Below are 144,179 nucleotides of genomic sequence, written 5' to 3' on the forward strand. Positions count from 1 at the left end.
TCCAGTCTCCAGTGCTCCAGAGTGTTACACCGGGTACTCCTGTAACCTACTTTACACATGCCACAGAAACTGGTCCCCAGTTTCAAACCTTTCAGTTTCAACTGCACTTGCTTCATCATGTCTGTGGAACCCAGTGTTGAGCACAAATACACCTATGTGTTGAACTCCTCCAGGAAATCAAGTTTCTTATTGCCTTGTTCCAGGAAAACAGGCTCCTTATTCCCTTATACTACGAACTCGGCTCCTTGTACAAGAAAGTACTTAACACTTTGAAAAAGCTTTTCCTGTGATCTCATTACTGTGCACACTGTGTTATGTGTTAATGGAAACCTCATCAATTACCAGCTGTTCAGCTACATCCTGTGCAGTGCAGGGTCACCCTATGGAGCTTATATGGAATTATGGACAAAAGGCCTATTCTCTTCCACATAAGCACAAACCCAAATTAATTTTGAGTCAGACTTGGCAGCATTTCAAATTTCTGCTGCCCATGTAGTTAAAAAGAATGACACCAGTGAATAAAATTATTTTATAAGAGCGCTGACTTATATCCTAAAAATGTTGACTCATTTCGGCACCCACTCCATGGCTCATTTTGCACATGGAAGTCTCCTTTGTGTGAAGCCTTGCTTCCTCTCCTAGTCCTGACTTCAGCCTGGTGTTTGATCTCACCCCGTGCCCACTAGGTCATGTGTACAAGTTTTTCCATTTATTCCAGCACTTGATCTATTTGCCCCAGCGTAGTTGATTATATGAAAAAAAACAATAGTACCAAATTATTAGCTAGACGGTATGAAAAAATTTCATTGTTGTGCCTGGCTGTTTGACTACATTTTCTCGGCTTTGTACTTCTTTCCTGGGGGAATTTCTCACCTAGCTAATTGCCTGAAGTCAGCCCTTGCTCTGAGCTGTCCCATCTGTGCTGCTGTTTGATGCTAACCTGGGCAGGAGGGAATGCAGGAGAGAATACCTTGGATAGGGCTGTCAGTGGCAGTGAGACAGGACTGAGTCAGGCATTTACTTATCACCAGTATTTTAACTGAATTCCACCAACAGCTGGAAGTGCTCAGCTTTTCTAAAATCTCTGCTGACAGCACACTGCATAAGTGACTCAAAAATAAAGGTAAGCAGCTTTACTGAACACAGGAAGAGGCTAATCAGTGAATTTTCCTATTGATTCAAATGGCAGCAGATTCTCCAGCTGAATTTTAAATGCTGGGTATTACATGCTTTCAAATGCAGGACTACTATTTTTGCACATTTAACCCACACATCAGATATTTTCACCTATTCACATGAACCACTCAGTGAAAATTAGTCCTCTAATAACCTGTATCCTCACACAATGCAAAATCAGAGCCAGCCACAGGGAAGAACTATCAAGTGCTTTTAGAAAGCTATTAGGATGAAAGAAACTCTTGAGTAGGTTTCCCTTAAAGCCTTGCATATTATGAATAAGCCACACTGCTTTGTATTATGTGAATATTTCCAATATTTCCATTTCTTGGGTAACCTAAGGAATCTGTACACAGAAATATGAGGAGAGCAGGCGGTGCAGAAGTGGTCAGATCCATTCATAACTATGAATTATTTATTATTCTTTGTTTTGTCAAAAGTGTGGTGTTGGGACTATTAAATGCCACTAGAGAGAAAAGCAGCCAACCCTGTGGAATTGTACAGAAACTAAAACCTATTCTGGGAGATAATTTCTAACTGCTGTCATGGAAGTTGCCAGTGCACAGCACAGATTTCCCAGCTTTGGTCATGAGTGTTGGTCTATGGCACTGCTGTCAAAACAACCTAAATACTGAGACTAAATACTGGAGAGTTTTGCAAAAGGGGGCATAGGCTTCACCTGGAGCCAGTTCACCCACTGCAATGTCATCTCAATGGATTATCTTCCCCACTAATCCCAAAAAAACAAAACAAGCCTTTGCTTTCCTATAAAAATACAGGCCTTGTTAAACACAGATTATTGACTTTAAATCCCCCAGTGCTGCAGCAGGAGTTTAACTAGCACAGTCTCCAAAGATTTATGATTTTTCAGCATTTTTGGCCTTTTTTCCCTGAAAAGCTGGATGCTATAATTTCGGAATCCAAGTTGTGTGTAACACCCAGATTGATTTTGAGGTTTCCAAAGAAATCCTTGCCTATTTTCCTAACTAAGAATACTTTTTTTTTTCCTTTTCATTTGCAATTCAATTTGTGAATGAGTTTTCAACAGTTTTGTACAGCAGAGAGAACACTTTTTAAGGCAGCCAAATGCATTAAGAGCATTTCATATTTGGCGTCTTTCTAAGGCTATATCAGAGTAATAATCCTCAATTTCTTGTTTCTAAATATGTGTGGGTAAAGTCCACCCTCAAAGCACAGTGCAGTTTTTTACTGTTATTTTAAATGTGAGAGTCCATTTGAAGTCAAAGAATCAAGGTTCTCAAAACCACAGTCTATAAATGTTACTCTTGCTTTGTCTTTGCTCTTTCCAATAACTTTGGAGTGATTGTGACTACCTGTGACAGAGGCAGAAGTCACAGAGATAATGAGCTTCCTACAAGTGTGATAAAAGCAGATCAGAGTGATTCTCTGCATGGCACCTGTAAGTGCCAGAGCCGCAGGACAAACTTGCATGTGCTCACACTGTTCAGACACCAGAGAAACCATATGGGGGAGGCACTCAGAAATGCTCAAGCAAAGACAGAAACTGCAAGCAAAGTGCAAAGCACACAGCCTGCAAAAAACCCTCCATCAGCTCCAGGACTCCTTCAAAGAGTGCCCCTCCTCTTCACAGTGAGTTTACTATCAATGTCTGGAATGGACATCAAACTGAGTCCCTAATTTGTAAATTGTAACAAAAGCATTATTTCCTGTAGCATTAACAGACTTCATATCATAGGGAAGGCTCATTTATAGTTACTAAAACAAATGAAGGCTCATTCTCCTTATAAAACCACATCAAAAAGAAAAATCATGATAAAAATTAAAGTGTTCAAGAGTCAATCTGTACATATGAATCCCTCCATTACACTTGAACCCTGTATTGGGAGTGAATCATTATGACGCTGCTTTTTTTTCTTCTTGATGCTTTTTTGGAATTGTAGTTACTTCCAAACCTTTTCCCCTGAGTAGCCTGCCCTCTTTTTCCCCCCCTCCTGCTCAGTACCACTTTTGCAAGCTCAAGCACAAATACCTCTACCCAAACAGGTAAAGGAGGCTCACTGCACAGCACACACACCTTGGGGAGGCGAGTGCAATCAGAATACATGAATAAGTGCCAGGCTCAGAGCTTTGCCTGAAGCACTTTGCAAGACTCATCATACTCATTTGTTCTCTTCCCCTTCTGCTGATCAGGAGAACCTTTTGTCTTCCAGGCTACAGAGGGTTGGAAAAAGAGCTTAGGTCAGGGGAAAACGAAATATTGTTGTTACTTGATGCCAAAAAGTGTTTACTAGGCAATGAAGGAAACCTTAACCAGCTAGGCTGAGCATGCTTTTAACTGGTCCTTCTCAAAGGATAAAAGCAAGCAACTTGTCACGACAGAAACAGAATTTCAGACAATTTAAAAACAACCATAATGAGTTGCTTTCAGGTTAATGTCTTGTATATAATCAAATACTTTGAAAACAAATTAAATTCTTGCCAGTCCTGATGCTTTTTAAAATAATGCATATCCATATCCCCAGAAGAAATCTCAGCAAGAAAGAACAATCTGTGCATTTCTGTCCACAAAGAAGTGCGACAGACACTGTGATAGCATAGTTATCACGTTGCTGTAGAAACCCCAGCAGAGTATGCTTTAACTCTGTGAGTGATTAAAATACAAACTGTAATGCTGCAATAAAGAATTAACCACAGATGAGCAGAACTAAGATGAACACAGGCAATCCCAAACATGATGGTACCTGGTTTCCTTAGCATAGAAGCTCTTTTGTTCTTCTAAACAGAAGTTTAAACTGGTAAAGTTGCATTTTGCACCTTTTGAACAGTTTGGAGGCTGCTAAAGGAAGGGCACTGTTATATGCTATATTGGATATATGTGGCATTCTGCATGGAAAGCAGAAAGCACCCTCTTTCTTTTAGACTTCTGTCTCAACAAAAGACAGTGGAAGTACTGATGTGCTCACTCAGGAACCAGATTAACACTTTCCAGACAAAAAAATTAGAGAGGAAAAAAGATCTTATGGAGAGGTAAATCAACAGACTCACATTACAGACAAATTGCCAAACAAAGGGTACGTGCTCCAAGAGGCAGGACTGGACCTCAAGAATGAACGGCATAGATTAAAACCAGCAGTAAAGTAGAATATAGTAACTAACCCAAACTTACAACTGAACAATATGAGACAAAGAAGCAGAAATAGCTGACAGCCATCCCGGTGGGAACTCAGAGATGATCAGGTCATGCAGCGCTTGGAAATAAGCAGATTACTATTCAGAGCACATGGGACTGGGATAATGCTAAACCCTCGAAGACATTTCACGGCGTTTGTTTGCAGCCCCTTTGTTCCCCGCTAACACGTCTGAGGATCTCTCCATCCCTGTGCCGCCCCAGACGGCCTTGAGGGCTCGTTTTGTCCCTCTCGCCCCGAAGCTGCGCGCCCTAGGCCAGGCTCTGTCCCGACCCCTTCTGCTCGTTGTGAGCACGGGGAGAGGGCAGAGAAGGTGGCTGCTAGGGGAGCCCCAGTGCAAGGGGTGGGGTGAGCCTGCGGAGCTGCGGTGGGGCCGCCGGCGAAGGGGAGGGATGGTACGGGGGTGGCAGCCCCGAGGCTGGCGGGGGAGCGGGAGAGCCCTGGGGCCGGGCTCAGGGGAAGCATCCCCCTGTAAACCCCGCCGGGGCTGCCCGAGGGGCCGTGCCCGCGGCCGGGCGGCCGCTCCGCTGCGCTCCCCGCCGCGCTGGGCAGGCTGCGGCAGGTAGGGAGCCGGCAGCGCCGGGGCTGCGCCTCCCGGCGCCCCGCACGCCCTGCCCCCGCGGGCCGGGCAGCCGGGGGCGGGCGGCAGGGGTGTGCGGCGAGGGGGATTAGCGGGACGCCGCGGCCCCGCCTTCCCCCCTCGCATCCCGGGCGCGATGAGAGGGGGAGATGGACCCGAGCCGGCGGGACTGGCACCATGACATTCGCCGGCTTCGTGGTGGCGCTGGTGATAGGGGCGATCCCCGGAGCCCGGGGGCCAGGGCAGGTCTCCGCCAGCCTCCCGGCCGCCCGTCCCCCACAGCACCCGGCCGGCTGCCCCGCCGGGGGCTTCCCCGCGGCCCAGCGCCCCTGGGCACCGGCGGCGCCCCCTCTGCCGCGGCGGGGGTCGGCGGGCCGGGCTCCGCGGGGACGCCGAAGCTCCTGCGCCCTGCCCGGCGGTGGAGCCCGGCCCGGCTGCGACCCCGGCGCGGAGCGCGGCCGCAATGACTGCGAGCGAGGTAAGCGGGGAGGGGGCGAGCGGGGAGCGGCGGCGGAGCGGGAGAGAGCGCGGGGCTGCGGGACGCGGGGAGAGACGGACGCGGAGAGAGCCTTGGCCGGGCGGCGGCGTTCTCCCATCCCGTACCCGGTTCCCTGTCGCTGGAGGGAACGGGGAACGAGGGGACGGACACCGTCTGCCGAAGTGACAGCCAAAGCTGTTCTCGGAGGAGAGTTTAACTCGTGCATCAGAGGATGCAGCGGAAAGACGAAGGTCCTGGCTGGATTTATTCCGCCGCTATTCTAATACTGGGTAGGTGAAGAGCGTTTCAAAGCTGTGCCGTAAGCATTCAGGAGGCTCAGTTTGCAAAGGCTGGCTGGTATCCCTTTTTTGTAACCGGGTTCACTTTCCCGGGAAGCACTTAGTCTCTATAGACTAAGTGAAGTGGCAGAGAGAGAAATAGAAGGATGCCTGGCTCCAAAGACAAACTTTACACAGTATGACTTTCTTTTTCCCCCACCTCTTAGGATAATGGGGTTCACAAGTTAGTGCTGGTGCTCAACGACATCCGTGAGCTGAGCCCAGAGACTTGTGCTCCCCTCACACACTCCCAGCTGAACTCCACTGACTTCAGTGGAAGTTTTCAGTGGGTAAGAGCTGAACAGTAATTTCAGCATCCAGCTCTTGATCAGCTTTACATTTCATCAGTGTTGGCATTGAATATATTGATGTACAGTCTGGTTTTGAATTACTTAATATTTTCTCCTGCATTGCTCTGGTATTATCTCCTGCCTAAATAAGAACGGTGTCCTATCTCCAGCTATACTAAACATCATCAAGCATAATTGTTGAAATGAAAATTAAAATTCCCTGCTTCATTGTCCTTCCTTTTAGATCTTTTGTAATAGCACAAAGTCAGCAAGCAAACTGATCATTATTACTACTATTTTGTTTGTTAGGTTGCGAGGGCTTTTTAAAAATTAATTTACTTTCAGATGACTGAAGAGGATTGTTATCCTTCTCTTCCAACAGTAACCATAGAAGGTGTGTGAAAAAAAAGCTAATTTGAACAACATGATAATTATACGTATTGGTATAAAATACCACATGAAGAGGATATGGAGGCACCAAGGTCCCTATTGATCATTTACACATTAAACAAATGCAGCTTCCAAAGCTGTGTTCCTAGTCAAATGTATTCCTTCAAGAAGACAGAATGATCTTATGCAGTACAGATGTTTCTCTGGAAAGAATACCAGGCAGCTGATGGCATGGAGGACAAAACATACCTAGACAGAGATGAAACAAACCCCAGAAGACTTCATGCCCTTTAATTGGTCTCACTTTCAGAAAGGGTACCACAGTTGCTTCTCTAATTTAGTCCAACATATGAATAGGTTTTTTTTAGAATTCTTCAGTCTAGTTCCCAAAATACTTTATGAGGTCTTGGTCTCATATAATAATGAAGAGCACAGCAGTTCATTGCTAAGAACCCAATCTCGCACTTAGTAAAATAAGTTTCAAAATCCTCTAAGTTCAGCATGAAGGGGATTTAAGCAAAAAACCACCAAAAAATACTGCATGATTTGGGTTTAGCTGTGTTTCTCCAGTCTTTTCAGAATTCTGCTTTGTTCCCCCAGAAAAAGGAAATCCAGGTTTGCCCCTGCTAAGAGGGAAGACACAGCTACTGAACAATAGCCAATACTTTGTAATGGACAGACCAGCTGCTCCTGTTGGACTTGGTGGTAAACTCCAGTGGCATCACCAGGGCCAATGTCTGTCCAAAAGCCTCTATGAAGGCAATATGAAAGAATTAGAGAGTTTGTGAGATGGCTGAAGGTGGAACATGGACACAAATCAGGCCATTTGCCCAGAAATGAAAGATTATTGTAACATTCCCCCTGAAGTATGTTCCTTTCTTACAAAAGCAAAATGCCAGTGAGGCAATGTCACAATGTGGTTATGGCTAGAGAGGGACAGACTGCTGAGAGAGAAACTCTCTGCACCTTTTCCTTTAGTACCTGGCCTAAGGAAGCCCATAGTCAGTGTTAAGCATCTGCCATAACTAAATACAATGCCATATTAAAAGGCTTACCTATAAATCTCTGGGTTTTTCTGCTTAAATATCATGACTTATCTGCAAAGTTAATTGGCTAAACTTTGTGCATGTGTATATATTAAACTGTTTTATATTTAAACAGTAAGAATGAAAAAAATTTTTTAAAATACCTTTGCAATGATATGGTACAGTACAAGACTAAAATCAGTTTTACAGTTTAAAATAATAGGTTTTGGTGTTTCATTTCCTTCCTTCTAAAAATATCTAGCTAACATTACTTATTCATGCCTTGAAAGCAAGTAAACCAAATACATATAAATTATCATGATTAGCTAAGGACATCAGAGAGGACAATAAAAGAATAAAAGCATACTCTTTACACAGAGCCAGTATAAGTATTATACTGACCAGAACTGAGTATTTTCGTTGCTGCTAATAACAACTTACCTGTGGTGTACTCAGGCTCCAAGAACAAGGCCTAGCTCAGTACCTGGGAGCAGCTGCTGCCACACAATGTTTGTGTGGCACACAGTTCCAGTTTTGTATATGTGGTTCATGCTATGTTGTTACACATCTAAAAAGCACTTTGCATCAAGTGGGCTAATTATTTTCTTTTCTATTACAAAGAGGGGCCAATACAAAAGAGGGTAAATGTCTTTGTCAGAGGTCAATGGCAGAACTGGAAATAAAGTACACATCTCCAGGAACACCTAACTTTAGAACCTTTCCATTAAAACTGCTCTTATCAAAACGTGATTCCACTAATGTCAGTCAAATAAAGTTTCACTAAACTGTTGTGAGAGAAGAATCAAGCCTCAGGCTCATAATGTAAACACTTGGTTATTCTCCCTACCAGTTTTACTATAGTCCAAGCAGTTAATGGAATGACTTTTGGGATTTTTGTTTTTTAATACCTTATGATTAGAACTGAAACATGCATGCCTATATTTTCCTAAGAAACAGCTCCTCTGGAACCATTCTTACCAGAGCTGCACAACGTGAGAGCCCTCGTAAGACAAGTGCAGTCCATCAGAGCCCATTACATTGCTCACTTTGAGTGGAGTTTCTCAGAGCCTTAAACCATTGACTGCTGACATGATGGATCTCAGTGCTGCAGAGGAACCAACGCAGCACATTACACACTCAGTGTATACAATATTTATGAAAGTTCTAATATAAGCATCCTTGAGTATGCAATACTGCTACTGCTCCACCTTCTTAAAAAGTAGTTGTGCTGGAGGCACCTTTTTTTCAAGGTTAAAATGCGTGGGGAAAATAATTGTAATTTTAGACTAAGAGCAGTGCTCAGCAAAGTGATAGACAACAGCATTCATTGATCACAGTGAGCACCATGCATAATTTTGCTGGAAACAGCAGGATTCATTTCTTTGATTTCAGTCAGGCCTGATCCTGGAAGGGAAATTTCCACTGATTTGAGCCAATGTTAGGTTGTACCTGTGTTACATGTAGCTTTTTGCAAATAACTCATACAAACCAGTGAATTAGTTCCATTCTGAAACTGGGATAGACCCTTCTATATGGATTATGGATCATCCCCGTGTATTGTAAATACTGCAGGTTACAGTGTGGTCCCATGGCATATAGAGCATGTATCAAAGGGAAATCCTCACACTTGATGTCAATTTGGACTGACCTAATTGACTCCAAGACAACAGAGATGAATTGTCAGTGCAGGGCCTTTCTGTAGCACAGTCCCACGTTGGAACACCTTGGACATTGGGGCAGAAATAAAAATACTTGTTATTCTTATAGATTTCCAAAATTGAAATTACTTCTCTTGCTTTGCTTTAAGTCTGCCATTTCAGAGCACACTGCACCAGGGTGAAAGGCACAGGCAATTTCTACTTCTGATTCCTATTTTCCTGGCCTACATTTACAGCCAAATTGCAAACCTTTGGACAGGTGTTTCCCAAGGAACTATGGCACACCTTTAGCCAACACCATAAACGCCACTGCTGCAGCACTAACACATACAGCAGAAGTGATTTACATTCTGTTTGCAACTCAGCCACACTATGCTCGTTCCCAGTGAAATGTAACAAATAAAACAGGATTTGAAGTTATCCAGCATCTCAGCACATGAGAATGTAAAGGAAAAGAGGCCAAGCACAACAGCACAATTCCTTTGAAGCTCTTCTGCTTTTTGGAGTTAATTAAAAGTTGGCTGGGTGGTTTTCCTCTCCCTGTTTTCCTGAGTGTCTCATCTCCAGCCTATATGGCAGGTGTTCCGGAGCAAGTCTCAGCAGCACCCACTGGATACCCTTACTTCCTTGCATTTGCAAGTATAACTTAATCTCCTTTCAACAGTGATAGCAGATAGGAAAGACTCTGACTTGGGCAGATACCAGGACAACTAAAATTACCAGACTGTATGTAAACAACAGGAATTGACAGTCAGTAACCTCAGCTAGAACACAATTACAGTAAATGCACACATACTTTCTGAGTGTTTATAAATGAAGGAGTTTCTGTTAAGACAGCAGATTGTATTTTTTATGAAGGGCTGCATTAAGTCTGTCCTAGGACCACAGTTTGTGTTTAGAGCTGTCTCATAGGCCTGCTTTGTGCTCTGTACCCTTGTTTCTAACTATTGTGGGGTCAGGTCACCTCTCCTCATCGTCCCTCTTCCTGAGCAGTGCTGAGGAGGGCAGAGCCATGGCAGGGTCCTGCTGCTGCTGTTCCCTGTTGTTAAGCTGTGTGTTGAGGCAGGGTAGGTTTGAAAAGCACTTTAAGCAGAGGTCTGACACCTTATTGTACTGGTGGAGAGCAGAAAGACTAGATGCTACTGTGGTAGCTCTACTCCCAACAGGTTTAGTTTTCTTCAGCAACTAAAAGAGCTGAAAAATTGTAGTTTAAAAACTTGAGATGCTACTATACCTCTGACTCCAGAAACCTAGAGCCTCCAGCACATACACTTAAGCCAGACATGTTTTCTGAGGGGGAATGCAGACCCTCTTCTGCAGAGCTGTTGTGCTCCAGGGGCAGCACAGAGGAGGCCCCTGAGACACATATTGGGGTGCTTGAGGTGTTACATTGCAACAGCAGTAGACTTAACCAGTGAAAATGAGAATTAACCTGTATCCTTTCAATCATGCTAAATATTGGGTTTCTTGCTGCCTATGAAGTGAAAAAGTGTTTCCTGGTAATTTTACAAGGCAAACACTATCTTGCATTTAAAATATTAACACAGAAACAGATAGTTGATAATGCAGCATAAACACACACGATGGCAGATCATGCTGTTATCCTGCAATTCCCTAGGATCAATTTACACAGGAAACACAGAGCTGGGTTTCATCATGAAGAAAGAGTTTTATATACTGAAAAGAAAACCTAAGCTACTGTAATGAAAGTCTTGATGTTGAGGTTCTGTTTTATGAAGTATCACTACTGTTAACTAATCTATCTCTTGATCTGGGAATATAACTACCAGGTGTCTGAATACCACAGTATTTGGAGTAAACAACAGAGAAATAATTTTCTCATTAGTGCCCTTTGATTTGTTTGCTGCATAATTATGACTTGGTCATATGACAGAGGTTGACACATACTTCAAAGTGCATATACCATATATTTGGTTACCTCTATTAAATGGCAGGTGTTATATTACCTACATATAAAAATAGGCTTTCTTTTAATTTATTTTTAGATTAATTTATCAGGTGAAAATCAAGAATATTTAAAATTGGTTACAAAATAACCTTTAAAAATCCTCTTGTGTGTTTTGCTGTGTGTACATAACTAAATTCTTCCACCACTGTCATTGAGAAATCTGTAAATCTGGAAATACACATAGAGGAGTAAGCCAAATTCTGCCATGGAGACCTTAGAAGAGAATTTTATCTTCAAGTACTCCCTTATTCAAATATTTGAATAGAAACATTGTGTAATGTGTACTCAGGAAGCACTGTATTGATTTCAGTAGGTGTCATGCAGCACTGTAAGCAATCATGCACTAAAATAAACTTATTTTTGGAGATGACATCTTCAAACTTGCTTTCTGGTATGTCAGACATCACATTGCTATGAGTGCAGTTGACGTTTCAAGTGAAAATAATAGTCTATACAAAAGTCTGGTGAAGAGCAGAAATAAACAGAATTCCAGACTGTCTGTGACACATACAGAAAAACACAAAGAGAAAAACTGTAAAGACAGATAAATGATGTGCAACATGTCTACAATATAGTTATATTTGACTCAGTAATAATCCTCTCTCAGGAGTGATAGCTCACTCTGTAACATGAGTTGAATAAATGTTGTTAGTAATTTGCTGCACAGTAAGTTACTGCTGAGAAAGTAAATAGGAGACAAAAAGGAACACGCCAAGCCAAACATGAGGTTAATTAATTCCTCGAGTTATTTGGCAGTTGTTTGGCTTTGTGGGTTTATAAAATACACTGAACTAAACCTATGACAAGCTGAGAAGAAAAAGTGGATCTACCTATTATTATTATTATTATTATTTACACAAAGATGAACACAGACACAATGAAATGCAGGCACAAACACTGACTATCTTCACCCCTTGCTAAACTCCTGCAAACTGGATGATGGGGTAGCTTCTAAGCAGATCACAGAACAGAGGCAGATGGATTAACTGGGATTTCAGGCAGTATGAATTCATACAGCTGGGCTACGTTTGATACTTTAACAGAAATGTTTCTTGTTGAATTACTGCTCTGTCATGATTCTTTCCTGTTTCTGTGTAGTTATCCCTATAACCAGCTGTTTCCCACCTTTGCCAGTGGCACTTGGCTACCTTCAACAGTAGATGCATCTGACATCTCAAGATGCCAACTGCTGCAATAGTGTTTAAGAAATGCAAAATCTGCTAATTTTCTTGGATTTCTGTGCTCTGTAGCTCTCAAGAAGCACTTTTTTTCCCTCCCCACTTCTTTTAGACAATTCCTTATGGGTTTTAGCTTGCCTTGTCTGAGAATTTGGTAAAGACCTCTCATGAATTAACAGAATTACATACAGTGTTTTTCTGTCTGAGAAAAGTATGGACAAATGCATTCTTTGGCTAAAATAAACTGCTGTCATCTATGACATGCATAATGTAACGTGGATCAGAGCAAAAGTTAAGCAGTCCCTGTGGTTATTTTCTGATTCCCTTAAGGTCAGTGGAATTTTGTGAAAGATGAAAGTATAGCATATTTTATACAAATATATACACACACGCACAATATATATCCATATATATATACACATACATAGATAAGTTTTTCTCATTTGGGTAGAGGAAATCACATTTCAATTATTATGTGTCTATAAATAATTTCTTTTTGTTTGATCTTTAGCTAAGTTGTAGCATCAGAAGGCTCAGAAATATGATGCAGTTTCAGTATGAGGAGCAAAATGCTTTCCTTGTGTAAAAATAGGGTTCTCTCAAATTGTGTGTCACTGTACGAGAATGTTAGGTGTGCCAGAATGTTTAATTGGGAACAGCTCAGTATCAATGAAACAAGAATTCAGGGAAAGTGAGGTTCAGAGTCTTTTGTGTGGGATGCATTAACAGAGCAATAGAGTATCTTGGAGGTGTAATTGTTTTATTTTTAATTTTTGGTAACCAGGTTCAGTGAGACTCCGGGGAGGCAAGAATGAGTTTGAAGGCAGAGTGGAGGTTTATGTGAATGGATTCTGGGGAACAATCTGCGGGAGCCATTGGGATAATAATGACGCCACGGTTGTATGTCGGCAGCTTGCACTTGGGTAAGTTTCAGCTGGAGTAAAAATCTGTCAACTCATTTACATGAGGCTTCAGTATAAAGGGCAATCTACTTTGTAGATGCTGAGGGCTTTTTGTGTTTAATGATGGCTTTTTCTGTTTGAAAGTGTTTGAATGCTGAAGTTGTTCTTCCTAGAATACTCTACTTACTTCAGCCACATTACATTTCAAAGAGGAAATCAGTATTTCCTCAGAAAGCTGAAGATAGGATCTGGACAGGAGCAGACCATGGCAAATACATTGCTTTCAAAGTGAAACGTGTGAACAAGTCAACAAGCTTTGGGCAAACAAACTGCTCTACTGGACATTTGGGAGATATCCACAAGGACAGAATTTTGTGGTCCGATCCTGATCTCACATATCTAAGTGTCAAGGTTATTGAACCTATAACAATGTAAATGTGGCCAGGATTAGACTCTACATGGGCTCCTAATCACAGGCAAATTCCTGATTCTCAGGGGCACGGAGTTATCCTAGTAATCACCCACTGTAGTAGGCCAAATGACACCTGGAACTCATCCTGTGTTTTTGGCAAATAGCAATGTTTTAGAGCCATAGCCATACTGGACAGGTTGAAAGTCCCTGCACTATCCTTGCTGAGCACCACTTCCCACTGCTGCCAGAATGGAGTTAATCAACAGCACCCTTTAGCATAATTTGTCTGCCTTTATTGCCTTTCTAACATTTCTTTCACTCACATACCAAAGCAGTGGTTTCGCTTGCTACAAGCAGTAAAGGGCTTTTATAGCAGACTTGCACTGTGACATTCCTAATGATTATCCCACTTTTTAAGACTGCTAGCCAGAACTAAATCTAAGCTGGTTTATAATGTTCAGTGCTAATCTGGACACACCATGCCAACTTATAAAAATATGAGGATTAGATGAGATAAAAGTTCAGCCATCTGGAGGCTGTGATTTTGCTTATGACTTCAGCTGTCTACGTGCAGTGGCTCCTTCCCTCAGTCAGGTCAGTCCTATCTGCTTTCCATACCCTGAACATTTCAGCTGAAGGAGGCTGCTGTTAGCAGTAGTTCAGTGTTACGAGTGAATGGTTTCATCTTTTCAACAGAAATGGCTCAAAGCTGAACCCAGGCCAAAAAAGCCCCAAGCAAAGAGTAGCTGAAAGTCTGAGCTAGCTCGAATGTTTGGCAGAAATTTGGATCTCTGTACCACCAGGTGAACTCATGAGGCATTACTGGTGCTTTTCAGGTGCTCCATCTATCTGTTCCTCGGCTATCACCATATTTGGGCTTTGTTTTAAATTCTTTGTGCATCGCAAGGAAGAGAAGATGGCTCTACAGGTGCTGCTGTAGATTCAGCATAAGAAGGAAAGAGAGGTGTTTATAAACTGTTCTGGGTGGATGGGAATGGCTGAATAGAGAAAAATGGATGAGGGCCTGACCTAGTGCAGCGTGAGGTGGTTGCACTGCCCCATCATCACAGCCACAATACCTGGCATTTATGGGCAGAGCATGGTGTGTCTTTGTGGAGTAAAGGACAGAATAAGGCAGAAAGACCTGGTGGCATTATCCTTCCTGGAACTGTGACTGCAGTGGGCTGGTCCTGTAGATTCACCTATGGACTGTGGGCTCTGTTAATTTTTGTAGTTAACAACTGGGAGAGCAGGAATGTAGCTGGCTCTGCAGCAACACAGTCATTGTACTAAAATATCCCACAACAAAATGGTGAGAACTGGGTCACATCTGTTACTTTTCTTTGTGCCGAAGACAATGCTGAACTGTATGAAAATGTGATGAATTTACACTACTAAAGAAAGCCCTTTCTTTTCTACTCCTAGACTTACATGTGAGAAAATGTTTCCACTTCCCTTCCTCCCACTCTGATACCCTATCCTGATTATTTTCACAGGGAAAAAGGTACAGCAAAACACTTACCCTTTTCTGGATTAGGCCTTATTCCTGTTTTCTGGAGTGAAGTGCGTTGTCGTGGTGATGAAGAAAATATACTGTTATGTGAAAAAGACACCTGGCAAGATGGGACATGTCCTCAAAAAATGGCAGCTGCTGTCACATGTAGCTCCTCCCTGGGTAAAAAAAAAGCATATGGTTTTCTCAAGCCCTTATTTTATTTAAGCAGAAGCTGTAATAACTACTAGTTATTAGATTAGAAAAAGTGTTAAGATTTCTTGGAACAGATTATACAGATTGAATCATTGCATCATTAGCTGCTTCAAATACCTCAAGCAGCACCTAGCTTAACAATTTTTTACCTTTCCATAATCAACAACAAATTGTTTCTTTCAGATGTAGGTTGTGAGAAAGAGTAAAGTAGCAAGCATCTCTGGCTGTAAAATAAGGATTGTTTCCCCACTTCTTTTTTTTTTTTGTCAAAATTGTATTATTAGGAAAACAAGTATAATTCATGTTTTTAAGGTATTTGATATAATTTTAATCAACATGCTAACTAAGTGGGCAGGCATGCCATCAGATTTAAGAAAGGGTTGCCTTGAGGAAGGCTGGGCTGGCAGTGCTGGGGGGCTGATCTATTCAGCTGAAACCAAAAGGTGTGGCTGCAGCCACTTCTGTGCTGCACTTCTTCTCCTACTTGTGTTTTTATCCAAAGAAGGTGGGTGCTTTTTTGTCCTAAAGCTTTATTAATAATGAGCAATATTTTCATAAATGGCTTTTAAAAGAATATTTTAGTCTTAGAAAACTATTTAGTACGGGGAAGAAAGAATCCTTTCAAGCTAGGAGACAAATTAAAGAACAAAAGCAAGAGAGTTTTGCATAAAGAAGCTGAAAACTATACATGTTTTTACATTTTACTGGTTCTGTTGCAACTAGCCTCTTAAAATATTTGCACACACACATCCCCCCTATATTTCATATCAGTGATACACTAATATGAAATTGGAGAAATTCCCTCAGTATTGTTGTTTTCGGGTTTTTTTTATAATCAAGAATTATATCAAATAGTAACATTAATTGGTTGGAAAGTCAGACAAAAAGTACTCAAATTTAAATCATTCAGATGTTAGATATGGTGAAACTTGAAAATAACCTTGTTCACATGACAGCAGTTATGGGGTTTTATATGTCTTTAAACTGTTTCCATTATTATAGATTTATTCAGCAGTGATGCTTTCAAGAGTTTCTTGGTACACCAGAAGAGAGACACTGATTTTAAATGACTGGAAGCAAGAAAGGAACAATACTTGCACAATTCAAGTGAGATTCCACAGTCAAAGAGATTTCACTGCTCTGACTGTATTTTCTAATGGAATGAGAAAACCCAAGGAGGAATTTCTATTTCTCTTTCTATGACATAATTTTTGTCTCTTACTTCAGATTTTACTTGATTTTGCTCTTACTTGTAGAAAGGTAGCTCTGCTGACTGATTCAGTGTTTGGCCTTACAGCACTAAGTGCCTGTGAATGCTCTGACACTTAGGAAATTCAAGATCAATACGGTTACTTGTATGTGTGAGATTTTTCAGCTAGTGAGAGTGGAGCATAAGGGAACTCACTTGACTTTCCATCTAAGTAGAAAAAAGAAAATATGGTTCATGAGAGATATCAGAGAAACCATTAAGGCATCTTCCTCTTTCTTTCCAATCAGAATGATCTTTCAGGATGTGAATGACCTGTTCTATATCCTGTGTTTGTTGCCAGGCCCTGCCTTCACTCCGATCCGGCTGGCTGGTGGGAGCAGTGCCCATGAAGGACGAGTGGAAGTGTACCATGGTGGCCAGTGGGGCACAATCTGTGATGACCAGTGGGATGATGCAGATGCTGAAGTTGTCTGTCGGCAGCTTGGCCTCGGGTTTGTTTTGTACATGTTTTTTATTCCAGCAGCAAAGCAGGAGACTTATCAGACTCACAGCTGAAGCTACGAGAAGCGTAATTGTAAAAAAAATGCTCCTTTAAAATCTTACTGACGCTATGGAGCAGTAACTAAGTCTGTTTATAGAAGATTCAGGTACAGTGACATTACTTTCAGTTTCCTGGAACCAGTTTTCAGTGTCATACGATAGGGCCAATTTTGTCTGCTTGACTGGACGGATAAAGAATGTCTCAGAAGAAATGTTGTCTTTGCAGTGAAAACTCACTACAATTCCTGTAAAGTTTCCATCAAAACCTGTATGTGAAGAAATTTTTGACTGTTCAAATCCTTACAATCCATTTTGCTGTGGAGCCTGACAGCCTCCTGGCTTTGGCACAAGAACTCTGCCTTGTCAGGAAGGATATGTTTTTTGGCATGCCTGTGAGAATCTCTCTAGATCTGTTTAAATCACGAGTCTCTGAAGACTTGTCAGTTTGCATATACTGAGCTAGAGATCTGTTTGAACTTTTGATGGTTAAGCTTGTCAGTGATTCTGTCTGAACCAAGCATGGTCTGCAATACAGCTACAGCAGCAGAACAAGATTTTCCTGCTTCACTTTCTTAACAGCCAGGGGGGATTTTGATACCCCACAGAAGATAAGTATTGGTATTTGCAGAAAAATGTTGCAGAGGTGGGAGACTAAGAGTAAAACTGCTGGACCAGAAAGAAAGGAGAGGAGGACAATTGGGATGAAGGCCAGTGGGGTTGAAGAGGGAAAGAACTAGGAGCAAGAAGCAGAGAAGATGCTGGGCTGTATCCCATGCAGGAGAAGGGGATTATGTCTGAGACAGACTGGATGAGAACTAAGCAGGTAAATGCAGAGGAGACTGGAACAGAACTCACCTGTTCAAGCCTGCTGGGACTAGGATGAATTGAAAGAAATGGTGTTGAAGGTAGAAGGTTCTGTGGCATTAATGGGCGGTCCCCAGAGTGAACCTGTTTTGTAACAGAGGCCTGGGGCTGCCCATGCCACCCAAATTAGCTCAGAAGGATGACAACTGTGGACTAATTAAAAATATTGTACATCTCCTGCTGAGCCAACATAGAAGCTAACATGGTTCTGTGACATCAGACTTTCTTTTCCCCAGCTTGTTTTATGTTGCATTTCTATATTCCTGCACATTTTCAATTGGGAATACCTAATGGGAAGTCTATCTTCTTGCAGGCTTTTCCTGCTTTTAAACTGGGCTGCTGTTAATAGGTTTGGGGAGTTACTAAGCTCTGCTTTGCATTTCTGTATACTAATGACAAGTTTAATGCTCTTAGCCTGCCTCTTTACTGATGACATTAAAACTTTTATTACTTATATTTAATCATCGAAACTGCAGTTCTGTGATGCTTCTCATTTGATTCGTTTTTCTGAGTAAATAAATTGTATTAAGATGGTACTAAACCTGCTAAGTCTTTTTGAAATATGTCTGGAGAATTTACAGAACTTCTCAAGTAAGCAAGATGTTACAGCAAACATGCTAATTAATATGAAATGAAATCTTACCAACAGTGGCAGTAGACCAGTTCTGAAGTACTAAAAATAATTTAACTTTGCATACTGTTAATCCACCTGGAAACACGCCAGAAACTGCAAAAGTAAAGCTTCTCAATAAGTAGCTTCCCACTCCCCTTCAACTTTTCTGTAGCACTCCTATAAAACTCCAGAATATGAATCTACCATTAATAGGTGGAAAATAACAACAACTTCTTTTATTATTTGGTTTCCTAAATAATTTTTGCTTGACAGATTCCCCTGGTTATAATGATGGGATGTGTTGTCTCTGCCTAACTCCAGAGACTCTTGCTGGAATATGTTGTATATTACTGGTATAAATTGTAAAAGCATTCAGAGCAGTCCATCACTATCTCTTTGATTTCAGCCAGCTGCTTAATCAATAAGGATATTTTCCTTAATATTTTCTATACATTTCTGCCAGCATTTTTATCAGATACACTAGAAAAACAAGATGCTTTTTTAGGTAATTTAAACTAATGCTTTCTTTAGGTAAATCTTTACAGTCCAAAATTTAGACATTTCAATCTTGTCATTTGAAACTAGAGTGAATATAGGAACAGAGAAAACATTGAGTGGAGAGAAACCAAACCATGGCAAATATTTATATATGAAAGACACGGTATTCTAAATACAATTGGAAAAATCCTGATAGATGATAAAGGATTAAACACCACATAATTTCTGTAATTCTAAAACAATGGCATGTTTTCCATCAGCATATCTTTCTGTGCTCAAAATCCTTTCTGCTGACAGAGAATATACCCCATACAAAGCTAGTCATTGCTCTACTTCCTATTCTTATTTCTATTGCTGATGGATGATATGACACTTGTCAAGTCACTTAAGATCTCTTCGCTGTGATTTTCACACGACTAAATGGGGAACAATCACATTTACCTGCCTCAACTGAGTTTTTGATTAATGTGCTTTGAGGACAACAGGTGAAAGTCACTTTAGAAATGTATATTGGATTAGAATCCTCATACCCAAGCTGTCCATCTGTAATCTCTCCTAGGAAAGTTAAAACTCAAAGACACAGCAAAGGAAAATCTCCAGCTTGCTTCCTCCTGACTGGGTGTTCCTTGCATTTCCACAGGGGTGTTGCCAAGGCGTGGAGCCAGGCTTACTTTGGAGAAGGCTCTGGCCCCGTGCTGCTGGATGAGGTGCAGTGCACGGGAAATGAACTCTCCATAGAACAGTGCCCAAAAAGCTCCTGGCGACAACACAACTGTGGCCACAAAGAAGACGCTGGAGTTTCCTGCACACCTCTCACAGGTACTTCAGTCATCACCACACAGGAAAAAACAGGACAAAGGCAGAGTTCACACAGAGCTCTGGAAAGAGAACTTTTAAAGTTTGCAGAGGCACAAAAGCTGGATCAGTTGCAGTAAAGACAATGTTACTGATTCTGCTTGAGAAGAAGAATGAGCTCTAAGGAACGCTGACCCTTGTGTTTGTTTTCCCTTGTTACCGGCACAGATGGTGCACTGCGGCTCGCAGGTGGGAAGGGCAGTCACGAGGGCCGCCTGCAGGTCTATCACACAGGGCAGTGGGGCACGGTCTGTGACGATGGCTGGACGGAGCTGAACACGCAGGTGGTTTGCTGGCAGCTGGGATTTAAGTAAGATTGCTTGATATTGGATATCTGACTCTGTGACTTGACCAGGATGACAAAACAATTACGTGAACCCTACAGACCCTATTTTAAGAATCTGCTTTTTAATATTAGCTGAGTGCTTCAAAGAAACTACCAAGTTAAAATACATTAAAGCCTGCTTCCCTCAATCACACAGAAGTATTTAGGCCTTAGTTTAGGTAGAAGAACCTTCAACAAATGTGATTTAGCAGCCTTTATTCGCTGACTTCCTTCCAATTCTCTTTTTTGATTCTTCTAAATCTTTGCTTGTTGTACAGTCATTATTAATGACAGACATTTTCGAGGTGTAAGTCCTTCTGCACTACCTCAGAAAACCCCACAGCCTGGCCCTGGAACACTTATGTATTGAAAAGCATTTTAGAAAAATCCCATTCGTTTCATGCATTCACTCTTCCCTACTCTTCCTACTGACCTGTGGCTACAAAGATACACTCTCAGTAGGTGACTGTTGTCTTGCCTTCAAACTGTAACAGCTGACATTCAAAAAAGGATTTTGTCTCAGATTGTGACATTTAAATGTATGTAGAATACTAAGAAAATGCTTAAAGCCTCAGAGTCATAGAGCCAGCCATATGCTTCGTTGAAGAGCAGCCTTAATCAAAGGTATTACATTCTTAAGTTTGTATTAATGTAGCAGTAATTCCTTAAAAAAAAAAAATTACTGAAGAGGCAGCATATGGTGCTCCCATTGAATTTAATGCTAACTGAACCTGCTTAGTGAGAATACTTGAGAAACCTCTATTTCCTCAGGAATGTCCCTTTCCTTTCTCATGCTTAAGCATCATGTGTCCTCTGATCACTGTGGACCAAAACGTACCTGTGTGTTGTGCAGGTATGGGAAAAGTGCAGGTATGGAAAAAGAGAGCTACTCAGAGGGCAGCTCCGGGCCCATCTGGCTGGATGACGTGATCTGCTCCGGGAAGGAGACAAACCTTCTGCAGTGCTCCCGGAGGGAGTGGGGCAAGCACGACTGCAGCCATGAGGAGGATGTCACACTCATCTGCCACCCAGAAAACGACAGCTACAGGCGCTCACTTGGTAAGGAAGCTCTTTGCTAAAGTCACAGTATGAGTACTGCTATGGATACAGATCCAATCAAAGTACAGGATACTTGAGGATTCTCAAAATCCTACTATTTGTCAGATGGGTGCAAAGAAAGAACAGGAAGGGAAAAAAACCTTACTTTTCTCCTGAAGATCACAGCAAGTAATCAAGTTTTGCTTAGAACATTGGCATCCAGAACATTAAAGTTCAACCCACATTTGCAAGGTAACAAAGTCACATTCCAGAGATGCCATTCCCTCAGTCTCCCCCAGGTTTCGGACCTATTCAGCACTCCCTGATGCTGTACCTGATTTTACTTCTCAACCTCCAAGTAGTGCTTGGTATCAAAGGCTGGAGACAGACTGAGCATTGAGGAATACAAATCAATAGTACATCCTCCTATGGCTTTGCATTCAGACAATCCAAAACAAGGGATATGAAGAAGGGATATGGGAAGTTCAGAGATAGCAAGAAGGAAGGGTGAGAAGCATGAAATTATTTCTGTGTTACTATTGCCTAGCATTTATATTGTGTCTGGGTGCATGGGCCCATGACAGAATGATACTCCACACCCAGATAAGAGAGTCAGTTCCAGTGTGAAAAGCCTACAAACTTGTATGAAAATAAAGAGAATAAAAAGACTGATAAAAATGATAGAAAAATACCAGTTACACAGTGAAATTGTTGAACCAAATATAAACAAATAAATTCCAAAGATTCCTAAATCCAAATGAAGATAATTAAACCATAATTCTGGCTATGAGATATGCACAGTAGAAACTACAGTGGAACAATGGGTTGCACAGCAATTCTGAAAAAGTTTCATTTTTACAATGTGCTACATGATGTGTGTAGCTTGTCAGTATGTAGCCTTTTAGAAAATTGCTGCCAAGGCCATTTAGCTTAGCCAAGAATATTTCAGTTGAACTTGAAACTGGTATTATATGCCTGTTTCCTAGAGATCACAGACTGAAGGTTTATCCCATAAACTACAACATGGATTTACTGCACCATGTTGCTTCTTGTTATAACAACATTCAGCACTTCCACATGTACTTTTTGAGTCTCTCCCTCTTTACAGGCTTATTCCATATAGTCCTCTCACCATCCAATGAATGTTTTATGTTGCAGTACATATATCAAATCCTATTTGTTAGAAAGAATTTTCTCAAACCAAGAATAACAGGAATTCAAACCATGGCTTCTGTCTTTACAGATGCAAACCATCTGTGCTGCTTTTCTCAAATTCCTATAAAATATCTCTGCTGAAGGAGTCTGGTTCAGTTAAATACATCCATATGGTAACATTCTCACATCCCCCCTACCAGAACGGAATATTAATTTTGTGCTCATAAAGATATATATATATGCTTTCTAAACCACAAGAAGATGAGATAACAATAAAATATTATTAGTATTCCAGGCCTCTATCTGGTTAATAGAAGTATAATTCTCACCTAAGTTGTATTCTTCCAGAACATATCAGTTCAACAAGAAAATAAGTCAGTTTATCTGAAATTTCCTAGAAGATTTCTGATTGGAAAGTGGACAAAGTGTTGTTACCATTTAATTATCAGCATTTGAAAAAGCATTTTTTTCCCATAAGGTTAAATTCAGTGGGGAAAAAAAAAGGAGAAATTAGTAGATGATAGACTCAAGGAAACAGATATTAAGGATCACTAAAAAGGAGATAGGAGACACTACAATAATGACATTAGTTCATGATCATTAGTAATATCATGAAAGTGTAGGTAAATAGAATGCTGGTGAAATTAATTCATGCAATTGTCCAAACAGTATGAACTCCAACACAAACAACAGGCTTTAAATTACATCAGAAACAAACAGACTTGGATGTTACCTTCAAATATTTCCCTATTCATTTTGACTTAGGCCAGATTTAACTAGCACTGACCAGATTAGTATTTGGTGTACAAAGGTTATTCATACCCTAAACTAATCGGAATAAATATCAAATGCAGATATCTCAAAATACTGCTTTAAGAGAGCAATTAAGTAATTCCTCATCCTCACATATTTAGAAAAGATGAGGAATAAGTCAGAAGAATGAGGAAGAGTCTTTCCCATTATTCTAGAAAGCAACTCTCATGAGTATATTAAAGATTATAAAGTATGCCATACAAAAAGATTTAGAAGGTGATTCTCCCTTGAACATTATAAACAGGCCACAGAGGAATTCATAACTGTTTTCAGGGTATTTGCATTGCTTGCAGGTTATAGAGGAATTTTAGAGTAAGAAAGAATAAAGTATGTATTTTGCCTACTGAGTCAAAACTTAACTACAGGCCAAGCATTGCAGAAACCACGATCAACTAAGTCTGACTAATCTACATAAGGGAAATTTCATATTATGAATGTATCTGAATAAACAATCAATTTAAATTGCTTGAAAAATAATCTGGAATAACATGCTGCAGAACAATGTGCATAGTGACAAGGAACAGCTGAAGTTCAACACAGTGCTGCACTATTTTTGCTGAGACAGTGGTTAGGAGGAGCAGCAGCAACCATTGGAGAATGGGTTGATGGATTGGCATGTATATGGACTGACTTAAATTCTTAAAGTTTCTTAAAGTAAAACCATAAAGTTTCTGTAAGGAAAACCTGTCCAGGTTGTATGGGTGTTGTATCAAAGGTATCACAGGTGTTTTCTACCTTTTTGTACAGAATTGTGGTCAGTTTTTGAACTGTCACATATTTGCATGGCATGAAGGCATCAGCTGAACTCTGTAGAGTAAAGCACAGCAGTATTTAGTATTTGTCTTGTAATCTGTACAAACTGCTTCCTTTTGCCAGCCAGGAACAATATGACTACTTTAACCACTGATATTGAACGTAAATACTGGTTGTACTGAATATAATGAAAATAGCTGAAAGTAGCAGCTCTTGCTTCTGTTGCTGTGAGCTGACAGCAGTAATTTATTCCCAGGTCCTCCCATCAGACTGATGGATGGTGAGAATAAGAAGGAAGGACGTGTGGAGATTTTTATCAATGGCCAGTGGGGCACAATTTGTGATGATGGATGGTCTGATAAGGATGCAGCTGTAGTCTGCCGACAGCTTGGCTACAAGTAAGAAAACTCATTAAGCTGTTTCTCAAGTTATGTTTTCTGGATCTAAAAATCTTATGTTTCTGCAACCAAATACCACAAACATGTCTAATAAGTTAATGTATGTCTTTTAAAACTTGTCAGTTTGGCATTCTTTTAGAAAAATGTATTACTGCTACTTGTATGAAAAGTAGCAAAGCTATGTTTTCAAAAGGAATATTCTTGAAGTAGCATAACTGGAATGAGAATGTTAGCATTCAAAAGTGTGTCAGTTTAACTGGCAACAGAAATGCAAGTTAATGCGAGTTATTAAATATTTTTCGTTAGAAGTTAAGCATTCCAAGTGATTAATCTATTAATGACATACAAAATTGTAGTTGTCATATTAGTTTCAAAAACAGGTCAGTGTCCACTGTCACAAGGTGTGGATATGATGACTGCAGATGGAGATGCAGGCACACCAGCTACTGAATTCCTAATTTAATGGAGTTTTTACCTTCAATTACTGATCTGGCTAGATTCAATGTAGCTTGAAGATCTGATGAAACTGTTACACAAGGGATTATGGCTGCAGTCTGCATGACAGTAATTTGAATAAGCTTCATTTAATACAGGAATAGACCTGGGATAACAAACCTACCCTCTAATTAAAACCACTGCAATATATGTATCACATTTGAAAGAAATCACTTAATCAGGCTTACATCACTCATTAGCATTTTTCTTCTGGATACCCAAGAGCAGCAAAAATATAACAACTATAGGGCAGATATATAAATAGCAGTACTAATAAGACTTGAAAAATATCCAGAACACTAGTGAAATACAACAGGAAATTAGTGAAATGTCTTCTCCAAATGTATCTATAAAGAAATTTGAGCTGAAGAAATATAAATCACATTAACTGTTTGTTGTATCTCACAGTGTGAAGTTTGTCCAACCAAAGAGCATCACATTATGTCTCAGGACACAATATGTGTCTTTTAAAAACTGCCTGGTATTAATTTAGTAAAAGCTTGTTTAAAAGTAGTACTACACTATGGCTTCAAAATGGCAAAACTTGACTTACAAGTCAAGATACCACTCTTACAAGTTACCTAACTTTTAAATTCTAGTATAGGTGTCCATCTATCCTAATCCACTGGATTTCCTCATTAACAATATCATGAATAATGATAATACTGCACCTAAAAAGCTCAGCATTGTTATTGTGCACGGTCCTTGGTGTGACAGAACTGAGAGGAAAAGACCTGAAGCCATTTCTCTCCAGGGACAAATGTGAGCAGGCAAAAACCTTGTTTCTCTGAGGGTCATCAGTGCATAAATATCTGGCTTGAAAAGCAGCAATTAAGGGACGTGTTTTTTAGGGGTGCACTAAAGCCAGTTTTAAGAGCACATTCCAGCATGTAACAAACACATAGATGTAACATTTGTACCTTCAGAGATCTCCCAATTACATGAAATAATTTTCTCTGTTAAACTGCACTCCTTGCCCAAGAACACCGTGGTTTTTTTTACATTTCCTGACAGATGTTCTTCTGTGGGGGTTGGTTGGGTGTTTCTGTGGTGCTGTTGGTTGGTTGGGTCTGAACAGCTTTCATCCCCATTATCAGCAAACAGAGAGATTACTGATGCACAGTAAGAGGTAGATTGCCTTCATGCAAATGTAGGAAAAGGAGGTAGTGCCCGTACTAAGGAACTGATAAGATTCTGGAGAGACAATTCTGTACTAAACTGCAATAAATACTTCTCTGGGGAAGGATAAGAATACTGTGGTGATTCTCAACAAAGTAGTTTTCAATATCCTGAGGAACTTTAGAACAATGCCCTAAAGCAGAAACGTTGTTATTTGACAGATACCAAAATCAGGTAAGAATTTACAATGCCTGTACTGTGTCACTGTGTTGTAACAGCAAACATGAATACATGAGCTACCCACGGGTATCAGAGAGTTGGACTTATTTTTTTTGTGGTTATCTGTAACCAGAGTATCCCTCACAAAAGAACAACATTTGGAGCAAGAGTCACACTATTTGGGACTGACAAGTCAAATCGCAGTAAACTCATTAGGCAGAGATTCTCCTGTACTGGTTCTAAAGGCAGTTAAGGCTTTGGATTACCTGGCAAATAGCTCCTAACCATGGAAATTGAAAACGTGCAAGGACAGTCGACCTTGTGGTATCATCTCTCACTAATTGTTTCATGAACTTCTCTTTCCTAGCTTCTTTTTCCTAGCATTCTAACCAATGTTCTCTACTTGGAAATCCTTCCCACCTACCCTTCAATACCTGGTAAAAAAATCCAGACAGGCAACGCTATCCACGTGCAAGTTTCAGAAGGGAGGAAGCTCTTGTGTTACTTTCAGGTTTCAGTTATATGGATATGGCAACTGAGAGCTAGTTCAGTTTGAGCCAGCCACACTTCTGCTGTGACAAAGCTTTGAAAATGGTTTGGCAAATCAGCATTCCTCCCCAACAGACCAAATCCAGCCCAAGAAGGGATGTAAAGTCTTCATGCCATTCTCACCTACCTTCCCCAACACTGCAGGTATTAAAGAGGTACAAAAAGGAAGAGAAATACTTTCTTGCCTAATGCATTTTCAATCAAATTCTCTTTCTCTGCTCCAGCATTTTCACATCTGCAGTCACAGTTCTGCACGCATAGAAGCAGTACTTTACAATACACAATTATAAAAGGTCCTTTCAAATGGAAACCTGTATTTTAGTTATCTGGAATTCCATATTTTCTTACCATAGTAAAATTCCAGTAGACTGCTCTTAACCAATAGGTAAACTTGTAGTTCAGGCACACTTAGAGGTGTCTGTGGCTTCTGGCCCCACTTCTCTGTACAGCCAGTTGGGTAGTCTCTCACTCATAGTTCTTTCTGACTCTTAAACCATATACAACAAAACATCTAAACATCTATTTATAAATTAAGAAGATTACCTTAACTAATTAACAGTAATAATCTCTCACAGGAGTTGCCAAATGAGATGCTTAAATGCTATACAAGCACCAGGTACTGGGTTCCTCCCAAGAACAGGGCGGGTGCAGGCACTGAACTGGTCTCCAGTCACATGGCATTTTCAGACCTCAGAATATGGGATGCCCCATAAAAAATGACATGATAATAAAATATTTTAATAACTACTAACAACGGATAGGTCTGTACATCATAGCTCCTACTGCACCCCAAGTATGTTGTATTTAACTGGTCCATCCTTCTGAGGGAATCAGACCTGAAAAAATTATTTTTAGCTTTCACAGATGCTGACTCTATATGAGGATTAAAGAGATTATGAAAAAGCAGCTTTCACATATTTTGTTTTATGGCAAAATGTAACATTGATACAATGTAAAATACTTTGCACATTGCCTTCTAACCAGATACACAGAAGCAGTTTTTAATATTAATGAAATGTAGCAATCTTGGCACATTTTATTTTTTTCTGCATACCAGAATGCAAAAGAGAGAGATGGTGAGATGGTGGTTGTTATCAAGTAAACAGTGACAGAGTTTGGAAAGAAACTTCGATGTCTTTGATTACTCACTTGGAAATTTGAGTAAAATGTAGAATAACGCCTCAAGATGTTGAATAATAATAAAATACGGTCTGTTTGCAGGGGTCCAGCTAGAGCAAGGACAATGGCCTATTTTGGTGAGGGCAAAGGCCCGATACACGTGGATAATGTGAAGTGTACAGGACATGAGAGATCCTTGGCAGACTGCATTAAGCAGGACATTGGGACGCACAACTGCCGGCACAGCGAGGACGCGGGGGTCATCTGTGACCACCTCAGCAAGAAAGTCCCTGGGAACAGCAATAAAGGTGAGGCCCTGTCGTGAGGGGCAGACCAACAGCTCCACGTGAGCAACTGTCATGGTGGGAAGAGAGAAACTTAACAATTCCACCTCATGGAGGAAAAAGAGTTTTATCAAAACCAATTCTAGAACAGGAGTGGGAATCCTCTCTGCTTACACCGTGTGAGCTTATTCTTTGCAGCTGCACAAGGAAGCACCAGGATTACTCAGGGTACAGGGTATCTGTCACCACGATTCACAGCAGCCACGTTCATTAAGGGACACGATGCAAAAATTTAAACAGCTCCTTTCAGCTTTCCAAGGTATAGGTTATCCTCAGATAAGGAATGGGACCTGTGTGGTTGGCATGGTCTGCTTCCACTTGCAGGAAGTAAGGAAGAGCCCTATAAAATCCTACATGTGAGAAGCGAATGTGTAAATTACTCTGACCACAGTCAAAAGAACTCAGCTACGAAGGATTTCTAAGTCTAAAAAGAATTCATTTCCCCAGTCAAAAGATTTCAGCTATAAGAATTTCTAAGTCTATTTTCCCCAATCAAAATTTGCCTGTTAAAAACTACCATGAAACACAGAATAACTTGAACTTTTAGACTTTTTTCAAGTTAACTCTCATTGAATATTGGCTACTTCTCATGTTGAGTTTAATGCTCTCTACATCTCCCTTTCTGGTTTAGATTCTCTTGCTTCTGTTTGTGGGCTGAGGTTACTCCATCGTCGACAAAAGCGAATAATTGGTGGGAAAAATTCTTTACGGTAAATAACTGGTAAAGACAAATAATTTTGAATATAAAGCTTCTAAAACACGTATTTGCCATAAGTGGTTTGCCAAATTTACTGTTTTATTGTGACCTTGTTGTTTGTTTGTCTTTTGACTTGTCATGATGTAGTAGTAGAAATATACCCAAAGCAAATTTGGCAGGAAATTAAAAAGTATTAATTGTAAGTACTTGCAGCATTAGTTGAAAATCTGTAGATGCTTGTGGATAAGGTCCTTGAATGGGTTTAATTTTTAACTTACAAAATAGCTATTTTACTTTTATCAGAGGATATCCTGATATCAGGATGTGAGCTATAAAAACAGAGCTATGAATGTAGTACAAAGTTTTAAATGCCACCTACACAAAAAAAAAGGCCTGTGTATGATTCACTGCCTAAGACCTTATTTCCCTTCACAAAATAAGCCTTGATGATGACACAGCTAAAAAATGGGGAGGCACTGACTTTACTTTTTCAACAGCTGTTACTAAACACAAAAAACATATATTCACACAATCTTACAAAAGACATTGTAAAAAATACACTAACAGCATCATTACATATCACTGTGCAACCTATTTCAAAGTACATGCACAGCACTGATCAATCCATTTCAGACACTGCCCAAGTGGGGGAGCTTCAAAGAACGGTAAAAAGAGGGAGCCCAGAAAAGTATTTTAACACAACCAGATAAAGTGGGATGACTTACCTTAGTAAAGAGACAAATGAGATAACAGATAATGCATTGCACATGAAGAGACAATTATTGTCTCAGAATATGTGTTCCAAGGACATTTGCTGAAATGCAATGGTGACAAATAATGTATTGCAATAATGTATTGCACAATTCAGTCAGAGCAAGGAAGCTGATCTCATCATAAATCAGTACAGGGAAGTCAGATGAAGCAAAAAGGTGAGAAAAAAACAACAGTGCATGCAGAAATGCTTCAAAATCAAGAAAGGGAGCAAATGTACGTATCAGAAAATACTCAATGTCACAAGAAGTCATTAAGACAAAGACCTTGAGGAAGTCTGAAAAGAACTGGATACTTACGTATGTACCAGTTGTTGTAAAACAATAAATTGTTTTATTCTTTATGGGAAGTAAATTCCTCCACCTTACTTTAAAACATTTGACACCAGTAACTCTGAAATGCTGGACTAGATGAACCCTGGAGGCTCTTGTTGTCCAGCACACCCATTCAAGTTTGACAGTACTCAGAAAACACTCAGTTGCTTACTATTAGATGCTGCTGTTACTTACAGGTGCATCTCTCTCCCTTTCCCTTCTCTGACTCCTAATCTATTAAACCAGCAAAAAATAATCCATCCTGTATTCAGAGGTATGCAAATATGGCCAGATCTACTATAAAAACAGATAATCACAGGCTGAAAAAGGTGCTCCTCTATACTTGAGACTTCTACAGTTGCTTGAAATCTCGTTTTGCCAGCTTCCTTTCTCACGAAGGGATGGATGCTGGGTTCAGCTTTTCAAGAAATTCCCCTTTCCCCTCTCCAGTTGACAGGAAATTTCTGGTTTGTTGACTTGGACAGTATTTGGCGAGGAACACACAGAATGTATTTTTGGCCCAATGAATGCAATCTGAGAAGAGAAAATTCAAATAGCTGGCTGTGGGAGGAAGCACTTAAGAGTGCTGGATGCCCAAATTCTCTGTAAAGTAATGCAGACCCTTGTTAAATGGAATTCTGAATATTGCCAGGATATAAAATATTCACCACCGTTTTTAAAGTAAGCTGTGTCAGTCAAATAAAGCCAACAGGACGCACATGGCAGGTCCCTGGGCAGCTACCTGAGTTCCCCACTGCTGCACCCTGAGCACCGTGTGTCACTCCTGCAGGGGCGGCTGGCCGTGGCAGGTGGCACTGCGCCTGAAATCCTCTCACGGCGACGGGAGACTCCTGTGTGGTGCTACTCTCATCAGCAGCTGCTGGGTCCTCACTGCTGCACACTGCTTTAAAAGGTGGGTCTCTCTTCAATAATGCACCGTGTTTGACACTGTTCCGTTGTTCTGGGCATATGCAAAACCATTACAGTTCAAGCCCATGGAAAACTGTTCCAAGAGTTGTCCTTTGGCTTTAAAAAACCCTACACTCTACCTCCTTTCCCTCAAACAAACAAAACACCCTGATGCATTGAAACTATTTAGGTGTTATCATTCTTGTGATTTATGTATTTATATTCACAACTTCAGCATATTCATGAAAAAATATAGACAACACTTCTGACATTTTAACTTTCTGTTCCAAGAAAAACACAGCTTATGGCTCTCAGGTTATAGTCAAGACAACTGAGCAGACATCAAACAAAGGGACTGTAATATTTCAGATAAAATTTGGTAACAACAGATCTTAGCAGTGACAGACATTTTTACTGTATCACAGCAGTGACTAAATGCAGGACTTCACTGCTGATGAGGTTACTGAAGTATAAATGCATCAACTTGCACAATAAAGAAGCTAATCTTGTGATTAGTGATTATTTTATTGGAATGGGCTGGGAAAAAAAGCATAGAGGAGCACTACAATTCTGAGGCTATTTGCTGGAATTTGCTCAAGTGAGCTGCAAATGTTTCAAATTTTGATTTTGAACCTTTTGCATGCTAGTAATTAAAGTAAGAGCCAGAGACACTTTTACTCAAATGCAGAGTGTATTACCTTTGCTGAGCACCAGATGTACATCTTTTCATTTCCTGAAATCACAAAGGACTTTCCTTGGTAATATTTCAAGCTGAAATAGTCATAGTAAAATTTCCTGCTATTTCAACTTGACATCCCAGGTGTTTCTGCAGAACTATGCAAGCTCTTTAGTTGCTTTCATCAAATTCATAGACAACGGCTTCCTATTTCCCTGTTCATTATCTCTGTAGTGATTACCAAGGATGCTTCCTGAGGGTCTTGAGAAAGCCTTTGATTGCAGGCTTGAAAACTGAATGTGGTGCCAAAGTGTGCCAATTTTGGATACTCTGCTGAGCACCCACAGGATGGGGCAGCAGCATGGCTGGAGCAAAGTACACTGTGGTACTTCCAGATTGGTGCAGTCACAGAAACTGTTACCCATGGTGTCAGGGAACAAAGTATTGTTCTGTCCCAGAAGTGACATTTAAACTGCAATTAGACCAAAGCATGCAGCTCCAACAGCCTGTGGATGCATTGCTGTTCACTGTAAATGAGGGAAGCCTTTAGCTCTGAGCTGGCTTTGGACAGGGCTGAACTTCCAAATGATCTGAGAGTGATTTTCAGGGATAGGTTTCCAAGAGCTATCTATAGATCAAGTGCCTTCTTCACATATTTTCCGAAGATGGACAAGAGAAAGGCCCGTATACCATTTCTCATATCCTGGAAATTGGAACACTGCTTAAGTAACCAAAGTGGGCTCATCTGTACTAGGGATAAAAATTAAGCATAATTTTATGCATGATGATTAGAATTGTTCAGCAGTACTACAGTAGAATTACTGGTTTCTATACTTTAGCAGATACATAATTCAAGATAAAATGCTTGAAGCTTTTTATTTTTTATTTTATAACCCACCCTTGTCTTGAGTTATTCTGACAGCTTTAAGGAAATTGGAAGATCTATAGGTTTGAAAAAACAACTGGATAATTAGAAACATGAGGCATAGGAAAAACCCCATCATGTATCCTATACAGAACATCATCTTTGGATGAAGGAATGTTTGTTTACAGCCTGCAGCTCTCTCTCCATAAAGCCTAGAAATGAAATTTTGCTCATGGAAGACCCGAAGGATTAGAACTAGAAAGCTTTACAGGCAATCAGGAATGCAACTCACAACTAGAAGAAATATTCAGTGGTACAGCTATATATTGTGCAGAAAACTGTAATGCTCCTGCTTTGTCTGCTGCTCCTCAAGCAGGCTTTAGCAAGCTATGGAGACCAGAACATTGCTGGATGGTAGAAAAAGAACAGGCATAAGTTAGAAGGTGATGGGACACTGTGGGTAGCATTTTCTGCAAACATGTTAGAAATTTCCTATTGAAGGCTATTAAGGAAAGGGAGAAATAAAAGGAAAAATATTTCTGTTAGCTTAGCCATATTTTAAAATAAATACACATACTCAACAGTACTCTCGTTTGCATTTTGCCTGGGAAGGGCTGTGTGTCCTGTAATACAAAAATCTTTAAAGGCATGCACAGAAAGACCATTATTTCAGCCACAGTAGTCATCTCTAACGTATTTACCATTTAATCCACGATGTGAAGGAAACTGGGATTATATCAGATGCAAAACAAGCCTAAGATTTACAGGCGTCCTGTCAATGTGACAATAGGTGCTTGTGATGCACAAATGCTTTGTCATCCTTACTGTAACTTCAGTTGATGTAAGAAGTTTTAATTAAGCTACCTAGGCATCTAAAGTTCCTCAGTCAACCTACAAAGCAGGCCTGAACACTGTTTTCATTCCAGTAATTATTTGGAGCATCACAATGATGTCAGTACTCAGGCTGTCATTGCAATTACTGGCAGTTTGTGTTACCCTTACTAAATAAATGCATAATGCATACCTTGTACATTTGAAGTGCCAGTCATGGCAAATGGCCATAAGAAAACTGCCTGTGAAAATGGTCAAAAAGGACACGGTATAACCTGAAACCTAAGAAGAAGGCTTTTATAATCTTTAGGACATTTGAGAAAGTTTTTGTTATTTTAAAAGAACCTTTTAGTAACATTAGTTATGTGAACAATAAGGGAAGCAATGAACCCTGTTTGCACGCTCAGGATGTGACTGTGCCTGAGCCAGCCCTATTTGTTTTCCCCTCCATCTCAGGTACGGCAACAACACTCGCAACTACGTCGTGCGGGTTGGAGACTACCACACGCTGGTGCTGGAGGAGTACGAGGAGGAAATCGCAGTGCAGGAGATTGTGGTGCACAAGGAGTACAGGCCTGACAGCAGCGACTACGACATCGCCTTGGTGAGGCTGCACGGGCCCGAGGAACAGTGCGCAAGGTTCAGCACCCACGTGCTGCCTGCCTGCCTGCCACTGAGGAGGGAGCGACCACAGAAAACTGCTCCCAACTGTTTCATCACTGGATGGGGTGACACAGGTAAAATCATTTCCCTGAACCATCTGGTTATCTCTGCTTAAAAAAAACACCCTCAAATAATTGAAATAAGAAAATGCTAAAATGGAAGCATTTTACTCTTTTTTAACATAGGGGAATATTTTCTCTCCTGATCCTTAATCAGGAGTGACAATATTTTGTTTGCTGAATATAGTTTGTATTTGGAAAGCAGTGATTAACCATGTCACTCTAAATCACAGACCTGTCAGTAAAGTGGCCTCATTAGGACTGACAAGCAGGAATAAAAAGCTTATTTGTTGCCAGGCACACCCCGCACAGCAACTTATCATCCCCTGCCTCAATACAAAACCAACAGCTCTAACACATTTAAGGTTTCAAAGGAAAGGACCATGAATATTTCAATTTTAGAAAGGTTATTTAAATTACAAATACTTCAATAGAAAAATGGACAGAAAATATGCACATAATAAAATTTCAAATAACATTTTAGTGTTCCTTGTTACCACTGACATTTTCAACCGGCTTTGATTTAAATAACAGAACATCTTGCCAAAATTTACAAGAAGCTCAATGCAATCTGCACTTCAGGCCTCTACTTGCTTTTTTTCAGTCAGTATAAGATTCTTCCTCTTCAAAGGTCTTTGTCCTTTAAATGTTTCACAAATTAATAACCATGTTTCACTTTTGTTTTTGTGGTGCTTAATGCAGTGCAAGAAAGCAACCACACTTGAGCCTTTGTTCAGTGACTCACTCAAACTGGCAAGGAGACAAGAAAGGCATGGCCAAGTACCTGCCCCTCCTCCTTTACATGCACTAATCTGTGTGCACAGATGTCGGGGTCACTGTACTACAATAAACAAGAGAGACGTGTAGGGTTGGCTTTTTGCTAAAAAAAACAATTGTTAATTCATTGCCTAGCTCTGTCTAGTCTTTTTACGTAATTCACTGAAAGTCCTGAAATACTCTTAACTTAGGACATTTATTTCAGGAAACATTAACCACTGCAGTAATTGGCTTCAATTTATGGTAAGAAATGACATCATTGCAGTACCTCAGCTGACATTTCACACTTACTATATGAATCATAATTACTTCACAAGTTTTTACTTTAAAAAAGGCAAAACCAACACTGGCTTTTATTTCCCATGCTTCCAACTGTAAGAGGTGCAAGCTATGGAAAAACAAGTAGAAAGATCTATTTGAATGCTCCACTTGGAAGCCACCGGAAGACACAGCACCTGTTCAGACTGAGCTACACTAGATTTGAACTGGTGACACAGAAATCAAGTATTTCTGCTGCTTTGCTCTCAGCTGCTCAAGACTCCCAAAAATTGCTTCCACACAGAGGTATTAAAGTGTATGTTCTTCTGTAGAAGACACAAAATGCTCAGAATAAACCAAACTCCAGCCTTGGAAAGATCGAGAGAACACACGCAGAAAAGCTACTTTTTAAAAAAAAAATCTACATTTTACATTTACAATATCTACAGTATTTTAGTATTATACTTCATGCAGAGATTTTTTCAGTAGTCTTGTTTTCAGTAATTTAATGTAATGACAAAGCAGTGTGAACACCTGAGACCAAAAATTGGATTAAATCACATCTATGTTTCCAAGACTGATCACTATAACGAGACAGTAATTTGGATCTCCTTTTTAGGAAGGGCTTATTCAAGAACATTACAACAGGCTGCCATCCCCTTACTTCCCAAGAGGGTGTGTGAAGAGCGCTACCAAAGGAGATTCACAGGAAGAATGCTGTGTGCTGGAAACGTGCAGGAACAGAAACGCGTTGACAGCTGTCAAGGAGACAGCGGTGGACCACTGATGTGTGAGCGCCCAGGGGAAAGCTGGGTCGTGTACGGTGTGACCTCCTGGGGCTACGGCTGTGGGGTCAAAGATTCCCCAGGTGTCTACACAAAAGTATCATCTTTCGTACCCTGGATTAAAAGTGTGACCAAACTATGAATGTCCATAATGAAAACCAAACTTTGAGGCAGGACAAGTTGAACAGTGCATGCAATGCACAGTGGGGGCCCACAGTGGGTGGAAACAGACATTTTCCTGAATCGCGTGTTTTTGTTTTTATTAAATCCAAGCTGTGTACACACAACCCTTCCAGTTAGGGATTACTGTCCTCCCTGTTCCAGAAGTTTAAATATTGCATGAACAAATTACCATGTATCTAAAGGGAAAAGTAATAGCCAGCTAGAGTAATACTGGAACAGGACAGCCAGAGACTTCGCTGAGACTCACTGCCCACAAGACCGAGCTCCAAGCTGTTTATGCTCCAAGGTTCTCTACAATTAATTACAGATCTCACCTAATCTTCACTCTAGTTTATTTAGTCTATTATTCCTATGATTTTACACTCAGTCCCCTAAATGTGACTTCTGTTTCAGTAGCTTATGAGACCATTAGTAGCCTGATTGCTGCTAAGTAATTCTGAGTATTGTACTAAATGCAGGAAGGAAAATAATGGTCAATGGTCACATCCCCAGCTAGTTGTTAAATGTCCTCACAGGTTAGTGTTGCTAAGTATATTCCCAAGTAAAACAGGCAGTACACTGACAGTTTCCCCACAAACGTCCTGCACAGCTGCAAGAGCAGGTAAGTAGCATGTGTCATATCTCTCAAACTCGCAGTTTTGAGTATATATAGCATTTTGGAGATATTCACTTTTTCTATTTACCACTAGCTGTCAGTACAGTGTCAGACTAACAAACATCCCTATTCTTTCATTGCTGGCCTTTCCTCAAGTAGTGCAAAGAACCTCGGTCAATCCTACCAGATGAAGTTATACATACAACAAAGAGAATTGTTGAGTCAAAATTTGCCTGAAAAGGTCTAAAAAGTCTTAAACTATGTTTTCTATAAAGTAATATTTAGACAACTCTCTCCTGCTTAGTTGCAACACTGGTTCAGACTGATCTCGCAGGGAAGCTTAGTTTTCAGTGACTTCTAAAGCATTGACACATCTTGATTTTGTTTAGTTCCTTTTCCAAATACTGTTCCCCGTGCTGTGAAATCTCTAACAACTTACTATAAAAATGCACTGATAAGCAACTTAACGTCCTTTGAGAAAGGACCACCACACCGAACCTAGAACACAGGAGGTAATCACACCCTAGTGCAACACTGAAAGGCATCATTCTGGCAATCACCTGGGAAGTGACTCAGTACAGAGCAAGCCACGACAGCTCAGCACTACAATCCCTGTCAAAGGCCATGCTGAGTCCAAGTGTGATGTACCTATCACATTACCAACCATGCTCATAAAAACACAACTGAAAGCTGTGGGCCATGAAACACTCCAGTGTGACAAGTGTGGCAGATGAGTGTCACCACATAGTGATTGTGCAAACTGTGACTACCAGTGAGCATTTCCGTTTCCTATTCCCCAAAGTGGCTATGGCTGTGTTGTGTGGTGTTTTGTGAAAATGTGGGGTGCTTGCATTCATGCTCTAAGTGGGCAATCATTCGTTTTTGTATGGTTGTGTGTCTCTTTGGTATTATAATAAATATCCAAGTTAACTCACTTGTATACGAAGTGGCAATGACAGTGCAGAAGCCCAAGAGATTGAACATTTGGCCCTTAATATCTCTGACCTCAAATTTAAGTATTCAAGGGTCAGGACTAATTATTGTAACTGGTGCTAAACTAGTACATGAGGTGCTTTGATAGAGTTTTCTGTAATTCCACACTATTTGAAATAGTGTGAAATACTTTAAAACACCATAAATCACTGTACTGTGACCACCTACTGTTAGACCAACGTGAAACACTGTGCTAGTGAACTTTGAAACCATTACGTTTTTACTTCCATATCGCCCTTAATTACAGGGGAAGTCAGTCTGTCATAATCTATCTGCACGTAACGTCCAAGCTTTGCTGTACAGGACCCATTGAGACTTGTGGTGAAGTAGGCTACATAGTGCAATACATGCGTTGTATACGAGGGAAATTTTAATAGTTGCACCACAGAAACAGGATACTTCAGGGGGAGGGGGAGCTAAGCCTGCATACTAAGTGTAGTAAACATTTAGTACAGTACTTTTGTTATTTTTGCTCTTTTAATAGACAGCTTTGTTAGATTTGAAAATGTTCCACTACTGTTTCCATGCTGAGCATGCTTTTCAGTTTCTAACAGAAAATGAAATTGTATCCACCTTATGCATTTCTCATTTTTGTTGAGTGAGCCCGATGGTGTACATATATACAATAAAAACTGCCACACTGACTACAATTTCTGTATGTTAATTAATACATCAGCTGGGTAAACCTCAACTGGGTTTACCTGAGAAAGGGGGCCCTTGAAAGCATCTTCCTCAAAGCACATAAACTTAGGGCTCTTTTCTCTGAGAGGTTTGTCTCATTCCCAGTGCTGTAACTCTGACCAGTTATTTTAAGTTCATCCTACACTTTTAAGGCTGTTTAATAACTGTGTTAATGGTGAGACAAACCATGAAAACACTTGCAGCTTGTTACCAGACGAGACGGCCACCCTAAAGAAATGTCCTCTCTCTAGGTCCCCCAGCACCATGAAGATTCATAGTTAGATGCAGCTCTGCTGAACTTCCCAAGTTTTTGGTTATTTGCCAGAGAATATATAGAACAGAAACATCACTGCAACTGACACACAAAGCCTCCTTTATGTGTATCCTATCTCAACCCTAAACAACTTCCCAAAATGAAAGGGCCAGTCTGCAGTCTGCCTGGCATTTGCCCATCTAAGATGGGCAAGTAACTGCCCTTGTAGAACAAATGTGGCAATTTCTAGAAGTGCTGAGAGGTTACTAGAGCTGTCCAACGTTTTTGGAGAAAAGGGAACACAGTACACACTCCTGATTGTTGGCTACCAGCCTTGGCAGCCACCACCTTGGAATGCAGAGCAGCAAGCCATATGATAGCACTGTTAAAGGAGGAGAGTAATCACACACCAGGAGTTGAACAGGTGTGCTATCACTTGTTACAGTGCCACACAAGAAAACACATTCAACTCTACTTCCGCTTGGGCAGAAGTGTGTGCTTAAAAAAAAAATTAAAGTTTCCTATGCCAGCTCCCTAATCTCCCGAACACAACCACCGGAAGTCATTTCCTCAGATCTAGTCCACGCTGTAATTAGACCACAGTCCTGCTCCATTCACTTCAAGCAGGAATCCCGACCTCAGCTGCCAAAGACTCAGCAGCAATTACACCACGTGCTAATCATCTCACTTCTGGCTTCACACATTTTGTTTCCCAATCCTTTCAAACCCTCCCTTGCCCTCTAACTTTTCAGTTTCCAACTACTTGCAAAAAAGAATTTTTTATCTGAAAGATATTCCACAAGAGATTGTGCCAGCGCAGCTGGTATTCACTGAGATTGCAAATGTACTTTTAAGTAAAATACCTTGTTTAAGTATGCAACAATTCACTATCTGCGAGATGTCCATCACTTTTCTTAAATATGGATCCCTCAGCAACTGCAACAACCAACACTATTTTGCCATTTCTGCCCTGCACACTTACCTCTGATTCAAGCCGTACCATTTCTGGAGTGGTTCCCAGACAATGCATCAGCCACCTGAAACCACAGCTTCTGCCCAAAAGCCGTCCCCACAACGGGCAGATCTGGCATGTGTAAGTCATCCTGACAAACGTGTAGGTCTAGTCTTAGTTACCAGCAGTTTTTCAAGAAAGAAACCACACTTGCAGCCAGTCATGTCTCTTTATTGACTTATTCATACATTCGAATGCTTTACATTCACACAGATCCCAAAATTACGGCTGTAGTTTCCACATCCATTTTCCAGACTTTCAAAACTTACCTGCAGCTTTGCAGCACACGTACACTCATTGCAACAACCTTAGAGAGGAGCTGTCCCCGAAGGGGCAGTACATCCACTCAACTACCAAAACCACTTCTGTAATTGCTGAATGCTTAGTGACAGCCCAAAGAGAGGAGCAGCACATCACGAGATCCTCACTGTATTTGTCTGTATAGAAGCATCAAGGCTAATTTTAGGCACAATAAGCTGGGTTCCAGCCCCTCTTCATCAAGATCAGAGGGACTGCAGCTCTCATGAAAGCTCCAAATTTTAACTTGATTTTAAAATCGAGTTTAAGACCTACCCTAAAATTAGGTTTTGTTAGTTCTGCTTGACAGCCAGAAATATTACTGCTCCCAAAAGGCATAAATTTCAATTAAACACACCCACCCTACCCTACTCAGAAATTAAGAGATTTAGTCCCAGCTACTCCTAGAATTCACACGTGGAATTTAGCCCCATCTTCTTTCAAGAGGGTTTTTCCCCTGTAAAAACAAGTTTGAGGCAGTTTAATATTGCTACTGGAAACACAAACAAGACGGCAATCATCGTTAAACATTAGGATGCTCTCCCAGGAGTTGCAAAGCTGCTCTGAAACAAAGCTTTTGGTATAAACTTCCAATCTCTGTCGCTCCTGCAGCTGCAGATTTCTCTCAGTACTCACATGCTTATCGAAGAAGACACTCCCCTTGCACAGGATACCCCTGAGAAATCTGTGCATTCACATCCTTCTAGCTGGGCAAGCAAAGACCGGCAATGTGTTTTTTATGCTAGGAATTGTAGATTATGTTTTCTAATGTCTCTGCATCTAAACCCAATTCCTCCTAATCACCTTAATGCATCTGATTATACTCTTCTGTTCCAAAAGCACGTAAAAATGAAGCATGCTTGAAAATAAAACACCAAGCCGATACCTTGATTTCAAAGGACAAGGCACAGCAGAGTAATCGCTAAATATAAATTATCAAATCGGTATTATTCCTGCCCCAAACCCACCCTCTGAAGAGCTTATTAGGCACAGCCAGACACATACTTTTCGGGAAGAGGATCTTCCAACAACTACGTTTCCACACTTTCAGCTTCTGCGCTCCTGTGAAATTAAAAAAGAATAAATAAGTTTAAAAACTGGGCTGCAATCACTTATAGACGGGGAAAAAAAAGGGAGAAAACTGAAAAACCAATCAACAACAAAAAAAAAAAAAACCCACCCAAAAAACGGGGGAGACGGTTAACCACACTGCAGATTCGGTTTGTTACTTGCCACAGTCAACGACTCATACCCACAAGAGGGTAAAAGTTTTGCCAATTAGCAAGGCCCTGCTCTTCCATGCCTAGGAAGGGAGTCAGCCACACGCGGCAGCTCCCATGGAGTCATGGATCTCTGCTTCCCGGTCCCCCTCCGCCGCCACGTGGCGGCCGCCATTTTCCCTTCCTCTCTCCCTCCCTCATGTGGGCCCCAGCCCCACGCGGCCTGCGCCCGGCTCCCATTCTCCTCCCCGTCACGCTGCCCACCGCTTCACGGGGCCTACCTTCTGTCTGTTACGCTCCGCTCCTCTGCCGCTGTGCAGGAGAACGCGCCCGATCCGCGAGCGCCGCCGCCCCTGCCATTTCACCTTCACCCTCACCCTTCCCCCGGCTTCCCGCGCCCGCCGCGCGCCCCCTCAGCGCCAACGTCCACCTCGCGCGCCCCCTCAGCGCCAACGTCCACCTCGCGCGCCCCCTCAGCGCCAACGTCCACCTCGCGCGCCCCCTCAGCGCCAACGTCCACCTCGCGCGCCCCCTCAGCGCCAACGGCCGCGGCGCGCGCCCGCCCACGCGGAGCCCCATCCCCACGCGACCGACCCTCACGCGCCAGCGGCGGGAACTGGGCAGTGGCGGGAGCCGGGCTGGGGGCGGAGCCTCGGCGCGCAGCCGCACTGGGCTCGGCCCCACGGGGAAGGCGGGGACAGGACGGGGGATGGATCCCTCTTCCTCTTTGGATTCCCGCTCCTTCCCCAAGACACCGAATAGAACCCCCCGATGAAAACGGGTTAAGGCACTCTCCAAAACAAAGCAGAGACGAGTCAGCTGACGGAGACAGCCATGCTGCTTTGTCTGTGTAGATACACGTGCTTGGTCCAGTCATAAGACGAGCCTTAAATGCTACAATAACACTGCTAGTTATTTGAAAACCATGGACTAAAAAATCAGATGTGCTAGAAAAATGAAGTAATCTCTCTAGGTGAACACAGGTTATTTTCCATTTCCAGTCCATGTAAACAACTACATGCTGGTTCAATGTCCACACCTTAATTTGGAGTTAAAAGAGAACAGAATATTCCGTTGGGAGGCACCTACAAGGATCATCAGTCCAAATGCCCAACCACCTCAGGGCCGACCAGATGTTAAAGCCTGTTGTTAAAGGCATTTTCCAAAAGATTTAAAACACTGACAGGCCTGGAGCACCAACCACCTCTCTAGCCTGTCCAAGCCTCTGAACACCTTCTCATGAAGAAATGCTTCCTAAAGCCGAATCTACATCTCCCCTAATTACTCTAACTTTGACACCACAGCAGCTTATTGAACTATTGGTCATCCTCAGTCCAGGGAAGACTCAAACTCAACATTCTTTTCAGATGATCACCCTTACTTTGTCTGAATTCCTCCTCTACTCAGGCTTCAGGTTTCCCTGGCCCTTGGTTTCAGCTGTGATCACTTTCCTGCTCCTGGGATTTACCCTTTGCTGACTGTTGTGCTTTCTCCATCCATGTTGCTCGGAGAGACAAAAAAAAAGTGCCTTTTGCCTTTGAGCTCTAGGAACTTGTGGACTGGAAGAACTGAAAAGACATCATATGAAAGTAGATAAATCAAAGAGAGAGGCCAAGAAGCTATTATTATTTGTAGTAAGGATCTTTCCCCTTTTCTTACTACTACCTGTTACTACTTCATTGTTTTTTTAAGAGATTACAGAGATAGGTACTATATATATAAGATGCTTAGACTTCTCAATTTAACATTGCATCATTTCTCTGTAACAAATGTAGTATTTTGTTAATGTAGGTCTCCTATCTCCCACACTCCTAAGCAGCTTTTGCCCAGCTTGGTAAGTACAATTTTATATTCTGTTCTGAGTTTGTTGGGAACAGTGAATTTTCCTTTGGACATTTGTACCATCTTTAGAGGTTTCTCCAAAGAAAGCTTTTCTCCTGCATGTGTAGGCTGATGCATTGGCACAACTATTGAATCCCCAAGGCAAATGATTTGAATAAATTTTCCTTGTTATCTTAAAAATAGCAAACTCTGGAGATGTTTCTCCACTGCATTAGCAAGTCCTGGCACAAGAAATAAAAACTAAGCAGGAAGCAAAAGCAGTAAAACAAGCAGCTGCGTAAAGCAGCAATATTCACTCACAGCAAGAGTAAGCAGTATTTTTCATTTCTGAAAACATTTCATGCTGCTCCTGTGCTGCTGGATTGTGTTGTAGCTCAGCATCAAGCTGCAATAGCTGCTAACCAACCTGGAAAAGGATAACTTCTGTGAACATCAAAGTCACTTCCACACAGCACTACATTTTCTTATCAGAGTTTATTGTTGCACTTCAAATACCATGCCACTATCAGAATAATATCTATTTTTTATTTTAAAAAACTCTGAGAAAAATGTTTCCAGCAATTTTCATTCAATGTGAATGACAAGAGTATTACATCTATAAACATTGAAATATCTATTTAATTTCTTCCTGAGGAAGTTTCACATTTTTAAGCAATGAAAAAGGATATTCTGTACAAGATAGTCTGCAAATCATTCAAACTCATTCTTTCTGCACAAGTAGAACTGGGAAAATGTCACAGTATTCTCAGGAATGATAGCTCAAATAATTAACTCATTTCAGATCAGGCTCTGTGTTTACACCCCCAAATGGTCAATATCCGCTCAGAACCACACACTGCTTTTTGATGGCACTGATATCTGCAGAAAGCAAATTTCAGAATCATGTTTATGAAAATGAAGATGAAACTCACCAAACCAAGCAGTTGTTAAAGAAATTGATTGTGCAGTTACCTACGGGGGAACAGAAGCCATGGCTGTGATAGCAGCCACCGTGAAACATCTGACTTGGACTAGCAAAGAGATTTGTTGTAACAAATCTGGTTTTTACGAGTATGAACAGTGATGGAGTACTTCTGGAAATCAAACACTGATTGCAGGTAAGCTGTGAGCAGAAGAGGTTACATTTTGCCAGGTAATGAACTCGTGTGCTATGACTTGGTTACTCAGCTGTACTCCTGTGCATCCCCTGACACACCCAGCTGCTGTCTGCATGCTGTGCTCAGCCTCCTCCTCCTTCACCATAAGTGCTTTGTAAAGGCTCCTGGTAAATGTAAGAACACATTTCAATAGAATAGGTCTGGAATAAAACCCCCCATGGCTTTGTAACATCCTTTTACAAACAACTAATAATCCACCCAAGGCCAAGGCCGTGCACGTGGAGGATTCATTGTCCCAGTGCCTCATGGTGACCACAGATGGGCTGTAAAATTCCCCGGGGGACAATCTGACCAATGTCACCACTCTGTCCCTGATTGCCCACTCATTCTCAATCTGCCAGGGCCTTGCTTTCCCAGGGCAAGAAGACAGAGAGAGAATTCTTTAAAACAAACCATGACTAGGAATGTGGCTGAAGGCCATTCCTCCATTGCATGTAGGAGGCACTCCAGCTGTGCCCTCACCTTGCCAACATCAGGCACTTGACAGTGCCCAAGGTTTTTCCCACTTTCCTCTATTTTATAACACTGTTTCACTGAAGAACATGGAGTAACTGAGGCAGCAATGCACTACAGGAGCTTTGTGCAATCCCTGCATTTTTAAAACATTTGAGTGATGTTACACCAGGCTGTACCAAGAGTAAAATCAATCACGACAGGATGAAAACCCTAGGTATTTTCTCCAGTTATTCGGTTTAGCTGTTAACAAATCTATATGGATGCTTGCAGGATGCATGAGCTGTCCATAGCATGCAGAGTATCTGCTTTTACAGATGTTCAGAATCCAGAGTGTTTCTTTTATCAAATAAGAAGTACTTCAAGACAAGTCAGCTCTTGAGACAAATCCATATGACTGAATATTTAAAGTGAAATGAAATTCTCATTCTAATAAATAATAGAAATGTTCATCTTAAAAATGTCTACTCTAGTAGGTCCTCATCCTTAATCATGCATATTCCCTTAGCAGAAATGTGCTGCGTAAAGAATATTGTTATATACAGCAAATTTGTCTAGATTTTTTTTCTTTACAGGCCTATCAAAACCACGTATTACATAGACAAAAATCAATAAATAATAAAGATTACCAGTTAGATGTACAGTAAGGATCTCAACGTCTGTTTTCTATTTAGGGAATAACAAGACTGGTTTCCATTCCATTACCTTGAAAGTTAAATTGCATGATTACATAAATGTCTTACAACAGCACTAAGACATAGGAAGTTTTTCCACCATCTGATGCATGTTTTTAAGTATTCACCCTGAAACAAATGATGAAACCATTACAGAGCTCCTGTATAAAGCCTTGCATTTAGTACTGTAGCTCTTTTTTGTTTTCACTAACCCTTCATGCCTTTAGGAACACTCAGAGCCAAATCTCAGTGAGAAGCATTAAGGCCACACTTAGCTCAAGTTTCCAATGATCTTCCTAAATTTCTAAGCACTACTGATTAGACTTGATCTCGTGTCTAAACTGATGCACTGGGAGATGTATTGTTGAGAACTATCCCATAAATATCTGCCTGCAAGGGCGGATATTTGTGTTTTCCCATGATTCAGGTGTAATTTTCTACCATGACTACACACCGTGTTCATTTTTCTCCCCTCTAAAGCTGATACCTAATATTTAACACCAAACATGTTTAATGTAGCTGGAAACAGAACTGGTATTTTCATCTGGAAATCTGGTGACTTTTGCAGCTGACATCATCTGAAGGTTGCAGAAAGATGCTACAATTTTAATGAAGTTGAGGGATAAAAAGCATAGGTTAAAGGCAAATAAATTAAGGGAAAAATAGTGGTGCAAATTAAGGCAATAAAAGTAAGGATCTGTTTCTGCTTTTTAAGAGTTTTTCATTCATTTCAGTGGAGTCACTCCTGCCTCAGAGTAATGTAGGCCCAGAGTGCAGTGTTCAGATCTGACTGCTCACAGAACCAGGAGTGAAAGCCTCTTCCTTGCACTGCTCCAGTTTGGGGCACAATTGTTCAAGTCTAATACTCCAACTTGTGTGCTTCACATATCCAATCAAATTTCTGCTCAGACAATTCACATCTCAGTCAGTACAAAATCAGACACATTAACTACAGACAAAGGCCCTTCCACACTGTAAGGGTTTGTTGTCACCAGATATAATCACAGGTTCTGTTTGGCTTCTTTGTGGTTTTCTCTCTACACCTGTGGATTGCAGATGTTGCTGGGTGCATTTGTTGCCATGCACAGCTGAATGACACATGATAACTGCACTGCTCCCCTGTGCTTGCTCACACTTTGGGCATTAGCAAGCTGATTCCAAAGGCAGAAGTACTCTGGGCATTTTGTGCTGCATTAAGTTATCCTATGCAACACAAGAATCAAATCCTAAGAAAAACTGCCAGTGGTCCAACAAAGGGCTACAAAACCTACATGAGACACAATACTTTACAACTGATATATAAAAATGTGAGTATTTACCATGGAATTGGACAGGTCATGTATCTCTGACGCTTATACCAGCTGTAAATAACTTCCACATATGTGCACAGTAGTCCACAAGTCCACAGGCCCAGAAATGTTTATGAGAAAGATTTGGCCCACCAGAGCTCTAAGGAACACAGGTATTTTTACAATCCACATGCCAGCATATGGAAATAATTTCTATCCTTTACACTTTTTTGAAGAGGTATATCTTACAAGACCTTCTGGTAGCTGCTGGAAAGTTCAGCTATGACGACTCAAGTGTGGAAGGAGATTTCAAAAAGCTCTTTTCCAATGCTATCTCACTTTCTGTAGCTCCTGTCTCAGCCACGATGGCAGGGGTTGTCCCAGTTTGTGGAGGAGTTTGGACAGTTCCACATTGTGATCTCTGTAGTAGCTCGACAGAAAGGCCCTGCACTGATGGATACAAAAGAAGATTTTATTTAATAAAATGCTGTATTGCAGTTGCTGTGAATTTGAAAACTTTAATTCCTTTCTGCAATTTATGCTGTTTTATGCTATCTACTGCATACGAGGAGCTGAACTCTGAAAGGTAATTTCAAGGGGAAAAAGGTTGTCCAAAATGAACACCAAGCTCAAAGCAAAATTTGATTCTACTCTTAGTCTGGTACATTTAGAATCACACTGAGGGTGATGGAGAGACTTTTATTGCAGTGTGATTGAAATAACACCTTCTAAAATACCTTTGTATGTAGACTTATATCAATTAGCGACCCCCATTTTCAGAAGCATTTAGAGGTGAAAAAGGCAAGAGTTTGCATAAACAGAATCTCTCCTTATCTCTGACCAAAATCCTTCTCACCTAATGGTTTTTTTATCAGTATGATTCTACTGATGTGAAGTTATTTATAATTTAGGTGAGAAAAAAGTGCCAGATTACCTGGTACATTAATTCTTACTGCTGTTCAAACTGTAAGTTTTTATTTGCATTTTAGGCAGGCTAAATGAAATAGCAATGCAAGACAGAATTAACATAAAAGTTACAGCTGGAACAGGAGACTGAACTGCCCTTGGGTACAGGCTGCAGTATTTGATCCGATTGAAATTTCTCCATTTGAGCATCTGCCTGGGGAAGGTATCTATAAAATTCATAGGAACAGAACTTCATCTCTCTTAAAACTGGATTATAGGAGTGCCTGCATTACTTGTCACAGTCTAACTAGTCTCAAAGACAAGGGACCACACAAACACACTTACCTGATCATGACTGAGAAGAAACCTGCACTGTGAAACTTCTGCTGCTTAAATCCATAAAGTAAAGGGGACAGGACTTCAGAAGCAGCACTGAGTTTTAGTCTTCTATTTTACAATTTGTGGAGGGGTTTTGTTGCTGTTGTTTTTTAACTACTTAATCTTTGCATTTGAAATAAAGAACTGAATGTCTATGCAGCCCATAGCCATCCTAAACATTTACTTTGTAAGGAAAGGTGGCCAAATAATTAACACCTACTTCATTTTATCTTCTCTGCCTTCCCATGATTTTGCTTGTGTCATGTCCCATATGTGCCAAGCGAATCCCTGCACAATGCCCACGAACATCATGGTTTACCTCAGAATCCATGGGAGGGTATTTTCTGCCTTTGCTCTTTCCAAGACACTTGGTTTTCCCTTCTTCCAAGAGCTGACACCAGAATCCTTTATGTGAATCGAACCTGAAACAAACATCGTGTGGTGTAAAATTTGTGCGTAACCAAATCGAGGAGTCAGAATCCAAAGGAGTAGATGTTACATTCCTGACTGATGTAACTGAATCTGTTGTTCGGCTAATTTCAAAAATAAAGAGAAATTAATTCTATTTGCTTTCTGCTTCTGCATATCAGCATTGCCATATTCCACTTGTGGAAGTAAAATTCATTTGGATCCATTCAAAATCCATATGCAATTCTCACAAAGCAGCACTTAGACTATCAGAGCTCTACTTCTGTAAAAGCCAAGTAGCTCAGGGAATAATTCACAGAAAACTGAACCCCAAATTGTGCTCTGAACAATTCACCCTACCAACAGCTCAAAGAACTATGAAGGGCTTTATGCTGCAGTGAGCTGACCTACAGACTAGGTGGTATTTTAGGAATGTAGGAACATGTGAAAATGATGAACTAATTAACTCACGTTAGGGCTTCAGAGTAATTATAATGAGGAGAGACTCCCAGAAACTTCTGTACTTCATCCATTACGGTAGATGGGTCAGTCCTCAGCTGCTGTCCATCAATAATTAGCAACTATAACAGAGAAAATAAATGGAAGTTTAATTTGAAATTCATGATTTCTGGCTTGCAACTGCAACTTCCACCTCTGTCAAACTCCTTTATCATAGAGAGTACTGCCTCAGGAAACAATAATGGGCCCAGTCTTAATTCTCATGATCATTAATGACCTGGGAGCAGGGTAAATATCATCTTAATTAAATCTGAAATTATATTGCATTGGAAGCTGTTGTGAGAACAGAGAAATAGATGAGAAGGATCCAGAAAGATAAGAAATAGTGTCAGGAAATTGAGAGAGACTGGCCCAGCCAAGAAAAAAATTTATTAATGGCTACTACTTTTCCAGATAAAACATAATGCTATCAGGGCTGATTCTTCATCATCGCTGTGGGACGTAAAATCTGGCAAAAATCTACATGACAATGCATATTAATCAATATTCCCGGGTTACATGTGGAGAAAAGCTAATGAAAACATAATGAGGAGAATTTCATACGAGAGTCAGGATATTACAGCATTGTGTGTCTCAGGAAGGAGATACAAGGCTGGCTGAAGAGAGAGTATGTGGAGAAGAACAGCAGCTAGATGCATCAGAGCTTCCTTGGCACACTCAGGGAAAACAGAAGGTGCAGACTCCAGCCAACTTGTCTCAGCTACAAGAGTCCTGGATAAACAGAAGGTTGGGATTGCAGCCAACCTCCCTCTAACTGTTGGGTGGGGAGCAGTGCCAGACACGCTGCCAATGTCACAAAATTCCATTCCAGAAATAAATCTCCCAAGGAGATACCAATCATGTGATACTGTCTGCCTGGTCTGCTGTTACCAAATGATGTGCAGGGCTTAGGATGTGCATCTTCTGAGGCTTGACCTTACACGGGGCCAGAAGGACGGTAATGATTTCTAGGATATCCCAGAGATCAGCAGTCAGTAGGCAAGACTTGTACCAAGGTAAACTTTTAGGACAGCACACATACATGTATCTATCTATAGGATGAGGATGTCCAGAGTCTTATTCACCTGGTAAGGTGGGAAATAAGTGAGCCATCTTTCAATGTGGGTAGCATACCAGCCAGGTGCCAGGCATCTCTTCTGGAGAGCTCTGAGCTCAGAGGGAGCTCGAGGGCCAGCTGTGATCACCTGATAGAAGGTGAATTTCAGAGCCGCGGGGTCTTCGTGCGATCGCTGATGCTGTAAAAGAAGTGACACTGCTGGAACTTCACAGACCACAAAAGCTGGGGAAACAAGGCAAAACTGCTTGCTCTCACTGACAAAAATTTCTTAGCCTGTTGTGTATTTTGAGCATGAACTAGATAACTGTGTCTCTATACTAATTTCTGTATGTGCTGATTACATAAATTAATTAATTATTTTTTAATGCTTGCATTATAGATAACTTGAAAAAATGGTTACTGGTATTTTAACCCTTAAAATATGACAGGTATCTCAGCTCCTGGGTGATCACAGATGGTCACTGGCTGTATGGATATCTCCTGAGAGGACATGCAGAGAGGACTCAGGATGGAAGCCTGGCCTGGTGCCAGCCCATGTTGTCCCAGGTGCGTACCTGGTACCAGGAATAGGCACGGTCGGACGGGTCGATGAGGATGGTGATGATCTTGGCCTTGGGGATGAGGGAAGCAGCTCTCTTGGGAGCTTCCTCAGAATGGAAGTAGTTGGCACTTTTCTCAAAGAGGAAGTCAGTGGTGACATTAGAAGGAGTGGGAAAAAAATCCATGTACCTGGGAAAGCAACATCATCCTCAGAACTACTTGAAAATCACACCAAGGCTGATAAATCTGTTAAGCATACTTTATTCTAGAATACTCAATTAAAATAAAGCCTAATTGCAAAAAAAAAGAAAGCCAACCAAAGTTTACATTGTATCTTTGATAATATTTTACTTGGTACTAGCTTGCTTCTCACTACATGTAACTAGACATTGCAGCTGATTTTTTTTAATTGGATAAAAATGTTACAGTATTTACTCATTTAAAAATTCACAAGTTCTCACTTTTCAGTCAGAACAAACTGCTGAAGTCTAAAGTAGAAACTGAGTTTTCCAAATCTGCCCTTTTGCTGACACCAATTGAAGTGCAACACTGTAAGAAAAAGCTTCTTAGTATCAGAATTGCTTTCACTGAGAAGAGTAAGAGGCTGCTTATATGGGGAAGATGCACTGAAACAATCCCCCACAGCTTCATCAGGTAAAAGGTTTCTGAGCAGTGACACAATTCACTTATTTTTCTGTGAGTCACATTTTTGAGAAAATTGGGTTGTAGTTGTTTTCGGGTTTTTTGTGAGCTTTCCTCATCTGTTATGAAGTTGTAGCTAAATTCCTGCAATTGCTTTGTCATACCAGGACTTGTCTATCCCTGGCCCTCAGACCACTTCTTGTTATTGCTGGGGAAAACAAGAAATAGGAAATTTTGGCCCTCCTGACTTTTCAGTTAACATTTATTGTCTTAATACAGGTTATTTAAAAAACCTCCTCTGAAGACCATGGTTAAGGACCGAGATTTCCTCCAGTGCTTAGACTTTGTTCTGTTCATACAAGTGAGCAACTTCCAGTACAAATGACATGCTCTTGATGGCTTTAAAATTGTAACCACTGAAGTCAATGGAATTTTATTTCCCAGAAGTACTAGGGCTAATTTGATGAGAATGATGAAGCTGTACCCATTTTTACTGAGAAAATTAATAGAAGCTAATGACTTGGCCTGACTGCGTGGGCTCAGAATGCTTCACCAGGAAAGGAAAAGGCCAGCTTTGAGAGAGGCAACAGGCACTGGGTGCAAATCTGCTCTAGATCATGGGTGTAGTTATTATGCTGCTCTACTGAAGTCCTGGAAATAAAATGATAAATACAAGGCAAAGAGGACTAAAAGCCTTTAACATCACACTGAATTTTGGACAAAAAAAAGTGAATTGATTCTTTAAGTAACACAGAAAATTTGAAAAAAGTAGAAGGTGATGTGCTATCAGTGAAAAATGGAAAGAGATAAGACCAGGTGTGATATCAAGAGATTTCAAAGGTTAGGGTCAGCATTTCTGCTGGACACACTAAGTATTGCTCAGTCCCTCACTCATGAGAATTATTAAATTCAGTAAGGGCAAAGCTGAGAAGGCTTTAGAGAAACTTGTCCAAGAAATCTGTAACCAAGCTTACATAAAGAAATATGGGACTGGTCTGTTTAGACTTCTCCATTTAAACAAAAAGATCAGTTCTCATCTTACATTCTGCCATGTCTATTGGAAGCCTACAATTTACATTTACACACCCTTCAAAATGGCAGTAACTGAGGTTATGAGGGGTAAAAGAACCCTCTTCTGCTTCTGTAGTTGGCCCTGTCCTAAATCCAAGCTTGGACAAAGACTAGGAGCCAGCTCAGGGATAAAGCCCTATCTCCACAGCCGTAGACAAAATTGAACTGATTGTCATTTGTGATTCTTGCAGGAATCCCAGCCAATTAACAGACTAAGGAGAGCCCTTGCATCTAATTACCAAGTGGCAAGCTCATTACAGCCAGCACTGAAATACACTAGTGGACTAGGTGGGCTGAGAGATGTGTCTGGCAGACAGAATGCAAATCTAAGAATTAGGCAGCCTCACCAGCAGGGAGTTCTGAGGATCTGAAAATACTTAACTGTGGGAACCTGGCAGGGCTGGTGGGGCACAGAGTGGGTGCTGTGGTGAGAACCTGTCAAAGGGATGTGCCAGGTTTAGACAGGCTGACCACTGTGAGCTGTATGCACCGGTGCCACGTTAAGATGAAGGGTAACCTGATGTGTGTGGCAGCCAAATTGTACCTTAGAGAAGTGGGTATGGCAGGAGCAGAGAGAAGCAGCACAGTAGTTTCCCACAATGTGAAAACATTGATTTCATGGAAGAACGGGCTCGCTGTATTTTGGCTGCTCCATTAACATGGAGCTGCTGCACCCGGCCTGCACGGCCTCAGCAGCCATTTCCCACTGCCACTCACTCACCCAGCACCTCTCCACTGGCACCACCCTCCCAGTGACCATGTGCTGCAGCAATTACAACTCCGGGAAAACAAGTGGCACAGCAACAAATCGGATCTGATGTGTCTGCACTGAGAGCACAGAACAGAGCTCACCCTGTTAATTCTATGGATGAATACCAAGTCCAAGGCAATAAAAGTATTCTCCCTTAAACTGGGGGCAAAATAAAGAAACAAGACAAGAAATCAATAATCCTTCACTGGTGCTCCCCGGCCACTACAGCATGTCACCAGCTTTGCTGATGCAGTGCTTTACAGTGCAGCACTTTGGGGAAGCAGAGGAATGAGGAGTGACCTTCAGGAGCAGCTGTGCCTGAAGGGAGCACAGTGAAGGTGGCAGCAGGGACACAGGCTGTCTCCTCACCACTTACTGACCCACACAGACACATTCTTCTCCTCATTACCTCATCTTTAAAGAGCATTTTGAGAGGCTTTCCCTGCCCCCATTTTTTATTATTTACATTATTGCTACTGCTATATCCTATTTAAAGGAAGAAATGCCTCCTCCTGATTGTATCTTTTCCCCTTAAGAAATAAGGTTTCCAGCGGGAACATGACTTTTGTGTCCATATATCCAACTTACAACCGTTACTGTTCCACTTGCAAAGGCATGTGTAAGGAGAAATACGTATTTTGTTACTGTTCTGTACACTCATATCTGGATATTTACAAGAAAGCCTCACAAAAGTTAGTGCATTTAAGACATTCTGTAGTAAGATCATTATTATTGCATTTATTTCTCATTTCAGAAGGACAGCGAAGGTTATTTCTTATCTCACTTTATATATGCACAGTTACCATTACCAACAGTAATGTCATTTTTCTATTGTTCACAATATATAAATTTTTATATTTATACTAATAACCCATCTTACCAATCAATCCCCCTGTGGTAGTTATTTCTATTAAAGAACTGTACCTCCTCAAAGGTTTTTGGGCTGGGGGAGTTACTAATGATGGAAGGATGCATGATCAGGAACAAATACAAGGCTGTAGTACCTGCAAACAGGATAAAAGTCCAAGATTTAAAATAAAAATACACACATGCACATATTTTTGGGGGATCATAGCTGCAGACGGGACTAAGTCAGCTTTACTCCATTTCATTTCACTGAGGGGATGTCGATTTATGTCACCTAAGATCCTGTGCTTTATGAGCTTTTAGAATTAGGACATTTAAAGAACTCTAAATAGTTCATACTACTGGCACTGGAGTGCCAGTGTTGAAATCTGTTTTTCCTACTTAAAATAGCCGTGTTTTAAAAAATAATTTTTTACGTATACGAGACTGTCACAAAAATAATTTTAAGATCTTGCATTCAGTAGCTACTGGGGCTTAGTGAAGATGGAAGGAAGTTTACATGCAATTTTCTGATTACAGAGAAGAAAAATAACCATTGAGCCCATTTATAAACTACTGCAATCCTGTAATTAAAACTGCCCATTAGGAACTTCCTGACTTGAAAAAAACGCCAATAACAAGATTCTATCAACACGACACGTGCAAAACAAGAACTTGCAATTCACAATCCAGCCCATTTCAAAGACGTCTCTGTCCTGTCCTTTTTCCACTTTGACAAGAGCTTGTCTGTCTTGTTCACCTCCTGATCAAAGTTTACTCATTTTGACATAAAGCCCCAAAAAACCTGTCACACACCTGAACCCTGCACTTTCCATGTGTACTGGCTGCTGTTGTAACTTACATTATTAAGCTGTATTTGCACGGTATCTGAAAATAAAAAAATGCTGTTGGATGATCAAGATCTCTACATAGCAGCCTGAGTCAACAGTGATTAATTGCTTTACTTCTTTGAACTTACACATAACCTATCTAGTTGGGATAAAAGAAAATCTCACCAGTTTTCTGGGGTCCTACAACCAAGAATTTTGGTAAGCGATCACAGGTTTTTTCCTTAGACCAGATATCTCTGTGCCGTTTGTCATCACAGGGGTTCTGAAACAGGGAACAAAACTCACAATTTCCTTGGCAATCACATTTGAAAAGGATCTTAAATTACCCCTATATATAAATTACCTATTTTTCACCCATGTACAAATATTCTTCCCAGAAAGTATTATTTTTCCTTATGACTGAAAACCAGTGCATTCCAGAATTATTCCAGTGATTCAGAATGGTACTTCCAGTGTAACCAGGTCAGAACCTGATTCTCTTAAGTGTCTGGAATTTTTTTTTAAGGAGAAGGATGTTGAAGAAATGTGTCCTACAGATATATAGTTGCCCCATTCCTGTAACAGCTACCACACTATATATACTGTGTTTTAAAACTAAAAGAATAAGTTAATTGTGATTTAACGCTTTCTAGTCACAAATACATTCTGACTTTCCAATTCAAATCAGTACCTAATATTCATCTTTAACCTTTGCTGCTTCACAATCGAATCAGCTTAAATTTGTTCTGGAAATGCTACTTACAAACAATTTTTGACACTGTTGTTTGGCAATACTGCACTGAGATGAAGAGAATTATCTCCATGTACACCTCTGAGGCTTAAGAATACATACCTGTACTCAAAATCACATCAATTATGGACCAAATACACCACACACAGTATGTCTTAGTCACTGTAACTTAAAAATGTCTTTTCTAAGTAATTACAATTTTTCAAGTTATTTGGCTACAGGCTAATTTCCATTTTTAAAATTATTCTCTCTTTAGTATTATGCAAAATTCTTGACATTTTCCCCTCTAGTTCAATGTTTTATTCAAAACCAGCATGAATTTCAAGATGCATATTTAAGTACAAATTTGCAATCTCTGACCCTAAGTTGGCAATTCAATATCCAAAGCTGGAAAACATTTTAGTAAGCAAGCTTCGATGCATTTTTATGTTTGATTTAGTAAAGTTTGCTCCTTAGAGTATTTCTACCAAGCAACCTTAATAGGATTTTATTTGGGTTAATATTATCACTGTCAGGACTCAGGTATCTACAGCTTCTTGGCAAGCTTCTTCCTTGGGCAGCTCCCAGCCTACTGTGAATAATTTCTGGCCTATCTCATCTACTTCCACTTGGCTAATTAGAGTATCCATGGTCTTACTGCTCTTTTCTCTTTTTGGATGCCCTCCTCTCCTTACACACTTGGAGAAAAACTCATTTCTTGAACAGCTAGAAGACACATAAATCTGCCTGTCAAATGCTTTATTCCTGCTGGTTCCAAAAGGAGAAGACAAATAACACAGTATGCACTTGCCTGCCTTTCCCCACATTTTAAAGGCAAGTAAAGTCACAAATAAAACAAATTCAAGATAATTTTAATTACACATCTTAATTTCACAGCCTTTTATAAGTGACAAGGAACACAATTACATCCTGAAGCTTCAGTTTGCTGTTTTATGGAACCAACTTAAAAACATAACTGCTTTTCTCTACAAGAAACCGAAACAAAGAATTTAAAGCAAAACCACCACGACAATTATTTTCTCATCTCTTGCACAGCCTTTACCTGCCAGAGAGGGTCCTTCTGCTCAGGGAATAGCTCAAAATACTTGTGAGCCAGCTGGACCGGGGGAAGGGTTTGCAGTTTCAGGTTTGTCCAGGTATGAACGAAGTTGGCCAGATTCACGAAGGTGTACAAGCCCAGGCGGTCGTTGCCGTAGTTAGACAAGTGTGTCATGAAGATGCTGATCTGTGGGAGACAAAAGGAACGGCACACCTCGAGTCCTTGCAGCACTAGATGGCAGTGCAGCCCCAGGTAACGCAAATCTCATCTGCATTTTGCTCTCAAGTCAGAGCAGCAAGCCTTGGATCACTCACATTGACACAGCCCTTCCTACCCTGGCCCCTCACTGAATTACATCTTTCTGCTCAAGTCAAGCCAATGCAATCAATGAGGAGAACGCTGGAACACGTCCCAGGAGCTGTGTGAGCTGCAGGATGTGCAGTGCTACCCTGGGGCTGGGCAACACTGACAGCACCTTTATGTGCATTTACTTCATGGGATAGAGCAAAAACAATGCCCACTGCTTTACTTTAAGAGGAATACAAATGTTAAAAACGTAATTTCTGTTTTTGTGAAAGAGTAAAGAAGCTACAGATTAGGGAAGCAGCTGAACTCTATTGCTGTGACTTTCATTTCGTGGCTGCAGGTCTAAGTTGTACAGAATAAGTTGTTCCTCTACAAAGGTATTCTGCAAGCAGTGGCCTGACACACAAAACACACAAAACCAACCTGAAACCTGAGTACTTTCAAATAACTCTGCATGGAATATTCCCAAAGAAGAAACACTGAAAGTTTTAAGGCTGCTGATATTTTATTTTCCCAGTATCTTACCATGAAGGTGATACCCAGACACACCCTCCTGCTCCAGGCCTTGCTCCAACTGCACTTTTGCACTCCCAATGGAAGCAATGCTTCCGTGAAGGCTTCTCACAGGAAGGGCATTTTTGGATACACCTAAACCGAGCTGATGAGCAATGCAGGAATACACAGACTACAAGGATGGGCTCTCAAAGACTGAGGAAGGGCTGCACACAACCCTCTGTTTTCTACAGTGATCCCTTTCCAAGGCAGATTTCACTGATGCCACAGTCTGTTCTTACACTGAAATCTGCGAACCCTCTCCTCTCCACCAGTGATTTCTTTCTTCAAGTTCCTTTTAAAGTAGAACTGCCCCAAGATAAACTCTCCAGACTAATTTCCATTAAAAAATTAGAAACATGACTCTTTTTATAAATAAATCTGCTAATGCCATGAATGAGCAATTTCTATTTAAAGTAAGACCTGATGTAAGCCACTTTAAAAAAAGGAAAAGCTTATCACAGTCATAATTCTGAAATTAGTTTAGGAACTGAAAAATCTTTTGTAAAGGAATTCCAGTCTTAAACTTAAAGAAATAAAAAGAAATGAATGAAAAGCTGGTATTTACAGTAAAATCAGAAGATACACACTGCTAAATCACTAGGAGATGATCTTTCTTTGTGGCTAAGACTGAGATTGAAAACCCCTTCCCTTTAGGCACCAAATGTATAACCTTTTCAAGTTTTCTTTTTTATTTCAGTTCTCAAAGCAGGAACAGAGCAGCCACAGAATCACGTTGTTCTCACTAAAGTCACAATCAGCAGGTTTCCATAAAAAAGGTTAACTTGCTTTCCTGACAGCCTCTTTCTTTCCTACACATGGACTGACCTCTGACATTTTTAATGTCAATTCACCTCCTGGCAACTCCTCACCTGCCAACAGCTACTGCACTGCCATGAAAGAAAAAGCAAGAGATGTTGAAAAGATTGCTACTTCAGGGAAAATATAATTATTCTTTCCCTGAAGAGAATATCACTGTAATTTTAAGAATGTCAGTACAGGCTGAGAAATTGACTGGACATATCATCATAAATAATTTCCAGCACATAAAACTCTGTCAGTGAAGGGGAAAAATTACCAGAGACCTAAGCTCCCATTTTAGTTATATTTTTCAAGTCAAATATTTTATGGTTAATTATTTACAACACAAAGATAATCAAATGCTGTTTGAAAACTTAAATGGCTGAGTCTTGTAAAGAAATCCATACTTAGCCAAGCAGATACATGACCTGATACATGACTTTCCATGGTAGAAAAAGACTCTTTTAGGTGGTGTCATAAATATCACAGATTGGCTGAAAGGGATGGTGGATCACTCCCCACTTCCCTGTGCAGAAGGATGGGAACACACATCAATCCCCTTCCATCTGCAGGTGGTGACATTTCACACCAGGACAAAACTAAATTATTATTTTTTCCCTTCCATACTGGGTTTATGATGCTTTGATTTGCTCTATGATATCATGGAGTAAATAGTCCTGAGTCATTCAAACCAGTTCTAATTAACAAGAATCATTAGTCTTTCTCTGCAACTAACAGCATGCCATGCTTCTGAAGATTTACTCTCTTGGAACCACCGATCAAGGAGCTCTAAAAGGAATCCTTTGTGGCCATGTCCCAGGGCTAGACTTAGTAAATAACACCATTTGTTCAATAATCTTCCACCTCTGGGAAATGCTGTAAAATACAAACACAACTTCATATATTTCTTTATTCCTCCTTCAATAGGGAAGCAGTTGTGAATGGAGTTATATTTATACTAACAAGCATTTTAACCTGCCTTTCAGATAAAAAGAGCTTATTTGATTTTAGTATTTCCAGCACTCTTCTCAAATAATTTCTTTCAGGCATCTCAGCATTTTCTTTATTTCAGTGCAGAAACATCACCCTTTTTTAGCTGTTCCTCATAAACAAACCATCATCTTGGTTGCACTTCAATGCACACTCTACACGGGGTTTAATATCCTTCACTGAAGGATACTGAGGGAACTGAAATGGAATGCAGACAATTTTTAAAATGATGGTTTGGGACTAAATCTAGCCTCTGGGCAGAAGCTCCTTTCCTGCTCTCACACATTTTCACATCACAGCTGCAAAGGTGCTCTCCCCTGTGCTCTGCCTTCTCCTTCCAGCTTCTCCTCAGCATTTTCTCCTGCCCCAGACACAAAGTTCAGAGGTCTAAGTTACATTTGCTCTCCTTCCCCAGTCCTGGCTTTATCTGGGATTCTGACTGGTACTGCACAAATGTAGGGAAATGAGAACAAGCACTCAGGAGAAAGAGCTTTTATCTTTTTGACTGCTCATTCTATGCTGCATATTTCCTTCCTACAACATTTCCCAATTAGAGGCAATAGCTTCTAGGTCAAAAAACCAGAGTCGAGACTGAGAAGGAGCTGCTGCTATTAAATCATGTCTCAGGAAAAGATGAACCAGCATAATCTAATTTATGTATTAAGAACAGAGAGATGCTTGACAAACAACTTACACAGAATGAAACAATGCAACAAGTTATCCATCTTCCAGTGATGGATGTTAACTGGCTGGGTATTTTAAATAATACTGATCACTACAACATTAAGATTATTAGGATGCTGCACCTACTGAAATGATACAAGGACACGAACCAAGCTTCTGGAGTCTTGGTAACAGCTGCTGTTTCCTGATGAAACAGAGGTGCCTGCCTCCTAAAGGAATGACAATGCCATTCCCAAGAGTGACCAGCCCTTCCCAGGGCTCCTGGCTTCTTGCCCTGGTGTCAAGGGGTCTCTTAAGCTGCCAGGATCAGACCCCAGAGCAGAGAGAAGACTTTTTCACACATCAACTGTGAAAGCAAGGGAAGTGGAGGGAAGGCTGAGGCCTGCAGGACACTGATCATCTTGAAGAGTTTAATTATTTTGGCATTTCAAATCTAGAACTAGAAGAGCTGGTATAAGAAAAAAAAAAGGTAATAAACACTTATTACATACTGGGCACTTATTTCTAGACCATATATATACGTATTGCAAGCAGTTCCAACTTGAATCAATTCCTACTAATAAAGCAGTCATCCAGGTACTTCAGTCACAGGCACTGTGTCACCCTCCCATCTGTGCAACAACATCACAAGGCAGCACTGAGGCCTCCCAACTCAATGAAGTTATGCACAACCCTTCAAAATGAAGTTAGATTATGACTGACAATTAATTGTGTGGTCTAGGCTAGGCACTAGCAGCAGATGCAGCACCAATTTGGAATATAGCTGGTATTTCAGCTACTGAGCACATGTTTACAGGCCACGAGAGTACATCCAACTCTCAGAACACCAATGTTGCAATTAATTTGGCATTGTGCACACTCTGTTTGCAGTTCTGCTATTGTTTCCAAGTTACTCCAAACAGTTTTGTTTCAGGTATTCAGAGACTCAGTAACAGCAGGTTTTGCTCCATTACACTACCAAAGTGATGGAATAACAAATCAGAGCAGAGTCTATATTGAATATGTGTTTTTAATAGCTGAAAGACAGTTCTTTCAGACTTGGATAATTTCAGAAAAGCTGAATTCAATTCCACCACAGAGATTCCAGCTTGCAATTCCCTCTTCAGCCCTGAGGTTGTCCTGCTGCTTTCACAGCTGCCACAGCCCTGTCCACTCACAGACTGCCAACGAGTGCAATTCCATTGACACCATTTATGGTGTCTCCACCAAAAATATGATGGAGCCAGGGAAGGGTTATGAGCTCAGACAAAATCGTGTATTTGATGTAGTTCTGAATTGTTGATCTGACAGTCAGGAACCCCAAGTTGATTTTTTGCTGCTCATTCCCCTTGTGACTCAGTAGTGGTAGTACTGTTCAAAAGACTTGCTTCACTCTAAACCACTGGCACAAAGCCTTCACAAATCAAGAATTTTAAGGGTCATACAAGAGCAAAGATTTCTGCTGGCCACAGTTTCAATGCATGTCCTGCCCACTGTTACAAGGAATCAACTCTGAAGAGACAGCCATTCCTGTCTGTTCCACAGCCCCTCCACACTGCCTGTTTCACTTAGGATTTTTTTTTGTTTGTTTGTTTTTTCCTATTCCACCCACAAAATACCAGACTATTTGGCTTTTAAGGGTGGGTTTTGAAGAGCAGATAGGAAGGCAAAGAATACTTGTATTCTGCAGTCAGCCAAAATGCTTGGCCAAACTGATTTCCCCCCTTGCCCCATATGATGCCAACTATTGCTGGAGTTAAGGGCAGGAGAGGACAGGGAAGAGATGAAGCTCATGCCTTTCTCACCCACGAAGTGGGGCAAGCCTATCACAATGATCCACCTTTCCTGCTTCTCACACTCAGTACAGTGAAATATCAGCTAGTGCCAAGCAAGATGGACAGAAAGGGAAGATGTGAGTCCGAATGTCTTTGATTTTGATTTTCTTCTGTAGTGCCAGTACAGGGTCACATGGAGATACAGCAGGTTCTGCTGATGCTCATACAAATCCTCTCATTTTCAGTGCTAAAGGAGATAATTTCTCCCTTGCTGCAAGTCAATTAGCTTAATAACAGCTCTGCTCACTGCAACTGGGGAGAGGTAAAAATTAGAAGAAAATAATACTTAAAACTGAACACACACAAAGATTACAATTATTTTAAGATCAATCAAAATGCCTAAAGCATTAACAGCCTTTCCTCTTCATCAGCACTGCTGTAACCATGTCAAGAGCACACAGCTGGCTACACATTAGTTTCATTGTTGGGCTGTCAACCATCTGAAGGCTTTCACCAAATTCCTCTCCACAGGGCATTTTCCCTTTCCTTTCTATCTGCAGACATGCAGTGTTGTGCAAGGAAGTGCATCTAAGTGCACATAATGCAATTACTGTGTTCTGTTTGTTTTTCTTGGGGGCAGAAAAGGTACAGAAAATTTTCATGAACTGTTGAGTTACCCTTAAACATTCATCTCATAGGATAGAAAAGCTCCAGATCTGAATCTTGTACAGTTCAAGGGAACTGAGAAGCAATGCTACAGTTGATGGAAGTGTCTATACTGACCTCTTCATTATAAATAGCTCAAAAACTAATGGCTCACTGCCTTCAAAGGACAGATTTAGGCAACTGGCACAATTCTGTTCTAACAAATATTGAACAGAAATTTGTTTTAATAATCCAAGAATTTCACTGGATATTGCAGAGAGATTAATCTGAAACCACTGAAGATTCTAAAAGGTTATCAGGAAATACACTTGCTAAAATGCTTTGAAGTCAGTACAGTGGTATGAAAACCAGTAACAATTTGGGACAATAAACCAGAGATGTCTCTGACCGGGTAAGACACTCATCACTACACACTTCTACAGTGCATTTTCCTGGTGGCTTTACCCCAGAATTCTCTAGCTAAATCAGTGCAAGTCCCTCAACCCCCCTGTAAGTCAATTATTCAACTGATAACGTGGGAGAAATAATGCCAGTACACCAATAATACAGGCTGCTGAAGCTTGCTTTTTCTCTTCCTGTGAAACTTTTTGTGCAAGATCCTGATATAGCACGATCTCGCCCAAGGGCCACTGCAGTCAGCAAGATCTTTAACAGGAGACAGACACAAAATATCACTTGAAGAGTGGGGAATAGTGTTCTCTTAGTGCTTGGGCTCTTTTTCAGCTTGGTGGCACTTCAGAATTCAGGATGCCTTACAGGAATAGTGGTCAGGATCACCAGTGCAGGGGCACCAATGCAAACGCCAGGAACACAATGTGGCAGCTGTGAGATTTGCTACTCCAAGGAGCCAGCTGCTGGCTCCCAGTGACACCAACAGCATGTGCAGAGCAGGATTTCCTGAGGTGTCCAGACCTGCACAACGTCTGCCTGTGCAGTGCTCTGGGAACAGGGCCCTCATGCTGGCTCTCATGACAAAAACCCACAGCTGCACACACAGTCTGTGAATTTTGTTACTCATCCTGCACAAGGTGGTTGATCTGTAAAGAGGCAGAGCCTCTCTTAATCCACTGCACAGCCAAACCACTGAGAAATTCTGGCCTTCATTCTTAGGGGCACTTATTTCAGAGTAGGGTATTCAGTTCCTGAAGTCTCAGCTCATTAACTTACACTTCAAAAATTGTATTAACTTCCAAATTAAATATAATGAAGAAGTTTGTTAATCTTAACATTTAATCCACACTCACATTTTCCAGGTTTGGAAACTAACTATTTATGTAGTCATTATTGAGAACATTGTTTAGCTGACATTGTAATGATTCATGGGCAGTGTTTTCTCTTCTTAGTTTTGTATTAGTGAAAAACAACATTTTGAAAATGCCTCATAACAGAATTTTTCATCCTCTCAACAGCTGGGTGTTTGACATAAAGAAATATCACAATTTTAATGAAAACACAAGAAAGCTTATGAAATCCAAAATGCCACTCCATAATTAGACAGACCCCTAAAGCTACTTAGTCTTCATTTTAACATCTAAATTTTTGCCCAACTCTGACTTGCAAAGCATGACATAAATACATGTAGGACCTAAACCACACAAAGATACAAAACAATCTTAAAACTGACTATGTGCCAGGCTCATGCTTAGAACGTCAGGAACTGTTCACAGAAAGACATTTAGGAACCAGATGCATCATCTTTTCAAAGGCACTGCTCAGAAGGAGTCTTGGGCAGATTTTGGCCTTATGTTTATTTACAGTTATATTTAGAAAACACTGCATTTAACTTCTGTTCTTTTAGCCTGTATTGTATTGGGGATATCATAATTTTCAGAAGTAGGTGCTGACAGAGTCTACACAGCAATGCATGAATCAAGGACCTAATTGTAATGTATAAAAAGACATGACTGTACTCACATTCCAGGATGTCAGGCAGACATGATCAAACCTCCATGATGAATATCAAAAATCATGGATGTTTAACTGCTTGTCTTCCCCTCCATTCTCTTCATTCTTTTAACTTAAAAGGCTGATGCCTCAAGCACTCACGTTAAATTTTGCTGTTTTCCTACATTGTAAAATAGTTTTTGGCTGCTGTGGTTGTATTTCAGTGTGGAATAAAATTTTGTCCTGACTCAAAATATTGTTCTGTGCCTTCCTCTAATTTGCTCACCTAAAAACTTTTAGTCAAAACCCACACATTGTCAAAGGACTGCTATGGTGCCAATATTCTCCCCACCCAGTGAATTTTCCAGGTCTCAGCTCTATTAACAGGAGGTTGGAAATAGATGGTTTTGAAAGTCCCTTCCACCCTAAACCATTCTCTGACTGATTCTATGCTGTGCCTGGAATGATACACATCATCAAAGCCAGGACTGCAACCTTCTACAAGGGAAACCACATGTGTGCTAAGGAAGTAAAGTTTTTATTTCCTAATTCTGTTATGTGAATATGAAAAAGGGGAACAAAACACAATAACTGCTCTCAAAGAGCCAAAACTACTGCCTGAAAGAATCTGAGGCTTGAAAAATACAGCTGTATTTAAATTGCTGAAGTAGCTTTCAAAAATGGGTTTTCCTTTGGGCTGCATTACACTGCAGAAGACTAAAAAAGGTGCAAAAGATTTAGGCTGTTATTCCAAAAGATTTGAATGGAAATATATTTTGTTCCCTTTGGTGTTCTCAGTCACTGCATTTTTGTAAAACAGCAGAATTTTATTTTTATGTTTGATTTGGACCCCAAATGAAAACCTCATCTAAAAGCTTGCCTAAAAGGTCAGTTTTGAGGCAGCTGACCTAATCTCCTGCCATTTGAAGTACTACACTGCTCCCTTCTGTCACTGCTCTGGAGTTTCAGTGCCTCACTTCTTGTTTATCTTCCACTGAAGATAAATGAAAGGTTAAGCTCATGTGGTTCATTTACCCAGATCTTTTCTTTGAACTGAGTGGCTCCTCCACTTGAATCTCTTCTTTGAAGCTGCTGTGAGAGAACAACTGAAATTTCTCAAAAGTGACTGGAGCCCAAGCATTCCTTGCTTGCAGCCTTCTCACCTCAAGATGTGCTCCCAACACTTTGCATCACAACTTGAGCACAGCAGAGAAATGAACTTTACCTGAGATATTCACAGCAGTTCTTTACATTCCAATTCTTCAAAAAATTAAATCTCAGTGGTTTTATTTCATGCAAAAAATAAAGAACAAGACAGGCTGGCACTGCTGCATTACTAACAAAAAACAGTTGTCAAAGAAAGGTGGAGACTTTGTACAACTAAGAATATATATGCTATTAGATCTTAATTTAATTAATTAAAAAATCGAAAGAACTCACTGTCAGTAACCATTACTGCTTGGGAGACCCAGATGATCAGCCCTGGAACACTCAGTAACTTTTCCTTCAATTAATTAAAAAAAAAATAAATTCAAAATTCCACTGTACTTACTGGATTGAGAACTACTGTGAAGAACAGCTCTCCTCCTTGAATACTTTTGTCTAATTCCTTTGGACCTCCAGGATACTCTTTATAGAAAATGGTGTGGGTGAATAAGCCACAAGTTTGCCTAGGAAGCACCTGAATTTATGAAAAAAACATAAAAAAATTCAAGAGTTTATACTTTAAATGAGATGATAAAAGCCAAAGTAACATATAAAAGAAAACTGCTGGGTTTATTTGGCTTCTCAACTTTGCTGGAAATCAGTACTGATCTAGATGAGTTATTATCATTAAAATCATATAATCCAAAAATTCATCCCATTTTATTTGAAATTAGACACTGATCTCTATCAGCAAATTACAATTCCAGAGCCTACTCAAATGCATCCTGTCCATAGCACTGCATCCTAAACCCAAATATTTCAAGTCTCAAGTTTTAAAAGGGGAAAGATAATCTAAAATATCATCACTTTATATCATATCAATCAGTTCCACTTTTATGTGAATGATGGCTTTGTTGTAAATTTAAACTGTAATTTGGAAAGGCAAATTTTGGTTTTTTTTGGCTTAGGCATCACCACCAATAATCCTACTCTGACACATGGGGAATTTTGCCAATAATACCCACCTTATAAGAAAGATTTACTTCTCATTCAACAAGGCTATTTTAAAAAAAAACAGCTGAAATACATAGTACAAGCAAAATTATTTTTGAAAACAATCCAAGAACAAATCTTTTGAATATGAAGAACTACTAAATGCAGTTATGCTTTTCATCAGAAACTCAAAATATTTTCTCTTGAATACAGAAAATAATTCACTGGAGAGTACTTCAATTATGTCTATTCCTTATGAAACAATCAACAGTTGAGTATGGATGTTCATGTACAATGCTTAACTGGGATTGTTATGACAGATAAACTTTTAAAGCATAAAAATGCCTTATTTGACACAGGCTGTGGCTTTGTAGATACTCTCTGTTTCTTGCAATCTCAACAATTTGTTGTGATGGAGAGAAGACTGTGATCACAGATTGTAAACTCCTGTTGTCAGAAAACGTATGGAATTTGTACATCTGCTATAAACTTGCCTAAGTTTTTTAAAAACCTTTGGATTTCATTGAAGAAATATGAGAAAAATTTTTCACAGAGGCAGGGAATGAAGCTGTACTGGATGGGAGGTGCTCTGACAAATCTTACACAACAATTACTACATTACTATTAGCCTGCAGATGTAAAATATTGATGCATTTGCCCTGGAAAACTGAAAGCTTGGGACTCCCTCAGCAGGTGGTTTTATACGACTGGTTTTGGAAAGAGATTTTTGGCTGCAGCGTCCTTGTGTGAAATCTCATTATGTGTCTTCAAATGACGTGCTTTTACAAATATTTATGGAAGGGATTTTTGGAGATTCTGAGTCCATCTGTCTTCCCCAAATGCTTTTGCTCCCTGAGCAGACCCTCAAACCCCTTATTTCACACGCAGTGATTGCTTTGAGGAGAACAAACTGCAGCTCAACCCTATAGTGGTGTCAGTTTTGTTCCTAGATTCCAGCAGATCATTTTCATTTGCTTCACCCAAAAATAGATCAAAACTTTAAAATATTACTACTTAGCTTAGCAAAGTGGTATCCATAGCAACCTGAGAACAATTCCAGAATTCTGCTCTAAGTGGCAGTGCTGTGCCAAGGCTCCCAACCTCCCCAAAGTGCTTGCTGCAGCCAGAGGTACAACCCAGGGCCCCCATTCACTGCTCTCCCACACACTCCAGAACAAAGTTACTTGGGAACATGCCACCAAGTATTTTGGAGAGCTGTTTTGAAACACTTCTGAGATAATACTGACGAGATGTGAACCCGAAATAGCCTCCACCCCAGTGCCCAGATGGCAACAGCACAAACGCCTTCCGTGTCACTTGTGTACAAGCCCTTCCTTTGGCAAACGTGGCTGCCAGTGGCAGTGCTGGCAGATATGTCATTCAGGAAAACAGTGGCATTTGAGAGCACTTTGGTAGCCTGGAGGTGGTGTGGGGGGTGTCTCCCTTCCCTGCAGCTCCTGAGGCTCTGCCTGCACCCAGGCTGACAGCCCCGGGTTAAACGAGGCTCCAAAGCCCAGCCCACATTTGTGTACGGCAGGAAGCCAAACAAGGGCAACCACAGTTCATGGGGAACACAAAAATATGTACCCACCCAGATCCAGATTCTGAGGAGGCAGAACCTGGCAGTACTCTTCTGCAGTTAATGGTACCATGCAAATTGAAAACCTGATAGAAATCTAACCCAGTATATTGTACTAAATGATGCAAAATTGACTTTTTCCTTGAGCTCTCAGAACCAGCATTAACCACAGGGCCAGAACAGTTAACAGCCTGTTAACTGCTGTCAGCAGGGTGCCTTCATCAGCACAAACATCACCAGCATCAGACTGACTTTAATTAACAAGACACTGTCAAATACATCTTGCCACTTATGCATAAAATTATGTGCTTCTCACAATGTGAACTTTCAGGATAGCCTGCCTTTCCACTTAAAAGGAAATTGTTCATGAAATGGCAGAGTACAAAATGAACATCAGCAACACAACTCACCATGATGTTTTTGTGGATGAAGCCTCGTCTATACCTTGCAGGTTTCAGATGTGGGTATTCTTCCGTGCTGGTTACTCTGATGTTCCAAACCTTTTTCCAGGCATCATAAAGTTGAACATGTACTGGATAGACTCCTGAGTGGTGTGGAGCCACTGCATAGCCCAAGTCAGTTGGAATACCGTGTTCCTAAAACATGATGCAACAACGGCTGCACTCAAAAATTGAACAAAATTGATCTTTTAGCATTTCTCAAATGCTTTGTTTGTGAAAGACCAAGAACAGGTCTGAAATGCAAGTAACAGTAATATCAAAATATGCTGATCTGGAAGGAGATGGAGGGCAGCAGGGTGAAGATGCAACTCAGGATTTTAAGACAAAAGCCTTTTTAGAAAATATTTTTATGAGTAGGCAGAGAAGAAGGATAAAATTCATTTTACATTGGTTTCTTCAATCTACATTAAACAGAAAGCTGCACTCTTTCAAGTTCTTGCAAAGAATTTGCTCACGGACTCTGATTTCAGAGAGAAAACCACTGGCACACACTCAACACAACGCGTAGCATTTGGCAGCTACAGCTACAAAAGCACAATTCCCACTATGTGTACCTTCACAATTACTTGGATGAGGAGCTGAATTTTAAGATTCACTCCATTTTCCCTCTAGTCCATTCAAAACACAAATCCATTTTCAAAAACCAGCTTAACTATTTCAGTGTCAGGTCAAAAAAGGAACAAAGATAACCACTTGTAAGAGTCTCCAGGCAGATGTTGTAGAGTAAACCTTTCTGTAGCACATCTCCTATTTTTGAAGACTCCTGGTATTTCTCATGTGTACATACTCACCTTGGTGCCATTACATTCTCTTCACATTCAATGCATTTTCCTTCAGGTTACTTTTCAAAGGAACAGTATATAGCAGATATTCCTTGCTAGCCTGATCAGCAGAATGCACAGTCCATAAGATAACATTTTGCCATGATTTAGGAAGACTGCTCTTGCACTGTCTTTTAATTCTTAAGAGTTTTTAATATGGCTTGAATTGATAAGGTCATCTTCATCATATTTCCTAATCATACTGTGTGTGCAAAGCACTGGCTGATACCTGGATCCTCTGAATCAACTAGTAACTAAAGAACAGGAAAATCTCTACAAAAACAGTGTGTGAGGTGAGTAAAACCATTTATTGTGTGTAACAGACACGCCTGGTTCAATCACAGCAGAGAACCTCAAGTTGTCTATGTTTAAAGAATGTGCTTTACACAATTTAATTCCATCACACACAATCCAATTCTTCTTCCTTTTATCTTTCCTACTGCCCTTAAGCATGCATAAACATCAGAAAGGAAAATCTTCACAGAACATGTAAAAAATTGTATTCTCTAACATCCCACTGCATTGCATTCATTTATCTATAAACAAAAGTCTGATTCTTAAGGCTTCTCCCCTCAAGTTTCACAATAGGCAGTAATAAATTGTAATCTAAATCTTTCACTCTAATAAGGAGCCTATCATCTTCAATGAATTAATGTCTCCATTATTCCTTACTGACTGCTATTCTCCAGTTGAGCATCTCCCACACAATACACACATTGAGTGGATAATGCACAAGGCACTGGCAATTTTGGCTTCTTTCAAAAATGTGGCTGCTTCTCTCTGTTATTAATTTAAATGCTCTGAGCAAATGAAACACAATGAGCAGCTTCATGTCTGTATGTCTAAAGGTGAAAAAAAATTAACAGAAGGTACCTGTAAGCATTAAAAACACTGAAAGTAATGATGAAAGTGGCAACTGCTGAAGTTACATAAACCAGAGTTAATATGCATTATCCTTATAAACTCTAACAATTACATCCTGCACACTAATCCCTGAGGATGGCTTATGTCACACCAGAACTACAAGGACCCATTTTATTTCCAGTGGAGCTTGCACCAGTACACACATTCATATGAAAAGGGCTATTCTGGACAGAAGATTTTTAAACTTTGAGGAATCTAACACCTACTGCAATGCTTTCTTGAAAGGAAACATTAGAGTTGTCCTGTACTCAGTACAACTACCATTTACAGCAAACTTGGTGAAATCTTAATTTGAAAGCAAGCATGTCTCTCACTTAAAAGCCAAGTTTTCAAATACAAACGTTAACTGGCTGACAATCAGCTCTATCCTGCTCTCCTACACTCACTGACACATGACCATGGAGCACACTCTTTGTTGTTCTACTATCTCGTATCCCCCTGCTCCTTCCAGGAACAAAGTCATCACCTGCCAGCTCAAGAGCAACCAGTGGATTTTGAAAAGGAAGAAGTAAAATCAGGCTGCTGGAAGAGCAGATGCAGTTCAGCAAACAAGTTATGTCTGCTGAGATATTTTCATACAATTAGGTCGTAACACCAGACCCCTCTTTAGACAAATAACATGGTTTATGGATGGCAATTTGGGTTTGGTTTATTGTATGAAATTAACTGTCATCTGTTTCTCCAATAGCCCCAGACCTAAAACCTGTTATGTTTTTTTCTTATATTCTCACTGAAACATTTTGATTCAGAGCTTTGCTGTGAATAAATAATTAGTAAAGGCGATGCTTTTCAAAATAAGTTTACATAAAGTTGATTCAAAGGGAATATACAAAACGTTCTTGGGTATCACTGCAGAACTGCATGTTTGAAAATGAAGTTTTTGAGTACCTAAATTAAATAAAAAATGCAAAAATATAACTCACTAAGGCAAATTTTTTGTTGAGGATCATCTGCTCCACGAGTGAGGACTCATTGTGGAAGAGGTGTGGCTGCATGTGACTCCACATGTGGGGAAACCACCAGAACTCATCCACAGATCTCAGCAGCAGATCATCACCCTCATCCTCCTCCTCAGTCCCTGCAGAGAAAATGAAAAACAAAACCAAAACAGAACAAAAAAACTCCAAGCATTTCTGAAGTAAAGTTTCTGCTTTTATTATGTTTTCTACAAATGCTGGAAACAATAAGAATGATATTAACATCATAAACTGTGACCAGTTAAAACATTTCCTGCTGAGGCACTGGTGACAAAACGGGACAGTCAGGACCACTTTGCTAGCCCACATCCTATTTAATAATCTCTATTTTATGTCTCCTATTTCTATAGTGGGTTTAAAACAAAATTATTTTAATGGATAATATACATTGTTATATTTCTACAGTAAAGATGAAACAATTACAAAGACGAATTGTGGTAGCTCAACAGATGCCTCAGTGAAATCAATACAGAATTTTATGTGACTGGTGGAATTTACCACTCAAAAGCAGACTGAAAGGAACTAAATTTTAATAAAAAGGAGGGAGGCATTTAATCTGTTCCACAAGAGCAGCTAATGCAGGAACACAGCATTAGACTCTATCATTCCTACTTGTCTTCACACTACACAGAACACCATCAAAATCAAAGTAATTTTAGTGTTTCATTCTTACCTGTGTGATAGAATTTTCCTGAAAATCCCAGGTTGAAAGTAAAATTTGTAATCTGGGCTCTCAAAAGATTCTGAGTATCAAGCAGGGCCTGAAAAAGAAACAAACCAGCACATAAACATACCTGCAGAAAACACAACCTGGCACAGGAATTTAATATAACAATATAAATATTTTTACAGTTATGTGCCTTTTCAATTGGTTTTGCTATTTAAAAACAGCACTTCATGTAAGACAGAGCAGGACAGATATTTTTATTAGCACATAAAGATTAAAGACCGCATGAAAACTCCATCATTCTCCTCATGAAGATGACCAGCTATTAAATGCTGGGTTACTCTGTGAATCATGAGCTAGGAAAACAAAGGCAGACACTGAGCAAAGACCTTCCACTGGTCACTCAGCAACCCTGGGCCACAGCCAGGAATGAATTTCACATCCTGTGGCCCCAGCACTACCCCATTCACAAGGGTGAAGAGCACCTGTCAGAGCTGTGTCTCTACATCAGCTCAAGTACATCCACAGCATTTCAGTCATGGCTCAAAATCATGGGCAATGCAAAAGGAAAAATCTAGAGACAGCAAGAAGCTAAATGAACCCTATTGCACATCAAAGACCTGGATTGCAGATTCCCCCAAATTCTGACTCATTTCTCAGACAGTGAGCATACTGACTGTCAGCATCTGTGTACTTGCACTGAAGTAGTACAAACAAAAAAACACCATGTAGGAAGAAGGGGGAAGCATTATTCATCAGATGCAGCTTGACTCTTTGATTTCAATATGCTCTTGTTGATTTGTTACTCCTCAGATTTACATATTACATTCAGCAGTTCTCTGTGACTCTTACATCCTGCTGTTCTCTTGTTCAGTCATTCAGGTGGAACACAGAAACCCAGCTTTCCAAACTTTGCAAAGCAAAAACAAAATAAATGACAAAAGGTCATCAAAAAGTTTTCCAAGTCAACATACAGTATAGCACAATGATTTCAACAAAGTGGTAGAAAACATTACTATTGTCAGAGAAGAGTAACTGTGTTATGAATGGTGAATGTATTTAATTGCACAAGAAAGATCAAAATGACTGGAGATTTTCAAAGGTTGAAAGATCTAGCAGGTGCCCGACTCCTGAAATGCAAAGACAACTTAGTGCCTTGAAAAATACGAGCCAGTCTTTTTCATCATGTAAGTGATTTGCCTACAATTATATGCCAATGACAAGAAAACACTAGGAAGTCCAGTCCTGTTTAGGTATTAGGCATAGTACACTCAACTTACAGCTCCTTAAAATAGGACCCACTTTACAGATGGAGGCAATATCCACCTTATTAGAGCACACAGGCTCTTCTTCAGGACTTTCCCAGGGCTCACCTGGTAAACATCATCACCTTTCACTGCAAAGCCTGAAAACTGTCCTGTGAACAAGAGGCACTCTACAGCAATGTGCAAAATGAAGCACAGAATGGAGATAATTGAAAACAAGCTCCAGACTTATGAAGCAGAATATTAAGTGAAAAATCTTGCAATGCTGTAACGAGGGCTTCTGCACAGGCTGAGAGTGCAGAGATCTCTGAGGAGGCTTCTTATTCTAATGAAAGGCAGCAAATCTGCACCCAGGATTTATATGAAAACCAACCTTGAGCTGCTCAGAACCTATTCAATGAAATAATTTTTTCTCTGCATGGTTAAAGAGGCAGGAGGCAAATAATCCAGCTACTCTATTCCTAAGTGCTAAGGGCACACACACACTGCTGAGGGAAGGGGATGCTGAGCACAGCCTGCCAGCCAGGTGGCACAAAGGGCTGCTCACTTCTTTCCCTCCACATTAAGAGCTGTAAGTTTTATCCTCTTAGGTTTTTTTTGAGCTGAAAGTTTTATCCTGCACCTTTCTAACACCTGCCCAGCTTGTCACCTCCAGTCTAGTCTCAGCAGGATGGAAAACCAGAATGGCAAACAGACATTTAAAAGGGAGAAGAAGGGAGAAAGGTGGCAAGAGGCCCAAGACATTTCTGTAACAATGCAACACAGTTCACTTCTTCCCTGGGAATTAATTTTGCCAGTGTGGTTCCCACCTTCTTGCCTTGTGTTGGCAATGTATCAGCTAATTCCAAGGGTGTACCTGCTCTGCCTGGGAACAGGGATACCACAGACCTGCTGTGAACCACTCTGGGTACAGACAAGCCGAGTTAACATTTGAGTTGTCGTGCCTGTGATTATTTTCTGGGCGACTTGACATTTTACTCATATTTCAGGTTCTAAAAACAAAATGTTAAAACTCATGAAAAATATATAGTAGCAGATGGCAGGGCCTATTACTGTGAGTTTCCATCAGAAAGACAGAAAGAGAGAGAAGTAGGGGGAATAAAAGCCTGAAATTTCATTTCTACATGCTGCTTTATAAGCTGAAGGTAAACTGCTGGTATTTTATGATTGTTTATGAACAGCCCCTCTGGGTATCTGTATGAGATGTTACATAAATACACCAGTACTGAAGATTTTATTTTAAAACCATCTAGTCAAGTCTTCATATGTTTATAAATAATTATTTAGTACATGTTATATTTCTGCTGGTACTATAAAGAAAATAAATCGCTGGCTGCATAATCCCTTTCACATACAGTTTCTTTGGAATTTTTCCTAAGCTCACAGACTAGGTTTAGGAAATTCCTAGTGCCAGAAATCAAATGTAAGTGTTCAATATATGATGAAAGACTCCTTTCTTTGCTAATAGTAAAAAAAAAATCTCAGAAAAAGGCCCTGTTACAATTCAAGGGATAGACAAAAGTTAACCCAACAGCAAAACAACAGATCTGCTCATCTCTCAAACAGGACAGAGGCATGGACAGATGACATGGGCTGTCAGAAGTTTTTGTTCAAGTAAATCAGCTGAAAAACCAAGGATCAAACTCCTGTCTTCCAACCTGCTTCCCATTTCCATAGCCAGGAAACCACCCTGCCTCCTGCCCTCAAATATCTCCATGTGATTTCACTTTAGAGTCTGCCACAGAGAAGCTACAAGTGTCAGCCTGTCTTCAGCAAACAGACAGCTGTAATTTCTTCAGCATCAACACAAATATTCAGACTCAAATGCCTTGACTGATCAAAGGAATAAATCAAGATTGCCTTGCTGAACTCTGGCTCACCAAAAAGGAATGACGCCTTCTTTGTGCAGTCACACCAACATATTTATGACTATTTTCCTGCTGAAAAGCTGCTAAAGAACTCAGGCACTTGAAAAGAGAAATAGTTCAATATGCTGGTAATTCTACTTGTAATCATGTACATTTCAACTAAATTGGCAAGCAGACAGATAGAGCCTCACAGTGCTGCAGCATTAACATCTTACACTTGACATCAGTACACGCTTTCATGTCAGCAACAAATGCAAGGGCAGCTTCATCATTTTCCACAAAGCCTTTCTCCTCCTCTTTTTTTTGGGAAGCAGATCTCATCTCTCAACGCTTGCTTGCTTAACTGTTTTACTGTCTGACAATACTATCAAAGGTGCCATTAAATTAGAAATAATTTTGCTTTTGAGTAAAATTTCTCATGTCCTGTTGGCTGTTCAGTACAGGCAAGGACCTTCTGAAAAGGATGGACAAATTAATAGAAAGTGAAATGTGAAAGCATGTGAGTTAGGCAGAGCAAGCCCCTCTATGGGAGCTCTTATCCAGAAGCAGCTTTAATTTTTCCACATTGTATTTCTTTTGTAATCCCTGCAAGAGAGGGAAGAAACAGAACTGAAGCCGTTTTCAGAGTGGAGTTCTTGGTGTAGAGAGGTTTAATGAGCTGTAGCTGATGTGATGTCATTTTACTCTGCACTTTTTGGGACATCACTTGGCCTTTTTCTGCTCTGGGAGTGCTTCAGCAGAAGCTGCTGCTCAGGTACTCACACATCCCCTGCCTCCCTCACCACAACCTCCCCCTCCTGCAGATCCTGGGGTGTTGAGAAGCAGCAGGCCAAGCAGGAACACAAGACAGCTTCAGTGAAGCCCAAGTATCTGGGAATCAGTATTTTATGGGGCTGTTTTGCTTCTGAGGAAAAATGATTCCTTCATGATAAATTATGTATTTTGGAACATCATTAAAATGCAATCACTACTCTTTCTGGATTTCCAAGATCAGCAATTTGACACCCATTCCTATAAACATTTAATCTATGCAGAAGAAAGAATAATTGCTTTGGGTATAGGGATCTATCTGAAAAACATTTTACCTATCCACACAAAAGGACAAGAAAGCTTAATTTGTCTTTGTGCACTCTGTTAGCAGAGCTGACAACACAGAGAGGGCAAGAGAGAAAAACTAAGAAAACCTTCAGCTTTTTCTGCAAAGTATTTTGCTGGCAGAGAACAGGTAACCCAATTTTCCCTCTAAGTGTCAACAAAGTATCAGGCTGGAGTCCAGTTATGTGCCCTCTAAGTTTTTCAGTGTCCAAAAGAAGAAAAAAATTCAGGAGCCACAACTTCATCTTAGGTGTCCAAACTTATGTGTCCAGTCAAAGATCCTTAAAATGTAAAGAGCCACTTTAGAAAAGATTGCTCAAATGACATAAATCAAAAGTTTTTTCATCAGGACACACTGTTTTAAATGTCACTGGGTCTTCCTTTAGAGTTGTTTTTTCATCACATACAATAATGATCTTGATGATAGTGCAATTATGTATTTTCAAGTAATTAGGCTCTTTCATCTAGGTAAATCATTTGTGCAACCAAGAGACTTAAGAAATATTTCCAGCTTTCTATACTGACTTCTCACTTCTTGGAGTGGAGGCTGAGGTACCAGCTAATGAGAACTGAGCTAATTACGACAAGGTAACTTGAAGGTTATAAATACTTGGTGCCAATAGCATTTAATAAAGCAAAGTAATTAGCATGCTGTTTTCAGGGTTCTGTCTGAACTTTTGCTTTATTAGCTCTTAATTAATCTGTACTTAGATGAAAGAGGTTACTGTTACTAAACAGCTAAGAGATCTCGTTATTTTGCAGTTAGTAGAAATAAAATCCTGCATTTCTTTTAATTAAAGGTCAAAAAAATCCCAGGTCAGTTGAAACAGAACTAATAAAACTCCCTACTGCTACCTATGTTCCCCTAGATTTCGGTCAGATAGGATTCAAAAGAAACCTTGCTGGCTCCATTTTTACCTAATACTCAACCTGCTTATGTAACACCAAGTATTAAGAGCTGAGTTCTCAGAGTGTAACAGAACTGAGAGTAAAACCAAAGTGGATCTAAAATGCACTAACAGTCTTTGGGTATGTTTAAGTTCTAGTGATGTGGTGATGGCCAGTACAGAGGCAATGTGAGGTTTTTGTCAGCCCCGGTGGAAGCCCTCTGGTAGCCACGCTGCAGTCACACAGAGCCCACAGCTGCCTCAGCCCTGAGCACGACAGGCCATCCCTCAGATGCTGTTCCAGGTCACTTCTGGGCCACTCTGCTCTGCCTGCTTAGTCTGGCTCGTCTCCATCGCATCCCACCAGCAGCAGATAAATTCTAAGGGCTGTTCACCGATTTGTGTTGACACTTGTCTGGCTCCCAGGAAATGTTATGCATTACACCTCTGCACCCCTCATTAGCCAGCCCACACTTCTACAGCTTCACATCCTGCCTGCAAGGGTGCACAGTGCTTTGTCACAGATAAAACAGTGCTACGGCTGCTCTGTCTAACAGACATGTATTTTGTAGTCACCCAGCTCACAAAGGACAGAGGTTGTGATCCGAGCTCCCAGCTCCACATTCATTATCAACAGCACATTTGCTCCTTATTTAACGCTTCCTCTCAGGCCAGCTCCCGCTGCAGGCAGCAGGCCCAGCAGGCACATGTGGCTGCAGGACAAGGCTGGGCTGGGCTGCAGCACTCCCTGATCCCTGACTGGGCTCTCTCAGCCCGGCTGGGAACACAGGCTCAGCCCTGGAAGAAGGTCAAGGCCTTATCTCTGAGCAGCAGAGAGCTGGGGGGCTCAGCTGATGTGCAGGCAGCCATAGCTGGGGCACTGCACCAGCTCTGCTCTGAGCAGCCTGTCCATGGCCACGTTACTCTGCCCACTCTGGCTTCAGAGGGGCCATTTCAGGCCCACCTACACACCACGGCTCGTGTACAAAAGGTGACATTCTGTAAAACCTAGGTTACCACTGATTTGATTCCAAAACTGCTGCTCCCCAGGTGCAATAGCCTGCAGCTCCTTTCATGCTGCTGCCCAGAACTTGCTCTCCATGCCAGGTCTCCAAAGCACCTCCTTCCCTTCCTGCTCTGCCCCACACGTCCTGTCCAGGTAGGAAAGGAACAGCAACCTCACTCCAATCCCCTGCCAAGGACAGGGACACATTCCACTAGACCAGGCTGCTCCAAGCCCTGTCCAACCTGGCCTTGCACACTTTAAGGGGTGGGGTCACCACTTCTGGACAGCCTGTGCCAGCACCTCACCACCCTCACTGTAAAAAACCTCTTCCTCCTGATGCCCAATATAAATCTACCCTCTCTTTCAATTTAATTCCTGGACTGACAGGGGCAGACTGGGAAATTCCATTTCTTTACGTAATGAAAGTAAAAGTGTGGTGTCAGTGTTGCATATATCAAATCCAAGAGAGTGTGAAAATGGCCTTCTGGAAAAACATCAGCCTTACTTTTATCTTCAGTGCCAATGTTCTCTGAACCTCAAAGCCTGAGCCTGGACAAACTAAGACCCACTCGTCCCCAAAAGGCCTACAGGCTGTGCTTGCTGCTCAGCACAATTCTAACAAGTCTGGTCTATATCATTATCGAAATGATCAGAGTTCAAGAGTGAGGGAAATAAATCTGTTTTTCAAATGCACACAGAATTCAAGCATTTAAATTTCGACACTGTTTTCCCACAGAGTAACAGTGGCCACAATTACAATATAAATCTGTTACATGATTACAGTAAAACTCAACCCCACAGACCAAGGTGTAACAAGCTGCCATTCAGGTACCTTGGAAGAAGTACTGGAGACTAGGAGCTATGCCTAAAGAGCTGACACCAAGCAAAGACAAACACCTTGGGGTTTGTTCACCTCTCAGCTGATACTTTTTCCCCCCAAGTAAGAAGATTAAAGCACAGCATTGGTGTTAATGCTGAGTTTTACACACTAGGGAACAAAGAGTGCAAATGAATGAAGACTCAAACCTTGTATTCTAGATAAAAACCAAAATAAACTGTTTACTCTCCCTGTTTAGCAAAGCACAACAAAATTACCCCATCACTGGCATATTAAAAAGATTATTCCACGGGCTGGGCAATGCATCGATGTCACAGCTCATTCACAAATGCTTCTTAGATGTTCCTTTTTTTTTCCTAATAGAGCCAAAAAGATTCCTCTGCTTCTAATACTCCATCTGAATAAAAATAGCTATCTACCTCTGTATCTATGTTTCAGGTGAGCTGAGGAAAAACAAAAGCTCTTTTTCCATGTTTCAGCTTTACTGACAGAAAAAACCCACCTTTAATAAAAAAAAATTTCATTTTCTCACTCTGTCTGAAAGCTCCAGGTAAGATACAGCTGGGAATTCAGTCTTCAGCTTGCTCACCAGCCAAGGGTCACAATTTATGGTTTTTTCCTTCTCTTTATGAGTAGCTCTAAAGTTGTTGAATGAAATTCCCCAGCTACATCAGCATTGGTATCATAGAAATTAAAAAAAAAAAACAAAAAACCAACCCAAGAGAAAGTTTCCACAAAATAAAAAATGTACCTCTTTTTTTCAAGATTATATGTAGCCAACACAGAAATAACAAAATAACAAAAACTTATTTCAAGTTAATAAGAACTTTGACAGTTTCATTGGCTCCCACATAGTATCACGTCTAAAGGACTTAACTGCAGAAATTCCCAAGATTTCAAAGAAAAAGGGCAGGATGATTGTGCTAGAACTGTTAATACACACCTTAGCTGTTTGTGCTTGTGTTTCTACAAGACAAGATGACAAAAGCTTGGTGTGCCCAGTTGAACATCCCACTGGCACAGTCTACGCTTGCAGCCTCAAACCAACACCAAGGAATCCAAGTGAGCTCTGCACTTGATTTACTGGATGAGACTGGGAACATACCTTAACACAAATCCCCTGCCAATATTATATTCCTTCCAACTGCATATTTCATCATCTTTTGCCAAATCTAATTTTTAAAGACTTATATAATCCTACTTCCTTTTGGATATTAGCCTTTATTCTGCTGCTTTTACTGGCTATTCAGCCTACACTCAAATATCCCTGTGCCTTACATTAAATATTTTATCCATTCTCACTGCTTATACCCTGCAGACATTTGCAGCCTATTGCCTTCTGCTTTGGTCATCCTTACTTACCGAATTCTTTAGCCTTTATTTTTTCATTTTTTGCTCAGATGTTTCCTGTCTATTCTGGTGTCTCTAAGCACTCTCCAAATATTTCTAATCAAGTTGTACAGAACTGAGCACAATCTAGAAATCTCCTCAGTCAGTAAGATGAAGTATTTCACTTATGTAAAATATTTTGCATAGTCTGTCTGAATTTTAAACCAGTTTACATCACAAACTGAGATACATTTTAGTATTCATCTTGTCTTAGGATATTCTCAGGATCACCATTTTCACCATTTCTATTACTTTTAACTATGGCAGAGGAAAGGACAAGTGCTAAAAGGAACATCTTGCAGCATAAAATAACATTTTTTATAGAAATGCAAAATTGATTTTCAGCCTCCTTTTGAGTGCAATTAGCATTCTATCAAAGACAGCTCTGAGGTATCTTTAGTCCAAGTCCACTTTAAAATGGAGAAGAGATACTTGGCTTATTCCCAGGATTGCTAACACTAAAAGGCAAGTAAATGAAAGCTTGAGGAAGAGCTGTGGCTTATTAGGTCAAAAATGCAACCAGTGCTCCCAAATCAAACCTGTCTCCTCTAGAGCCCTTTGTCATGGGGGTTTGGAATGAATGTGGAGAGCATTCCTCTGCACAGTCACAGACTTTATTTGTCCTCTCCACTGTTTCTATTTTCAAATGGATTGCAGTATAATTCCTGCAATATAAAGTGGTTTTAAATTTAATTTATTATTTACCTCAGATATGAAGCTACATTTTAAGGAGCAACACTAACTCATCTCTAGGACTGCAAAGTAAAAGACGGAATCTCCTAAAGAGTAACTACTTCTAAAAATTGGTCGTAAGGTTTTTATGGTCTGTGCACAGAAAAAGAAACTGGAATTGTAAACAGATAGGGAATTGTTATTCCATCAGGGGCTACACATAAACTGGCAACCAACTGCTTTTCCTTTACTTGGTCTTGTAAGCATGGTCACCAAGAATCAGTCATGTCATTGCACTGACCTTCCAGAGCAAACAGGAGAAGAAAGGCCACTTGCCATGCTGCTGGACTGTAAAAGAAAGCAATGAATTAGGAGTCCCATTTCCACTCTTGTTTTTCTCTTCTTGCCAGACTGTGCCTCCTTGATGTGACTGAAGAGAAGGATGGAGGAAGGCTCACTCTTGCTATCATATTTTACAGTTAATGGCTTTGATTTCTAGATCTGTCTGCAGTTTGGTTTTTATTTGCTGGCTGTGAAAGTTTTATTCTGTTCTGTTAGCAGCAGGAAGTGGATGGCTAAGCTGTCACTGAAAAAGCCCAGAATAAATCCTGCAGCAGCCACTTGTGTGCTGCTGATCAATCTGTGCAGCTCTGCAGGAAGCTCTATTGCATTATTATTGTTTGCATTGCTGAGGTGCTTGCTGAACAGAGAGAGCCTCTGACCAAGAGAATTCACAATCCAAGGAAAGAGAGGGACTGACAGGATAGCAGCTTCAGTTTCCAAGGCCAGATGGATCAACCCAAACACTGCAGAGTTTAGGGTATGCTGACAACACTCAAAGTGTGCAGATTCACATGCATTTTTTATCTTACCCATGAAAATACTCCCCTACATTCCTGAAGTGTATACTTTTATGTAGACAGAGGGAAACAGAGCTTGCTAACCACGTGGCTGTGAACCAAAAATGATCTCAGTGTGGGCTGGCACACTGGGTGAACATAAGCATTTGTGAGGATTTCTTTGGATGGGCAACCTTATGCTCAAGATTAAAGATACCTCTCCATAATCAATTAAGTCAAGGGAAAAACCAGAAACACTGTTAGCCAGTACTCAGACTTAGACCACTTGATCTCAGGTGAGTGTCATCCCCTAAGCTGTATTTAAGAGAGCTCTTGAATCAGAAAACTCTATTGAGAACAGGAAGACACCATTGTCACATAAAGTCTAAGGGTAGCAAAGTACTCCCCACCACAGAGAAATATGGGGAATTTAGCAATGAAAACAAATTATCCTGATTTTCTGGGAAGATGCAGATGACTAAACCCACAGTGCATATCATCTTGCTTGGGAAAGCAGCAGCAGATCCCCAGAAGCTGTCATTTCCTTACTTGGGTTCTATCCTGAAGACAACCAAGGAGTGTATAACCAATAGTAAGATCAGATGCTGAGGTACAAGAGCTTGAAGCACATCAGCCTCATTGCCCTCAAAGACCTCATGGGATTTACCATGCCAAGAAACAGTTTCTGCAGTCTCTCTGACAGTAAAAAACTGCAAATGAAATGCATTTTTCTTCTCTTAGCTACCTGCCACTGAATTTATAACAGTAGGAGATGGTGCAATCCTTGACATATCACTGTCTCAGGACTCAGGTCTGCATGAAACATTTTTAGTTTTCCATGTACAGTGTCAGAGCATTAAAATTAAAAAACAAACAACAACCCCCATCAGGTTCAGTTGTTCCAGTATTGCAAAACTAAACAGATGGAAAGTAAATCAAAAAATTCATTTTTCATAGAAAACCAAATACAAAATACCTGACCAAACAAACAAGAATTTCAGCAAAAACAGAACTAATGCAAAGAACTGAATTTACAGGAACTAAGGCAGCCATACCAAAGCTGCATCCATGGTTGTTGTCATCATCCACCATGGATAAACTGCAAGATGAAACTCAGCACCAAGCTTATTCCATGGACTTGGCTGTGTCCAGCTCACACAGGTGCAGAACAGGAGGAAGAGGCCCCGAGGAATTCCCAGCATTGCTCTGGCAGCCCCAGAAATGTCATACCCAAAGCAGAGCCAACTTATCTGAGTCCCTGTGTCCCCCCGCTCTGGGTGAGGATTTTTATCCTGCTTTCCATTTCAAAACAATTTTGTTTAACTGGGCTCTACTGAGCAGCAGTTGCATCCATCGTACTAGACTAAGATTCACAGAGGCTGCCACATAAACCAAACTGCTTTTAGAAGTTAGATGTTACAGTGACTGACTGCTAGAGTATACTATATGCTGGTAGCAGCCCATAAAACATCTAAGACCATTTTTATAACTTGTTTTCAAGTTGTACTTTAGTTCTGAAATCTAATTCTAATTCTCTACTGTCTCACAGTGTGCAATATTCCACACTACTACAGCTGACACAATATGCTCAAGTAAACTGGTCTTGCTAGGGCATCAGACAGCTATAGACACACTCCAGCCAGGAATTTTCCTTCTCCTTGACACTTGTGAAGAGCTGAATGTACTTTTTACCTCCTGTTTCCAACAAGTCACTTTGAAATACCTTAGGAACTTCAGGTCAAATTAGGAAACAATGTATGTACACATACAGCGGACACATTCCACACTGGTATACAGGTATTACAGCTAACAGAATGGGAATGCAAAATGATTTAGCAGAACAAAAGTAACCATTGGTTTCTTATGGAATTTAAAGATGTGATTAAGAAGATTTTTTTGCATCTCCCAGAAGGAAAGATTTATGGCTCAGTGGTTCTGCAGGTGACACATTTGATGACACCTGTCATTTCTTTTGTGATAACCTTCTATGTGATGAAGCAGCAATTAACTTAGAGATCGAGACTTCCTCTTGTGACAAGGAACAATCCTTTGTCTTGACAGCTCAGGCCTTCTGCACCTTTTAGCCCTTCTGCCTTAACACAATATATATGGAAGATTCTCTTCTGAAGCAAATATTTAGGTCATTCCTAAGCAAGAAGAACTCAACAGCCATATTTCAAAATTTATAGCCAAGTGGTCTGCTTTGCCTTGGGAAGTTCTGGTTTCTTTCCATGTATGCTGCACAGGGCGAAAAAACACTTAATGGATTTTAAACAACTGCAATAATTTAAGCAGTGCAGACTAATGTGGATGAATTTAATAGAGGGAATAAATAATTAGCTCTCAGTGAGGAAATCTGTTATTAAACAGAACTATATCAAACAAAAGGTTAGGCAACCAATGTTACTATGAAAATAACAAAGAAATGACAGCACTGGCTATGGTAAATGGAAGAGGAGTGATCTGACCAAATATAAATGTTTATATTTGATCTTAGTCACTCTGGAAACAATTTATGAACAACAATCTCATACTTTTATGGTGCAATTCACTTAACCAGTGCCTGCCTGAAGATGAGCTGTTTTTCTGTGTTTATGTCTACTGTGGGAAGTTAGAGCAGCTCCATTAGAGGTGCCTGCCTTAAAAACCTTAACATGCAGGCAAGATGAGACACTGTGCATGGAGACTGGAGGGCTGAGAATGGATTCCTTTTGGCTGAACCCTGTCCAATACCAGAACAAGGTTTGGCACAGCTCTTTTCTCCAGCTCTCCAGTGATTAATGCTGGAAGACTGCAGCCCGAATCTTGTACTGCCCACTGCAATGCACATAGACACTAACACATGCACTGCCCAAGAACTCCCAAACCAGAATGACACATAAGGATCTATCATCCCCCTCCAATAATGGATATGGTTAATAGGAAGATTTTTCCCTTGCTGATTATCAAGAATAACTACAGGTATAAAAATAGGTTAGGCTTACCTGAAGAGAAGAGATTCCCATCCTGACTTCAATTCATTCTCTTTTGAAAAGCACATAAAGGACCAGACAGTCAAAAGGAGCTCCCACAGCTAATTATTAGGAAAAAAATAATTTGGCAGTGTTCCAATTTTTCATTTGAAGTATGTGATTACCTCTCAAGGAACTCCAGAAAGTGCATATATTGGGGAAATGAAGGGAAAGGTAGACAGCCTAGACTACCAGTATGGAACAAACTGTCATCAGGAAATAACCCACATTTAATTTCCCCTCTTTTATCATCTGCTTCTCCCTTGAAAAATCTCAATGCTTTATAGTAATAAAAATTTCACCAAGAGTAACTGTAACAAAAAAAGATATGAAATATGTAGACTGTCAGCCAGGACAATCACGGTCTATTAAGATAAACTTATTCTCTGGATATCTAGATAGATTATTCTCTGTATGTCCATTTAAATGAATTATTTGCACTGCACAGGCTCTTAAGTCTTCCTAAAAGAAACAAGGAAAATAAAATATAACATTGTCACAGCCTAATGGTCCCTCCTGCCTGACAGACAATAGGAGAGAAAAAAAAACTTACTGAAAAATGAATGTTGAGTTGATTATTACCAAGCTTATTTTCGAAGTGGGAGGCAATTAGACCATGGAAACATTCTCTTCCATTATTTCTATTATACCAGAGGAAGATAAAGTACATAAATATGAGGATGGATGGCTATTGTTGATGCACAGTGACACCTACTCAGTATCTTACATTAAAGAACTATGTTCTCAGCCCAGATGTTACACAGCAACAGGCAAATCTCTAACAGGTACTTACTCTAAAAATCTGAACCACTGTTTCAAATTGTTGGGCTATCTTTTTTTTAATTGAAGAAGCTGTGGTGAAACTAGAATAAACTTAAGCTGCTTAAGCTTTGTTTAACAAAACAAAGCATTTACAACAGGATAAACTATATTTGTAGAAGATTTTCAGAAGGGCTCTTTACACTCATGTTCCTGACAATATAGGTACTCAAGCTGAAGTACCATCACTTTGCCTCTTTGGAGGTATAGAAGACACTCATTTTAGAGAGCCTGCTTTTAATTTGACCTCTTCTGAGGTCAATATGTAACACTGATAAAAAATTACCACTAAACCTTAAAATAGTAATTTTTCTAAGTACTTAACTCCAGTTTAGACACTTTAAAGGAGAGGGAAGTTAAGGCTTAATGGGTCTAACCCCCAAATATTAACTATTCTGGCCACTTTGCAAATCTAATCTGGATATGTAAAGAAGAAATTTCTTTCAAACCACGATGTTAGAGTCAGGATCTCTCTCCTTGGAGACAGTCAAAAGGCACCTGGCCATGGCCCAGCTTGAGCAGGGGGTTTGGAGCAGATGACCACTTGATTTTTGCTACTGATTCTGCATTAACCTTCCAGTTTGTGAACTCTGTCTGATCCCACAGGGCAGTCACAACCAATTCTAGGTCTTCTGGCTCTTGGGAGATTGCTGAAGTTTCAGATAATTTGTATTAATAGAATACTGGTAGAAACATTCCCGTTACTCTCCTCCAGCTCACAGCCCTGGCAGCTGTGAGTATATCCAGAAAATATGAACAAGGAGATATGTCAAACAAAATGAAATCACAAAGGAGCATCCTCCCCAATTCCATAGTGGCAGCAGTTAAAATGCAAGCTTAGTGGAAATGAGCTAATGTTGAGTACTGAAATGATACCAAGTCTACATTCAGAACCTCTTTTCACACTTGCAGCACCCAATTCTCTGTCACAGTCACTGCAGCAGAACTCAGTAAAACTCCTGTATAATGAGATGTCATTTATCTGTAAATACACTTTACAATAACATATTTCCAACTACTGCAAATTGATTTTGTTTCATTCCTTCCACGTCAATTGTGCCACAGAGGATAACTCCTTTGATATTAATAGTAATGAAGATGCATTGCATCTGACAGCCCTAACAACACGTTTAATACAACATTTTAACTATAAGTAGATGAAGAATCAGAAGGGAACACTTTTTTCAGATTCCATTGTTTCAGAACACAGTTCTGTGTAAATGAAATTATCCTACTTAAAAGTTATTTCCACTTTGATATTACTTCTATTTGATATGACATTTTATTTTGGGAAGATTACTTTGTGACATACTGCAAATTATTTTCCCCAAACAATATGGTTTATCCTTGTGTGTCTGCTGTAATCAAATTTGTCTCAATAGTCTCCTGTTTCTGGTATATCACTCTGGCAATTAAACATCCCAACTCACTTTAAAATGACAACCCTAAGGTGTCACTTGCAAAGAGAAACAATACAAAGCATGCTGTCTCTTGATTGTTACTGCACAACACAGTGATGGATTTCTTCAGGCTTTATTTCACCCACGTTATTACCAGGAAGTGCTGCTTCTGCAGAACAACACAACTGCCAGTGATGGTCATCACACCTGACTTTTTTCCTGCCATCTGAGTTTGCATTTAGGAGATTCTCCATGTATGCTCATTCACCTAACTCAAACACTGCCATCGTGTTCTCCACAGGAAAACCATTTAGGAAGCTTCACCTTTATTTCTGCTCTCTCCCATGTGATTTGTTTGCCTAAGGAAAACACCTACTTAACACGGAGGAAAATCTCATTTATAATTGCATGTACAGAGAATGTTTTGGAAAAGAGCTGCAGTTTTAAAGCAAACTAAAAGTTGAACTGCAGGGTCAAACCTTTCGTTTAAGGAAGCGCTGTATGCAGAGTTGCTGTAGCTTGACAAATATATTAACACAGAAAAACCCCAGAAATTCGATTAAAAATGAAACAAAAATAACCCACTGCATGCAGTGCTGTCCTTGCCTTTCCTTCTTGCAGTTCCCCATTCCACTAACAAAGCTCTAAGAAAACATTCTCCTTTATTTTTAGCACAAACAGGGCAACAATCAGTATGTTATAGATTTTTAGCTTCTAGATCAAGCTGAGAAAGGTGACCTACTACCTGCTTTGGGACAACACTCCTCCCAAAAAGCACAGAAGAAATACTTACAGGAAGAAATAAAGGTAAGATGTTAGTGCTACTGACCAACAGCTATCACCACACTTGAACAGCACAACAGAGAGGAAAAGGACCTTCAGGAATGCACAACTCTAAACATTAAAATGGAAATTGTCGAGTCATATAGTGACAGAATGAGCTTTTAAGACCAATATTAACACAAACCCTCCTGGCAAGCAAGTGCCATAAAACAGAGATGAGAGCAGTGAAACGCTGCAAGCAAATCCTGACATCCAAATCTATTTCCAACAGCCAATAAACCCAGCCCACCCTTCAAAGTTTATGCTGACATTTACTGCTGCTCACCACATTTACCTCCTGCTTCTAAGACTCTCAACATGTGCATTAAATATGAACAGCTCCTGGGTGGAGCCCTGAAGTTCCAACTATGAACAACTCTAGACTTTCAGATAAAAAAATCACTTTGCTGTAATGACCAGGGATTTGTGCACATACTTTACCTGTACATCGTTGGTGTTCATCCTTGTTCCATCCTTGCCAACGAAGATATCATCTATGTCAACCAGAATGTACCTATCCAAGGACAGTGTGAGCTTCTTTCCAGACAGGAAAGAGATGGCATCTATGAAAATCAGCTTGTGCAGCCAAAAATTCAAGTTATTGCCGAAAAGGACTCGTTGAATCCCATCGTGGAGCCCCAAGTCATGAATTACCGTGGCATAGAGAGCACTTATAGCAGCAGGTGGAGAAAGGTTTTCTGGTGTCTTTACTTTTGCAAATATCACTGGTTGATAAGCTGTGTGATTAATCTGGAAAACGGCCCAGTCATTTCCAAGCAAGGGCCCTTTCTCAAGCTTAGAAGGTTTAGTCACATGGAGGAGTGGGGAATGAGGGTTAATGCAACAGTCCTTAATACCCAGATTGCTGTGGACATGGAAAGGAAAACCCTTCAACTGAAAGCTCTGCAAGCTGTTCTCAGTGCCTCTGTGAAATCCAATCACACCTACACCATATTCTATACAGTACTTATCTAGAAGGCCTCTGTTCCAGGAGTCCATGTTCACGTACTTTAGAATATTTTCATACACTATGAGAGCGTATTTGCCTTTGTTTCTGTCTATAAGCACTGGGAGGTCACCTTTCCCAGATGCAATCTCAATGTGAAACTGAAACCTGCTCGATTCCAGAATGGTTATTATATCTTGGCCTAACGTTGAGTACTGGCTTTCCACAAACACCAGCACTACAAGGTCTGTCCTCAGGGGATCCACAGGCTTCGTGGTCTTCATCTCCATCAGCTTGTATGGCAATGCTTGAGGATCACCACATTCCACTTCTGAAGAGGTTTCAGGAAGTTCATTTTCCTGTTTGTAGCCATTATACAAGTAGTAGGCAGAAATAACTATGCTCACCATACAAAAAGTGGCCAGCAAAATTACTGTTCTTTGAAAATGTCTGTGAAGTTTCAGGATAAAACTCATGGTGTTTACTTGCCTTAGATAGCTCTCAGCAGCATGAAAATCAAACACAGATTCTCAACAATTTGTTCCAGTCTTCTGAAATATTTATGTCACCATTGCAGCACACACATCTATCTTCCACAGAGCTTTACTGAAGGTATAATCTAGAAGAAAAGAAAATCAGAGATTTAATTGAGGCATCACCTTGTGAAGTATCATACACTTAAACTAATGGGGAGCAGAGAAATCACTGCCAGCCAGAGGTTTGGAAACCAACAGCTCAAAATTTTGCAATAATATATTTTTTCCTTCTCTCACTACCTGCCATGTGCATTTGAAGGTCTCTAAATCTCACAGGTTCCTGAACTCAGAGGATCAAATAAAGTAGGCAGGGGCACTGAAAAGCAAGACATAAAAGCAAAGAATTTATTGTAGTTTAGAAATTCCTGTTACCTAAAGATAAAAGCTAACTCCAAGTAGACAAATGCTAACAACCAAAATATTGAAGAAAATTTATAACCTTCTTCCTTCTACCCCTAAAAAGCCGGGGAACATGATTAAACAAATTCTATCTTGTATTAGTTTTTCAAAGGACCAAGAACATGCACATCTTAACTGCTGTACAAAAATATACTGATACAATCTATATTATATCTATTATAGGAATGTTTTTAAAGCAAAACTTCCTCCCTGCAACATGAGAGGAAAACAAAGCATTTTTCTGGACTATGGACTTCTGCAAACTGTTAGAAGCATTTTGCATTTCTTTGCATTAAAAAACCCCATAGAATAATCAAGCTCTTAAATTTGTGAAGAGAAAGTAATAAATCAAACGTTAAACCCAACAGGCAGATCACCCAAGGATATACTTATGCTCTATCTTGTACTTAAGGAAAGAGTAATTTTTCAAGCCAGCAGTACAACTGCTGTCAAAACTCCCTAGTAAAACAACTGGATGGTGTGACAAGCATAAAATAATGATCATAAGCCATAAACAAAGGCTCAAAGCAGATTTTGAAAAATATTAAGTGCATGAAGATCTAGACCATGCCAATGTAACTTCAGTACAGTTTACACCCAGGTCCATTTGGAAATGGGATTAAGATAAGGTGTGGCACTAACATGGTCATTTCCCAACTTAGAGCTTAATTCTTCCATTCCTGGTTGGTTTTTTTAAAATCCTACATTGTAAGCAAATTGGTCTTTCCCTCCAGATTTTCAAAAAAGCTAAAAAATACGATGTACTTAACAGCACCTATATAACGCCCATAAATTTGATTAAATCCTGAAGACAGACCTTTCTAGTGCCACAACAAGCATAAGTAAAAATAAATGAGAAAAATCAGACAAGGGGAAAAGGAACTCCAAGGCATTCTATTCATCAAAACTACAAAATTCAGCATGAAGAGCAAGTGTGTGTGAGCTGTCTCATTCATAGTTAGGATTCACAGCAAGATTCCTGCTGTCTGGATAGATTCTACTCTGGACAGATTTTTCTCTCCTCACTTTCTACTCACAGATAGCTGTTTATCAATCCCTTCTCTTCTGGGAAGACTTAAACCCAGCCTTGACCCTTACCTGCAGCTGCACAAAGTCCTGCTCAAAGCTTTTTGGGCAGGAGACTTGCCTTTCACCCAGGCTCACTAATCAGTGTTAGACTAAAATAACATAGCCCCAGCTACCCAGTTTCTATCTGAAAAAGACCTGAAGAATGCATAAAGACCAAACAATATTCAAGTACCTTTAGAAGAACTCAACATTCTGAAGCATTGCAATGACCAATCCTTGTCACACTAGCTTCAAGAATATCAGTCTGGATGGCATAACAGAGATATTTAACATGGTAACAAGTCAAGTGACAAAGAGAAGTTCCACCCTGACTGAGTTAACACCAGAGAGAGATTTCCAGACAGATGATTTTTCATTACACACACGAAGGGTTGTCTTCATTTTCATTTCCAATTCAGCTGCCTGAATGCCAAGAAACACAATTTTAGTGTCTAAAATTAACATTGACTGCATTCTGTAGAAAAGCTCTATGTGCACCCACCTCTCTCTGATGACCACAGACCTGGCTGGTCTCAATACCGAAAAAATAACAACGGACACTGACCTAAGCTCATAGCAAGGAGGGGCTGATGAGACAGAGCTCTCTGAACTGGGTATTACACAGGGGTTGGAACCTAAGCAAGATTTGCAGCAATGACACGGTTCCTAATGCCATCCCATAGAGAGGAAAATCTGGAAGCAGCCCAGAAACGCGTGTTTTCCTCCAGAAAAGCCCTGTCATTGTATCCTCAGCTCCTCACTGCCGGTACCCCCTGGGGCCACAGAGCACGGCTGGAAGGAGGAGTGGCTGCAACTGCCAAGACAGATGTGAGGTTCCACCGAGAAGAATGAGAAATTCTTCAAGGAAGCAGGACACAGCCAGGCTTGGCACACTCCCTGCTGAACACAGTCAGGAAGTGGGATGGAACAGTGCAAGGCACAAGTTTTAAATGCATACTCTCTTGAATCAGCTTGAGGCTTATGTAATTTTCACTTGCTTAAGGACTGGTTTGCATGGCAGGAGTTCAAAAGAACACAAAGAAGAAAATAAAAAACTCAAAGAGAACATGCATTTTACAATATCAACAGTCTCAAAGCCTTCAAAAGGTACAGGGAAGGGGCAGCAGCATTTTCCCCTGAGCAACAGGACTTGATGGATACTCTCATGCTGTATTACAGCAGCATGTTAAAACAACTCACAATGCACCCCCCTGACAGAAACATCCTTGGGATGCACCACACACTGTGGGATCTATGGAGACTGTGACAGTGACCTTGATCTCATCTCTAGATGTGACTTCAGGGAAGATGGCCCGTGCTTGCTATCATTTCCTAACAGCCAAAAAGTATAATTCTCCATGTACCTACAGTGAGTAAGGTGTGAGAAGTGGCATTTCAGAAGAGGACAGTACTTGAGGAGACTTACCTTCATGACAAAATAATACTTGCCCAAAGAAAGGAGAAGTCATGATCGCTTTAACATCAATAAAAAACACCCCAGTATAAGAAAAAGACTAGAAGGAAAACAAAAAGGGTCTACAAAGTCTTCACAAGAGTTCAAGCTTATTACTATTGTTTCAGTGAAAAAGCATGAAAAAGACCCATAGATAACAGAAGCAGTCTCAGCTCTTTTTGATTTTTGAGTCATGTGGAGTTCAGTGACAGAGGAATATGGTCCCACCTGTGCCTCAAAGCACTTGAAAACAAGTGTCAGATATTATATTGAATCTGAAGTTTCATAAAGCTGAGGTTGCCATAAATTTTACCTAGAAAACAATTTATATGGTATCTTTCCATGGTTTGAAAGAACAAAATTGTCCTGTTTGTTTTTTTTTTAATCTAAAACCTTATTGCTTTGGAAAACCTGCATTTAATCTCCTACAACCTGCATTTGATCTCCTATTTTGCATTTCCATGCCACCGTGTTGAAATTCAGACCAGAACCTCTTACCTCTGCTGCTCAAAGTAGGAGGTATCAAAATGCTCCCTTAAGGTGAAAATTAGCATCTCTGAATATTCAGAATTTGGTTTTCAACTTACAGACTCACTATGGAGAAAATCTTGCTGAGAGAAAGCTGAGTCACGGAAGCAAGTTTTGCATTTTGTTATGAACACAGACAGCAAGGCTCAATGTTCTTGTCATCTACTGCACAAGTGGTTTCTGCAGCCCGGACTTAGCTCGTGTGAAAATCTTGCTGGTACAGGAGAGAAATATCACCTTATTAAGCAGATTTGCCATTCTGAACAGCACTGCTGGGCAGTGACAATTACAGGCATCTGCAGGCAACCAGCATGAAACATGCATTTGAATAGAGATCTTCAATTTGGATTGGCTTGCAGGGTTTATCATTTGTTCTGCTTGTTCTGTTTCAGGTTTTAATTCATTAACAAAGCAGCCCTATGAGAGCACTGTGAGTAACCCCAAAGACCTGAAGCACAACCTAAGTGAGTTCCTACCACTTGCAGCTTTCTTTAGATTGTTTTCTCATTGGCAAGCATAAATGACCAAATTCTTGGCTTCTGTAAATCATTTCACCCTGATAACCCTACTGGAAACTCTTCCAGGAGACAACACTGGCTGGGAATGCAGCCTGCTACATATCCTTCACAGGGTTCTCAATCCAGTAAAAACAAATGCTCAAGTAAGAAACTAGGTACCTGCTCAGGCACATAAAACTGCACAGAATTTTAAAAAATATCCATCAAGATTAAAGTAATGGGCTCAACTAAAATACCCATAAATGAGAAATGGTTCTCAAATCAAATTTATCAAAGCCCAGTAAGAAAACTCTAGTTTAGTCTTACCTTAGGCTTGTGCTAGGGCAACTGTTCACTGTGACCCTTGATTAGAAACAATAAAGTTGGGTCAAACTTAGAGGCAAGAAACACATTCTTTAAGGGTAACAAAAATCCTTTTGATCAAGAACCACTAAAAAAGAGCTAGTTCTAGATTTAACATGCATCAAAATTATTCAGGTATATTACACTTAATACATTAATTAATTTAATAACTTTCTTCTAATAATCCCCATCACTATATTCTCATTCTGTTCTTTACCAACCTGGACACTACCACAGTGCTGGTGATACGCTGTGTTATATTACATAAATGATGACTTGTAAATGAAGAGCAGGAAAAAAAGGAGGCATATTGTTTAGAATACTACTACAGACATTTACATGTCCACCGATTAGAATGCTGCTGAACTGCTTCAAACATAAAGGTCTGCTCTGGCCAGTCACCATGAAATAAAACTTCAAAGGAAGCATTCTGAAGTCATTTTAGTGTTACTAAAATGGAAATCTTTGGATATAGAAATGACATGGTAGGAAGCAGCAAAGTACAGCTGAACACAACCACACCTGGGGTGAACAGCAGGGCTCAGATTTTTAAATCGGTTACAGAAATACCAAAGTAGCCTCCAAACACTGAGTACCCCTACTTACAGCATTATTTTTCTGACTAAAACATTCAAGCAGCAACAGCTCAAATAAGTAAATCCAAGCTGAGAATGAGACCTTAGAATTGCATATTAAGGAGGCATTTTCAACTTGAAAAAATGGTGATACGAGACATGAGCTGTCAAGGGAAGTCTTTGGGACCCTTTAGTATCACATAACAAACCCTGGAATGTGTGATTGTTGAAGAGCTTACATTCTCTCATAGCTGTTAGAAAAAAAAAGGGAACGGCTTATGCAGCACCATGAATTCTTGTAGACAGAAATTCTTTTTCAAGTCCTTGAGGTAAGCAGTTCCCAGTTTCTACTGTATCTGTGATATCCTTAACTCCATGCTGCACTGCCTAATGCAGTACTAGAGACCTTACAGGATAGGGGTTCGTGTATTATAGTTTGTCAAGAAAAATATTTATAAATACACAATGCTTAAATATAGTTTAAAAGAAGACTTTAAAGACGTCAAGGGAATACAGAAGTTGGTTTAGCCTTCAAATTACTCTCTACCTTCATACAATACTTTGTGCAGAAAGATCTTTAAGCTCTTGACATCACACAGTTTCTCTAAACCCTGTTATTTTTCAGCAACTGCAGACATCGCTATCTAAAGAGTCAATGATTTGCTCAAGGTCTCTGAGATAAATGTCCAGCACACTGTCTAGTCCATGCCTATGCTATTCCCCTCTTTTTTCTCCCACAATTATCAAGTGTAAAGAGTTAATAAGGCAGAGTTCAGCACCATTCCTTCTGAGATACCTGACTGGGGATGCTGACAGTGAGAGAAACCCTATTTCTTCCACTTACCATTTTACTGGGAAAAGAAAACCCCACCACACCACAACTTGAAGCAATTATCCAGCACATCGCGAATTGAATAATATATAAGTTCTCTACCACTTTCCGAGGGTTGCACATGACAGCTGAACCGAGCAGCACCACACATCAGTTTCTGAGGGGATCTGGGGAATCCAAGCCGCTCTAACCACCTCAAGTTTGAATAATTACCGCGCTAGGCTGACTATTTTGCTCCCCAACAGAGCCATAACCCATTGCCGCAAACACTAGAGGGCAACAGCGTCGCGCAGAACAACTCTTCGAGGAGAACGAAAGGGAAAAGCCCAGGCACTGAAGGGATGGTGCGGGGATCGCGCCAGGAAGATGCTGAGTGCGCCGGGAAACAAGAAAAACAAACCCAAACCCCACGAAACACCACGGAACAGCCCCGCAAACGCTGCCTCAGCGCCGGGCAGCCGCTCCGTCCCGCCGCGCCGCCGGCCCGGGCTGTGCCCGCAGCGGAGCGGGAGCCTGAGGGCGGCTCGGGCACAACTTCGCCGGGGGCGCGGGGCCGGGAGCGCGGAGTTTGCGGCTCCGCCGCGCCGGGCCCGCGGGCACCGCCCGCCCCGCTCGTTACCTCCGGGCGCGCTCCGCCGACATGTCCGCGCGGCGCCTCAGATCCCGCTGCCGTCCGTGCCCTCCGCTGAGGCTCCTCCGGGAGACGCGCCGGCAGGCGGTGGGCGCGGAACCGCCCCGGGCGCGGAGGTGCGGCGGGGCTGCCGCCGGGGGTGCAGCACCGCCCGGCAGCCTCGCCGCGCCCTCCCGGAGGAGGAGCCGCGCTCGCCGGCGAGGGGCGGGCGGGGGCTCCGCCGCGCCGCCTCCCACATCGCCCGCCCTCCTCCGAGGCTCGGCCGGGCCGGGGGCGGCTCCGGCCCCGCGCCCTCAGGCTGCTCCCGCCCTCGGCGGCCCGCGGGGTCCGCCCCTCACGGCACCTGCGGCGCCCCCCTCCCTCGCGAGAGCCGCCACTCCCTCAGCAGCGGGATTCTTAATCCCTCTCTTAAATAAAAGTATGATTTAATAATTTTTTTCGCTCCTCCGAATCCAGTTTAGGAAGCCCCTGCTGCAGACGCGCTGAGGGAAGTTTAACTCGCAGCCTCCCGCCAAATCCCTCGCTGTCGGTGCAGCTTCAGGGATGGCCGATTTCCCAGCCGCTCTAAAGGCAGCAGCGCACAAGGGTGGAAATTCCGCGAGATCAATTACATTTTGTCAAGACAATGTAGGGTTAAAATCTTGAGAGAATGCCAGTTAATGTGTTTGCAGCCTCGCTGCTTTTCTTTATTGAATTTTCTAACCCTGTGTTAAACACATTTAGTCCCACTGTGTTTTTCACTGATACCCTGCATCCCTCACTCTGGAGATGGAGCTGCTCCATTACTGCAGGTGAGGGAGTTACGATTCCCTGCCTGAACTGCATTAGCTTTCACAAATGGGAAATAAAATTAATAAATTTTACAAGTGCCCTCTTGATCTAGCTAATTTACCTCACAATTGCCCAGTGATTGTTAGCTCACCTAATGGCTGACAGTTCAATACATGGATTAACTCCATCACCGGTGCTTGTCTATCCAAACGTTCCTTTCAGTGACTAACTCAAGCAAAAACTTAAAGGAGAAAAGCTACAGTCACCCGAACATTGCTTTTGCAAACATCAGAATTTACAGCTCTTAATTCAGGAATACTGTTATTTACTTTCTCCTCTTTGTCTCTCTTTTATTCTCATGACACACTATATATCCTAAATGTTACTGTTTTCTCAAGCTACAAAACAGTGCAAGGTCCATAAGCTCGACTTAGAGAAGAAAAGAGAACTTATCACAAGGGCTTGCTACGTGAAGTTATTAATCCCAGGAATAAAGAGTCTATCTGAAATTTTGATGCCTTCTCATTATGCTACAAGAAAGGGTTATTCTCCCAGATTAAGCCTCTCGAGTGGGTGAATATCCCGACACAATCTTGTTTTGGGTACTCTACGATGATGGATTTTTCCTACAACAGGCTAGGAAGCATGGGGTGGAAGCCGGCCACAAGTGACTGAAATTCTCGGCTGTGAGTTCCAACTCACGGTTTCCCTCCTACCCTTCTCTCTGAGCAGCTGTTTTTAGGTTCTCGCTGCCAACCTGGACAGAAACGTGTCGGAGGGTTCTTGTCCTCGAAGCACTTGGCTGCTCACAGAGATGTGCTAGACACCTCACAGCTGAGGGCTGCAGCACTGCACGTCAGCAGCTGCAGCACCGAGCGCTCCTGGCAGGAATATTAACAGCTTTCATCTTTCTTGGTGCTACTTTTCAGGTTTTTTGCTCTTGAGCTGTCAGTGCAGCGTGAACCGGGAGTGATGTCTTAGCCATTCTTTGAGCAATACATCTTAAGACACCGCTGACTGCGCTTCTGGCCAAGATTTCTGCCTGGCACACAGCACTTCACAAAAAACCAGGAAAATGAGTAGTAAATCCAGACAAGAAATTAGGGAGGAAGAAAACCCACTGAAGGCAAAACAGGCAAAACAGAGACACATCTAGACAGCTGCTAGTCTCTACCATGAACTAAGAACTCAGCTTTCTGCCTTTCTTACTGCTGGCCTCTACACATGAACACTCCCTTTTCCATTCCTGTTTTTCTTCCAACTCAAGACTTCACCTGTACTATGTCCTTCTGCATCAGCAGCAATCTCCCTCAAATGAACTGAATCACTTTGTCTCAGGGTCTTACCACTTTCAGGCAATTACTGCAAGAAACAGTTCTAATCCTTGAATGGTTCTACATCTGCAAACGAGCTCTTGGTCCTGCTAAAACCTGTGCAAAATTTGGTTATTTTTGTATGGTGATCATTACTACAGCTCCCTGCACAAACTGCTCATACAATGGACAGACTGATTATACTGCACATCAGAGAGGTCATTGTTTGGAGTGTTACTTGTAATAGCAATTCTTTCATTAATAAATAAATACTTTATCCAGTCCTGCCATTTCATAGTTTAGAGACGTCTTTTAACTCATTTTTGTTTGTATTATTTTTGTTGGCATTTTCTTGCAGGAAGGCATTAAATTGAGATAGGTATTTGAAAACAAGGAGCATCAAGGCAATTGCCTGTTATTAGTCAATTCATGATTACTTTTTTAAAGCTATTACAAATGCTACTAGTCAAAAGGCAAACTTACTATAGATTTATAATGCTCTTTGGATTAATCAGAAACTTGTTAAACTGGGAAAGGTTTTCTTTACAAGTTTCATCTACGTAATGAGAAAAATGTGGCCTAAGATTTAAGAAATGCTTGTGGTCAAAAATGTAATCAGCTAAGAGGATATCTCAGAGAAGAAAAAAACCCCAACACTGTTCAAGTTTTTAAGTGAACTACATTTTTCCATTATTGTTATTAAAATACCCTTCACTTGTGAAGGGTAGCAAATAATTCTGTAGCAAATAATACAGGAAGCAGCCACACTTATGGATTTTCCCCATAAAGCCACTAGCTTTCAGATGGAAAACCCATTTATTGTTTCTTTTCAGAATTTTCTATTTAATTTTCAATACCTTAGCCTAAAAATTCCCACTATCTGCATACATTGTAGTAATATCTTTCAAACCAGTGGAAGGAAGTTGCTAATTGCATGCCGTGGGTGCTGACTGCTTGGCAGCAGAAAAGCAGTTTTACCTCCAGGCTTAGAATGAACTAGTGTCATAAATATGTTTTGTTCCATGTTAATCAGGGTATCCAGACAATTGTCATCTTTGTACAAGGATCAAATGGGCAGCTCTGGAATTCGAGAAGCTCAGGAATTCATTAGGTGTGTCTGTTTGAAGCTGCAAACCCACCCTTTACTGCTCAAGTCATGTCATGTGAAGTCTAAGACAGATCCACTAATGAGCAGGACTAAGCATTTTCTGTTGCTATTTACCAGGAAATCTTCTGATGAAAAGACTCTTCCTTCCCATTAGATGAGGTTCAGAGGTTCCAAGTTAATAAATATACAAAAAAAAAATAAAAATAGTGGCATTGATTCAGAATGTATTAATTTTAGTGAGTTGTTTTGAATGTATGTCAATTTGAGTGAAAGCTCCTTAGCAATATTGAAATTGGTTACAGCAAAGGGATAATGGGGATGGAAGAAAATTAAAAAGAAACCAAGTGTCTATAAGCACCATCAACAATCTGAAGCATCTTTGCCCTTTTCAAGAAAGTAATGTGTAATTAAAACTTCTGCTAAAAATTGATTTTAGAATATATAATAAAATAGGGCTAAGAAGAATTTGTATTATTACCCTAAAATCAATTCATTTTCCACACCAATAACAAAAGTGCTAAAACAGTCTTGTAATTTGCAAAGAGGGAAAACACGAAACTGCTACCTATACCCAGCACTTCAGCTGAGCAATAATCCAAACACTTCCCAAAGCAGAATGTCATTCACAGTCAGCTGGAAAGAAATATCATATTTTCATCTTTCCTTTCCCTTAGCAGCCATAACTCTGGAGAAAATGGGTAATTTAGTTGGGTTGGGTGGTTTTTTTGTTTTTTTTTTTTTTTTGTTTTTGTTTTTTTGAGAAAAGCAGGACGCTTTAGCACTGCCTTCAACTTCCTCACACCCTTTCCTTTCTTCTATATATATAAAAAAAAATCTCTCCTGCCTTCTGTGCTCCTGAACACACAGCACCCAAAGCACAGCCCTGCTTCCACGTGGCAACAAAGAACAATAAAAGCAGGAGTTTGCACAGGAGTGGCAGTTCACTCAGCATGCAAGGTAAGGCTGCAGGATCAATGACATGATCTGCTCCAAACGGAGAGCTCATCAGTTGGGAATCACTGAGGTGAGAAAGGACGTGGGCACCAGTCAAAGTTAGGGAGTGTCTGTCAGCAGCCAAAGTGATGTGCCTGGAAAATACTGCAAGCAGTGCTCAGAGAGGAAGAGAAGAGGTGGATATATGAAGTGTTGATGCTATTTCATGGGCGTGAGGAACACCCTCGATTGGAAGGTGAAAGTTTGTGGAAAGTGATTCCAAGTGGAAGAGGTGGAGAGAAGAGCTGTTCCCATGATCAGGTGAATACACAGCCTGTCCCACCATAGCTGAGGTGAAGGTTGAGAGGTGATACAGCTGCAGCACTCAAGAGGGAGACAGCAATATGCAGGGTAGCTCACAAGTATTTAAGAAAAAGAGATTTTTGGCATAATAATGACTGAGTAAAACTGGTGCAGAAAGTTTAGGATGGAAATTAGAAGCAGCTCTTAAATCACCAGAGTGAAGCAGACCCATTCTGTGAGCAGGGAGGGCAAAAAGTGTGGTGAACTTGGAGATGGAGCTCGAGTGACCATCAGCCACTGTTTGTCACTGGACTGGCCTTGATGGCTTAGGAGCATCCATTGATCAGCGACCCCAGAGTTTTTGTAGTGCTGGCAGATCAAACCCAACAAGAACAGGAATAAATCCTCATCACTGATGTTGAAGTTGCTACTGGCTGTTTCAGCTGTGGTGGTTTGTTTGTCACACTGATTGTTTCAGGCTGTCTGTAGGCACTAGAGAAGATGAGCACCTGCACTCTGTTCACATGAATATGAACATCTCCTCACAAGTCATCATTTTTTAATGAAAGCCTGTATTCTGGAACATAAGATGTTAGCCTCCAGGGAAACATATCAGCTTGTCATCTGTCCCACAAGTCAACAGGTAAAAAAAAAAAGGGTGAAATTGTTTTCTTTCCTGCTAGAATTAATTTGAATACCAGATCATTCTGCTTATTAATATTTCAGTTCTCCCCAAACACGAAATGGATTGAAATATCAGATAAGCTGGTAGAACTCTTATGTTTGTCACATATTATTTTGATTTAATCATAAGAAATTACGTCAATAGGTTGCCCATATGTAATCATGCACCATGCACAGAGACCTTAATTACCCTGTTCATCAATATTCATGATGACCCATATTATCCAGGGTATTATCCTATACTGTTATATCTGATGCCACATGAACACCATATGGGAGAGGGATTTAAAAAAGGTTACAGGCTAATAAGTGTATTTTATTCCACTCAGAAAACTCAAGAGAAACAGTTCTTTTCAAAGATCCAGAGACTGTAATTACATGCAAAATGTTAAGTCACCTTAAAGGCAAACGCTAACCCAGGAAGACTGAAGATTAAAATTAAAAGCTGTAACTTCCTATTGTTATTAGTGCCCCACTGCACCAGATATTGTGCAAATATATGAAAAAGGTGACTCCCATCACAAGGAGTTTAATTTTACCTTTCAGCTTGGTTGTTCTAGAGCAGAAATCGTAGTAGGTTTAAGCTAGCAGCTGGTGGTCATATAATAGCAGTGAATTATAATGCTTTAAAATGCCACAAATTTTGTATGTAATTTCCTGTGAAGTTTCCTAGGAGCTGTGCCTAGAAAATGCTGCTTTGGCACGTCAGCCTTACCACTTAATTTCATTTACCCATTGTGTGCTACAGCCCTTGCACATCGTGCCTGCTCCTGGGCCACAAACTCCACAGGACAGGGCACAGAGGCAGCTGAACAATTCAGGGGACTCACAGGAAATCTGGATGCAGCTCCCTGCCCACTGCTTGCCTCTGAAGTGTCACAGGCATCTGTGATGATATGCAAGTGTGAACAGGAAGGGATGCTCCTGCCATCGTTCAGTGCAGCAGGGGGAGCACAGCCGATAGCTCTGGCACACCACCACGGCTGTGATGCTCTAACAACTCACTGTGCCTTACAGCGTGATTTGTAACTCTCAGCTCTGCTAACAACCCAAGTGCCACTGCACTGTACACACAGGACATCAGAGGCCTGGACACAGGAGGCTCTGGCAAGGCTGAGCCACACTGAGTTCAGAGAGAAGGCCCAGGTTCACCCTGAGTGAGCATCACAGCCGGAAAAGCACTGAGGAGCTGGGATTTCTGCTGAGGAGCTCCTCCCTCAGTCTACTTTGGAGGCTGGTGTTTTTCACGGAGGGACACTATCAGAACTTCTCAATTTGTACAGAATACTGTTAGTTCATCTTTTCTAGAATTAGTATTTTGCTCTTCCAAACACTATTTGCTGTTTGAAGCAGACTGCAGACTGATGGAGGTGCATGTTTTGCCTGTAGCAAAGGAACATTCTCCTTGTTTATCTCAACTCTGCAACATTTCTCCTCTTTGACATAAACAGTGTCCAAAGCACTCGAATCCCATCCACGTCCAGTACAAACAGAACAAACAAGGAATGATTTATGCATGCTTGGCTGCGCTCTATATCGTATTAGATGAAGATGAATTACTGTGCTGGACAGGGACACATTCTCCTGAAAAATCCATCTTTGTATATTCTGTTGCTCAATCTCGTGCCTTGTGCAAATGTATTTTACCATGCTATTGCCATTTTCCACTTGGTGATGCCACACACGGCAGAGTGGCCGTGGTGCAGTGCTGAGGGAGGTTCCCTTGCTAGCAGACTGCCATAGCTGCAAGATACAGCTCCAGCCTATCACTCCCAAATGACTCTGCTCTTGTGTTCTAGGACAGGTGGCATTTCCCAACTTCTGATAATGTTATTTAAGCAAAAGATTGAATCCTCCACCTCTTTCCTTCCACCATCCCATTGTATGCACTGCACTCTCTGCCTTCGTAGCCACTTCTGAGACAAGCCTGTCCATTTATACACAGAGCAAGAATTTTCCTTTGTTCATACTGGACAGAAAGCTGAGGGTCTGCATCTTGTGAGAAGTTTTATGCATGGCTATGGCATGGAACTGATGCTTTCTTGTAGGGAAAAATCTGTTTCAGAAGCCATGAATTGCTGATACATGGTCAGCTGGTTTCAGAAGAGGCCCAATGCAGTTTGTCCCTAAGTCACTGGACAGGTACATTAGCCATTGCTCAAACCAACAAAGCAGTAAATTAACAACAAAGAAGCTATTTTTTCCTATTCTCCTTCCATTTTCTTCAGCTTTTGGTATGAACTGATCAAACTCATATTTAATTTGTCTCCTCCCACAATATCTTACTCTCTACCCATGTAAACACTGAATAAAATCCGTTTTCAAGCTCCTTCTTCCAAAGGTAACACAGTGACAGCACTCACGTGAGACAAGCTGCATTGCAGTTTTTAATAAACCAGTCTTTAAAAAAACATTTCTAGAACTCCTCTTCGAGAACTGGCAGCATAATGAAGAATGTCCCTACCTCTTAGTTTCACACCAGAATATTAAAATACTTTTCAGCAGTTTAATTTCTCTGTGAAGTTTTTTAATTACAGTCTATGTTCTTATTTTACTCAGTACAGCTTCACTTGCAAGAGGCAATACCCTGTGATTTCAGGGCCACAGCCATCAGGTACCTGCTCAGTTCCTGTACCCAGCTAAGACAGCAGACAAAACCCCCTGTGGTGCTGCTGGGTGCTTTCCTTGCTGCAGGCATCCATTGGGCTCTGAAGTGAGAACTCTCACTTCACAGGAGCCACTGAACAGCAACTAAGAAACGTTTGTTATGAACCCCCTCTGCATACAAAGCTACCACAGGCCTTAGAGAATTTTTTGCATTATAGGACCAGGTCTCACCTGGTGGTGATTTCCAACTGGTGTGGACAAAAGCCAGCTTCAAACATCAGCTCTAGAAGCAAAAAGCTCTATGAGGGTAATGATGCCCTTAAGACACACAGTTGTATAGGTTTTTTCTTTAAAAACAATGAATCACATCCATTTTCCCAGCCTTCAAATGAAAGAACAATACTTTTCCATATAATTGTAAGGCTACACTCCCAACTTGATCTAACAAGAGCGATGCCAACTCCTGAATGCTTCGAAGGACTATTGCACAGAAAATGTCCCCCTGTTCTGCAGTAGACATTCCCTAGTGCAACGTTTTTTCTTTCAGCCTTAATTGAATTTTGCAGCATTTGCTTGTACATGTTGTTGTCGTCCACATAAGCTTTTCCCTTCTTTTTTTTTTTTTTAATTAGATGTGCCATTTACAATTTGCCTTCTACCAGGTCAAAGAATAGAAGAACAGAAATGCAACTTTACATAACAAGCAGCAATTCAAATTGTTAAATCAAGCCAAGAGTCAGTATAATGCAATGTTAATTTTCACAGGGTAGACAGAATATGAAATATTTTTATATCCCTAGTCATAAACATAGTACATTAAGTTTATGTTTCAAAATCAGATTGTTACCAAGAGCTTTGTGTTTCAAACTATTTTATGAAGCCAAGAAAGGAAAAATCTGAGACTTATTGGGGAGCTGGGAAGTTGTCACCATGTTGAACACTGTTATTCCTGCCCTGAATTGGCAGCTTGGGCAGTATTCTTATAGAACTGGGAAAAGTTAAATCACATGAACCTCCTGCCATCTCATGCTCAGATGACTGTGGACAAAATTGATATTTAAATTACAGTTCCTGTTCAATTAAACTAATTTCTTCCACTGCTGACCAGGAGCAATAGGATTTCAGGAGTTATCTCCCCTCTTGTGCTACTTGTATTTATACATTTTCTGAACTGCCATTTGTACTTTATTGTGCACTAAAGGGAGAAGGGCTGTCTCAGCTGGAGCTTGGGTATACTCAAACTTTGTGTGGGCTCTCCAGTGGGTGTCCAGAGATCATTCAGTGCTCAGTGTCAGTACTGGAACCCAGCTTCATTCTCTTCCCTCTTCCAGCTGTGCTGGAATGGGAGAAGGATTTACACTTGTAGCCTCACAGGTGTAGATATGATGGAAAATGTAAAGCACAAGAAGAAAACCACAAATCAGAAAGGACTCGGTGCTTGCACATGATGAGTTTTTGAAATCACAGCATTTGACACTATTTGACACAAACTGAAACTACTGAAAAGGCCCTCAAAACCCTTGTTGAGCTAAGAACAAATTGCACATACAAGCAGCCCTTATGGCAACCTGCATGCCAAGTTCATTGTTAACTTTCTGTACGTAAGCTGCTCTTTAGAAACCAGTCCTCTTTTCTGGAAAACATCCTTGGATCCTTTGTCTCCATGGCTCATCAATCAGCCTCTAATGAATGAGATGAAGGACTTCTACATTTTGTTTATCAAAAACCACACGACCCTTTCTTTGTCCTATCACAACAAGACAGCAGCATTAGTGGGATAAAGTGTCTTTGTTCAAAAATGTTCATAATGTGCACTTCTCCAACATTCATCAGAGTTTCTGGCATCTCACTTAATCAAAATGAATAAAAACATCAGTATCATCTTTTTCACAAAGTTTGCACTTTGCAGTCACCCACACTTCCTGACAAATATTCCCAGGACTTTCATCCTTTTTCTTAATTTAAAAAGTTTTTATACAAAGTATAAAAAAGTACACAAGAAAAGACAACCTGGTCTGTCAAGTGGCTGAAAATCATCTACTAAGCCTTATCCAAATACTCCTACATAATGAAACCTCTCCTGTACTCCTCTCAGACCATGAGACTGAAGTTCAAGTCTTAAAGGCTCATTTTCAATATCTCCTCAAGTAGTAGAAATCCAGGAAGAGATTCTTTTGAGAGTAAGCACAGCCTATGTCCATGTTGGTGCTGAATTTCATTTACCTCTATGAGAAATAAGCGTTCTCCTTGCTGGAAATTGCAAATAGTGGAATATATTAGTTTTCTGTTTTTCTATTCCTCTTTTAAATGAAGGCAGTAAGACTCAAAAATATGAAGCTTGGACGCAGATGTAAAGGGTCATAAACTGACAAGAGTAAGCAACGTCCAGAATAGCAGGGATCCAGGGGCACTGGATCTGTTCTGTGAAACTGGATGGTACTGCTGGGACAGGCTGGGTGAAGGGATTGAAATGGATAAACTTAAAGTGGGGGAATCCATAATGAGCCTAGTGAGCTGTAGGAGGATTGATAAAAAACGTGCTGGATGGAAATTGTTGCTATAGTTGTCTTTCAGTCTACCACACCTGGTCCCCCAGGTGAGCACATTAATCTTTGCTTTCTCCTCCACTTCTCTGACACACGAATGAGCTGAGACACCCCTGTACACAAACAGAGTCCAGGGGAGCAGAGGCAATGGGCACACACTGAAAGGCAGAAGGTTCCCTCATTTTTCACTGTGTGGGTGACCAAGCACTGGCACAGGATGCCCAGCCAGGCTGTGGAGTCTCCATCCCTGGAGCTGTACAAACCATTTGGAAACGCTGCTGGGCTGCTGCTGTGGGTGACACACTAGAGCAGGGGGGCTGATGAGACGACCCCCAGAGGGCCCTTCCAGCCTCAGCCATTCAGTGATTCTGTGACACCAAAGGACTTCACTCTGCCCTTGCTGCTGCTGTGTGGGTGTTGTGGCACAAATGCCTTAAACCCAACTTCTGGACATTCTCAAAAGTCACCGGTGAGGTAATTGTTTGACTTGCTTGACTTCCTTGAGGACAAATTAGATTCTCCTCATATATGCTTTACCTTTCCTTATATTATTATCTTGCTCCTGTAGACCTTGTTCAATGAGGCAAAAACGCTGTGATTTTAATGACAATATTGCCATAGTTACTGTAGGACTGTGTCCTAGAAAATCATCAAACTTTTTCTCTTCTTTTTTTGTAATTGCCATTTTAGAGGCAAATTACCTGTGGTGCTTCCTGCAGTTTATTTATGCTTCAGAGTGCAGGAACACACAAGTTGCAGCTCTTTGGTTGCAAAGCCCTTCACCCTGCTGATAGCTGATATGACTGAAACCCAAGCCCTGATGTTGCTAAGTCATAGCTGAATTTAGCCTGGTGCTTTGTGAGCAGCCACCCAGTCTCTCTGCTCTCAGGTACGACTGGAGTGTCTCTGCTGTGCCAACTTGGGAGCTCTAGCCAATCTTGGCAGGCTCTGAGTTTTACAAGCTGCTTTGCTTTAAAAGTGGGCTATGATGCTGGGACCAGAATAAGTACAAAATATGTTACATCAGATATACAAACAAATCTCTGAGGCACGGGAGATGCTCTTACAAGAATGTTCTGCTCTGCTTAGTTCAGTCATCTTGGTCTGAAACTTTTAAACTATATCAGAATTGGAGATAATTCTAAAGCTGGAAAAATAAATCTCTTCTCAGAGATACTTGCTGTCATTTTTAATGAAAACTTAATTAGTTCTCTCCCTGTGACCAGAAAGCATGTCTTTTCTATTGTCAGACCTGGAAGAATTATGAAACTTAAGCACAAGTACATGTCGTGATGTTAATGAAGCTTTGTCTTACTTTCAATCCACTCTATGCAGAAGTAATCAGACTAAATCACACTCAGTAAAAATAATCCACACTTAAAAATCCTAAACCAGCCCAAAATCCTATTTCTCCTATCTTTGAAGAATTTAAGGAAAGAGTAAAAAATGAAAGAGGATTTTTACTGTCTCTTGACCTCTAAAACACATAAAAATAAATATAATATTTAACTTGAAGCTGATCACTCTTTTCTTCAAGTTGATACTTCACTTAAGCTCAAGAAGAGCAACCAGAAGAAAAGTCCACTACAAAAAAAAAATTACCACAATGTTTTTTGTTTTTTTTCATGAATACTTAAGAGTGTCCTTGTCCTTAAAAATAATTTATTTCATGTCACAGTTTTTGTGGAATATCTGTGGAAACAGTACACATGGGGATGCAGTTGTGAAATAAATCCTGCTTTTTCTAAGCCAGTTTGAGATAATTAGGTGGAGAAATAGCTATTCTTATTGTTTTTATTTTTAATATAGAAAGAAGGATGTGCACTTAAAGATATGAACCAGAGGACAGGTTTAACTCTGAGATACACAACTCAGAGTTAAGGTCAGTATAGAAAGCTTTAGGAAATATCATCTTTGTATGTCCATGTACTTTCATGTCACGTATAGAATTTACATAATTTCTTATATTCATATGGTCAATATATGCATGGTGATATTTCCTTTATTGCACAGAATTTTACCATCCCAGCTTGACAGAATGTTCCCTCTAAGAGCAAGTGGGGATGGTATCAAAATTGCTCTGAATGTGTGCAGAGGGGAAAAAGAGAGGAATAACATCTGCAAACTTCATTATGATAATAAATGTGGAAGGCTGGTGATTTATGCAAATAGTCAGGGTTGTCTCTAAGGTAGGATGTAGATGTACATCCTGCAGGCTGCAAGAAAGAGGCACAGGCACTTGGCAGGAAACAGAACAGAACATGTGACACTGAAATGAAGCTGTGTGTGGATGCCTTAATTGCTTTGTCTTACCCCTGCTGAATATGACAGCAAACCTCCTACAAGTAACAAGCTGATGAAATGCTTGTGTTGAAACTCAAAACAAGGTTGGAGTTAACAAAACATCTTGGTGTAGAAATGTTTGAACATGTAATCCTAATATTTATTGCCAAAATTATTGCCTGTAAGCCCTTGAATTGAACCTCTTCACTTTGTTAACTGCTTGACAAACACGGAACAAAACCGACTGTTTCTCCTGAAAAATGCAAATATCAAGGAAGAGATAAATACAGACACTCCAAGGGAAACCTGACTGAAGTCATTCTAATGTTCCCAGGCAGTTCAGGCAAAAGTGAGGACAATACAACTGAAATAGGATGATCAGAGAAGCTGGAGGAGTCTGGGTTAAGGAAGTTAAGGTGAAGATCAGGGGGCTCCTGAAGAGCAGTGAGGAGCTGGACAGAATTTATGAATATGGAAGGGATATCAGTAATGCCCTCCTCGCTCACTAAACCAGTCAGAAATTAAGATGCTCTGACATACACTGACATTTATCTCCTTCCACTGTTCTGATTAAAATTGGTCTACAGTTACTTGTAGATTTGCAATGTGTTGAAATGAAGTAGAAAAAAAAGTACTTTTGAGAGCAGTTAATTTGGAATTAAATTAGTTTCTTCACAGATCAGAAGATATGTACATAGCAGAACCTCATTGATTTATACCAGCATGTAAGAAAGAGCAAAGGACAGTGAGACATTACTTCACACAGAACTGCAAAGCTGTATCCCAATCAAAAGCAATCAAAGCAAAAGAAAAGAGAATATGAAAACAATTCTGTTCTGAAGGAATTTTTAAAAATATTTTAAGGAAGGTAGAAATAAAACAGTTTGGGGTTACTCCAAAAAGTAATTTTCAACACAGAGTTCATTCAAAGAAGCTGCCATTTTCCCACTGACTTCAGCAAAGGCCTTTCAAACCCAGAAGGTGCCAGAGGCCACCTGGAATAAGTCAGCTGTGCCTTGGGGATGATGCTGAAGGTCAGATAAATCACTGGGCTGGGCACAGGCTGGTGCCTGAAGAACAGGGATCTTGACCCTGGCCAGGTCCAGCATGACACAAAAGCATTCCAAACAAAGCACATATCCCTATGTAGTTCAGAGGGCTTCCCAAACCAGAAGAAAAGATGGGAGAGATGGAATAGGAAGAAAATTCATGCAGAAAAATATGGTTAAAACTTGTTTAAAATCAAAGCCATCTTGTGAAGAAGGAAGAGAACTCCAGGCAACTTTTTATTCAGTAAAGAAATAAAAGCAACAATAAAAACAAAGTCTACTTGTAAATCTAAGGATGGAATAAAGGAGATAGACACCAGCAGAAATTACAGATTAGAGTCCAGGAAGTTCATAAGGCTTGCTAAAGACATAAAGACTCAAATCCATGATGACCAGAGGCAAATACCTACAGCTGTTAACAGAGATACAGAAGAACTGCAACGACTTCATAAATATTCATTAAGCTGAAAAAAAACAGGACAGTGCACCTAGATCCTGTGGAAAGAGGTGCTCTCCAGCCTGTCAGCTGTAAAGAGGATGCTAATCCACAACCATGGGGGATGCACACTTTTTAGTCAGGCTATCTAGATTATTCCTACGAGAACCCTAAAATTTTGGGTCAGCAAAGTTGACTGATTTCATTTTTTAAATACACCTTGGAGTATCAGGGCACTGATAGAACACTTAGGTACATAAACCTCGTGCCAATATTTAAAACCTTCTGTAGGGTACTCTCTGCAAATGGAGTAAATCCATAAGGAAAGCACAGTTTGGGCAAAATCAAAGTGATTGTGATTTAGTGGGGGAGAAAAGGAGAGAGAGGTAAATGTATGCATCTGGCCTGACATATGTTTTGGCTCAGCTCTGTGAAAGGAAAAAGATACATCCTGTAAAGAAATGTCACAAAGAACAAGTGATAAATAATGAATAAAGATTCTGCTTTGTTTGTTTATAGAATATCAAGAGCATCCTGCTAGGTGTGTTTTCAATTATCATTCATTCTGCACAGCCCTACTGTGATTGCTTTAACCTTGATTTTAAGACAGCAGTAACAGTAATGTGCAAACATATTGGTACAGCCACAGTAGCAAGGCAAGAATGGTGAAAAGTGTATTTATAAAGCAGTAAAATCACATTAAAACTGCTATGCAATAAAAACTACATTGTAGCAGCATCTGGGAAAAGGGTATTCACAAACCAATAATATCCTATTAAAACTAATGTGCAATAAAAGCAGATCACAGCAGAATTTCTAACAGCCTTCAGAGCAGGGCTCTGGAAATGGTTTTTGACCTTTGCAGTAGTGCTGGCTTCAACTCAGCTCTTGGGGCACTGCTCAGGAAGCAGCAAGGACACAGCTTGGCTTGAGTAACCAGGGCTTCTTCCCCATTCATCAAACAAACTCACAGATGTGGTGAGTTAACCAATTATGCAGCAAGAAACCTTCTGAAAAAGTACACCTGAATCTCATTAAACTATCCTGATGAAGATAAGAATGAAAAGATGTGTCTGCTTCAAAATACATGTTTTCAAATAGCACCTGGCTGTATTTTCACCAGTTATACTCTGCATCCAAACTGCAGAGAGAATAATTGCATTTGAGAATAAATAATGGGATATTGTTGAATAACTGACTTTGCTTACAATTTGAACCACCTTTGCTGTATCTCTGATTTTTTCCTAAGGAAGCTGTAATCTAAAATCCATCCAAGTTTATTGGAGTTTTTGCATGGCAGTAAGCAAATGTCAAACTCTCCACTGCTATGGTCCTGTTACACTAAGGGAACCTGATACCAAAAAGCAAGAAAAATTAAAAGTAAACACTGGAAAATGAAATTCATGTTTGTCAGGGCTGTAGTGGCTTAAATTCAGAGGCTACTCTGCAACTGTAAACAAACCTTCCTCAAGGTAAGCAGCACACACAAAGCCATCAGGGAACAACAAAGCTCCAGAAATGTGCTCAGGAGACAAAATAAAAGAAAGAAAAGAGAAATGCTGTGATGCAAGTGTGATTCTGTGGTGACATGGAGATACAGTGGAAGCTGCTGGGAGACCAAGCAGGTACCAAATGAATTATTCCATTAATCACAACATTCCACTGTCAGGCACCTGTCGTGTGCCTCCAGGGAGTGACTGGGGGTGCTGATGAGCACCCTGCAGGCCAGGGGACAGACAGGGGGCTCAGGACCATCCCTGCTGACTGACAGCACCACAGGAGCAGGCTCTGACTGTGTGTTACTGCCCCTGAGGGGACCAGGACAGGGCTCCTCACCTCCAGCACCCCACAGAAACAAATGCATGTCCTGGGCTCTGCAGAACAAGAATACCTTTTCTGAACGGCTCCCAGAATCCCAGTAACAAATTGTTTTTCCACATCACCTAAGGAGACTTCTTCCAGATTTCTTGAGCAAAATTCACCACTGCAAGTGCAGATGCATCACACTACTTGTTCTACTGGAATTAATAATTCCTGGGGACTATGTAACCTCAGTTAATGTCTTAGACCAGACCAAACCCTGGAAATCCACACATGCTCAGCATGCCATTATAAGATTCTTCACTTAATTCTTTACCAGAAACTCATCTCATGTACATCACATACATGAATGTGCTGGCCTCATGTTTTAAACATGTGAAAAAGCCAATTAGGCCTGTCACTGATCCCATTGTTGCTTTCTTTTACGTTAAGGCTTCTTTATAGTTGAGATCCCTACATGGGATATGCCTCCAACAAAAATAACATAAAAACAAGGAGCTGAATTTTATTCCTCTTGTATAATGAGCTTCCAGTATGGGGCTTACAAAGACTCTGTTCTCATGTAAAGTAAGCAGGAGGGATTAAAAGAGCAAGGGCTGTATTTTACATTCACTTATCGGCTGTGGCTCAGCTCTTCCATGCACTGTATTATCTCATTAAAAATCCACTGACTGTCATGTTGCTCAGTCAGGATATACAGGGAGCTGCTGTTCTCTTCTGTGAGTGACAGGCATCACAAGAAATGTGGTGGGCTGAGTGGCTGGGAAGCATAAATCCATAACAGCACAATGCAGTGGAAAAATATTCTTCCAGTGTGATTCCATTTATTTTGGCAGAGATTTTGATCAAAGTTCTTGGGACCAAAATTTGGTTTGGTTTCCTTTTTTTCCCCAGTGTAAAAAAACCCCAAAAAACAACAAACAAAAAAAGCACAACTGGAGATGCAGAAAGGTCTTTTCTCACTGCAGGATAAGAACTAAGCACAAGTTAAAGACACACAGCCCTCCAAAGCCTGAGCACTGACCTTGAACTTCCTGAGGACTAACATCTCTGCCAAGCTTAGCATAACAGGCTCTCTGGAATAATTTGGGCTGTGGCAGCCCAGATACAGAAACAAACAAACAAAAATTATGTCTTTACATATTCATTTAATCTGTGCTTTGCAAACTTAAGAAACCACAAGTTATGGATGAAATTTAAACTGCTTCCTTCATCTGAAACAGACTGCTGGTATGTAAGCAAACCTTTTCTTAGAGGAGAAGAAAAACATTTTGGGTGTTCAGGGGTAGCAGTTTTGATTTGGGCAGGCTGCTGATGTGGATTTTACCCGGATGTGAAGATGCTTCCCACGGTGGCCACAGGTGACCACTCCAGGAATGAGCCCTCGATGCTCCCCCAGAGTCCAACATGAGGCACGGGCCCTGAACTATTTTAACAGCCTTTGGCTCAGGACATACTCCCAGTTACATGAAGGGCTGTGAAGAAAGAGCTGGGATGACACTTGAATGGTTGTTTAACTCAATTTGTGACCTGATTTTTTTCCCACCAGGGAGCAGGCAGTTTATTGGTATGAAAGGCTGGATCTGGCATTTCACATTGAGCCCCTTCTGCTGCATCAGTGCATGTCTGCCTCATTCTCACATGAAAATGCTGGTGATTGCAATTCTTCACTATTGAGATGACTTCTACTATATAACAGGAGTAGTTTTTTACCACAAAATGTGAAGTGGGAGGAAGGAGGAAGTTTTCCATCAGAAGACAAAGAGAAATGATTGCTCTCCCCGCAGATTGAAGTACTAACTGGATCCATTTAAAAGGAATGTAGTTCAAGACTCTGCTTTTCCTAATTATTCCCCTTCTCATATGAAAATCACAATGATTTGATTGAAAATAGTAATTAGTAAAGTTGCTGCTGTGTTTCACATCATGAGCAATTAATCTCTATTTTCCTCACCCAGTAGGAGTGAGGAAAGTCAGGGCTGCAGAAAGGCAGAGTAAGGATTTCCAGGCACCAGAGAAAGCCAACATGAAGCTGCTGCTGCCGTGAGTCAGCTCCAACACCTCAACCCTGCACCAGCTCCCTGGCCAGGGAATGACTGCATGTGGAACACAAGGTATCCTAAAATTCCCTCTTTCTATATCCATATCATACTGGTGCTGCTGTCTAATTCTTTGACTAGCCTCACCTCAGGGCCTCTTTAATCACAACCATTTCCAATTTTCTCTTGCTCATTGAGCCTGTGAGCTCAGGAATCATTTCCCCAGGGGAGATCTCTCTGCATTTTTTTTTTTCAGGTTGATTCTCGTTTTGCATTTCCAGTGCATATACTTTTCTCACTAGGCACTATTTTGTTCTTTTATGTCTCTATTCCTGTAGTGTTTATAGTACCTGTCACCTCAGTACCACCTACAAATTTTATTAATGTTCTTTTTCCCCTTCTCCAAAATGCAGCTTTTTTCAGTATTTATGATGAACCATCTTTCCCTACCCATCTTTGCCCACAGAATAATAAGATCTCTTAAAACAATGACTTGAAGAAGTAATTTTGTTTAATTGGAGAAATATCTCATTTATGTCCTTTACAGAGTCGTTTAAACTTGTCTGGTTCATAAATTTGAAAAGTTTATAACTGAAAAATAGCACTCTAATTCAATACTGTGAAGTCTGGAAAACAAGAACTGGTCCACACTTGTACCTGGTGGATAAAATATCTTCAATTTTCCCTAGCAAGGCTCAGACACCCATGTCAATAGCAATGTAAAAACCTAAATTCGACTGCTTTTCCCAAACCATGGATGTCAAACAGGCTACATCATAACTTTGTATTTTCTACTTAGCTGACCTTTGCAGCCTACTGATGCATTCCTGCTCTTGACAGTGCCTGACCCATTCCTATGTTTTTCCATTAAGAGATGATTACAAGCAATGCTTTTTCCTACAATCCTCCTGAAAATGTTCATACTGAACAATAGCACAGGGTAATCATTTAAATCTATTCTAGGAGAATCGAGAGGCTTTATTTTCCTCTTGACTGTAGAAGAAATTGCTAAGGTTTGGCTAGCTGCTCCTTATGTAAATGCTTTCTTTTCTCATCACCAATACAATGTCACAGTTATTTAAGGGTTTGCTACGTTGCCATGAAAAAGAATATTTTGGTTGCACTTCAGAGACTGACAAGGATTATTTTTAAATTGGTAAACAATGCAGTGGAGTGGCTGCACATAAAGACCCAGAAAGGAAAAGATAAAAATCAAGTCCTTAGGGAGGTCCAGCTGGGACAGTGGGGAGATGCCCTGAAATTTTTCCCTCCAGTGATTTCATAAGAGACAGAACCATCCAGAAGAAAATCACTTTTTCAACATCCTTGCAGCAACAGGGAGCTGGTTGCTACAGAAAGGACAGTGGAAACCTGAGAAATATGGAAAGTATCAGAACAAAAAGAGCTTTTAGGGAGGTGCTGCAGAAAGGTGGCCTTGCAATGCAATATTGCCTCTCTGTTAGAGGTTTTAAAAATTAACAGTGCAAGTTACAGCCTAGCAGACACTCTGCAGGTAGACAGCACCCTGCGGTATCCCGTAAACATCACTTTATTCCACGGAATAAATGTGCTGATAAACGGTGCTCTAAAGCACAGAGACCCCTGTGGAAGTCAAACTAAATCAGAATTACAGTAATTAAGCTTTGTAGCCATAAGGTGGGGGCGGGGGATACTTTTGTAAGGTCACTGCAGACAAACACAGAGAATAGCTCAGAAATGTTGGGCAGCTGTGGAAAAAACATTCCTACACTCCATCAGCCATAGTTTCCTACAGAGATGGCACAGCTGAAAAGACACCAGCCTTGTGTGGAGGCTGGCTAAGTGCCAAGTGCTGTTCCATGTGCTTCCTGGATAAAAACTGACAAGGAAAGCACTGCGAGTTGCAGAACCAACTGATCTCCTGTAACAAAATTCTGCCTGATAGACGCAGAGCACAAACCATCTCTGGGTCTCCAGGAAACATTATTAGTTAGGAGCTGCTGCCAGCAACATCCCAAAGCTCCCAGTAGGAAAAGCCTTTCAGTTGTGTCACAGACCATGACAAACGAAGGAGTTAAGGGCACCTCGCCTCCCTGGATATGACTGCGAACTTGGCACATCCTCAAAACCAAACTTAATTTTTATCCTTCCTCTTTGGCTAGATTATTTCAAAAGGCTTTTGCCAGTTGTAAAGCAAAAGCAAAAGGTTCAATTGGAATAGAAGCTGAAGGTAGAAGAAGTCTTGTGTACAGCCAAGCAAACACAGCAGTGCTGTCCAAACCCAATGAAATCCTGCACAGGTACAATAAGCAGTGCCTATCAGCCCAGAGAGGTCATGGAAGCAAAGAGCTCCAAGGGCCTTTCCACGGGCTCTGCTCTCAAAGGAATCTCACCACCTGTCTTCCCATGACAGGTGTGAATATATGAAGTCAGCTTGCAAACTTCTGATTAAATTAATGGGCTGTTTTATTCTGCTTCACGTGATCCAGAGTAACGTGTCTCCATGTACTGAATTGTAAGTATGACTGTAAAAGTTAGAGAGGATATTTTATTGTCTGAAACTTCTTTATTGTAATAGATTTTCTGGTTTACAACCATGGCTTTATACTCACTATTATTCACTTCTCCTGTCCTATGCAACTTTATTCTTCTGGAATAACAAGGACTCTTAATCTTCCTGTTGGAAGAGTTAAATGAGGAATCTCTTATCCCATGAAAGTGAGCTGGAACCCAATTGCCCACTACTTGCCTCTGTGAGTGGGTAATAGGATAACACCAGAGCCATCTGAAATGTTCAGATAACACTTTAATAGGACTTTCCATAGGCAAAGCAGTGTGAAGAGAAGCAATCCTGTTATCACCTCTGTAAGTATGACTATTCCAACATTACTAAAAAAAAACCTGAGGCTGAGAGAGCAAACCTCTCAAAAAACCAGATGACTAAAATTCAGGATTAAATTCAGAATTAGGTGATCAACAGTCACCTGATGATCATACTTCAGTATTTTCTAACCCAGGCTGCTTATTTAGGTATCTGATGGCTTCTGTTTGGATTCTGTCATTTAGTTTGACAGCCTGTATTGTGGTTTTCCATTAAAATTGAATTACTCCTTGAACAAATAGTCACATTTCCAAACTCAAAATTGGTTTTCAGCCATTTAGACAAATGCTTATATATCGTGTTTGCCAACTGTGTGCACATTAGGCTTAGTAAAGTCATTCATTACACAGTATGAAGAACAGAAGCAAGAGGGTGCCAACACAGAAGACAGAATTTGTAACCCCCCTCAAGTAAAACATCACTGCAGTGCTAGTCCACATTTACACCCAATACTGGACCTCACATAACGTCTTCAAAATATTAATGTTCCACCTTTAAGACCTGTAAAAATGTATCAGTGTGAGTGTACTAAAAATATAACTGTGTAGTTATTTCCCTATTCCTGGCCTCTTCCATGAGCATTTACTTCAAAGGGGTTACCCATTGTAGCTCTAGTAATTTCAGTAGTGCTGCTGATTTGTCCCTCAGCTTGTAGGAACAATAAAAATATTCCTTAAGAAGTTTCCTCGGTGTTAAATGTATTAAGCTTGGATCAAGCTATTGGTTTATATTTCAACAATAAATTCATTTCAGTTTAAGCTTTAGAGACAAATTAGAACTAATTTTATTTTATGAAAGGAAAAGCTCTAACACCTTTTCAAAGCCAGACTTAATTTGCTTTTGATATATTAAACACAGATCGTGTTCACATTTTAATCTGGACTGTGGTAACTTGATGAAATTACATTAGATGCAATGGGGAAAATGTTCTTCTGAGTGTGAATTATTGTTATGGTATTTGCTTTTATTAGCTAAAAATCAAAGAAAGAAAGAATCAATCACAAAGCACTATCCTGATTTATGGATACCCTGATAATTCAGTAGCCCATGAAATCTTTTGGAAATCAAGAGAGAGGTGTCTTGGCCAAGAAGGCACCACTGATCTCCCTCTGCTTTGGAGAAATTTGCTTTCTGCATTTGAATGCTGCCCCCACATTCCTAATGCACTTAGTGCACTAATGCACATTCCTAATTTACCTTTCTGAGAATAAATCTCTGAGTGCTGAAGTGAGTTTCTCATGAAAATTATTGCTTTAAAAGAAAAATGTGCTATCTATCTGGTGTTTTCTGGCAAATGGGGTCTCCAGCCCACCCACCCTCTCTTCTTTCTCTAGCCATAATCCTTTGGACCGTATTTCCCTCTTCCCACATGTTCTGCACTGAAATTGGTCATGCCATTCTGGATTCACTGTCATGGAAACCTAAAATCTTTTGTCTTTTCAACCTCCTGTCATGGTTTTTAGCTAAGACTAAGTGGTCTGCAGGATGCTAATCACCTAGAATAGGGTCCTGCTACTGACAATAACTAGGTGCTCAAAAAAACCTATTTTAGGTCCACAACCCACATTTTAGGACTATACTGGTATGTGTGCTGTTTATCCTCGAAAAAGATTCCTGTTAGGTCGTTGTCCTGAATCATGGCCTATGAGAAAGGAGAACATTAACATCAGATGATGCAGGCAGAGCATGGACTCCATTGCTGGGCCTTGGACTGGTGCAGCTGTCCCACAGCAAGAGTCTGAGCCAGGCAAGGTGCTTGGCTGAGGGTACTTAGAGGGAAAAGGTGGTGACAGTGAGGCTGGCTTCAAATGGCTGCACAGGGTAGCATTCACCTCAGTAACACTCATCCATGGGCTCTGGAAGTGATGCCACAGAACTCATCTAGGAATCCTAAATTTGTTTGGTATGTGGGGAATGATGGGACAAGGATGTAATTTTCCATCTAGGTCAGACAAGGCAATTGGGTCAATGACATTTTCCCCCATCTGCCTTTCCTTGCCTCACCTCCAGTAGTCCCTCTGCCAAATTTGCCCTGGGTTACAATCTGTGCAATCAGCTTGGAAATCGAGATGGGACTGCTGGCTGCAAATAATCCCAACAGGATGAGGAAGGCTGGATAAATGTCGTTGAGGAGTGGCAGGCAGTGCACAGCGTGGAGCTTGGCAGGACGGTGCAAGAGCTGCTGGTTAGACAGCCCGTGCCCTGCCTTTGGACTGGGAATGAGTGGCCAGGAACTCCCTGAGTAATTACCTGGCTCATTATCTGCCAGGTATGGCTTTTCCTTCACGCTGCTGCACAGAGTGTTAGCTGAGGCTGGCAACATGAATGCTAATTGGGGCTAATATTTTATGTGAGCTGCAGAAAATACAAGCCTTGAGATAACTTGGATTTCATCCCCCTGCTCTCTCTGTGCCTGGCAGTTAGGAAGCAGCAGTCACTCACCTGTAGGCCATTAAATGTAACACAAGACTGGCTTCTCCAAGTACCTGAACAATTACTTCTATCAATCAAAAATTCTGAAGTTATTTCCTTGAGGTAAATAAAGCCACTAGGATGAAAACTTTTAGAAGTGATAGAGATAATAACTGAACTGAGCTCTGATGACTAATGTGGCAGAGAGGGGGCTTTGCTTATGTGTGGAGCACTGCAACAGCCATAATTGCTAACGTCCTGTTGTCCTAACAGAAAAGGCCAAAGATTTTACAGAGACAGCAAAGCCCAAGACAAAATGCACAGAAATAAAACAAATGGTCTATGAGAATCATCTGTTGTCTGTGAGTAAATGGCTGGCAGCAATTCCGTTTGCTTACAATCCTGACAAGCATCTCCCCCTCTGACAGAGTAACTAACATGCCTTAGCAGTAGCTGCAGAAGTAGCCCAAAGTGATTAAATCTCACTCTTTCTTGCAGGAAATTGCCTGTGAGTCTTGTCTCACAGCTACATTATGTCTCATTATAAGTTCTGTCTTCTATATAGATTGGACTTCAGTTTAAGAGTCCCACGGAGCATCTGCTGTTTAAAGTTTCCTACCAATATGTTGCAGATACAGGAATATATTATATATACATTACTGGAAATCTGAACAGCTTTAATCACGTCTCAGGAACAGTTGCTCTGTAAATGGAAATGTCTTTGTTTTTATTTCCCTGTTTTCTTTACTGGAAACAGAGATGCTGAGAGCTTCTTTTTGTCACTTTGCTCTTGAAGGTGGAGGCATTTTCTTAATTCAGTGAAGGTAAACACCTCCAACATAAGATAGCTGAAGATATCCCCATTTTTTGAAGACAACATTAAAAACAAAAGAAGATTCGAATTTAAAATGTCTGGTTAGTGTGCATAAAGTTTTCTAAGGTGACACAGGGGTCCATAACTCCTCAAACAAGTGGCAACTCTTACATAGGCTGAAATGATAAATTTCTCTAAATTCTGAGAATGTGTAAAATTTTTTTAAAAATTAAATATCTATTTTTTTTAATGAAGCACATCCCAAAATTCTAAAAGTAAATATACAGACAACTTTAAAGTAGAATCCGCTTGGAAAAATATTCCAAATTTTTTCCATATTTTACCACAGCTTTTAGCCTTTTTTAAATCTCAACCTTTTAATCATAAGCTGTCTAAGCTGTCCTGCAGTGCTGGGCTGGAAAAGAGATTCCACCTTTCTGAAAGCCTTTTAGACACACTGGGAATCTGATTCTAGACCAGACTGCATGGGATGGGTCTTGTAGAGGAGGAAGGATTCCTGTCAGACTGGGTCTCATTAGATCACTGCCACCACACAGTACTGAAGCTAAAAGCATGCTGCTGCTACCCTAGAAGGGATTTGGGAATTCAGGCTGCTCCTTAAGAGTATTTGGCAGGGCCACTTCTGCCTTGTGGTGTCAGCAACTATTAAGAGGGAAACTAACTGTCTCCAAGGAGCCCAAATCTGTAGTTGTGCCACAGGCACGTTGTAAAGGAGCTGCAGCAACAGCCCTGAAATGGACTTTTATGTGGCAATGGCACATTTTCTGCATCATAGAAAAGGCAGGACTTTGACTCCCCCCATTAGCATTGTGCATTCTGAACAGCCACCACAGCCAAATGAGGCTGTACCTGCTGGGGAGCTCTGTGATGCTTTTCTCCTAAAATACAACGCTTGGGCATTGTCAGGAATTATTGTAAATTGATACTACAGAAATGAGGATTGGAGCAGACTCCTATAGTAGTAAGAACTTCTGCCTCAGAAACTGAAAGGTTTAGTAATCAGGTCTGTACTTGATTATTACAGTGCATTATTAAATGTAACCATTCATTACTGTTGTCTGTTTTCTATATTTGTAGTGCTTTGGACAGCAGAAAGAAGATATCTAAAAGTCTTCTCTTAGGAGAGATGAAATCTTATGGTTTAACATTTTTCCCTAAGGAAGCCCTCGGTAGAAAACGTCACCTGCTCTGGGGAACAGTAACTGCTGCATCCATTCCCTTCAGCAACCTGTATTTACCCATGAAAAACAGTTTATACAAAATGACCACCCTCTCTCAGCTGAAATACGCTACAGATGTTAATAGGGATGAAAGTGACTGGATTTCACTTATTCACAGATAACTCCTTGATATTATGCCTTGATCATAATGAAAACGAACTAATCAAAAGATAGAAATCAAGAAGTAAGACCAGAAACCAGAGAGGAGAGGGCAGCATGGTGCAAACCCTTTTCTTTCTGCTGCCTGCATGCAGAAGGTGCTCAACTCCATTACTGTACCTGCCTCGCACAGCTATTCTACACTACTCCCTCCTCAGCAAGGATGATTTGAATTACAGCAGCTTCTACACATCCCTCATGAAAACTTTATTCCAAGTCCTAGACAAGCACAGGAGAAACAGTCCTGCCCTAGAGGACTGGCAATGAGAAAAGATCAATGACAAAGCAGAAAGGTATTGTGTTCTACCTGAGCGTGGCACAAGGAAAATGGGAAAACTTCAGCTGAAACCTCCCATTCCCTTAGCAGCCTTAGCACAGCTCCATGCCCAGGAACAATCCATAGTGCCCACCATGGAATATCCAGCACTCACTACTCTATCCTACATTTCAGCAGAAAAACAACAGGAAGCCCCTGGTGCTCCATCAGGAGTCCCTGCTACTGCTCGTACAAGACAGCTCTTGGGCAAATCTGCTCCCAGTTCTCTCCCTAGGCCCACATCTCCCTGATCTTTCTTCAACCAAGTAAAGTGGAACAGAGAAAACCCAGAAAAAGAGAAGAGGGAAAGAAAATAAAATGCTTTTTGGAATTCTCAAAGCTATTCCTTGTCTGAGCAATAAAAACATAGTGAAATAAACAGCACTCGGTGACAGAGCTGTGCAACATCTCTGCCCATCTGCATTTCAATGGGACAGACTGACATTCTCATCCCTGCTGCTTCTGACAGAGCACAGCTGTACTGCCGAGGGAAAGCTGCTGCTGCCTTGGAACAGACACGGTGTAGGTGGACAAGAATAACAACCCTCCTGCTCGGCTGTCAATAAGCTTTTCCTAAAGAGCCACAGAAGAACAGAGTGCAGCACCAACACGGACATATTGAACATTTACTGCCTGACTCTACAGAGCCCTGCTCACACGTTCTGTGCTCTCTCACATGCAGGAAACCTGGCATTGCCTTAGCTACCCCCTACAGCTATAGCATCCCAAAAAATCTCTGTAGGTTTCCTGCCCCCCTTCATTTGTCTCTCTGCTATTTTCTGTCAAAGCACCAAAATCGATAGTGGCACACTGATAGAACCCAAATTGCTTGGAAGATCCAGTACATGGTATCCAGTCAGTCAAGTGTGATGGATTTAATTCATGCAGCACTTACTATTCCCAAGCTTTGCTTGTCAACAGGGAAAAAAAGGATAGATGTGAAAAGCAATCAGGCAGTTTTCAGAAAGACAAATCTTGCAGTGGTTCCACTTGCTCCCTTAGCCCCATTAGTTTATTTTTTTTTTTCTTCACTCTCATTTCTGTATTTTTCATCTCTCTAACACTGGCATCATAACAAAGGGCAGCTGTTGCCAACTGAAGTCTTAAATTTTCTGGCAATTTCTGTAGCACATGCACAAAGGTTTTAACTAGAGCATGATAACACCATTCTCTAATGGGCAAATTGTCAATCCAATATAAGGAAGCACATTTAAAATACTGAGGATCCTACAGGCTAACACACAGACTCTATTCGAGAGTTTGGGGCTACATTTTCAGGTGGCTTCCCATTCTCACACAGAGACCTGTATTCTGCTTTACATTTTCACAGTCAATGGCGAATTTTGCATGGAAACCCTTAAATATTACTAACCACAAAGAAAGGATATCATTTTAATGTGTTCTGGAGGAAGCTATCAGGTGAGGGCTGAAATAATCTTAACAGATTGTCCTGGTTTTACTCTTCCCAAACATGTGCTTATGGCCAGTGATGGGAAGGGAATGCCAAGGCACACGGAGCCCTGAACAGGTGAATTTCTAAGTATTCTGATCAGCATGTTGGTGTGGCTTAGCCTGCTCCCTTTTTCCTGGAACCTGCCTTTCTAGAAGCTTGTCTTCAGCCATGAACAAGGAATTCCTTGTGTGCTGACCAACACACAACAGCACACAACAGCAGGAGGTTGTTGCTGCTGCCATCGAGCACCAGTCCTGAGACCCAGCTGAGCTGGGGACTGCCCTGGCTGGGCACATCAGGTGACAATCATTTCACCAGGATTTAACCCCTGTGCTTACTGCCTGCTCAGGAATCACTTTTTGCACAGCCTCAATATTAAGTGAGGGTTCTGGGCCAGTGCAGAGTGAAGGCAGCCATTAGAACCAGTGCCTTTCAAACATCCCTGAAAAGGTGACTTGTTGGTGCAGCTTTTCATTGTAAGCCAATTTTAGCAGTGATTTTCCCCAAGTTCTCTAATGTAAGTGGCATTCCACAATAAAAGTTTAAGGTGACTCCCATGCACCAGGCATACCCCTTCACTGAGGTTTCAGGAAAAATCCGTAGTTTTCACATTACTCCATCACTCAAGTTGTTCAAGTGTTGGATGAGGATATTAATTCCTGGTTTTGTCTGGTGCTAACACCAGGGTAATGAGTCTCATCTTGGAAATATTAATCTGTGTTCGTATGTCAGCTTTAGGTTTCCATCTGGTAATCTGACTCCCTGCTCCACACTCCCCCATGGCTGAAGGCCAAGGTTGCAAAGCTAACGTATGGCTACACCTGCATTGCCATCTGCTGCACAGCAAAGCCCTTCCAAGATCACAGCAGTGGGGCAGGAAGACAAAGAGAAAAACAACACTTTGGTACTCAAAATGAGAACTGCATACCTGAATTTATATAATCACCATCAGTATTTATCATATATGCACTGTCTAAGACATACACCTTCACTGACTGACAGGAACTGACGCTGACATCTTGAAGTTATGGTCACAATTGCTCTCCTACTTGGTGTGTCTCCCTTGGAAAGGCTGGAATCTCTCCATGACAAGACTGATGCCCCAGCAGAATGGACTTCACTAGCATGGCACATGTGAGTGACACTGAGAGTTTGATTTTAATTGATGTGTAAATACACAGGAAAGCTTGGGCAAAAAAATCTCTTTGTATTTTCTTAGAGTTTATATTTTTGATCTATTTTATTTCAGAGTAAGGTTGTACTAGAATGAAAATGAAATTAAGGTATTATTCAGTGAGTCACAAAAACAGATTTTATGAAATGGACAAGGATTAAAAGGCAAGACTATTTGTACTGCACTGGGAGATGATGATTACTTTAGATTTAGATGGCAAATAAAATACCAGAATCAATCATTCAGTTATCCTGCCAAGCAGGAAAAATTAATTCCTTTTTTTCAGAAAGAAAATATTAGTAAATAGGTAAAGACCTAGTCCCAAACCTCAAGCATACCCAAAATATCTACACTTAGAGAGGTTTCAGAGATGTCAAGGAAAGGGTTGCTATAATTTTACATACAAGTTTTTAAATTACTATGGTAATGCATACTTGGAGAAAATCTTAAAACCAAGTCTTCCCATCAAATCTACTCATTAGTAGAGGTTTCTGAGTTGTTTTTAACATGACTCCCAGGCTTAAGAGTGAGGTTTCATGAATCAGGGTCATGAATAATTGCTGATTGTAAATAAAGGTAGACAAGCTACTGCTGTCATTAAGCCAGACTTCTCATCAGCTGTCTGATGTCCATGTCTTCATGGAAACCCAGGCTAAAGGGCCCCAGTCCTTCCCACTGCTCCATGACAGAAAGGTTGTATTTAGCACTTTTCTTCAGCCAAGTACACCCACAACGTTCCTGTTCCAAATCAAGTAACTGCTTACATCACTGCTCCCACCTCACAGACTTCAGCCAAGGAAAACTTTCATGCTCTTCAATGAACATCCCTGGTACCATCATCCTGCTCTTCCTGATGATTTGCTGTAGGCACTGAACTTCCAATACTTTCCCCTCTCTTGCACAGGATGCTTCCTGAAGCATTTATTTCAAGGGCTGGAGGTTACAGAGCTTGGGATTGGATGTGACATGAATCACCTCAAGCTATACAGAGAGGACTCAAAGCTGTCCCAGCCTCTGAACACTGATTTGTTTTTGTACCACAACCATCCAAACTCCATGACCATGCACCTCTCTACCACCCAGCACCACTGCTACGTGCACCAGGAATACAGAAATGATTCCCAAGAGGGAATTAAAAAATACATAATTCAAAACCACTGTGAGAACTTCAGTCTGCACTAAGAATGGGCATCCAGAACATCTGCATCCTGTTAGCTCTATTAATACTGAGCGTTCAAGTCAGTATTGACCTATCAATTATGTGTCAATAATTCATATGGAAGCACACTCAGCTCCTTAAATGCAAGGTGATATTAGTGGAAGGGAAATCAGAAATGGATTTCAAAACCACAAACACTTATTTTAGACAGCCACAGGGAGAAAATCAACTCTCAGGATCCAAAGCTGAACATCTGCTACTGCTTCAAGTTCGTCTTTGCTCTCCAGAACAAACTTAGTGACCAAACAGAGGTTACAGGCACCTAGTCCATGACAGCGTTAGTTGGTTCCTACAAAAATTCCCTTTTCTTTTTGCAACTCTTGCCTTGTTTCTGCCAAAGGCTGTCCTTGCACTCGGGCCCTGCTGAGCCCGCTGCCAGCCAGGCTGAGACAATGGCTCCAAAGGAGGTGTGACTGCCCGCCCACTGCCGAGCTGCTCACTTCGGAGCCTGGATGTGTTCATTTACATGCTAACGCTATTAACCAGTAAGCAAAACACAAATGGAGTTGTTTTTTTTAAGGCAGCTGCGCTTGTTTGGGGATTTTGACAGTGAAGACACACAAGACAAAACAAAACCCAGCATACAAAACAAAACCAACCCAGATGTCCTGTGGCAGCTTAGAGGAATTAAGGAAAGGGAAGAAAAAAAAAATCAGAAAAGAAAAAAGTGTTTTCTAAACTGCTGCTTCGGAGCTTTTATCTAGATTTAACGGATACATTAATTCAATTGACATGCAGTTTAACCAGCCGACAACACATGAATACCTTCCACAAATGGTAGGATTTGCCTTCTTTCCCCCTGCAGAGACATTACCACAGATGTGAGCTTTTTCCTTCTGCTCTTTTCCTTCCCCCATCCCTCTCTTTGTAATATTTTAGCAAATAATGAAATGTACCACATGTCTCCCAACACGCAGGCACGGTAACACTGAAATGAGCTGCTCCCGGCTCCACATTACAATTTCTCCCTTAACTGCCTTAATCTCTTCATGCAATTTCATTGGCTTTTTAAATTTTTGATGGACAATTATTGATATGCTAATGACTTCAAACCAGTATCCAATAACATATTCTCTTACTTAAAAACAACTGATTTTTTTTTTTACCTGAGATTGGCATGATATCCAAGGACAGGCATAAAAAGAAGCAAAACTGGGTGTTGGGAAAACAGGGACATGGTTAGAGAAATTCTTATAAAAGGGGGAAAAAAGGAGAGAGAATAATGGAATGAATGCAAAAATACGGCAAAAGAAAGGAAAAAACAGTACTGGAAGGGAAATCTGACATTTAAACCTCGGCTCCTGGCTGGTGCCCATGGCAACTCCTCTGACAAGTTGGTAAAAACTATTCTCTCCTTTGACTGCTTTCAAGGATAATCCTTGCTTCTCTTTCCTGGGAACCATGACAGATTTTCACTCTTTGGGGACGGTGCTGGAGTTTCTTTTATAATGGCTCTAATAAATAATGGAGTGTTAATGTCTTTTGGGATGACTAGCTGTGAAGTTGGGTGTGTTTAGGACACATTTTCACACTTGTGTCCAAGTGAAGCATTATGTGCCAAGCAATACAATTTGAAGGTACCTTCAAATGCTTTGTATGACACGTTTGTGCTGTTTTAAAAATTCTAAATGGAATCCAGCATTAAAAAACCCCCAACATTTAAGGGAAAACAACTTGAATTGGTCCATTGAGCTCAGCATGTGGTATTCACGGTTTCTAAATTTAAATAAGGTTTCCATCTGCTCTGTTGTTCAGGAATCTTAGGGAAAACTATTAGAGAGTAGGAGGAGGGGGGAGAGCAAGCAGGCACATATTGAGGCAAGGTTATGGTTCCTGTGTGGGATACTTGTGAAGCAAACACAGGTCTGTGCTGGGTCTTTCTCTGACACACACAGTCCCACAGCCCCAATCCAGCAGCTGGGGCTGGCTGTACCTGGGAACACCACAGTGCCATGGAGTTTCCCTGAGGTCTGCTCAGCACATCCTACTGCTCATCCAGGGCTTTCAGGTGTGCTGGCAGCTGCCTGAGGACAGTGGGAAGGATTTCTCCTTCCAAAGTGTCTTCAGTGCAGTTTGTGAGGGATAGCTCAACCTCCTGAGCCTCTTCCAGGAGACACTGTGTATAAGGGAAACTGGGCTCCTTTGGAACAAGAATGGATGGATCAGCTACAGGAATGAAGGTTCTCACACATGGGCCTATTGCTCTGATTTCCTCACTGAAATACAAGCAACAAATTTACCATTTCCAGTAACTTTCACCACATTAAGCAGAAAGAGAATGAGTGCCAGAAATTGTACAGCCTTGCATTAGTAAGTCAAAGTCAGCAGGATAAAATGCACTCAGAAATCCCTGGCAGCATGAACAAGATGCATAGCTATAGCCCAGAAGAGAAAAAACACAGTGTAAGTGAGCCATAAACCACATATATAGTCATAAGGTTTTACACCGGCCTTAGAATAAAAGCTTTTAATATATTTAACAGCCATCTGGAAAACAGGCAGGACACAAATGTGGTGATATTATAAGATGCAGAAAACAAACATGTCTAGGAGGACACAGAGAAGCCCAAGAAAGCTCGGGGCAGAAGGGAAGCATGACAGCAGCTGGAATTAGCTGTGAGTAAAAGCAAAGTAAAATATACCCAATAATCATAACTTCAAACTTTGCACTTTCTGTGCATTTAAATGAGTTAATCACCCAAGAAAGAGAAGAGAATGCCTCTAAGGGACAGTGCCATGAAAACCTACAGTGTCTGTACAGAGCTTCTAAAAGCAATTTCTCACAGTGAGGTTGGTAGTAGCACATCAATGTTGCAGGACTCTAAATGCTTTACAAAGCCTCTGAGAACGGTGAAGAACTGGGGTAGGAACACAGTTCTGCAGTTTTGTTATGCAAATCCACAGCGCACTTCCCCGAAACATTTTGTTCATTTCTTGTCATTGCTAACAGACGCACACAAAGTTTTTGGGGGGACAGGACAGCAGACTCTAAAAGGTTCGATTTAAATGATTAAAGGAATAAGGACATTTCCATATGAAGGACGATTAACAAATTCTGGGGCTGGTCTCTGTGTTCTGCTTGTGCAGTGCTCACTATAATGCACTGCCAACCACAACAGTAATGAGAAGCAGGACAAGGAGATCAGCGCTGCCCTGATTAAAGAGGAGATGTCTTAGGGAAGCTCTGATACCAGGCTACAAAGGACTGTGCAGATAAGCTCTGCATTTTTATAGGCCTTCTTAAAACACAAGATCAAGGAGGATGTTTGAAACTCACAAATGTAAAACTGATACAAAGTGCTGCATAATGAACCCATCACCACAATCACCGAAACAAGGGCTCAACGAGCTTGGAAAAAATGGCTGTTCTTACAGCTATGAAATCCACACCTCTTTCTGAAAACAATTCAAAACTTTTCTAATAACACAATAAAATACTGCAGGATAGGATGAAGGAGGAGCACCTCATTCTTCAAGCACTGATTCAAGAATGTAGTCAGGGATTAACCTCATTTTCACTTGTGGATATCACCAAGTAGAGCATGATGGTAACTCGCCCTCAAAATTAAGAAGAAGCTTAAGCAGCCTGCACAAACTGATGACTGACTGATGAAAGTGCAAGAGACACTCTTCCAGTGTGGATACATCATGCTGTAGCCCTAATTCATAGTAAGATTTTCTTCTCTCAGATGCCATAGGTGGTCCAGCAACAGAATATTTAACAAAATGGAGGCTGGATTAGTTTTTCCAGAACATGCTTAAAAATAATTTAGTCAGTGGTAACAGGTTTGAGAAAATATGCTTGCTTTTAAAGCAGAAAGAGGTTAGACAAGGATGGAATAAATAGCCTGGAAAAAGCAGATGGTATGGTGGTTGTGATGGACCATCAGGAATGTCTCACTGCAACGGGGATGCAAACTAAATGTGCCTCAGCAGTCCTACCTTTTAACAGAGGCTCCTCCAACAGTTATGCCAAAAATATGGGCTTGCTTTCCCTACAGGATTGGGTTTTTTTCGGTAGTGCAGCCACGGCAAATGACCACATGGTCACGAATTAGTTGAACAATTTGAGCAATAATTAGTTTAGTGATTAGTAGTTAGAGATTTTAAAAATATTTAAATATGAAAAGAAGGAATACAAACATTCTGCTCCTCAAAACCAACTGATAAAAGAGTCCTGTTTTCAAGCAACCACAAAAGGCTTAAAACTTTTGTTTTTAAAGAACTTTGAAGCTCCTTTTCAGCTGCCTGAATACTTGAAGAAAAATGTCAAATACTGCAGCAATCACAAATTACATAAAATGTGAGTTCTAATCACAGGGTTTGGCATCACTGTGCTAGAACGTTAAAAACCGCCCAAAATACATCCTGCTCTAGTGGGGAGAGCATTCAGCTGAGAAGGATGAGGCAGGATCTATTTGTGGCTTTCAGCAGTGGCTTTTGGGGCAATTATAAAAACCACCTGTAGAGCTGCTTCCCACTTTTATTTTGAGACACAGCGTTGTGTTGACAAATCTGTACAATGCCTAAGTAAAAACTGCCCCCAGTTTCGACTGGGGCTTTATGTGTAACTTCACTATAAATAACAGCAAGAAAGATACTCCAAAACCCTGTATTTAATTCCTTGTGAGAATACCAAGTCACAGGTAATCTTAGCTGAGCTTCCAGATAGGCAGAGAGCAAGGGTTCAGAAATCTCAGCAGCAGCTGCTTCTTCCTCCTGTGAACAGACAATGCATGGTGGTCCTAATGCACTCTTTCCCTGCCTTCTCTGCTCCTTGGGATTGAGTGCAAACACAATAATAATACATAAATACAGACATCATGGCCTAAAGCCTCTCTTTTTATCCCCAAAGCTTCATATTGCAGATGTTATTTATACTGTTTGTTCCATAAGGAAATCTCTGGAAAGCAAAATGAGGAGTTTGCAGCCTTGTGAAAGATAAACAGCTTGCTGTGTGAAGGGGAGGAAGCACTAATAGCTTGCATGCACATAACTGCAGCACATTATTCTTTGATGTATCACAGTAAAGTCATTTCCACGACACACTAACATTGCTCCTTTAGGTACTGCTTCAGGAAGAGAGTATTTCTGATAAGATCCTCAGAGAGCAGTAAAAACCCCACCTGCCTGCCCTCAAGACATGCTAAGTGATGATTTGAGTATTGGAAGGCACCACTGACTCAGATGTGAGGTACCCCAGAGTTATCCAGGAGGGCCCCATTCTCCAGGCATCACATTTGGACTGTAAAAGAACCCACTGTTTGTTTCTGCTGCACTCAGCTTTAAAAGAGTAACACACCTGCTTTGGGACAGACCAGTTACAGACTCACATGTGAGCTGGGTGACACTTTGACACACAGATAATCAGCTTTCCTAAACCAGGGCCTCGAGAATCACTTCTTGGTAACCCACACCTAAGCCCAGCTGGTGGCAGACGTGCAGAAAGGGGATCAGACACACAGGGACAGGGCAGCAGACTCTGGAAAGTGGGGAATTGGTGTTTAAGGAGAAATGGGGAGAAGAGGACATTTTACCTCATTCTTTCTGACTAAATATGTACAATTTATACTGTCTTTTGATGAGTTACTCAAATATTTGTAGTTTACAGGTAATCTGAGTTACAGTCACAAAATCAGGAGAATTCAGATGTGGCAAGAAACCAAAATGGCTGGGCATTACACTACAAGCTGCTTCCATTCTGCACTTAGATCAGACATCACTTTTGCAAACCAAAAACAATGTTCCAAGTTTGTAAATGGAAACCTCAAAGCAGCAGGAGATGAAAGAAGCACAGAAGTTTCCAAAGTCATGCTACAAAATGTCTTACTGTTTGCAGCAAAGAGAAACCTGAACACCCAGCCAGAGTGCATGACCATGGCTACTCCCACTCCTGTGAGGAGAGTCCCAAGCATCCAAACTCACAGCTATGTGGGAGGTCCCAAAAATGAAATTATCTCAGAGCCTAAGGCCCTCCAGGTACTACAGCTGATTAATTCCCTACAACTGAGGGCTCGGTGACCCCTGAAGAGCATAAACCCAGCAGGAAGGAGTGGCTTCCTTGGCAGTGTGTGTGGTACATGCATGAGCCAGGTGATGTCACTCCCAGCCAGAATAGGCCTCCCACACTTCCTTCTCCAGTTCTCCATGAAAAGTTCCTTTTGGCCTTTCAAACAGCAAACAGGGGCATCAGCTCTCAACAGACTGCTGTGCTGGCACAAGTAAATCCAAATCTCCCCAGCAACTCCTTCCTGGGTGCCTATGGCACACCATGGCCAGCCAGTCTGCATTTCTCCCTCCTCATGTGACTCTTTCTAGGGACCTCTTGTCTGGCTCCATTCCCATCATCCTGGCACAGCTCCCCAGCTGCAGCTCCCCTTTGGGATTACACATCAGCTCCCTTCCAAATGCTCTACCAGGACAAAGCCATGTCTGTGTGTGACAGAGAAGGAAGGGTTTTATCTGCTGGGTGTCACTGGGCTACTTAAAGTCTTCAAAAAGTCGGCCAGCAACAGAAGTAAAACCAACACTTTTCCAGTGAAGGTTTAAAAATACCTATCTTCAGTGAACTTCAGAACATCCCACAAGGAGCAGGGCTGGATTTCACTGAACTACCACCTCCCCACATGAACTGTGTGTGATATGGAGCCTTACCAAAGCACCACTGACCTAACAGCAAAGGTGTGCTCAGGGCAGCAGACCCCATGGACAAAGCTGCCACAAGACTCTACGTGCAAGTCAGTGACAGACTGGGAGCAATAGCTAGACTCTGTTTATGCTGAGGAAGTACAAGGGGATGAAAAACAACTCCCTGCACTCTCAGTGCCCTCCGGCCGAGCTCAGAAGAAACCACGAGTCATGTACTGGTATGCTGCTCTTGCACAATACCATCAGATACTCCTCTTCTGCACATGCCTAATGTTTTGGAGGACAGTTTTATTTGTTGATATAGGAACAACTGAGAAAGTAAATTTTTTCCCCTCAACACAGACAGTGAAACATCTGTGTATGGATCACTGTTACCACATCTGCCCCACTCATGATCAGCAATTGCCTCTGCCACAGCCAAAATAGAAATGTTGAGCAGCTTGAGCTAAAGGCATTAACTCAACAAGTGAGATGAGAAATGAGGAAAAAAATCCTACACATTGCCCAGGAAATCATAATAGGCAGAAATCAAGCTCCCAGTTCAGCAGAACTATTTATCCTTGAGTATTTTGAGAACACTTGAAGAAGACAAACCCTGCAGCAGCACGGAGCTTCTGTGTGCTGGTCAGCACTTGGTTCAGTGACAGCTCAGAGAGCAAAGCTCCTAAAAGTGCCAACATCATTCCATGGAACTGCCCCAGTGGCTCCAGCTGGAGTCCCAGTCCAGGGTGATCTTGGTCAGGCAGAGCAGCAGACAGACAAACTGAAGCCAGTACAAAGAAATTACCTTTCCAGCAGGAACACCGTGCACAGGGACACGGAGCAATATCTCAATAAACAATAAAACCCCAAATTAATAAGGGAACCAGTCACATGCTTTGTGCCTGACATTTCTATACTCTATATAAGTAAATGTTAACTCAAAATATCTTGCTGCTGGCAACACATTATCCTATGCTGATTTGACATGTGCTTTCCTTTAACTACCACAGAGGCAATAAGCAGAATCTATGGAGCTTTTCTCAGCTTGAATTCCTCTGCAACTCAGAAGGATACTGCAACTGCAATCCACCACAGATATGGAGTCATAAAATACTCATCACTGATTCTCAGGAGCAGGTTCCATTATTTTGGTAGATTGGCACTTCGGCTCCTTGACGAAGCTTAGTAGCACTTAATTTTACAAATCTTAAGAACAAACGAGGGAGAGATCACAGTGTTTCTGCCTTTGGCAGCACAGGAGAATGATGACATCCTTCCTAAAACTGAGCCAGTCTAATGTTACAGGTACAACATTTAAACTCCTCCTGCTTTCTGCACATCTGTATTACTTGGTTTATACAGCAATTCCGTAAAGATTCCCTGTAGACTTCAAAATTTTTTTGTTTCAATTTTGATTTATGAACTGAGAGTCATGTTCAGTGCTTATGGTATTCATATCCCTAAAAATGAAAAGCTGAGAGTGAGTGATGGATATCTCCTGTTAACAGGACTTTAAGACGATTTGTTTTCCATTTTCATTTCCCTGCACAGTTATAAATTGGTGTTGGATTGATTCAATGACCCAGATATTACTACTCCCACCACTTGGTCATTTTTATCTCCTGATCAAAATGGTTCCAATACAAGAAGGATCTTTATGTCTTTTTCTATCAAGCTGCTATTCTAGCTATTTGCAACATAGATGCTAAAATGGCCACGTCACAGGAAAGTTATTATTATTTTTATATCAGAACAGAATTAGCCACAGCTGCAGACTAAAATTTTATTCCTCAGCCTTTTTATTAAATCAGTTCACTTTGTCATCTGGTGTCCAATTATCCCTCAGACAAATAAACTGCATCTTCCACACAGAAGATAAAAGCTGACTGCACATTTCCTTCACTGGAGCAGTGTTTTCCTTTTGGTCCCTCTTGGTAAGATGAAGGTAGAAACAGCCATGCATGCTCCTCTGTCCTACACAGCAAGCTTCCCATCTGTCCAGTAACAAGGGCTCATTTTTATTGCTTTGGACATTTCCTAGGGAACAGAAAGTACCACTGCCAATTTCTGCCCCAGAAGCATGATGTTTGATTTTAATTATATTTCCAGGGCTTTTGAGGACTGCAACATTTCTAATTACTAGTCCAAACTGAAGTATCAGGAAGGGACGCCCTCCTGACACCCTAAGGGCAGCAAAACAGCCGAGCCAATCCCATCATTCCCCACCTCAGGGAATCAATGCCAAAGGAACGATAAGAAACTTTAGAAACCTCTCAGAAAAGGCACCTGAGGAGATGCTTTACTGGAGGTCCCATCACAGCATTCTGCTACAGAAGAGAAAAAAATTCTGAATGGTAACACCACCAAAGTCCGGCAGAAACCTGGTGAAAACCCTCTGGAATACCTGAATCCCACATTTCTGCATGGAAAAAAATCCTGAAACACTGGACAGTGAATACACAACTCAAACTACATTCTCCTCTTGAATGTTAATGCATAGTGGGTGAGAATGGGAAGAAACGATTCCTGGAGTTACCTGTTTATCTACTGCTCCACTCTCCTGGCTTAGTGCCTGCAGAGGATCCCAGTTTGGTATCCATGTTCTGAAAACAGTAACAGAACTTCCCAAAAAATAAACTTGGAGAGACTGTTGAAATAATACAGCAAAGATTAATTCTTTCTAAGAATTACTGCCAACTACAAAAAAAAAGCTCTTTTTTTAGTTACAAAGCCAAGAAAAGTTTTAACTAAAAATAATTACAGTTCCCTAAACCTTGGAAAGCAATGGATTTAGTTAATATGCAAAATTCTCTTTGGTGCTATGCAAATAATTGGGTTATAGAGATGCATGAGAGAAGGGTTTGTATCATGAATCAAGGTAAGAGAATTTCATCACCAAAACACAGACGTCCCAGGGACTGACTTCTGAAAACAAAGTTATGTTAAAAAAAAAAAAAAAAGCTCCCTGGCAATATTCAATGTTAAGGACAGCCACAATTTCCTACTCTTGCATTGCTTCTCTGCATAACTGATGCTAGAACTCAGCTGTACCCAGACAGAAATGGTTTTGTTCAGGTGATTCTGCTGACTAGATTTGGGAGCCATGTTTTGGAATTGCAGCAAAATACATCATTGTGTCTAAGAGTTTTACAAATGCTACACATGAGCAGTGCATCAGCCTTCATTTGAAGTCTCCTGTGTGGACAGCACCCACAGAAAAGCACAAATGACTCTCTCTGTGTTGGCTGAAACACAACACTCTGATAGTGACAGTGCCTGGGTACTGTGATCATGAGAGGCCAGTGAATAGACTCGACCACCAGAGGCAGGTTAAAAGCCCAGCTATTTTTCTATCCACGGCTACCCAGAGCTATTATTACAGCTTCTCTTTTCTTTGGAAAGCAATCTAAATAAAACATCACAACCCTGTAGGATGACTTTCTCAGCCTGCTGTCTGGTTTAAGCAGCACAAAGTCACAGAGATGCCAGGTCCCTGAGGCCTCGCAGAGAGGGCTCACCAGCCTTTTTGCTTGGTAACGTTTTTCTCAGCACTGCTCTTCTCTCCTATGTCTAAATTTCACTCTTCCAACACCTTATGCACACTCTGGACTTCACCCCAGGATACATGAGCAGTGTCCTTTCCTTTCCCAGGCCTTTAGAAGATAATTATGCAAGTGAGACAGGACTGTGGCAGACACTGCCCAGGCCCTGAGGACACTGCAGGCCCCACCTGTACACACGGTCAGACCTTTTCTCACCAGTCACCTTCTCTAGCACAGTTCATTCACACTATTTACATTAACTGGCTGTCTAAAATCACTGAGCAAGTGGAAGTGTGGTTCTTCTGTTGGCACATGGATGTTGTCAAGCACATTCCAGAGTCCTGCTGGAAAGAAAAGCCAGTTTTCCTATGGAACCTTAATTACATTGTTCTGTCATCGAACAAGGAATTTTGGAATTCACAAAGGACTTCCTCCATAAATAGGAGAAAGGAATAGGACTTTTTCTGCTAATTTCAGTTGTTTACCCAATTAATTGAACATAGGGTAGCCATTGCATACCATCCTGCTGCTTGAGCACTTGAATTGTCTAGACACAGCAATAAAAACACCTCAGAGTTTAAACTTGGCTTACTTGGTTATTTGTTCTGAAACACTGTTTCAGACCACGATGCTGAAATCTCTCTCAGAGTAATGTCAGACTGCTTAGGCTCTGCAACACATAAAGGAGATGCCTGTTATTCCAGATGCTCAGTATGTGCCAGAGATCCAGGCAGATATATTCCCAGGCTCCTACATCCACTCTGTCACTACTTGCACTATCACAAATGCATGTATGAACTACAGAGATGCACTTCAAACAATGCACGACAGGCACACATTAAATTCACAGTCAGCTCTTCATTAGAGAGGGCACTCACAGGCAGAAGTGACTCTGTTGTCCTCTGGAATTTGCAGCTATACTTTTTTTCAGCTGTTTTCTTGACTGTATGTTTTTGACAGATTTTTCTCTCTCACTTACTGAATTTTTGGTTTCTTTCTGCTTCCTGTCCAAGGCCTTGTACCCCAGGTATCAGCCTGCTGGAAGAGCTGTGGCTCCAGGCGTGTTCCCCACTGTGCTGTGTTGGAGCCCTGCTCTGGAAGGGAGAGGACCTGAGCCCTTGGATTACAATTGCTGACCTGGGACTGCAAAATGTCTTAAACCTCTGCACAAATTTGTACATGTTGCTAATTTTACTTGGTAAATAATTAATTGGCCCACAACCCAGATCGCAATGTTAGGTAGCTCATTTCTGAAGGAACTGAGTTAATGCTTCAGAAACTGAATAATAAAAATAATTCAGTGTTCAGATACGTGTAACTAAAAATACAAAAAAAAAAGGAGGAATCGGCATCTGCAGTTCTTACTGCTTTGAATTCATCTACTTGACAGATGTGTACTATACTTTTATATCAACAAAGATAATTCAGCTTTATAGGAAGAAAACTAGAAATACAAGTTACATTGTACCTGTAACTGAACTGATGTATAATTAAGATTGAAAACTTTGTCGCTGCATTCCTCATGTTTTGTTATTGTAATGATACAACGATAAGAAGCATTTTTCCTTTCAAAGCACTTATATAAATATGCCATCCACTCAGAAGACCTGTTTTACTTGAGCATTCTGACATGCCTTTGCAATTTTAATGATTAAAATAGGTCCTCTGTGCTTTTTATTGCTGATGCTATCAGAAAGTCAGAGCATGACTAGAACAGGTCAATCCTCATTATTATGATCCACAGAGTAATTTACTAAATTAAGTAAGCTCTTCCATCTCAAGTAATTTAATGCAATTAAGCACACACCTCACATTTATTTTTGAAAACAAAACAAAACAAACAAAACAAAAGAATGATTTAGAAAACAGATAGGCAATTTTTTTGTTAACCAACAGAAATTTCTGAGAATTTGGAGGAAATAGATGTTTTATGTCAGTAATTGAAATGAATTTTAAAATGAGGTCAATATATCAGCAGGAAGACAGCTGCTGAGTATCAGTGAGTGCATCCTCCTGTGAAGGAGGGCTCAGAGAAAAGAGGCAAAAGCAAGGATTTCTGGCTTTGCCTGAACTGCAGTAGCAAAGAGCAGGCAGGCAAAGAACATCAGGAGCCAGAGACAGGATGGCCATCCAGGCTTGGGACTGCTAATTGACAGGGCAATCAGCTGGGTAATTAGAGACATAGATGTGCAGGTTCTTATTCAGGTTTTAGCAGATAAATCTCTGCCTTAACACACATGTAAGCTGGTCTCCCTTGAAGCTTGAAATCAATTCTAAATCAGAAGTTAGCCTCTTCCACTTATAAACTGGTATAAATAGTAAGAAAATTACTCTTTTTGTCTCTGCTTACCAGCCTAGGGAGATAAACTCACGATGGTCTGCTACCAGTTGACACAAATATTCAAAGGCTACTGGCATGCCAATTATTTGCAGAGTTGATAAGAAAACAGTTAGCATGTGCCATGGAAAAATACATAGGATATAAAATTCAGTTCTCATTATCTGGGAAAGTTTTTGATTTGTGAAAAGAAAACACTAACGAATGCTTGCTGAGAATCAGTGATTTTTACTACAGCCTTGATTTTGCTGGTGCCATCAATTTTTCACACTCCTTCAACTCAGTCTAAACATCAGGGGATTCTGTTCCTGACTCGGGGAGAAGATAACAATCAACAGATCACAGGCACATCACAGTGAAGCCAGGATGCTCCTTCTGGTGGACACTGTGACAAAGTGAATTGGACATGAACTTGTAATTATGCTCCAAAAGCCATGGTCTCCAATTCCTGCTCCCTCCAAACTGTCTGAGGCAGCCTAAGTTATCTCAAGCAAGGGACTGGCCACATGTCTCAGCAACACAAGATAATGAGGGCTTGGTGAACCAAGTGTCACAAAAAAAGAGAAGCTGCAAGAGCAGTGGAGTGAACAAGCACATCCATCACACACACTTTCTTCCCCTACAACTCACCATAAATTCTAGGGCTGGAGGAAGCCCACAGGTTTGATACAGGGCCTGAGATAAATGACACGTCCCACCTTGTCATTCCAAAAGGAAAGTAGGTGCAGTCATGCCACCAACAAAAATTAACTGTACCACTGTGACATCCCACCCTTAAGGAGAAGGGAGCACCACAGACTTGTCAAACATCAGCCCCAAGAGAGGAGCAACATTTGCAAGGGCTGTGTTGGACACTGGAGCTCCACATCTGACAGAGCTTCTCGTGCAGCTGTGATCAATGCCAGCAATGGCCGTGGCCACGGGAACTGGGGCTCCCTTCCATGCCCTTGCACGGAGCCGTGTGAGCACTGAGGGCAGTGGTCAACATCCCAAGTGAACCTTGGTACAGGCACAATTTACAAATACTCCACACTCATCACGAGTGACAATCTTAGGCCAGATACACCACAGCAATATGAACAAAAAAAGTTCTTTCTAGTAATTCAGTGGATCAGGGTTTTCATCACTCTCTTTTTTTTTTTTCTTCCCGTTTTAATACATCAGGATGGCTGCAGGCTTAGCCTTAAGCTTTGACTGACATTTTGGCAGCCTTTCTGCACAAAGCAACTCTACAGAGATCAACAAAACAGTCTGATAAACTTTTTCCTTAGCAAACATAAAACAAGAGCGGGCAACTTATTGTGCTCACAGACAATACTTTTTAAAAGCTTACTGTGTCTCTTCTGGGGAAAGAAAGAAGAAAAAAAGGAAAAATAAAAGAAAAATAAAGAATAGAGAGAAAAAAAGAAAAAGCTTAACAGCCTAGATACCGCTTTTATTTTCAAAGATATTCTTTGTCAGTGAAGTAAAATAAACTAGTTTTGCCCAAATGAATCTTTGTTGCTGGGGCTGTACATAATCTAGATAGTGGAGTTCACAGAAATACAAAGTGGAAAGCTCACATCAGTGGCGAAGGACAGCTTTACATTGCTCACTTTAACAAATGAACTAAGGATAAGAGAAGTACCAATAAGATTTGCCTTTATCCTAAAATAAAAGTCAGCAGCACCATTTGCACTCTTGTGCTCAGCAATTTAGTAGCACACTCTAACATAGGGCACTGATGTGGGAACCCACAGGAAGCACAGAGGGGCTGGGGGCTGTTGAAAAAACACCAGATTATTTTAAAGAGTTCAGCATACTAAAATCTATGCTAGTAAGACCTCACCTAGGTTTTAAAATATTTTCTTTCATCTAAATTAAATAACCGTTTCAGTCAGTAATCAACTAGCTATTTATTCAGCCTTCCCATGTTTCAAAGTCCTCAGCCTATTCAATGATCATCTCATTGAAGCAGTTTGATATTTTGGTGTTTAAATAAATTATGCCAGTGAGGACACTTTGACTGCCCATTGCTTGTTAGTGCCTCATCCCTATGCTCCAGAGGATGCATGCAGAGAGCCAGCTGCAGAAAAAGGTAATCTCCATGGAAAAGCTCACATAAAACCCGACTGTCATCACTTTCAAATCTCTGCTTCACAGCAAAGAAATAACAAGTGTTTTCAGATGCAAGACTGGCAAAAAGAAACCCAGCTTCTCAATCCTTATCAAGACCATTCCTACAACCCTTATTTTAGACACTCTGTGTGAGCTTGTAACAGGCTTCCAAAAGGATGCAAGGAAATCATCACACACAAGACTCTGTGTAGACAAAAGGAAATTCCCTCAAACTTTGACCCAGAGCTTAGAAATTTCTCTTCCCACTGCAAGCCTGAAGCAGCTTCAAATCAGATCTGCTCATTAGAGACCAGTTTCTTAAGAAGAGAACACAAGGAAACCGACACAAAAAAAAGAGTTACTGTCAGCTGAAGTGTTTCCTTGGCCTCTGGAAGAGTTTATCCCAGAGAGGATGATTTTTTTAGAAGACAGGATTCACAGATTTAGTGTGTGCCCTTCTAAAAGCGGCATATCTATCAAAATTCCAAAGTTAATGAAAGGAAAAATGGGTAATTATTGTTATTCCTACAACAGTAATAGCAAGATAAATTCAATCTGTTGGCTTCACTGCATTAGAATTTCCACACATAATGTGTCTCACCACACCTTCCCAGATTTACAGCATTGCACAACACAGCACTAAAAACCTTTCACTTCATTTTTTTTTTCTTTTTCTGGGAAAGTACCACACATTCCAAGTGATCAGCCATGGAAGCTACAGTCCACAGCACGAAACAGCAACAGCATCTTTCATTGCAGAGAGCCTGATGAAGAGGAATTATCTTGAACTTGTGCCTTTGCATGCATAAATACATTGTGTGATTTGTGCTCTACAAACAGAGAGCAGTTTTGGAAAAATGTAGATAATAACATGATGAACAGCAAGGTGCAGAAAAGCAGATTTTTGTACATTAAAGTCATTATTAATAATGTTACACGGGGGTCATGTAAACAAGGGTAGCAAAAACCGACCTTGTGGAAAGCAAAAAAATTACTACAAAAGAGGGAACATAAGCACTAGAACTGCAGCATGCAAAAAACCATTCACTTACAGATACACACATTTATGCACATTACAGACTCATTCTCACTGCATCACTGTTGGAGAGTTTATTGTAAAAGTGTGTTTAAGAGGAAACAGAAATTAAGGGTAAGCAGCTGGTACACAGAACAGATGTTTCCCACCTGAGCACATCATAGAAAGAGTGGTGACAGACGTGGCACTTATTGAAAATGGGGGAGGCAAAGCACAGAAACTGAAGATGAAAATTAGCACCCAGTCCAAGGAGTTCAAGCTCAAAAACCAAAGGAAAATATTTGGAATTCAGAAGTGACTTGCTTATCATACAAGGGCAGACTGGTTTTCTCTCTTTTATGCCCCTGTATAAATGAGAACCTGTCAGTCACAATCAGTTCAGAAGTGCACAACCCATCTCTGCAAGTGCCCCCCACTAATTAACATAAACTTTCTTTGATACCAGTAGTTTGAGATTCTTCTGGTATCAGAGGATCTTGTAATAGTGGATTTCCACTGTGCCACGAGCATTTGTGATCTCTAAATCCTTTCTTTGTTTGATCCCCTCCAGGGAAGCCTGTATGCCTCATGTACTTTTATTTATCAAAGCAAGAGTGATTTGTCTAGAATGGGTAATTACAGAAGAACATGGCCACAGGGTGTTCAGGTGCCCCTTTTAACTTAGGTAAAGGCTTCCTACCCCAATGTTATGGGAACAGCCTGTCCTTTCATGTGACACTTTGCTCATGTCACAAATATGTATGAAATGTCTATTTCAGGAATGGTTTTAGGAACTCAGTCAAAGATAAAAGGTCAGATAGCTAAAGCATCTAAGTTTTTATTTTCGTTTTCTTTGAAGCTTTAATTCAACAGCAAAAATCTGACAAATAGGAGTACAAGGGGTTTTTTCCTATTTTTCCTGGCTTGACTTTTCAGTGCATCAACATAGCAGAAAAACAAAGTAAACAGGGAAGACAAAAAGAGACTGCCTGCAATTTCTTCAAAGTGTAGTCAGTATCCACAGTTCTTTGTGCCATGATTTTCCTTGGAGAATTTTGGGCATGAGGCATTGAAAGGATTTTATGAACATCAGTCCATTTAAATGCAGCCCCAGGGAGATGGGGAAGCTCTGTGTCCCCCTCAGCAGATGGAGATCACTGAAAAAGAGGCCAAATGGTTTGCCCAAAGACATCCAAGTTAGCAGGCTGAAAGTCTGGGGATGTTTAGAAAGCGGGACATGAAATAAACATACCAGAGAGGATTAAAAAAAAAAAAAAAAAAAAAGTGGCGAGAGGCTAAAAAAATATTTTTGGCAGATTAATGGTATCTCCAGGATAAACAGAGAAAACACATTAATGGAAAACTTCACCAAAACTGCATAAAATGCAAATAATCTAGTATTTCTGATAAATTATGCTGCAACCGATTTTCTAAGAGGAATTTCAAATGAATGTGGAATGTTCTTTCATGTGCTAAAGTGCTTTTCCATCATCTATCACAGAATTAATTTAAGATTTATTCACTGCTAAAATATGAAGGAAGTCTTTAATAAAAAAAAAGGGAAAGCCTGGGAGTTCTTCAAAAATAAGTTTCTCTTTGTACCAGTATTATCATCATTTTTAAACTGACAATCTTAAATGACTCCTACATATGGCAAGCTGGAATTCCACTCTAACCAAAACGTCAGAATTTTTGGTGGCTTTTTTCTGTCCTTTTCATACTGGGACAGTGTTTCCCTGTTACCCTCTCTGGTTTTGGATTACAGAGGTCCCTTTTGTTTCAGGCAGATGGAGATGCAGGGACATGCTGTGACCCAAGCACAAAGCAGAAGCATTTTGCCTTAAGAAGAAAGATTGAGCCCAGCCTGCAGTGAAGGAATTTTGTTACTTCTCCCTTTACCTGGACAGGAACTTGCAAGACACTGTGGAAACTTGCACATCAAAATAAACACAATGTGACAGATTTTAAAACCAGCAGTTTTTAAATAAAAAAGGCAAAGTGATAGGAAATATTTGTTGTCTTACTCTGCATCTCCTAAGGGACTTTTATTCATTTTGTTTTTAAAAACAGCATCAGCAGGGATTTATAGAAAAATACAGGGCTGCCTATCACCGACCAGCTTCCACTTCAAAATGAATAAAATAAATCCTCCTGCCTAAAAGCAAAGCTTGCTGTGTTTGTGCCACAGCTCTGTAAGAAGTATTATCTTCATCAAAACAAAGAGAATGACTACATCTTACTATGAGGGCTTCTTCCAGTTACTTCAATGAGGAAGGACTCAGCTTAAACTGGAATTTGTGAGTGAAAAGGGATAATTTACTCCAACTCAATATTTGTAAAAGCACATCTGGAGGAAGGAAGGGTCATTCCCATTGTGGGAGGAAGTTACATCCAGTTTCATGCTTGCTGTTCCATTTCAAATACTGCAGAGCTGCTGTTTCTGCCAAAGCACACAGTATTCCAAGCCAGCAACTGGTAGAAAAACACATGTTGGTAGATCAAGGCCACTGACCATGCAACTTGGGAATGTACTCTCACGAGTGGGAGAGAGTCAGCTATGGCCTAGAAAGACATCTTAAAACCCACAACTCATCCATGTGATATAACAAAATATAACCAAAACAAATTTTTGCATCTGCAGTTTATTAATTTTAGATTTTTATCATTGCTTTGACTTTTGAAAAGAGTGAAGGAAGACCTCATGTTAAATTTAGTATTTCTACTGTGTCATGGCTTCTAGGAAAGCCTCAGTTCTCACTGCATTCCCTGGAACATCTGTCCTGAAGATGTAAGCACTGGAGCAGTAAAAACAGCACAATAAATATCTAGCAATGTAGTGAAGTGGACAAGGACAATCTTCATCAAGAAGAATCAAACTGCAAAGAGAAACAAAACATTTCTGGAAGTTTCTGGCCCTTTCATATCAATCTACATTGTGAACTCTTAGCAGAGGCCAGCTTAAGAAAGGCAGTAGCAGTTTTTGGGGTGAAGATGGTAGAACTAATGATTAGACTTGATTGGCAGGAAAGGCTGATGTGTTTCTAAGTAATTGCTAACGGTCTAGGATATTCCAGGCAGACAAAATTACTGATTTGATACAACACTTCTTGCTAAATGACTGGCCAAGATTTAAGTGAATAGCAGTTTAACGTCTCTCATTTCCATCAGACTGTGAAGGGGAAGAAAGAATATTTCAGCTTGCAATGTGAAAGCTGACACAGAGCTGTCAGACATTTCCTTTCAGCTAATCCTCCCTAGGAAATGCATTGTGTGAGCTCTGAATTCCCTGTGAGTTTATCGATCTCGCTTTTGCCATATAAACAAGTGACATCAGCCTTGCAGATCTGTCACCACAAAGTAAAATGGCAGTTTCTTGTACCCAGATGCAGGAGGGCTGGTTTGTTTGTTTGAACCGAATGAGCACAAGATGCTGAAAGGTGTCTCAGCAGATCCAGAATGCAACAGCTGCTGGGATGTGACTCTTCCCTCAGTCACTCACAAACTGAAGACAACCTCATGGAAGAGCTGTTTATAAATGCCAATTTTTGTATAATGAGTGCAGGTCACTCAGTGATGAAGTAGCCCATGACACTTGTTTTAACTACAGTTGACAACACAGTGCTAAATTGACTAGAGCTAATCTAGCACAATGTACTTGGACATGCAGATGTGAAAGCAGCAGCTTCCCGAATATTTAAATGGGAAGCGTCAAGGCACTCACAAATACTGTATCACATTAGCATGACTAACACAGTTTGCTATCTGGAATTATGGAAAAAAAGTCCACATTGCTGAGCATAATACTTTGTGTAGCCTATTAGTACTTACTGAGCATCTCCTGTCTGTCCTCATTCTTTGGCCAGGCTGCTCATTTATCAGGAGCTCTGTGCAGCCAAGGT

General features: G+C 40.8%; 2 protein-coding genes, 1 long non-coding RNA gene and 1 other non-coding gene across 5 annotated transcripts; 1 reads left to right on the plus strand and 3 right to left on the minus strand.

Moving 5' to 3' along the window:
• Window positions 1-5,088: 5,088 nt before the first annotated feature.
• On the plus strand, window positions 5,089-38,207 carry PRSS12 (serine protease 12). The gene is made up of 13 exons (XM_088164238.1): window positions 5,089-5,404; window positions 13,037-13,175; window positions 15,063-15,241; window positions 16,825-16,975; window positions 19,640-19,818; window positions 20,023-20,164; window positions 21,033-21,238; window positions 24,195-24,336; window positions 27,940-28,145; window positions 28,813-28,891; window positions 30,754-30,876; window positions 33,701-33,981; window positions 35,621-38,207. The coding sequence occupies exons 1-13, from the start codon at window positions 5,104-5,106 to the stop codon at window positions 35,926-35,928; spliced, it is 2,436 nt and encodes an 811-aa protein (XP_088020364.1). The 5' UTR covers window positions 5,089-5,103; the 3' UTR covers window positions 35,929-38,207.
• Window positions 38,208-39,658: 1,451 nt separating this feature from the next.
• LOC148224092 (uncharacterized) lies at window positions 39,659-41,493 on the minus strand. The gene is made up of 2 exons (XR_015803458.1): window positions 41,302-41,493; window positions 39,659-40,862 (listed from the first exon to the last, which is right to left on the minus strand). It is a non-coding gene; the product is annotated as an uncharacterized LOC148224092 (long non-coding RNA).
• On the minus strand, window positions 41,021-41,151 carry LOC148224093 (small nucleolar RNA SNORA24). The gene has a single exon (XR_015803594.1). It is a non-coding gene; the product is annotated as a small nucleolar RNA SNORA24 (small nucleolar RNA).
• Window positions 41,494-43,317: 1,824 nt separating the features above from the next.
• Window positions 43,318-95,221, minus strand: LOC106860200 (bifunctional heparan sulfate N-deacetylase/N-sulfotransferase 3). Of its 2 annotated transcripts, none has more exons than XM_014887936.2 (14): window positions 95,106-95,221; window positions 87,731-88,854; window positions 71,385-71,472; window positions 70,658-70,812; window positions 67,939-68,124; window positions 65,363-65,491; window positions 56,177-56,359; window positions 54,570-54,666; window positions 53,588-53,711; window positions 50,258-50,432; window positions 49,711-49,881; window positions 48,599-48,708; window positions 48,039-48,141; window positions 43,318-46,885 (listed from the first exon to the last, which is right to left on the minus strand). In XM_014887936.2, the coding sequence occupies exons 2-14, from the start codon at window positions 88,709-88,711 to the stop codon at window positions 46,766-46,768; spliced, it is 2,622 nt and encodes an 873-aa protein (XP_014743422.1). In that variant the 5' UTR covers window positions 88,712-88,854; window positions 95,106-95,221; the 3' UTR covers window positions 43,318-46,765. The 2 variants fall into 2 exon arrangements, with proteins under 2 accessions (XP_014743422.1, XP_088020365.1); XM_088164239.1 differs by having other exon boundaries at window positions 70,658-70,815; window positions 95,106-95,218.
• Window positions 95,222-144,179: the final 48,958 nt, after the last annotated feature.

Source organism: Sturnus vulgaris, chromosome 4, assembly GCF_052056855.1.
Source record: "Sturnus vulgaris isolate bStuVul1 chromosome 4, bStuVul1.hap1, whole genome shotgun sequence".
NCBI lineage: Eukaryota > Metazoa > Chordata > Aves > Passeriformes > Sturnidae > Sturnus > Sturnus vulgaris.

Bases quoted from the DNA above. Each gene is read 5' to 3' on its own strand.
- LOC106860200 (XM_088164239.1), bottom strand. From the start codon at position 88,711: ATGAGTTTTATCCTGAAACTTCACAGACATTTTCAAAGAACAGTAATT. The intron at 50,433-53,587 runs GTAAGATGGGTT...TTGCTTTCCCAG, and splicing joins TACCACAGGGGGATTGATTG to GTACATGGATTTTTTTCCCA. The intron at 48,142-48,598 runs GTGAGTTAATTA...TGTTTGTTTCAG, and splicing joins AATTACTCTGAAGCCCTAAC to GTTCGATTCACATAAAGGAT.
- PRSS12 (XM_088164238.1), top strand. From the start codon at position 5,104: ATGACATTCGCCGGCTTCGTGGTGGCGCTGGTGATAGGGGCGATCCCC. The intron at 19,819-20,022 runs GTACTTCAGTCA...TTACCGGCACAG, and splicing joins TTCCTGCACACCTCTCACAG to ATGGTGCACTGCGGCTCGCA. The intron at 30,877-33,700 runs GTGGGTCTCTCT...CCTCCATCTCAG, and splicing joins GCTGCACACTGCTTTAAAAG to GTACGGCAACAACACTCGCA.